Source organism: Coloeus monedula, assembly GCF_965178545.1.
Source record: "Coloeus monedula genome assembly, chromosome: 24".
NCBI classification, from domain to species: domain Eukaryota; kingdom Metazoa; phylum Chordata; class Aves; order Passeriformes; family Corvidae; genus Coloeus; species Coloeus monedula.
In genome coordinates, this window is record NC_138804.1 from 4408956 (window position 1) to 4522430 (window position 113475).

General features: G+C 42.5%; 2 protein-coding genes across 2 annotated transcripts; both read left to right on the forward strand.

The window, feature by feature from the left end:
• The first annotated feature begins 15148 nt into the window (after window positions 1-15148).
• Window positions 15149-75878, forward strand: RLF (RLF zinc finger). Its single transcript, XM_082296420.1, has 8 exons — window positions 15149-15318; window positions 20552-20706; window positions 26810-26891; window positions 37860-37992; window positions 54483-54685; window positions 60540-60676; window positions 68112-68253; window positions 70667-75878. Exons 1-8 carry the CDS (start codon window positions 15166-15168, stop codon window positions 75416-75418), a joined length of 5757 nt encoding a protein of 1918 aa, XP_082152546.1. The 5' UTR covers window positions 15149-15165; the 3' UTR covers window positions 75419-75878.
• Window positions 75879-80940: 5062 nt separating this feature from the next.
• ZMPSTE24 (zinc metallopeptidase STE24) lies at window positions 80941-111999 on the forward strand. The gene is made up of 10 exons (XM_082296481.1): window positions 80941-81062; window positions 82375-82521; window positions 89996-90082; window positions 90694-90810; window positions 94067-94219; window positions 98106-98247; window positions 100531-100691; window positions 102080-102184; window positions 109833-109976; window positions 110269-111999. Exons 1-10 carry the CDS (start codon window positions 80946-80948, stop codon window positions 110491-110493), a joined length of 1398 nt encoding a protein of 465 aa, XP_082152607.1. The 5' UTR covers window positions 80941-80945; the 3' UTR covers window positions 110494-111999.
• Window positions 112000-113475: the final 1476 nt, after the last annotated feature.

Sequence of the window (113475 nt, forward strand, 5' to 3'; positions counted from 1 at the left end):
TATGTGGGAGCAGAACCCATTTCTATTTCTGGGGTGACAGGAGGATCCCAGCAGCTGACTGTACTGGAAGCTGAAGTGAGTTTAACTGGGAACGAGTGGCAGAAACACCCCATCGTGACGGGCCCGGAGGCCCCGTGCATTCTCGGCATAGACTATCTCAGAAATGGGTATTTCAAGGACCCAAAAGGACATCGTTGGGCTTTTGGGATAGCTGCTGTGGAGACAGAAGATATCAGACAACTGAGTACATTGCCTGGCATCTCAGATGACCCCTCTGCCATGGGACGGCTAAGAGTTGAAGAACAACAGGTACCAATCGCCACAGCAACAGTGCACCGTTGGCAATACTGCACCGACAGAGACTCTGTGGTTCCCGTCCATGAGATGATTCGTAAACTGGAGAGCCAAGGGGTGGTCAGCAAGGCCCATGCACCTTTCAACAGCCCTTTATAGCCAGTGCGTAAGTCCAGCGAAGAATGGAGACTGACGGTGGATTACCGTGGCCTGAATGAGGTCACGCCACCATTGAGCGCTGCTGTGCCGGATATGTTGGAACTTCAGTACGAGCTGGAGTCCAAAGCAGCAAAGTGGTACACCACTATTGACATTGCCAATTATTACCACAGGCCTGGTTCCTACAGTATATCACCGTGTCCCGCAGCTATAGGGAGGAGGAGGAGGAGAAGATCCAGCAGGCAGGAATTGTGCAGCAAGATTCATTTATTTAATTATTTTACAAACTCTTTTATAGACTTTTTTCTTCATAGTCTAATTGGACAAAGGACCAGCCACCCCTTGGGGGGTGATTAGCTAAAATCCTAAAACATCCATTATCAAAATATTTTCTACTATACCATAAACAAGACTTTTCAAGGTTGCAGGTGGCTTGGTTGTTTACATTCTCTGCTACCTCTTCTGTGAGAGAGAAAAGTCTCTCACGGACTTAGAAAAATAACAAGAAGATCCTCTTTAACAGCATTTTTGTACCTACAATTCCCCCTTTTTGTTTTATAAGATAACAACCCTACTATTAATCCTAAATAGAAATCTACATCAGTTATTAGTTCTAAATATGTCCTTAAGGCTTTAACTATCTGACTCCATAACAAGAAATTTAAAGTTCAGTCTCTGCTTGCAGAAGGACCATCCCAGTCTCTGCTTGCAGAAGGACCATCCCAGTCTCTGCTTGCAGAAGGACCATCTGCCTGATGGTTGACATCTTGGTCATCATCAGAAGAGTCATTAGGCTGATGATCTACATTCTGGTCACCATTTGGATGGTTGGTGTTCTGGTCATCATTTGGAGGTTGCCTGTTCTGCCTCTGGTGCCGTAGGTCAGGGTGAACGCATTTTGAAGGTAGCCACCGTACCCCAGTATCTGTGGAAATGCAAGCATACCCACGACCCCAAATGATAAGCTCATGAGGGCCTTTCCACTGGTTAGTGAGTAAATTCCGTACCCAGACTTTTGCCCGGGGCAGTTGTATGTCACCTGTAGACTGTAATGAGAGAAAATGATTCAGAATAACAGGATTATTTGAATTTTGGGGTACTGTAAGGTGATTAATTGTATACAAAGCTTTTGCTAGTCGGCTCTGTGGGGTTTCTACACGCATTCCCCTTTTCTGTTTGTCCAAAACATGCTTCAAGGTACCGTGAGCGTGTTCGACAATGGCTTGGCCAGTAGGAGAATGTGGGATACCAAAGATATGGTCTAACCCCGTAAGTGTAAAAACTGTCGCGTCTTCTCCTAGGCGTAGGCAGGACCATTATCTGTTTTCACAGAAGCTGGCACGCCCAGGACTGAGAAAGCCAATTTCCAATGGGCAATGACATCACGGCCCTTCTCTCCAGTGTGAGCAGTAGCCCACATAGCTGAGGAGAAAGTGTCAATAGACACGTGCACATATTTCAGCTGACCAAATTCTGGGACGTGAGTTACATCCGTCTGCCAAATCTGCAAGGCTTTTAGCCCTCTGGGGTTTACCCCCACTGGCAAAGGTGCAGCAAGTCCGTGACAGTCAGCACAAGCGCTGACAATGTCGCGCGCCTCGGTTGGCGTTAAATGGAACTGCTTCTGCAGGGTATGTGCACTTTGATGGAAGAAACCGTGCGATGCCTTGGCTTGTGCAATTTTGTCAGGCTGAGGCCCTACCCACGCAGGGTTGGCCAGCATGTCAGCCCTGGCATTGCCTTCTGTTAGAAACCCTGGTAAAGTGGTGTGGCTTCGAATGTGCAGAATGTAATACGGATGCACTCGAGCCTGAATTGCAGACCACAAGGTTTGCAACAGCGAAAACAGAGCCACATTGTTCACCTCCTTCAGAAGTGAACAATCTAAGCGTTGAGTTATATCTGCTACATAAGCAGAGTCAGTAACCAAATTCAAAGGCTCCTGTGAGAATCACTGAAAAGCCATGGTAACAGCCCTTAATTCAACTAACTGAGCAGAGTCTGACTCGGATTGGTAGGTTAATCAACCACCTCAAGGGCAGTGTAGGATACTGTGCGCCCTTACGCACAGTGACCCTGCTAAAAATTTGTCCCAATCCGTACCCCCAAGGTGCCAACACGTCCCATCCCCAAAGGTTAAGGGAAGTGGTAGCAACATAAGGCCTAATCGTAGCTGTGTGCCCCTCTGAATCCTTCACCACCACAGGCTGTTTGCTTCAATAGCTCTGTGTGGATCCTCCTACTCCTGCGATGGCCGATCCCACCGGGGCTAAAGGCCATGAGGGAGGCCATGCAGAGAAGGAGATGATAGTTACATCAGCACCTGTATCAATCAAACCTCGAAGCTGAGTCCGGGGTGGACGGGCGTTCAGCAGGATCAGGGTACATGTCATCTGTGGCCTTTGGTCAGAGATGTCTGCAGTCCAGAAGGCCTGCGGAAGTCCCGTAGATCCACTGCCGTCATCTTCATGAGTTTGTTGTTCTATCCTGGGGACACAAGACTTAAAAGGCACTAATTTAGCAAGGCAGGTCTTTTCAGGAATAGTTACAGGGGGTTTTTGCGTGGAGACCATAGCGCAAATCTGACCTTTAAAGTCAGCGTCAGTAACTTCTGAGTGCACTAAGATTCCTTGATGGGCAACGTCAGGTTTTCCCACCAGCATCGCACTGGATCCCTGGGCTAAGGGTCCATATGCATCCAAGGGAACCTTATAAATACCACTAGAGTCTAAGACGACTGCGGCTGCGGTGTGGACATCAAAACCATCTGATCCCTGGGTGCTGTCTGATCCCTGGGTGCTGTCTCCAGGGTGGCTGGGTAGGCCTGCGCCTGTACCTGTGCCACTCTCTGGGGGAGCGACTGCATCAGAGAGCAATTCCCCCTCCTTGCACCCCGGAGGAAGTTTCCTGACAAAGGCCAACCATCGGCACGAGTCAGGGATCTACAATAGTCCGAGCAATGCCCTGGCCTGCCACACCTCTTGCACTGGGGGATTGCTGTGTTCTCTTTTTGGCTCAGCTTAGGCCACTTCCGTTTTTTCGCCTGTTTTGGTTGCTTTGGTTCACAACCAGAAGATGTGTGAACAGGTTGCAGGAATGCAGCCAAAGCAGACCTTTTCTGGTTCCCAGATCCCACCTTAGCGCAGGCTTCGATCATGTCTGTCACCTCAGGATCCCCTGGTAAGGCATCTATGATTTTTCTGCACTCTTCATTTGCATTATCTCTCACTAACTGCCTTAACAACAACTGTCTTAACCCGTCATCCTCAATCAAACCAAAAGCAGCGACTTTATCTACAAAAGAGAGGAATGACTCTGATTTGCCTTGAACTATTTCAGTATATCGCTTTCTGGGCACAGACAACTCTATGGTTTTCAACAGGTCAGCCATTCCGACCTGTTGAGCTTGCTAGAGGACGCTAGAGGAACTCTATTGCTGCAGGACGCTAGAGGACAAGGTACCCTGTAGACTGGGATCAGAGAAGGGACCAGTCCCCATCAAAGCATCTGTTCCCGCTGTCTGTCTAGGATCGGCAGCAGGGAGCTGCATATTCCCTAATGCAGCCTTGTTGGCCAGCTTTCTCCAGGTTTTCTCAAAAACTGTAAATTGTACAGGTTGAAATAGAATTTGACCTAAGTGTCTGATATCAAATGGAGAAAGCAAATCTGTATTTATCACCCTTATTATCTGCATAACCTCAGCAGAACCTAGCCCATATTGTGCCACCTTGGATTGGAGGTCCTGGGCAACTTTCCAAGCAATTACCTCATGCTTATCATGCTCGCCTGAATTTGGGAGAGCCTTATACACTGGGAAAGCTTGGATCTCCCCTTTTGGGGAATCCCTACCATCCTGAACTTCTGGCACAGCCTGTGGATGAAGTGTAACAGCTCCCCGGTTACCTCCAGAATCCTCAGATCTATTTGGCATTCCAAGTGTTTCCAATAACCTCCAGTCACCCTCCTCCAATGCTCGCATCTTAACTGACTCTAAGAAGCGCCTGTAGTGGGTTGGACGCACTGTTACTGTGCAGTCCTGAAAGGTCCAGGGGTGAGACTGGCGCAACCTTTTTCTTCGCCACACGGCTACAGCCACCTGACGACCTGGGGCCAGAACCTCATCTGCCTCACTGCCTGACAATGAATCATCAGGCAAAGGCAACTCTGAGGTGCTGGGAGTGAACAGAAATGGATGGAGAGGGCCACTTTGGCTAAGTTCACTAGAGGCAGAACAGACAGCACAGACTGCAGCTTGCTGTGCTACAGTTTGGACAGCAGCTTCTTTACAGGGTGCCGTCTCGGCCAGTTCCGACCGAGCCGGTACTGGAACTGCTGTCGCCGTCTCTGGGGCTACAGCCGTGCTCGGCGCCGCGCTTGTCTCTTGCACCGCAGCCGCGCTCAGCGCCGCGCTCGTCTCTGCTCCTGTTTCTTGCTCCCCAGCCGCGCTCGGCACTGCTGCCCTTGGCTGCCACTCCGCAGCCACTGCCGCTTCCAGGTTTTACCGTGGCAGCGCTGCTTCCGGGTGCGCCGCTGGCCACACCGTTTCCTGGTTTGGAGCCGCGGCTCCCGCGGGTGGTGTGGGCGGTGCTGGCGGCGTGGGCTTGGAGCGCCCTGCATGGCAGGGTGGCTCGGGCATCCGCTGCAGTAGCAATCTAAACAGGTCCTCCAACCTTTGGGATATGTTCGGTAACTCTGTCAGCAAAGGCAGATGCTGTATTAAAAGGTTGATGGCTTGGTTCTGCGACTGCGCAGAACAGTCCAGCGCCAAGGAGGGCAGCAGACCACACCCAGGCAGTCTTGGCGCAGTCTCGCCCGGAGCTACACCGGCTAAGAAGTTAGATCCAGGGGCAATCGCAACCGGGTTAGGAGCTGCTCTGGGCGTCCAAGTTTCTAAGCCGCTAACTTGTGGCCCTGGATAAGCCGTGGCCGCCACCGAGCTGAGCGGCAAGGCAGGCTGTGCACCCTCCCGCTGCCCCGACCCGCCACCTCTGCCGGCGCGGGGTCCCTGGGGGCCGCGGAGTCCTGCGATTGTGCAGGGTGAGGCGGCACAGGCTCTGCCTGTGGAGCCGGGGGGGGTTTCCAAATCCACCATCATTTGCCCCAGAAGCCCGGTCAGCGGGGTCCCCTTCGGACATTCCTCTGTCACTCATCGCCGAAATAGGCGAGCCAGCTCTGCTGCTATAGTCAAGGTTTGTCAGCAGAATAAATAACGAATGCCAGGTTCGGTATAATTCTAACGCTGCTGGGTCCCCAGATGGGAGCTCATGTTGGACAGCACAGCCAAGTTCCTGCCATAAGGCAAAGTCCAGGGCAGTATCTCTGTCCATGGAATTCCCTTTTAAGGTAGCCCAGTCTAATAATTCCCGAACTGAGTTTTCAGGAATGGAGGTTTGCACTATACTGAACACACATTTCCAGACCAATACCATAGCGTCGTTCTGTGAACCGCTGTTTGCCATTTCTCAGTCACGTTGGACCTCCCGGTCCCGGGGGGGAAAGGGAACAGCGTAACTCTAGATGAATTCGTCTTGGCTCGCAGCGTGCAGGACATGTCAGAGAGTGCAGATCACGTCGGGCAGCACCAAATATTACCACAGGCCTGGGCCCTAGGGCATATCACCGGGTCCCGCAGCCATAGGGAGGAGGAGGAGAGAGAGATCCAGCAGGCAGGAATTGTGCAGCAAGATTCATTTATTTAATTATTTTACAAACTCTTTTGTAGACTTTTTTCTTCATAGTCTAATTGGACAAAGGACCAGCCACCCCTTGGGGGGTGATTGGCTAAAATCCTAAAACATCCATTGTCAAAATATTTTTCTACTATACCATAAACAAGACTTTTGAAGGTTGCAGGTGGCTTGGTTGTTTACATTCTCTGCTACCTCTTCTGTGTGAGACAAAAGTCTCTCACGGACTTAGAAAATAGCAAGAAAATCCTTAGCATTTTTGTATTTACAGAAGCTTTTATGCGAGAGCAATCCTTGTATGTATTCACTGTTTGAGGTAGTATCCAAATTTCAGTGGTGGTCCCAGAAACAGGCTGACAGTCCTTTTATATGGGAAGGAAAGTACCTAGGCCCAGTGTTTCAGGTGCAGGTAATATGGTGCCAATGGGAGGTAAAGGGCAGCAACAGCTTTTGGTGCTTGTACCTTTTGTGTCAGATATATTCAATTTTAGAGCCCAAAGAGAAATTTCAGAGGTGGATACCTGAAAGATAATGACCTTTTCTTGGGAAGTAACAGACATATTCCCAGTGCTGGTGGTGCAGATGATAGGCTGCCAAGGGCAGGTAAAGGCCAGCAAGAGTTTTCTGTCCTGAAAACTTATGCATGGGAGCAATCCTTTTATGTATTCAATACTGGAGGTGGTATCCAATTTGAGGTGTTGGACTCCCCAGCGATGATGATAAATAGGAAGGAAAGCACCCAGCACCACTGTTTCCGGTGCAGTTGATAGGCTGCCCATGGGATGTAAGGGTGTAAGGCCACAAAAAACTAACTTGACAAGGTTTTTAAAAGGGCTTATGGTGGTTCACTGAGTTAGATGCACGGGAGAAATACCAACAAGATATTCTCAAGAGGTCAGAACAAAGAAACAGACTTTACTGGCAACTTCAGAAAATCAGGGGATTCAGGCAAAAGGTTTACAGCAGCATTCAATCAACATAAAACACTTCTCAAACCATTAACTTGGCCCGTTCAACTTAGTAAACCCTTTTGATTTCAAGTTACTCACATTTCTGAGAAGGGGGAATTAGAAGAAGAAGAAAGAGAAAGACAGAAAAGATATAGAAAAGGACACATATAGCTACCAACTCCTGTGTTCCAGTGGTGTTCACCTAACAAAAATTCCAAGATGAGATATGGTTAAGACATATGCTTGCCTTGTGTTTAGCCTTAAATGCCACTTAGCCGTCCTGAGCCCTTGCCCCAGGTGGGACTTCCAGTCATTTAGCCACTCAGGCACTGTGTTAGGGTCTCCAGAGGCAAGGTGTAGAGCATTGCCTCTGGTGTGCCAGGGATTGGCAGCCACTGCCAGGCTGGTATACTGGCTCTAGACAGGTGTGGGGTGTACAGGGCAGTGTATTGCCTTGCCAGGGCAAGGCCTGACCTGCCCCTTTCCCACACACATGCACCCCAAAAAGTCTTGAAACATCAATCTCCTCTAGTCTCTCACAAAAGGACATGTTTCTGTCTGGGCACATCTTGTGCTGGAGCAATCCCTGGAAATATTAAATTTTTGAGCCTGTCTCCAAATGTTGACGCTGAGATGCTGACTATGAACAACAGTACTTTTCCTTGAGAATGGAAACATCTAATCCTACTGTTGGTGCTGCAGATAACCATCAGTCTACTGGAGGCAGAGTCCAGCAAGCCCTTTCTGTCCTGGCAGCTTTTGTGTGGGAGCAATCCTTAGACATATTCAATATTGGAAGCAGTGTCCAAATTTTGATGGTGGGCTCCTGAAGGAGGATGACAATTCTTTTAGGAGGGAAAAAAGCACCTAGACCCTGTGTTTCACAAACAGTCCCATCAAGAGACTTTCCCATTCAAAAGCAAATAAGGGTGTAGCAGGGCATCTCACCCTCCAAAAAGAGCTTATCTGTTGCTTATTAACTGGTGAAATAACTCAAATAGGACAAGCTGTCTTGTAGTGAGTTATTTTGTTGCCATGGGATTAACACTCCCAGCTGACAATAAACATCTTACTGTGGAAGTGAGATCTGGAAAGACAGGCTGGATTTCTGACCGACAGACACCTCACTTTACAAACTATGAAAGCTACACCAAGCTTTCACAAAGCACATTCCCTAGAGATTTGTGGAGTTTCTCCCCAGAGCAGGGATGAGGTTACTCTGGAGGTTGAGTGAAAGGATTCTGTGTACATTATTGTCATTTTGGTGGTAAGTAACATTTGACTGCTAATCAATACTATTTCCTTTGCTAGCTTTAATGCTACCTTGGTATTTTAGCACTCTCTTATGTAATCTACTAGTAATCCTTTTTGGTTTATATTGTGTAGTAAGTAATTCTGATTAAGATCTTTTGTCTGTTATCTATTTTCTGTTCAAGAAATAACTCATTTTATAAATAGACCCGTCATCTGCCATCCTTAGAACTTGCATGTCAGTGGTTTCTTAAATTTAAGCTGTTGCCAAAAATCTGAGGCTAAGGTAAGGCTTGTCTGAAGCTCCCATTCATTCCTTGACAAAGGGCTGACTTTCCATTTCAAAGGGTATGCAGAAGAGAGCATCCTTATCCACAAGAGTGAACTGCTCATCAGATTCCTTAACTGTGGTTAAAAGTGTGTAAGAATCTGCTACCATGGGGTGTAGGTCTCGCATGATTTTATTAAAAGCTCTGAGATTGTGGACTAGCCTGTATTCATTAGTATATGCCTTCTTTACCAGTAGGACTCAGATTCCCTTAGTAATCCATGTTGCACAAATTTAGAAATTAGTTCTTCAAACCCTTTTCTAGCTTCTAATTTTTCTTCTATCCAGTAAAGGATATTGTTTCTGCCTTACTGGTCTGGCATAAGGTTTCACCTGTATTCTTCCTGGTTCTGCTGCTTTTGATTTCCCTGGAATTCTGGTGGTCAGAGTGACAGCATTCTTCACCTTCTCTGGGATTCCTTCTGTTCCATTTGGTTGCTGTAATAACATAAAAATCTGGGCCTCCAGGGCTTTACTTTCTGGAATGCATACTTGTATTTGTCCATTTTCAAATATTACTTGTTTATTTAAACTGTTTAAAATATCCGTTCCCAACACATGCAATATGCATTCAGGCATATACAGAAATTGATGTGTTAACCACTGTTTACCTATCTTGAATTGTAAAGGTTGGAAAAATGGCAGATTTTCACTCTCCCCAGTGCCACCAAAGGCATTTAATAGTTTCCTCACTAGATTTTCCTTTGCATGTACATAAAACCAAATACACCACTCCAGTATCCACTAGAAATCAATTTTCTCATTCCCCAGCATTAATGTAACCAAGGGGTCAGCTGGGGATGACTCCCCCAGTTTTCTTTGTGCTTCACCTATAGTCATTAATTTCACTGCTTGTAAAGCAGGATCCAAGTCTCTATACTTTTCAGCTGTCTTCATTAATCGTAGAAATCAGAGTGATACCTCCCTCTCTTGCTTTATCTGGTATGATTTAAATAGGTTAATCCCCTTTAGAATAGCATGCTTCATTACAGATATAATCAGTCTTTGATAATGCATTAATAACTCCCATCGAACCTAATTATTAGGATCCCACCCAGGGTAAGTGCAAGAAAGATGATCATCTACTGTCTCCTACTCCTTGAACAGGTTTCATTTTTGTCTTTCCCCTGCAGTGTTCCCCCTGCTCTTTTTGGGCTTTGTTCCACTAACACAGCTACAGCTTTTGCATCTGACTATTGGACACGCTCCACACTGCTCGCTAACAATTTACTCAAATTTCTAGGAACAATGAATCCAAATATGACTGGCCTATCTTTCTAGTCGGGGGTATTTTAAATACCATCATAGCTTTCTTGGGATAAGTCCCTACTATGAGACTTTCATTGGTTTCCAAGCTGAAAATCCTTCCACTCCTCTGTCAGTTACTCTCTTCCTCATTCCAGGAGTTACCAACAGTTCAACATCCTCTTTCTCAAGTCCCAATTGACTCTAAATTCAAAGAACAAATCTAAGTATTTCCATTTCACTTCTCTTTTCTTTTGGCAAAATAACATCAACTGCAAGGCCATATTATAACCCCTTGATGCTCTAATGGATACTCTGGGCACTTATGATACCCGATCTCTAATTTGCTGACAACCACTTTAGTATTGAATCCACAGTTAACACAAATCCCTACCTTGTATTTATTTAAAATAACTGAAGATTAAACAGACACAATAATTAACTAAAACAGTAACTTATCGATGTGCCAACACTAGAGAGTGCTCTAAACACACAGTCCTAGCTTAGGAGCCACATCAGCAATTTACGTTCATTAAAATAAACATTTTATACACACCAAACACTTTAAAATTCACACAATAAAAAACCAATTACACTTAACACTCTTACAGCAATTTTTCTTTTTATATATGTACTATGGGCCAGAACAGACAGACTCAATAATACTAAGACTCACAAAACACTTTACATTTCAGGCATTAACACTTATAGGGTTTAATAAGCACAGACAGCTGGCAAACCACTCTACAATGTGGCTCCTGTGCTCATGGCACTGTGTCCAACTAATATGGAGGCAACTGGGACTGGGACCCACAGTGTGCATGGTGTTAACCACATACACAGTTTTCCAACTAGGTGGTGGGACTTGAACCTGCACCCTTTGATACTCACTCATATGGTTTTACAATTATATTTTAATAGAAAACAGCCAGTTATATCATCACTAGTGATTTCTTTTTATAACCCAAATATCACACTCTTTTTTTTAACATTTATATCACTATTTTTATAACCCAACTATATCATATTATAGAGGTCAATTTCTGCAGGGATTCTTGGTCACAGCTTATGGTTAGGTACACCTTTTATACCCTCAGTAATGCCTTACTAAAATCCCAGGGGTCTTGCCCTAAACTCACCAGATCTGGGGATCAAGGACCTCCTCGAAAAACCTTTGGTGCATGCTGGAGCTCCTCTTGATCCCATGAATCCATGGAGCATCAGAAACAGAGTCCCACCTGTGTTGCCAAAAATTGTCACTGAATACGTCACCTAACTATTTTTCAGTATTAGGAAGTAGGCATTACTTTATTCAGGCCAGCGTGCATAGTAAATAAATCCAGCCACACACAGCACTTTCAAAACTTTTCACTTATTTATACATTTTTGGCAAACAAAGAAATTAATGTTCATTGGTTCTAAATTACATCATTATCTTCATTAATTGATATTCTCTCCTCTGTTGGTTATTGATTTCTCACTTCTCATGCTAATTAGTCTACATTTTTCAGCCCTTTTGTCATCTTTTTCTCAGATAGGAAGTCTACAGCTGAAGTACTGAGGTGTGAACAACAGGCCCTGAGCCAAAGTTGACCTCTAGATGAACCTTCCAACCAAACGTTATATTAGTATCTGCTCATTAATGGAATATGGATGATAATTAGCATTACCATATATGTATCTGCTCATTAGTGAAATATGCATGATCACTAGCAAAATATGTGGTGAGATAAGAATATATTTACCTTTCCATATTTAGAAACCAGACAAGGCCATGAAATCAGATATCTGGCCTTGTTTGGGGGTGTATGGTCAAAGCCAACTCCCTTGGTTCCTCCTTTAGCCCTGGCCAGGCTTTGGGAAGAACCTAAGGGAAGGATGAAACCAGATGTTTCCACAGGAGAAGTTATGTTAGCTTGTTTATTTATCTTAACAATATAAAAGCTGGGCCCTCTCACAGCGAAAATGAATGCCTCGCCTATGGGTGGGCACACCACATAGGATTTCCCAGTTACCAGGAGTGGTTCTCCAAATCCTTCACTGTGATTGGGGCTCCCCAGCTGATGTGCAGATCTAGGTGATGGTAAAATATTAGGGTAGCTGGTGATGTATCTTTCTTAATCACTACAGGCAATCTTTTGTAGTAATGAAGAGGTGCATTACTTAGCTTATCCTTTGTAATTCATTGCAGTTTTGCACTATAGTAAATTACACTTACTCCTTAAATTTGGCATCTGTGTCTTTTGTGCTGACCTTGTTTTCTGGCAAAACACCAGCACATGTTGGATCATCTTTGCTAGTCTCTTCTTTATCTTCTGGTTACGCCAACATGCCCTTGGAGGGCCATAAATTTTGGATCCCAAGTGTCAAGCTTTTAAATCCCTCAGGCTTTATTCATTGAAGCTTATCAGGGTTAGTTTAGCAAAACTGGAAGTTTCAGTGATCTAATAATCAAGCTCTAACAATAACAGTCTGTGAAATGAAACTTAGCTATCTGTTCTCTGAAGTGGAAAACTACACTGCTTAACTACTTATGATTAATACACTGCTTACGATTAAAGAATTAATTAAAAAGTTAATTTAAACCATTGATTAGAAAAAAAGGAATTAGGAAAGTTATATAATTTTCAACATCATGATCCAGGTCACTTAGGAAGATACTAAACAGCATTGCTCCCAGTATGGATCCCTGGGATTTCCCACCTCTGACAGGTTTCCAGTTTGGAAAGAAGCTGGTTCCCAGCCCCAGCGAGTCCAGGTACGGACGTACATTCCAACGTGTCAACCACGATCGCCCTCCCTGCAATGCCGATCATCACCTCCAGCTGTCCCCACAGCCCCCTTTTTTCCCGCCCGTGTGACCAGCACGGGGCCCGGCTGGGCAGGGGAGGGCTGCCAAGCCCCTTTCCCCCTGTCCTGCCCTAGTCTCAGGCCCTGCCCCAGGTCCTGCCACGAACCCGGTCAGTCATAGCCCATGGCCCTGCCCCTGACACCTTTCAGCAGGGAAGCAGGACCCAGCTGAGCAGAGGAGAGGAGGTTAAAGGCACCAGAGAGCATGGGTGGAAAAGAGGCTTATTTACAAGGATTTGTCCTCCCCTCTCTGTTCCTAATAGCTGCTGGAAGATAGAGGAGGCCCAAAGCTGCACATACTGGCTCCCAGGTCAGCTCTGCACTGCAGCTGTTCTGTGTGATGTCTGTGCTGCAGGAGCACACAGTTGGCTGCTCTCTGCCAGAGCCTTGTGGTGATGGGCAGGGGAGCTGCTGGCATGCAGAGGGCCTGGCAGCAGGTGATGGTGGCCTCCAATCAACAGTGTGATGTGCTCAGTCAAATGTGTCTGGCAGGCTGCTGGGGTTCCCTCTTGAGCACAGTGTGAGAGCGAAACAAACCAGGGACTAATGTTACCCAGGGATCCTTGGGGCCATCACAAGCTAGCCAGCTCTACCAGATGGTCTGGCGTCCTAGTCATTCTTTGTTGGGCTTTGTGGCTCTGCCATGAGGACACCTCTAACAGCAGAGACTGAGCAAATTTTTTAGCACTCCACTCCTTGGCCATCCTCATATTTAAAAAGTTTTTACTTATAATCAAGGCCCCATATTGTGCAAGGAGGGGACTTGCCCAGATTTTGGAAAAGGGTATGGGTCTATTCCGGAGATGGAACAAGAGCCCTCCCCAGCAGATTTCTCATACTTATAGACTGTTTGCTGTTCACCCTATCATGCAACCTAGACTGGTATTGGAAACACCCTCTCCCAGCATGAAAACTACTGAACCATATAACTTGTAGGATAATAATGGGGACGTGCAAAAGCTTAGGGGCAGATCTGTGGCCCAAGCTCTTATTTTATATCTCTTCTGTCCTTCCTAGGACACCTCTTAAGGCCTCCATTGGCTTAAAACCTTCAGGAGGATAGTTTTGCTATTCCTAACCCACTCTTAGTTTTCACCCATCTCTCCAAATGTCCAAAAGGACTCCACTTGCTCTGCACCACAAAGCTGTGAACTGAAATCATACATCGTGCATACAGCTAGAGGAAGTTTCCTAGGTGATTCCATTCAATTCACCCAAGGTCTTCCCAACTTTGTCACTCCTCTCCTTTTCTCATTTGCCTTGCAGATTAAGGTGGAAAAACCCAGGTAATTCTTACCATGTGGCCATAGATGTGCTTCCCTCCCACTGTTCATGCCTAGCAAGTCAGAGTTTGAAAAGCGCAAAGGAGATTCTTATCTCACTGGAGGGCCGAAACCCCAACCACGTGCTCATAAACAAGCCAGGGGCCTCCCTGACTTCAATTCTCAAACCAAAAAAGGAGCTAGCACACCTCTTAGCTACCCAGACCGGAACCAAAGGAAAATGCTTTGTTCGCAATTTCTGCTTGTTTACTTTTTCTCTTCAGAAAGCCCTAGGGCTTCACCTCCCCTCATTCCGAAGAAAAATGAAGGCAGGCAAAATGCCTGTCAGCAGATTTCTGACCTGGGAGCTCCGGGCAACTGCACACCATTTCAGCCTCTACTTCTGTGTGGCTTTCAGGTATTCCCTTTCAGTCAGACATGGTAAAAGCAAGCCTGGCTGGCTCTGATCACTTTCTGTGAGATTTCATAATCTCTGCTGCTAGTCCTGCCCATTTTTTTGTCCCAGCGGGTCAACCTTTCCCAGAGGACTTAGGGCAACACACTGCTTTCCAATCCATGGGCCCAGCACCTCATGTCACCAAACACGCTGCAAATTCTTGGTAAAAGCTATTTACCATCCTCCCTGTTCCCGTGTCTGGGCAACAGCCTCTCCAAGGCTATCCTAGAGACACGAACGTTCTGCTTTCAACAACGTGCTGTTAAACGGGAGATTAAAATAATGGCAATTTAAGTTAAAAAGTTGACTCTGGCCGGCGCCCATTATTATCTGTCAAGTCCCCTAGCCCTGCAGTCACCTTTAGCACAGAGGGGGCTGGAACTCCCAACCCGTCCCGATGCCCTCATCCCGAAGCGCCGGAGGCCGCAACAGCCCACAGCACCCAGATCGATTCCGGCGGTGCCGGGGGGAGCGGCTGCGGCGACTACCGGCCCCGCCCGCTCTGCGCAGTCGTCTCGTCATGTGGGGCGGCTTGAGAAGGCGCGTCCGCTCCCTGACCCGACTGGCGGCGCGCGCGGAGGGCGACACGTCACGTGTGCGTATCACGTGACCTCGTCCCGGACCGATGATGTCAGTCCGGGGTCACGTGACCGGTGCCTACGCGCCGTAGGGCCGGGTGCAGATGGCGGACGCGGAGGCTGAGGCGGCGGCGCGGCCTGAGGTGTCGCGGGTGGTGTCGGCGCTCCGCGCCCGCCTCTGGCAGCTGCAGGCTGAGCTGCGTGAGCAGGAGGTGTCGGAGGCCTCGTCCCGAGCCTACTGCCGGGGCTTCTGCCAGGTAGGAGCCGGGCGTGGCGGGCCGCGGCGCGGGCTGTAGGCCGGGTGCGGGCAGCGAGGATGCGGCCGGGGCAAGCACGGGACTGCCGTCCTGAGCGCTCTCTCTTCCGAAGCTGGCGGTGCGTAGGGCTCGCGGCAGCGTGCCCGGCTGGCGAGCGGGGCTGTGCACGCCCTGCCGAGGGCGCCCCGTGGGCTTTGCGCCGCGAGCCCGGAGCTGGGGCCGAGGGGGACTGCTCGCCTTTGAGCTTTGGCATCGCTTTGGACCGGGACATCCTGTGGCCCTCGGGTGGGTCTCTGGGATGTGCGGGCCCACCGCATTTTCTCGGTGCAGTTTTGGCTCGGTTTCGAGGCGTCCGGTTTTCTTGTGTTTCACTTGTCTCGGGATTAAGTCTGCGTATTCCCGTCTTGTTTGAGATCTGCCGTGGGGTGCAAGGAGTGCTTGCAGGCCTATAGGGGCCTATAGTGCCCTTAAGTCACTGAATTAGCTGTGGTTTGGATATCTTGTCTTGAATCCTTGCTTAGTGCAACCCAGAGGAGGATCACCAATTTCTGAATCGAGGCCTTAAGTCCAGAAGAAGAGCTGATCTTGATTCAAGCCACAGTGATGGAGATAACTCTTTCTTAAGTAAACTCTTCCAATGGTTAGTTACTTTTTGCTATGGTCATAGCATCATTTACTGTGAGCACTAAGGTTGAAAAATTATTGTTATGGTGCTGGCTTGCAGAGTTATCCCTGTTGAGTCTGAAGAAATTGTGGATTTTAAAGTAAGAAATAAGAATCTGTTTTCTAAGCTAGTTTACAACACCTTAGCTGGAAAAGCTGTAGTGTTTGACTGGTGAATGGCAAAATCAGGGAAAAAACCTTGCTGGCGTGTTACAAATTATGTATAAGTGGTGTTACCCTTCGCAGTCTTCCATTTTGCATCCACAGGTTGCGTGCTTTGCCATACCATTCTGGGAGGATGTTTAGCTCATCACTTATTGAAACAACAGAATAAGTATACTTACTAGGTTTCAAAACTCTTTCTTCTCAAGGTTCAGGGTGCAGCTGCATACTGCTGCATTCATCCCAAGTTTAGTATATGGTGAAGATATGTGACCTTGCATTGATATGGAGCCTCCTACAAAGTGTGACTCTTTCCATGTTTAGGTTTTGCTGAAATTGTTTCCAGTGGTGTACATTGTGTCAGAACATCGATGCAAATATTCAGCTAACACTTAATAGTGGTTGTCAAGATGATCAGTGTGTGTACGCATCCAGTTTTCCAGATTAGTTTGGTACAGAAGAAGCTTTAGAGATACTTGATCAGTGGAGTTTGCTGAAAGACAGTTCTGCTACCTAAAAAAAAAAAAGCACACAATGACAAACCCCAAACCGTGTCCCACAAAAAATGTAGCCCTCTAGGTCCTTGTGCTGTTATTGTAGTCTGGTTTTAAAATACTGTGATAGCACAGATAAAAATGGAAAAGATTGTTTTTGAGTTGCCATCAGTCTGGGACTTTTCAGTTTGCTGTGCCCGTACTCCAGGAGATGCAATGGGAGATGTGGAACTGCTGGTCTGTCCTGCAGCAGCTTCAACAAAGGATGAATTTGTGATGTCATTGTGGAGTCAGACCACTGTGGGTAGGATGTAATTTTATGTCTGGGTTTCTCCTGACAGGGGATGTTTGTGATCACTTAAGGTCTGCCCACAAGTGAAATTTAGGGGGCTCAACTTAATTTTGTATTAGTTACTTAGAAGGTACCACTGATACCTTGTCATAAGCTTATTAAGCTACAGCAGAATGTGCCTTAGAAGCTGAATTTATCTGGGCTTAAGTTTGATTTTTGGGAAATAGCTGACATGAGGAGAGCTTAAATGTTTTAGTTTGCCATCCTGTGAGTACAGCTGAGGCAGGGACCTGGAAGGTGCTCTGTTTTGCTGTGGAAATTACAGTGGGTGTCAGGCAAACTGTGAACCAAATTAGTAAATTTCCTATGCTTTGACCTGTCTGAATGCTGTTTTATTACATGTAAACTTGTGCTGCTGTGTGCAGTTTTCCAGTAGCTCTTACAAGGAATGATGCTGGATGACACAATTTCCTTGAAGATCCCTATTTTCAAGCAGGGAAATAGTACTGTTGTCCAGGATAACAAAACAAAGAAACTGTTGAAGCCTAAATAATGGGTTTACTGCAACTTTATATTGTACAGGCGTGAATGCTTTGTACATTCACTTTGGGAAAAACACATCAGTTGTGGAGTGCACTATGTACCCAAACAGCCAGGTAGAACAACTAAGGGGGGGTATTTGAGGCTGTGCTGTCATAAATAGGAAGAACAGTTATCAGTGGAGGTTGTAGGACATCAAAGCATCCCATCTGCCAGTGCCCAGCAGCTGTTGGCTTTCTGAAGTTTTTGAAGATGGTGCATTGAGTGCAATTAGATACGGTTAAGAAGAGGAGGAAGTGTTTTTCTTAAACAGAGACTCAAAGCTGTAGCAACAGGTCAAGAAACTTTGAGATCTTTGTCTTTAAATTGAGTCTGAGCAAAAGAATTACATTTCTGAGGAAGTGCAGCTAAGCAGCTGTTCTGTCACTGCAGAACATGAAAATCTGTGCAGTATGGAATGCCAATGGTAGTCTGTATGTTATGTGTTAGGTGGATATGGCCTGTGCGCTTCTTGCCCACTTGCCAATCAGGTGTGTTACTGGAGTCAAAGAGGAGGATAGGATGAAGTGGGCATGTATTAACAAGAATTTAAATGCTTGAATACTCTGGTCAGTATTTAGACATCAGTATTTATATCTTGTTGGTAATTAGACTGTAAGGTAGTAATTGCTTCTGAATTGTTACTTGAGAATCCCTTAAACATGTAGATTATCTAATTCTGTCAAGTTAATAGTTTTTCCATAATAGCTTTTATGTAGATTGCCAGGAGAAATCCATAGTGGACAACTAAACAACTATTTATATTGCTTGTGAAATAGCAGAAGGGATTTGAAGAATTTCTTTAATACAGTTACTACATTTGGCTTATTTGTTAGTATGCTAATAGTAATAGTATCATAATGTTCAAAACTACAGGTCCTCAAAGTTTAAACTATTAATAAGTCTGTCACCGTGAATCTTGTTTTTTACACTGAAACCATTGTTCGTGTATTTGTCTAGAAGTTTTTCTTAAGTGGTTACTCAGTGAATTCCTAATATTAGCTTTAAGACTTTGATGCTGGTACTCAGATTGTGCTTGAGCAAGGGTGCAGTGTTCACTAGAAAATTGATCTAATTTTAGAAAGTATTCTGCTGTGTTTTATGGTTTACACAGACCAGGTAGTTTATGATCAAAGTGTCTGTCAAAATAATTGAGTACTAAATTTGGCTTTTTAAATAGATTGGTTTTAATGGATGTATTTTTAGAAAAGTGCCGGGATTTGTGTGTTTGATCTGTTTCTGTAGTCTCTATAATGGTACTGTTACTGCTGGCTTTGCTAAAGAGCTGATTTATGATAGTCATCAGTTGACTACCTCTGGGGATTGCAGCTTGACAGTCTTTGAATGTGATTTAATGCTACAAAACGATATATGATTTGAGTTATATTATCAAATCCTTCATTAATCTGTTACATAAGCTTGAAGACTGGTATTACGTGCCATTCGCTTCTGCAGCTAATGATCCTTGTGCTGTGCTTAAGGATGATTTCTGCAAACTTCCAATTACTGCCCCCCCCGCTTGTCTTTATAACTATTAATATTATGTGGGTTTTTTGGAAAGTTGGTAACTTCCATTCACCCAGAAGTTCTATTACTGAATTGTTAGAGAACAATTCACAAAACAGTGGATTACTGATTCTTAGATGGTATTTTTTATAGATTTTTCTTAAGTATAGCATGTGATTCTGCTAGGCTAAAGGACGTCTGCATTGTTTTCAGGCTAGGACTAGTGTAGTATAGTTATATCACTGATGTAACATTGGATACTGGCCACTTATTTCTTGCTACGCTGGAGGGTAGGTTTTGTCTTAGAAGTTTTTGGTCATTATTATGACTGCATTTGGTTTTAGCAAGCTCGTAAGAGGGTTTGTTCAGTAGTGTCCTCCATCCATTCACCATCTCATATGATCATGTGGGTTTTCTTTAAGGTGTTAAAATAAGTTTGTTGTGTCAGAGTCCCAACTTGAAGTGATTTGAAAACTGATATGGCCTCACCATCCTTGTAGGACAATTTGACTTGTTTTGAATGGTAGGCTGAAGCTCTGAACTCTATTCTGAACTCTTTTTTTCCCATGCAGTCTTGGTCCTAAGGGTTCCAAAAAGCACAGCCTCTTTCATTGGTTTTGTTTTCTTTGCAGCTGGCTTTGATCACGATTGTTACCTTGTTTAGTCTACGGAGGGTACCACATGGGAGAGGGAACTGGTAAGAATAGAAGCATCACTGCTCTGGAGGTGTAGGGGGGTGTTCAGGGAAGGGCTGTTACTTGTGAAGCAAGCTGTCAGTAGAGCAAAGGTGTCCTCAGCTCAGTGCCCTACTTGCTCTCAAATTGTGCTTCATAGCCTGTCAGAACATAGTATGCTACTCTAGGTAAGTTTTAAAAAGGTTGGGAGATATAGTGTTGTCCCTGTATTGATGTGATTTCTCTTAAAACTGGCTAGAGTTTATATTGCTACTTTAGTACTGTGTCTGGGTAATGTGGGATTGCTGTGGTCAAGGAGTAAAATCTAGGGTAATTTTGCATTTGAAAAATGCCTATGTAATGATCTGATCTGAATTTTGTATCCCTTTCTGGTGGCTTCATGTTTGCTGTGTGGGTAGTGCATGTATCTTTAAAATGCTAGACCTGTAGAAATGTTCTTAATCTTGAGTTTCTTCCTATTTTTCCTGCATTCTCACTAGTAATAAAGATTCCAGTTACATACATGGTTCTGTCTCCATGGTAGTTGTACAAAAGGAGCTAAGTGTAGGACTTCTCCCTGAATTTTCTACTTAATAGTTCACATTTCTGCCAATTACATCTAGCTTTCTCCCCAGTAGAAATTCTGATAACTGTATCAAAATAATAAAGTAAATAAAATATATTTCAGTAAAAGAGAGAATTTCTGTTGAGGTAAAAAGCTGCCACTTTAAATTCTCCTTCAGAGTAAAAATTTCTCACTTCCAGAATTATTCCATTGTATGTGTTTGATATTGTATATTGATACTTGTTTTTAAGCAAAAGTGTGTTATAAAAACTTCTAATGATAACTCATTCTGTTTCAGACACTACTCCAGTATGCTGGCAGTCGGGGTGCATCGGAACATATTTTACCTTTTTTGGAAGTGTATCGAATCTCCATCCAAAGCTTTGCTAATGCAAGACCTTACTTGACTACAGAATGTGAAGATGTTCTTTTGGTACTTGGCAGGCTAGTGCTGTAAGTTTTAAGTTGGTATATTAATTTTTTTTTGTTTAAAAAAGGACTGCACTTTATAAATTAAAGGGCAAGCTGTTGAAATAGTTTATTGCTTAATTTGACAACTATATTTGCGATTTATCGTCTAGTAAATGTCTTTGGTACATTTTTAATCATACCACAAAAATGTATTTGAGCATTTAATTAATTAACATGGACAAGTTCTAAGGCTTTGTTCTTCTGTATTTGGATAATCATGTGGTATTAGGAAGGTTCTGCTCTTTCTGTTCATTCTTAAAACATTCTGCAAGTATTTTCTGTAGAAGAAACTTAGTGTAGTGCTCATTAAACAGAAGCTTCAATATTAGACCTTCATGCATGGATTAAGAAACCTGTATCCCTTGCTCTGCAGTTGCAGCTTTGTGTGTTCTGTCCCCTTTAGTGCAGGGGCATTCTGAATGTGCCCCTTATTGAAGAGGACACGCTGATTCGTGTTCATGGTAGTCTGAGTTGAGCTATAAGATTGCAAAGCAGACTAGACATGACTTAAAGCACAGCAATTCATGAAACAGAATAGAGAACGGTTTTGCAGTCCATCAGCTGAGTTGGGATAACTTGTAGTTCCTCAAAGTCTGTCTTAAGTGCAAAGCAGCTTTTTGAAATTGAAGAGTGTAGCCTGAGGGCTTTCATGTACACTGGAGTATAATCAGTATAACCTGAGAAGGATAAGGTGATGTGCTGGTCGTTCCTTGCTAGTGAGGTTTCGTTTCAGGAGGGAGGGTGAAGATCTACAATGTTGAATATGAAGATAATCATAGAATAAGAGTGATTCTGTGACTGTTCTTGTTTTTTGGGTTGTTTTTGTTGCCAGTCTCTTGTTTTGTGGTCTGAACTCAGGTATTCTCTTTAAGAACAACTTTAGCAGTGAACTCTTTGGTCAAATGCTTAATTTTGTGATGGACTGACTTGAAATATAAATGAAAGCTCAGAACCAGGTATCTCCAAATGATGCCTGGAATTATTTTCTTTTTAATTGTGAGAAATATGTGAACTAGGAGTGGTTTTGGGTTTTTTGAAAGCATGTGAAATCAGGAGAAGTGTGTCTTAAGTTTGTACTATGGAAACCTAAGACTTTAGCTGCTAAATCGTTTACCTGGTAGGTAATACACATTTTTGGCAAAGTATCTTTATTGTTTTTGCAAACTGTCCTCTTAAGGATAGAATACTGTTGTCTTTCTCGTGTTATCATTAATCAGCTTGTGTATTTGATTGTTTCCTATTTACGTAATATGAAAAGTTTGTCTGTTAGTGTCTGTTTGCAGCAGGACATCTCTACTTGGAATATTTTCTATATATTTTTGCCACTGTTAGATACGTTGGGGTGTAAATCCCACTTCTGTATCAAAATTGCTTTTCTCTTGTTGAGAAATATCAGAATATTCTGTTTTTGCTAATATGGTTTCTTCCAGCTTTCAGTGTGAGGAGTTTGTTGTAGCTTGTATATTCAGAAAACCTTGTGTTAGAGGACAGTAGAAAAGCTGACTTGCTGGAATCTCCTCTTTCTTGTAACTATTACATTTGAAAGGAATCTAAAGAATGAGAAATACAAGGACTGAGATGGAAGATAGGGTGAGGTAAATGGCATAACTGAATTAACTCTCCCACGTTTTTCTTTTTCATAAGTTTCCAAGGGAGTGCGAGAGAAGTTAGAGCAGGGAATTAAAGATAAAAATTGAGGTTTCATGGGGGAGGAAGACTGTTACCTAGTTAGGGAGGGACACGAAGACATACTGTTCCCATGTAATTGTGATTTTTGGGGAGACAGTTGGGTTGTCATACACACTGTGTTTTCAGACTTGATCCTCAGTTGGAAGTGAAATGAGCAAACTTGCTGTTTCAAAGCAGAAGTGCTCTACTTCATATTGAAATCCTCCTTCCCTTCCAACATTCTTCCTGAGAAGAGGAAAAGAACTTCCTCCTCCTGGCATCCTTCTCAGCAGGGTGAGCCAGTAACAGCAAAACCCAGTATACTGTGCTTTTCCCTGCTGCATGCTGAGGTCCTTTGTGTGTTCACAGTACAGCTGACATGATGTAGGGACTGTGCCTCCCATAAGAAACATGATGCTCATGCAGTGTGAGATATTGTTGGTCCACTGCCTAACATTAGGAAACAAAAGGAGAACTTGAGGTGGTGGCTCTTGTAGATTACAGATGTGACAAACGATTGGAGGTGGGGGGTGGGGGGGAAACAGGAATGTTCTTTTTGACCATGGCCATGAAGTGATACCTGCTTTGCTTAAGTGGAACTTGGACAGGTTATTCTCACAGCCCCAAAGAACAGTGCATTCCCCTCACCAAAGGAATTGCCTCTGTAGAAGAATTAATAAAGAATTAGCCATATCAGAGATGTCTTTCACTGACCATTAGTTAGCTGGCTATCCTTGTGAATCTCAGGAGACCCTTGAAGCTGGTTGTTCACTCAAACTTCTGCAAGTGCTTTATTTCTGAGGCTGCTGTGAGGGGAAATGTCATGTTACCATCAGTATGAAAATTTTACTTCCATCTGAAAATGGTTTATATGATACTAAGATTAATATATTAAAGTTCAAAAAGAAGAAATACTTAGTCATAAGTCATGTTGTGTTTGCCATTAACTATGATTTGACTGCTTTTCACTCTCTCCTGTGTGCTGCGATGGCACTGAACTGAAAGGGAGCTTACCACTTCTACAACTTGGAGAAGGTGCTTGTATGGTTCTTTTCAATTATAAAAAGAGAAAGGAGATTTGAATGCCATCTGGTTTAAGTAGCAAACTGTATTGAATCAGTAAGACCAGTCTGCCTCAAGCTTGGAGCTCTCTCACCTATTGGTTGTGCCTATGGAATCTAACTGGTGTTGCTTCCAGGAAGAGTGTGCTTCCTTCCCACAGCACTCTGTGAGCAGGCACACGTAACACTTAGCTTTATGTCTAATAAAGCAGTTCTCATCCCTAATACAGCCCAATACACTGTTGCAGTTTGATTCACTAGCTTGCATTTACCCCTCTGCTGTCTATCATTAAGAGCTAATTCAACTCCTAATAAGCACGGGATAATTCCTGGCAACAAGTGAACAATTCCTGCTGATAATCCAATGTATAATGAGTCATCTTTCTGTCTCTAAGAAGATTAGAATAGGAAAAGTGTTCTAATACAATCTAAAGATGAACACAGTTCTCAAAGTTTTTAAAATTTAATTTTAAAACTTTCTGTGAATGAGGTATAAAGTGATTACAGAAAAATTGTATGCAAATAATATGTTGAATTTTGCATAGAGTTATTAGTTCCAAAATAAAGAAATTAGTGTCTAGGACACCTCTTCCTAAAAGATATTTTGAAATTGAGGTTGAAATTTCAAAAAAGATATTTTGAAATATTATTCAGATGAATAATATTTTTTCTAATAATGTAAAAATTCAAGCAGCCATTACAGTTTATTTGCAAAAATTGTGACTAAAGTTTGGAATTGAGTTTTTTATAGGTAGGCATTGTGGTGGTACTGGTAGAGTAGGGTTAGAAAGGCTTGACTTCATGATGTGATCCTGGTGTTTTGATTTGTGGCCTAGCCATGACATGTAAACTTCATTTAGTTGCATTACAATAAAGAGGGAAATGTGATTTCAGTGACAGGTGTGTTTTAAAGTATTGGATAATAAGGACCAAAAGAAAGAATTAAGCTAAACAGTCTGTTGTCCCTCTTGGCAGTAGGGAAGGCTGTCTAGTTTTTATGCAGCTATGTGTTTGAATCAATTCTTACAAAAAAACTTAGTTAATTGATTTAGAATTCTAATTATTTTTATGCCAAGGAAATTGTGATTGGAATATCCTGGATATTACTTTTACAATTGTGCTCTAAGTTGTTTTACGTGGTGGCTTATATATCTGGAGCTCCAGACTTCTTTTGGAGTGGCTTCCAGACCAGAGTGCTCTGTGTTGGGATCCTGAGGAACACTTGAGGACTTGCAGCAAAAGAACTTTTGCCTTTTGGTTCAGATTAGTCCTGTGTTACTACAACAGACAATTCTGGAGGCATGAATTAAATCTTCTTGTCTTGCTAGACTATCTCACTCTGTATATACAATGCTTTGAAACTGTAATTGCAGATTTTTTCACTGTACAAGTAACAATTTAATGCTTAAGTTTAGAAAAATGATGTTTAAAAGCTTGCTTTGTCATTTTGTTCAATGATATTATAGCATATTATATCCAATATCATATATATGAAAAAGCAGTGTTCTAGAAAAAGTTATGCTAGAAATTGAAAGTGGACATAGGTAGGATTGATGGACTAAGTCTGAAAGTGAGGCGTGCATCAAAAGACTTTACAAAAGCACATTGACCATGAAGTTTGCAAATGTGTTACTGGGTGTAGAGTCTTTGTGTGACATGGATGAAAATGGGACACATGCTTAGGGATTTTTTTGGTTGGTTGGTTTGTTGTTGGTTTTTTTGTTTGGGATTTTTTGTTAGTTTTCTTGCTGTTGTTTTGTTGGTGAGGGTTTTTTTTGTTTGGTTTGGGTTTTTTATGTTAAAATAGATTTCAGGCGTTTTGTAAAGTTGGTTTTGATAGCCTATTAGCAACTACCTTAGTCTAAACATTTGGGCTGGTGAATTAACTGCCAAGCTGGAGTACAAGGCAAAACAAAGTCGTGATTATTTTATTAAATTGAAACCTATGACAGTTGGAATATCTGGTGGTTCTGTTGCCTGCTTTTTCATCATCAGCAGTTTCATGCCTAATGATGTGAATAATGATGGAATGACAGTGGTGAAGGCTGTTGTATTTTTTGCCAATCTAATAAAAGTGCTTAGAGCTTTTGCAGGTCTAAACCTCTGTTTCAAGGAACCAGGATTGGGAGTGAACTCAAACTTAGGAAATGTGAAAAGGATGGCCAGATACTTATTCAGTATTCATCCATTTGGTCTTGTTGATGTACACGACTGCTGAATCTGGTTAAAAACTGAGTAGGCATAGCATTTGGTTGGTAACTGTTCAATGCATTTATCAGAAGTCAGGAGGAAGATGGACATTGTTTTTGAGTACTAAGCAAATCTGAAACTCATGTTTGCTTTATGGTCATCTCTTCCTTTTCCACTTGCCTAAGCTCAGTTCTCCTGTGTGTCTGTCTGTCTATCTAATCTATCTACCATAAGACCGAATGTGTTGCCCTGTCATTCTTCTATTTAATATTTGAGAGAGGATGTTTTGAAGAAAAATTAGCAAGAGTTGAAACTATCTAACAGTGTAGATGTAGCTTATAGCAGTGATTCAGTGATTTTTTTTATAGGTGGTGTCCTAGATTAGTTTTCTTTCCTTATATTGTCGTGATTTATGTAAACACTTCTGCTGTGTGTAAGTCTTGTGTATCTCTAGAACAGTGTGTCACGGTTAACACTTTTAGTTTGTCTGGGTCTAATTGTTCAGTAGGGTTTTAGGCAATCCACGTGTCCCTTACAAGGTTGGATAGGTCCTGTTTGAGAACAGTATAGGCAGCAGTCCTGCCATGGCAGGTCGCTGTTTGTGCTGTAGGTATTGGAATGCTCCCACAGTTGGTATCAAAGGCTCATAAGGTGTTTCTAGGTGCTGATGGTTCTCCTGACATAATTTGTCCAGATCCATTTTTGTGCTGATGCATGTGTCTTCTGTCAAGCTGTTTTTCAGTTTTATTTTCTTATATAAAGTGCTGAAATGTTGTTAGGTGAAGCTGGCTTTCATTCTCCCTCGAGACAGAGACCGTGCTGGACTCCAGTGAGCTTTATTTAGAATGGTTATTAGGTTTCCTTTGAGAAGAAAGAACAGAAATTCTGTGATGCAATGTTCCTGAGCCACATAGAATGTACTATCTTGTATGATAAGAGTAGCTACAATCTAAAATTAGTGAGCTTGTGTGTAGTAAAAAGGAGTTCCTTATGATGAATCATGCCTGATTTACAGGCTGTTTCCAGGCCTTTAATTGATTTGCAGAATCGAACGTGTTTCAGTGTTACTGTCATTGCTTATCTGAATACTATGTGTCACAAATGTTATTTAATGTAACAAGAGAATGTGTTCAGGTAGCTTGTTTACTTGCCTTTTGCTTTTCCAGGAGTTGTTTTGAGCTACTGCTTTCAGTTCCTGAAAGTGAATTGCCACATGAGGTGTGGTTAGGATTCCATCAATCCATTCAGGTAAGTGTTCTGAATTTCTTTTTTCCAATTTACATATTTAAAAAAAAAAGGCTGCATTTGTATTCCTTCTCTTCTACCCTTCCCCACATGAGGTGTGGTTAGGATTCCATCAATCCATTCAGGTAAGTGTTCTGAATTTCTTTTTTCCAATTTACATATTTAAAAAAAAAAGGCTGCATTTGTATTCCTTCTCTTCTACCCTTCCCCTGAGTTCCATTTGTCCTGCATTGCTGTTACCTAGGCAGCAAGAATTTCTGAGCAGCAAAAGACTAACTGCGGCAACTGCATTGGGAGTCTTAAGGCCCAACAGCATATTTATAACCACACAGTTGATGGCAACTTAAGCAAGAGAACCTTAGGAAGTCTTGATCTAATGATTTGTGTGAGAGACAGAGTTAAATGAAGTGATTTAACAGCTCTGAAGCATTACTTTGATGATAACAGAGGTGTTGTGGAGGTCTGAGTGGCAGGTAAATGTCTACCTGATTTGAGAGGGCTGGAAATGGTAGGACAGGTCTTTAGTCCAGGTGGTTCTTAGAAGTGTTTCTTTGGAGGTGGTGCTAAAATAAGTTCATACTACTACATTCCTACACTCAAATCAAGATGGCTAATGTAGAATGTGTAGGAAGAAGAGATGTTTTCTGGGTTTTAGTCTGGAGGTAGTACCTAGGTGTCTGCAAGAACTGGCGTTCCTCATGGAGGTGAAAGACAGGAGTGGTATTGCTGTATTCATATTGATGGGCCCTTCCAGGACCAGGGACTTCTCTGTTCCTGCTGTTGCCTGTTCTGGCTTTAACTGACTGGTAAAGTTGGAAGCTAATCTCAGTTATAAGTTACTGAAGTGAAGACTTTGGCAGGAAATAGTTGGAAGTGAATTTAGACCTTGCAGCTGTCTTTATCACAAGACCTTATACTCATTTGACTGGGGATTTACTCAGTCTCTGGGGCTTCAGTACTGCTGCATTTGCTCTGAAGATGCTAGTTCTGAGCTTCTACTTTTGTTTTGCCTGCAGTCAAGGAAACAGGAGGTGTGAAAACTTTTCAGTAGACTGAAGATGAATAAACCTGTCACTTTAACCTGAGAGAAGCAATCTAGTAGAGCTTTGCTGTCCTGCTAGTAGTGGAAGAGACAGAGATAGTCTGTGCTTGCGTGATTCCAGGTGTGGAGAAAATTCCTTTTCCTGAAATACCATGGAATACTTATTATCATGGGAACCCTAAAAACAGTTGGGTGTGGCATGTAACTGGTAATAGAAAGAAATGCAGTAGGTAGAGTTTAAATCCTGTGGCCTTAGTGGTGTCAAGGATTTGTCCTTTATTTTGAGTGCGTAAGTCCTGTGACTTCTTTAGCAACTGCAACAGAGCACAATGGACATTGCAGCACTCCACAGCCAGGTTTGAAGGTGTATCAGTTTGTTTTGACAATGCCCAGCTATGCCGTCTGTTTGGCTATTGGCCAAAGGCTGGGTCTGTGCTCTCAACCTGTTCGTTTGTGGGGATGCCACAGATAAGAGTGGTCAGCCACAGTTTCATCTTTTGTATTAGGACTGGTGCAAGACATTGAAACTTATTGTTTCCAAAGTAGCTCTTCTTTAATTTACTAATACAGTCAGTGTAGGGTAAAGAGGAGTGAATCAGAATCACAGAGTATTAGGTTGAAAGTACCTCAAGGACACCTTTGTCCAGCCTTTCTTGGACAAAGGCGGGGTCTAGACGAGATAGCCCATCACCCTGCCCAGCTAAATCTTTAAATTGTCCAATGTTGGAGAATACACTACTTATGTGGGGAGATTATTCCACTGGCTGAATCTTCTCATTATGAAAAATTTTCCTTGGTTGTCCAATCAGAATTTCCCCAGGAGTAACTTGTACCCATTACCCCATGTCTTTTCCATGTGAATTCTTGTAAAAAGAGGATATCCGTCATTTTTTGTAGCTACCCGTTAAATACTGGAACATGGTGATAAGGTCTCCCTTAAGCCTTGTGATCTTATCATACACTAAAAGGCATATATATTTGTAACTGAGATGGCCTAGACATGAAACAAGATGTTCTCTTATATTCAGAATATGGGAGGGCATATACAGGCTTTTTTTCATTATAGCAGAGTTACAGTGCAGCTCTAAAAGTTGCTAGTTTTTAACTGGAGGGATCTGCAGGGAGAATTCTTGTTACCAAGTTTAGTAATTTCTATGATGTAACAAACCTGTGCATTTCTAGGATTTTGAAGCGAGTGATCGAACTTTGATACTTCTGTCGATAGAGAGCAGGTTTTTAGTCCGATGAGATGGCTCTATTTATGCTGAATACGTTGGAAGGGAACTGTTAAATTCCAGTGGTAGTGGTAGAACAGTGTGATGTCCCACTCTTAAGAGGGACAGAGCATCCAAGATTCATAAATGCTTGTGGCCTTAAGGATCTACAGAAGTCAGAGGATGCACAAAAACTCACCAAGTTTTATTAGTAAATTACATGCTCGGCATGGAAATTGGTATGTTAGTCCTTGACCTACAGTATAAGCACACAGCAGTGGAGGTTGGATAAAGGGCTAAGCTAAGAAGGAAGAGAGAGAACAAGAGAGAAAAAGAGATCACCAGTCCTGGTTCCAGTGTTGGTCCAGCTGATGGGATGTCCAGGATCCTGGAGCTCCCACCCAGGCTTATTTGGGGTACCTTTTCATAGATAGGCTTTCCTGCCCTGAAGACAGGTTTCTCACTTTGTATGCAAATTAGCTATGCAGTCATGTGCAGTCCAGTTTTTCAGACCCCTCTGAAAATGGGTCAGAGCTTCAGGGGTCTTGGGTGGTCTTGTTCCCCCTGCTCCATCCATCCCCACTTCTCAATCTCATTCCTGAACTTGTGCTGGATTGTATTGTGCTTATCTCCAGGAACAAGAACAAAGATGTTTTTCACAGAAAAGTACTGACCTATGTCCACATGGCCCCTTCTCCAGCTACATTTTGTTCTTTCTCACAGTGTGTTAGTACGAACAATCCTTGTGTGTTATTACCAGCAATCCTTGGTTAGGTCCTCAGCATCTTATTATTGATGTTTGAGACATACAGATGAGCCCTTATCTTCTGGGGTTCTGCAAAGAGTGGTGCAAGCTCAGATCTCTCATGTCAACTTTCAGAACTAGGGAAAATTTAAGATGTGCTGCTGCCAGGAGTAGTAATATATACTTGGCTTTTGTAGTGACTTTTTGAAGCTACGTCTTCCAGGTTTAGCATGCATCTAATGCTCCTCATCGTTCAGATAGTGAACTGGTTAAACATGGTGGTTTTCTGAAACCTTGCTGAAGAGGTTTGTGGACTTCCACAAACAGGTGTTTCTAATAAGACTTTGAAGTAGCACTCTGGCAGAAATATGAGAATGAGAACCCTTGTGCCCTGCCTGGGAATACAGTAGGAACCCACTTGTCACCACAGAAGGAGGACGTTAGTCATATGGAGGGCAATAGAGACCTTCAGATAGGAATCACTTACCAGCTGTCTTGTAGGTTTAAAGCCTGTGTGTGACCATGTTAATGTGCAGATCTCTCTCTGCATCCAGTAGGAAAGCACCTCAGAATAGTATGTTAGCACATGCCCAAGACTGATGGATATAAATGTGCTTATTGCTTTCCTAACAAAACGGATAAGTGTGGTTTCTGAGGACTATAACTCCTAATATGGGAGGTATTTTTCAGATCTGCCTGCAGTAATTATTGCTCTGTAACAATCTACGCAGATAATGGGAGTCAGTGAAACTTCAAATAAATTTTCATCCCAGGAATGTGAAAGGTGAGTGAGGGCTTGCATTTCAAAGCACCAAGCTGTGGGGACTGTCCTAGACCTGAAAGTGGAGTGTCACTGATGTCCAGCTTATATACAAAATGCTGGCAAAATCTTTATTTGGTGTCTGAACCTGTTTGTTCTGTTATCATAAATAACAGCAGTTATGTCCTGCAGTCACCCATGAGTAGTTTTCCTTATCCCTAAGCAAGATCAGAGGAAGCTTGGCAAAATGAAAACAAGATACGAGATTGTATGGCAGGAGTCTCAGCATGGATTTATAGTGGCAGCAAGCAAAGGGGTGCAGACACAAGTGGGGAAATGCTGTAAAATATGAGTGAAAGGATTGGGGCAGAATTACAACAGGGCTCTTGATACAAGTAAACTGTTAACCTGAGGGAGGAGCTCAGTGGAGAGGTACTGTGTGGATTGATATAATCTAGTCAGGTGAAGAAGGTAAAACTATGCATTCAAAGATGTCTTTAGTGGGAGTAGGGATGTGTCATTCTGGGTATTGAATGTGGGTTGTGGAACAGGGTTCCCTTCAAGCCTTAAAAAGAGCATCAATGCTTTATTTAGAAAAACTGAGTTTAGTGTGAGCATAAGCCAAAAAATTTTGTGAAGCTGTGGTAGATGCTGATCACTTTAAACTGTCAGGACTGAAAAGTCCTGATGTCTTCAGTAAACTGTTTCAAGGCTTGTCTTTTCTTTTGAACTTTGTCCATAGGCTCTTACTGTATTATTCTTTCCTAACTTCATCTAGAATGAGATGTTTTATGTCCTGCTCTTTAGAACCTGTTTATGGTGTTGTCCTAACTTAATGAGATACGTATACGTAAATGTTGCATTAGATTTCTTCAAAGACTTTTGATGTATTCATAATAGATTTTTGCAAATATTCCCATTAATATTAGCTTTATATTCTTCAGCAGGTCCAATGAGGTTCAGCTAAGCACTGTAATGGAAGGGTTGTGTACTGACAATAGTTAGTTATTTATGCTACGTGTGTTGGTGAATTTTATATTTGGTATTTTGGTATTGACACCCTGAATCTCAAGCACAGTGCTGACGCAGCAAATCAGTTTGCTTGTATCAAAAGCCCCTTCTTTCTCACCTTTTAACGTACTTTCAGCCCTTAATACAGAGTTACTGAAATGTGAATGATCCTCATAATTGGACTGGGCTCTGCTGGCTGTGTACTACGTCCTGAAGCCCTCAGATTAGGGAACAGTTGCTATTGGGAAGACATTGTTTACGTTGGATGTCTGGATTACTGAATATCATAATCTGAGGGACAGTGGTATTTTCAGTAGCAGTACCTCACCTGTGTCCAGATTGTATGATTTTTAAAAAAATTTTTTTCTCAGCCATGTCATTCCAGTAGTGATGGCAATAAGTGGGCTGCTCTGGCTGTTTCTGAGGCTGCGGCTTCTAGCTTCTCAGTGCTTTGATTGGTAGTTCCATCCCTTTCTAGGGTATAACACCCATGTTGAATACCTTTGCAGAGCTCAGTAAAGCTCATTGAGTTCAGTCTTCCAGGTGAAGTTTGAACACATAGGCTCTTAAATGCTGATGGGTTTTTGGAGTTAGTCTTTGACCTGCTCTACGCTTGAGACTGAGAGAGGTTAATGCTGTAACGTTAGTGTGAGGGAAGAGAATGCATACTGGATGCTCTGGCAACCTGTTGTGTTGAAAAGACTTAATGCTGTGTGACATGTAGTTGGGAAAGGCCTAAAGTAGAGGTTGTTAAAATGGGCTTCTATTGATTTTTTAGAAGAGATCCAGTATCTCTTCTAAATGCACACCTGTAGCTGTTTTCTTAATCATTCTCAAGACTGAAGATAAAATAATATCTATAGACTTCCCATAGGAAGTAACTGCCAGTTACAGAAACTGGGCTGTAGTTACATATTTCATGGATGCAAAGTTAGAGCAGTTTGTTGTTTTTCAGTGATGTTTTTAAAGCTGTCCTGAGGCTACAACTTGAGTATCTTTTGGCAGTAGCATTGTATTAAGCATTGTGTGTCATTCACCTGGCTGGTTCTATTGGCATGCCATTTAGCTCAGTGTAAACTGGGGAATTGATCATGCTTTAATTTTAAAAAGCAAAACAAAACAAAAAAACCCCCACTTCTTCCCTGAGGGTCTTTGTGATGAGTTTTGTTCACTGTTCCAGCTTGCACTGGAAGCAAAGACTTGAGAGGAGGAACAGCTGTGTGAGCCTAAGGATTGCTTAAGTGATGTTCTCAAACGCTTAAACACAGCCTGAAACCTTTGTGTGTCAATCTCTCAGTGCTGTTAGCTAAGAGCAGTTTGAGTTCTGGTCAAGAGCATGTGAAGTCACTTGCATCTTTAGGGTCCAGCTAAATTAAATTACTTTTAGCTTTGTGAGTAACATTTCAGGCTCAAAGCCAGAAATCAGTCATTGCAAGCAGCCTAGTTGGCTATCTTTGCATCTGCCAATTAGCACTAGCTCCTCTACCAATACCAACACCTGATTTTTGAGGTAGTCTTACCAATAACTCACTCACTAGTTTTACTTTCTTTCTAATCATTTTTAGAAGTAGTGTGATCTTTAATGATTTCAGTTAGCAGGTTGCTATGAACTAACAGCTGGAACACAGTTACAACAGTTATCTAAAAATGAAATTAACTTTGGGGCAATATCTACAGAAAATCTTTGGTACTGCTATGGATGATGAGATTGTTAAAGTTATCAAAACTGCTTGATTGTTGCATTCAGCTATGAGACTTCTAATTTTATGGTTCTTAGAAGGTGGAAGTCTGCACTATAGTTCTGCATTTGGAAAGAACTCCTAATGTGTGCTCTTTTGCTCACTTCTGGTGTTGGTTTGTTTTTTTTCTTGCAGTTGCAAAAATACTCATGGTAGGGCAGAAGCACTGACTTCCACAAAGCGTGCTTTCAGACGTAGTGAAATTTCAGTGTGTTGAATCTGCGACTCTCTGAAGGTTTCTGTTGTGGCAGAGTCATGAGGTCACTGGAAGAAAGCTCAGTTACTTTCTGAGCGAAGAGTGCTGATTCACCTCTTCACTCAGAGTAAGAGGGCTTTCTTAAATCAGGGTGCTCAGGATCCTGCCCCACCAAATGCTGTCTTTAAGAAATGGAAAATGCACAAACTGTCATTAGTCCTTTAAAAATGAGAATGTTTACGTATGGAAACACTTCCCGCACACACACAGAATTTCACGACTCCCTCGCTGGACAGCTCCAACTAACTTCTGGCAATATAGTGAAGATGAAGACAGCTCTAAGATTTTCCTTTTCACCCTCTCTTCTAAAGGTGGTGGTCTTTGCTGGACATGCATCACTGTGGCAAATGAATTGTACAGGACAGTTGCAAACTAGGTGTTGTACTGCAGTGGAATTTCAAAAGTTTTCAGGAATCTCTTGATTATGCTCTGTTCGAGACTGTTCAACATAGCTAGCCTTGTTTGCAGTAAGAGCTCACTGTTGACCTACACTTAAATGACAGACCCTAGAGACCTGTGATGCCAGACTGGAACCTAGCCACCAACCTGTTCTGATGCTTGGGGTTGTACTATATGCAGCACTTGCATTTGCATGTGTTGAGCTTCACTGAGTACCTGTCAGCGATGTTCTGCAGCCTGTTGAATGTCTTAATGGCTGCCTGCCCAACAGTGTCAGCTGCTCTCCAGGTTCTGTCTCACCTCTGGGCTGGCAGAGAATGAATGTGCTTTGTCCCATTATTCAGACAATAAATGTGTTAAAAATACCAGCTCACTGTTGACCCTGAGAAGTGCTAGTGGGAGACAGCTGCCAGTTGGGTTTTGTAGTTTGTCACAAGCCTTTCAAGTCTGGCTTTTGAGCTAGTGTTTTCACCTGTATTTTGTCCACTTTTCCTTATTTTAACAATTTGGTTTCAAAGATACTATGGGAGATTGTCAGAAGCCTTGCCAAGTATGACTTATGTCATCTGTAGCTTGTTATCACAGAAGGTAGTCAGATTGCTGGATGTAGTTTCCAGGAGAATTTGTCCCATGTTCTTTCTCGGGACAGGCTGACTGGCCTGTAGTTCCCCAGGATTTCTTACTCTTGGTGATTTCTTCAAGTTGCTAGAAAGCTTTCCCCAGTGACTATGACCTTACAGAGCCTTGTACTGGACTTGCAGTGATATCCATAATGTCCATCTACATCCTTGGCTTCTGTTTGATACCATGGATGCTAATGTGATTAAGATGTTCTCTAGCATGCTGGTTCATGCCTCTTCCCCACGTCCAGCTCTGCCCCTGTTGACAGGGACCAGGAAGGCCAGAGTGCATACCTTGACAGGAAAACTTGAGGCAAAGTTATGGAGTACCTCAGCCTCCCCAGTGTCTTCTGTTACTCGATGTCCTGTTTAGCTCTTCTCAAGCTTTTATTGGTCCATCCTTTTGTCGGCCAAGTGAAGAAAACCGGAGAGATCCACGTGTCTGTCAGCTTGGCCTCTAGAGCTTTGTGTTTCCTCAGAGTGTGGTATGATTTGTGTCCAGGTGTGCGAGCAGCAAGTGATAATAGTCTTAGAGCAAGCCTCGACAACTTCTCTGCAATATCCCACATCCAAGTCCCTGTCAAACACCAAACTTTACAAGACATGGAGGCTAATTGTGAAGATTAGCTGAAGATTGTGAATGTGTAGAAAGGACTTTAACAATGACAGCTGATAGCTTGGTTTGTTTCCTTTCTCCTTTCCCCTTTGGCCTATTACAGTAAAGACTGGTTATAGCTGGAAATGCTGTTTATTTGAAGGTGAGTCTGGACATTATGTTACTTTAATGTCCTGACTAGCATAGGAAGATTGGCCTAGCTATGGAATACAGTAATACCCATTTCTAGCATCAGGGGTACATTTGGGTGCTACCTTATCAGCTTACACAGAAACACAGAAAATACGCCGTACTTTTACTTGACTTCCCTATGCTGCTTCTGAGATCTCCTCCAGATACTTAACACCTTGTGCTGCAGAACACTACCCAGTGTTCTTGCTGTCCCTCTAAAATTTCACAATTCATTGTGTGCTAGATGAACAAGCAGTAAGTTGTCTGCTATAATGAGCTTTGTAGGAGTGTCTACATCTTTTTGTGGTCCCGTTTGGATTGTTGGAATATTCACTTGGTATTTGCTGGGAATGATTCTCTTCTAACTTTGCCTGTATTCTCAGCTTAGTGAAAGAATGCCCTAAAGTTACGCACAGGCTCTCTAAAGAGGTTCATACACATAATTTTCTGCTGTAGAGGCTGACCGACTGTCCAGAGAACAAAATGGATCTGTACAAACTTGCTGCTGGACATAGAGTTCAGTGGTGCTCTAGTACTTGAGTTTATTACATACAATACACAAATATGCTATGGGGTACTTGGAGCAGACACATGTAATCAGGGAGTGAGGAGAGAACCCTGTGTTGACTATGCTTCACTTTAATTTGGGGTTTATTAAGTACCATATCTGATAGGATGGTTTCATAGATAATCCAGAGGAGTCCTTCAAGAAACTTGAGAGTTGTGGATCAATGTAAGTGAACCCTTCACTCTAAGAATGTAGTTTTCCTGTCATGAGTCTTTTACTGTGAATAAAACCTCATTCCTTAGTGGGGAGATACTTTGCCCAAGAATTAAAATTCAGGTTCTCTTGTGCAGAGATTCGTGCAGTACAGTTTGCTGCGGTATTAGAAAGGAAATAGACTATTGTGTAAAAATAGTGAAGATGGTCTGAAATGACATCTGATATTGGATATTGCACATCAGTATCTGGTTTATTAAAAGACATCTAATCGTTAAATGCAAAGATGCTCTTTCTTGTGAATGGTTAATGGAAAAATGTTGGTCATTTTCATAGCAGATTCCCTTGGCTGTAGAAGGTAACTCACAGACTTAAACATGTCTTGTGTGTTGCACTGTGGAAAGTGGTTCATTGGTGTCTTTTGATAGCCCATGATACAAAGTTCTTTGGTTATTCTCATATTTTTAGTGGTCATAGCACTAGCTCTATTTAATTCTGATAATTCAGAACACAGAATTGATTCCAGTATATCTGAAGGATACAACAGATGCTATCAAAAGTAAAGATCGTTAAAAATATGAACAGCTTGAAACTTAGCTCACCGGAACTAGGGGGCATTGCCCCATATTGAACTTAAGATCTGCTGTGAGAAGCATTTTTACTGAAGGTGTAGCCACAAATTGCTTACAGTTAGTTGGCTTTATTTGTCAGCATTAGGAAATTCTGAAAGGTGGTATTTTAGTTCTTTGAGTTCAAGTCATCCTACATCTGTTTTCCTACTAGGGACATGAAATGCCTTGAATTTGTTTGAAGTTGCTTTCTCTTCTGTGTTAGACTCTAGATTCTTCCCATGTGTAATGTCTTTTTTTAGTTCCTCCTTTAGTCCTCAGATTTCCAGAATTCAAAGTGGTAGGGCCCTGATCACTCTGAGCAGTGTGCTGTGTATAGAGGTTTCGTGAGTGAACTTCACCTGGAGGCCTGCTGATTGTGGAGAGTCTCTGGATGAGGCTTCACAGCAACAAATCTGTTAGGATCAGAAGCCCCTGGATCTTAGAGTAAATGCACTGGACATAGATTAGTTTCTAAGAAAATAGCATCTTCATATCCAGCAGAAGGATGTTTTCATCTTAATGATGAAATCTCTCATGGCATTCTCCAACTAGTGACTGATGTCTTTCATGATTCTCAAAATGAATTGACCGGCTCATCTTTAGTGTTAATACTAAATGTACAGTTTTAGACTCTTACCATTTTGTTACTTATTTTGAAAACTACTTTGTCTTCCTAGTTCTTCAATAGCATTATATGCTTTGTTACAAAATCATGCTTTGTCTTTTATACAATTCTTGGTTTTTGGTTTGTTTTTTTTTATATATACACACGTACATGGAGAAACGTAAAAATTGCAGAAGAGTTACAACTGCAGAATAAGCTTTTTGATTTAAGCCATTTCGGTCAACTCAGTAGTCTGAAATGGGAAAGTTTTGCTGTAGGATTAGAGAAGTGAAAGTACATGGAACTACTAAAATCCCAATGAAAACTTGTCAAAGCAGTAATGACTGAGAGGAATAGTGTGAAAGTATTAGAATATAGTGAAATATTAGGATAGATAATATAAAATTACATTGGCTTTATTTTTAGCTAAGACTTTTAATGACTTTTTTTTACATTTTATAGGATTCACATGATGCTTTACTGGAATTTGGGAATAACAACCTCCAGATATTGGTGGATATCACAAGGGAAGGGGTATGGAAAAATCCAGTTCTTCTTAAAATTCTATCCCAGCAACCAGTAGAAACTGAGGAAGGTAAGAGCGTGTTTTTAGAGATGATGTGTGGTTGTTCAGAAATTACTTGGTGCAGTTTTGGTGAGTAAGCAGTGATTTGAAGTCAGAAAAGAGTTGCATTTTAAATTGTACTGTGCAGTAGTATTCATATGTTGCTAAATAATAATTATTATGAAACTGTCTCACTGGCATTTTGAATAATACCACCAATGCATCTCTGCTTGGGCTGTACTATCCATCAATTTGAATATTTTGAAACTCCATTTAAGAATTATTTCTTTTTCCATCATAAAAATATAGAAATTTTTCTTCCTGAGGTGGTTTGTTTCTCATAACTGTGCTTTTAAATGTTTTCCTGAATGCTTTACAGGGAGGAATTGAGTATGTCCACACTTTTCAGAGGCTTAAAAGATTCATGTGGGACGGCAGTGTGGAGTATTATTAACTCTAGGCTGGGAAGCACTTTGTGTTTAGACTATGGAAATAAGATCTTGAATCAGAAACTTTTGGGAGGTGAGGAAAAGAAGGTGCTAGTGTCACTTTATGTAATATAGTCTTTCTAATGTCTTCTGTTAAATTCTTCCTTTACTCTGAATTTTTTTCCCATTTGTGCTACCATTAAGTGCTTGTAGGTATTTTATGTCTTTCATTAACAGTGCACTAGACTGCAGTTTACCTCCGGTAGTCTAAAGTTAAAAATAATATAGAAGGGAAGAAGAGTTTAAAATATTGTCTTAAAAATTAAAGGAGAACAAAAAGATACTGGAATTCCATCCATGGAACTGAATGGCATTAACAGCCTCCATAGGCAGGAGGATATGGCAGGCTGGATTTGGGTGCACCTACAAACCCAGTAAACATTTGAACTGTTGTTGTGGTTTAAACTCAGCTGGAAACATTAAGCCCCATTCAGCTCCCTTTTCCCCCATCCCTCTGGTGAGAGGGAGACAAAGGCAGAGTTGAAATAAGAACTTGAAAACAGCAATGAGATAAGAAAATGAACAGTGACAACAACAATACCAATACCAACAGTTTATAAAAGAAGGTGATTACATGCAAAAATGCTGTCTAAGAAACTCAGCAGGACCAAAGACCACACCACTGCACCTCTCAAGACAATTAAAAAGACAGTGTCAGCACACCTTATGTCTTTTCCCCAAGCCCCAGACAATGAAAAAAGAAACAATGGTGGACAAATTATCCTCACTCATATTCCTTTCCCAAGCCTGAGACAATGAAAACAGTGATGGACAAACCTGTCTGGCAGGACTGGAGCCATCCCACCATTCCATTTCCTTTCTTCCCCTGGAAGAAAGGAACAAGAGTGGTGGTGGTTCCTCTGCATGTTCCCTTTTTCCTCCCCCCAAAGCCATGCCCCCTTCTTCCCAGAAGTGAGAATCCTTTACTTTTGCACCCCAGTGATGAAGTGGGAGTAATAGAATAATAGCCTAGACTCATATGGTTCCAGGCTCTGCCCACCTCTCATCCTTGGCCAGAGAAACTAAGACAACTGCAAACAGCATTTAATCCCATCTCCAGCAGATCTTGAAAAGAATTGCATTCCATACTAACATCTTGCCTTGGAGTTTTTCATTGGAAGTGGTGGTAGGCCATCCAGTTGAACAGTTACTGCTCTAAGTGTATTTCTGCTTAAAAGGACTTCCATTTCAAAATTGGCCCATATTCCTGGAAACCTCCATCTGTTGAAGAGTTCCTTACTTGAAAAGTTGTGTACCAGGAAGGGTTAAGGGTTAGCTGGCTTTGCAAACTCCCTTTACAGGTGGCAGGCCAAGAGCTGTTCTGTAGGACTGGAGTGAATTCCAGTAGGATTGATGTCCTTATATGCATCTGTGTGGACTCCATTATAGATTAATTTGCTTCTTACCCATGTGGCTCATTTTAGCAGCACCTATATTATTGATTGCTGCTATGCATTTTTGTTTCAGCGTGGAATGACCTTTGATATAGGTCAGACTGCTTGTTGACTTCATCAGGAATAGGACAGAATAGTTTAAGTGCTTTGGCTTTAAATTTAGTTTGAAGTTTTTGCTGACAAACTGATTGTTTGACACATCTCTGACCGTGCTGAATTGGGCAGTATGTAGGTGTCCATTTCTGAGATCACTTGGCAACCTGAAACTATTGATTTCTTAGAGGTCATTATTTTGTACATATTTGTCTATTTAGCTAGATCTGAATAGATGCTCAGAAGAGTCGTCCTCATCCTCATTGGATGCAAGCAAAGGCAACAGGATACCTTTACCCATTGCTGGTTGTTCAGGGTGGCAGCGGTGAGGTCAACAAGAAGGGCACCAGGGTAATTAAAAGGAACTTCAAGGGTCTGGTTCAGTTGGTTGATGGGGCAGAAGTGCAGGTGGTGTTCTGTGGATACAATATTGCTGCTAGCAAGAATTTTTCTTGCTTCTTTCTAGTCCCGTGAGATACTTTTCTCCCTCACCGAAGATAATAGCAGAGTTCTATAAACTATGAACACCTGCGACCTTGCAGAGCTTTGTTTATGGTACAGTAGAAAAATATTTTGACAGTGGATGTTTTAGGATTTTAGCCAATCGCCCCAGGGGGTGGCTGATCCTTTGTCCAATTAGACTATGAAGAAAACTGTCTATAAAAGAGTTTGTAAAATAATTAAATAAATCAATCTTGCTGCACAATTCCTGCCTGCTGGGTCTCTCTCCTCCTCCCTGCCACTGCGGGATATTGTAATAGTGTTCTGCTTGGTTTCTTTAGTAGCAGAGATGAATTATGAAAGCAACAGGAGAACCCATGTTATCCATGAATGGCTTAAGGGCTGGTGCCATCAGCAGAATTTTGGGTGTTTTGATCATGGAGCAAGTTTTATGCTGCCTGGCCTGCTAGAATCGGATGAGCTCCATCTATAACAAGGGCAAAAGGATTCTAGTCCATGAGTTGGCAGGGCTGACTGAGAGGGCTTTAAACTAAGTTTGAAGGGAGAACAGGATGAAACCAGGCTCTCCAGAGATGAGCCCAAGTGTGGTAAGCCAGAGTCAGGGTTGAATCAGCAGCACTGCTAAAGTGCATGTACACTAATGCATGCGGCATGGGTTTTGGAGGTTGGGATAATTTTCTTTCAGGTAATTTTCTCCTATTTGTTGCCTAAGAGATGGTAATGAGGATACTTACGAGAGACAAAAGAAGTGGCCAAGGTGAGGGGAAGGGTGCAGCTGGCTACAGTCTCTTAGCTCAGGGGCTTTCTCTTGGGAAGTGTGGAGATACCTTGAGATTTTGGCTGAGAGGTGAGGGACTGAGTTCAGCTCTTAGCTTTCTCTTGCTCTCGGAACTGGAGGAGACAGTACTGTTGCTGCTGTGGGGAGAATTTGCTGCCACCGTGGAGTTTTGTCCTTTACTACTACTTCCTTACTGTGGGTGAGGCTTTGCTCCTAAGAGCAGCTGTTGAACTGGGACCTTATTAACACCCGATCTCACTGGAAAGGACCCTCACCATCTACTCAGGCGCTTCAGGGGAAAACCTGGGACCCTGACACCCTCCCCAGCCCTCCAAGGGAGCATCTCCCGGCTTTTTGCAGGAGCCCGGCTGCCGCTGTCCAGCCTTGCTGTTTTCTGCTGCTACTTCAGGGTTTTTGTGTCCGCCGGATCCCCTCTGGCTCCTGCTATGGCCACGGAGTTTCTGCTACATTTTGTTTGCCATCCCGGAGTCCACTCGCCTCTGCCATTCCAGCCTGCTGCTCCGAAATCCCTGCTACAGCCTGTCTCGCCATCCGGAGGGGCACTGGGATCAGCTGCCCCTGTGGGTTTGCAAAGGAAGCCTCTTTTTCATCTCTTCTGCCAGCTCACCTGCCATTACTGCATGGAGAGAGATGACGAAGCTTGCGCCACAGCGCCCCCTGCAGCCGCGGGGGAGCCATCACGCCTGCCCAACCTGGCCGGGAGCAAACAGCGCCCCTGCCGGCTGTGACCGTAACTACACCGAAGGGAAAAGCGCTTGACTGCTGAGAGAAGGTTGCTACTGGGTGTCTGTTTCTGTTTGTTGTTGCTGCTGTTGTTGCTTGTTTGCCTTGTTATACATACATATACACACACACATATACACACTACTAAAACATTTCATTCCTTTTCCCATATCTTTGCCTGAAAGCCCCATAATTTCAAGGTTATAATAGTTTGGAGGGAAGGGGGTCATATTTTCCATTCCAGGGGAGGTTACTGCCTTCCTTGGCAGACACCTGTCCTTTAAACCAGGACAATGGGTAACAAACAAAAGGAGCTGGAAGCCATGGTACAGAAGGAGAGCTTTGATGTAGTTGCCATCATGGAAATGTGGTGAGATGACTTGCATGACAGGAGCGCTGCAATGGTTGGCTACAAGCTCCTCAGAAGAGACAGGGGAGGGAGAAGAGGTGGAGAGGTGGCCCTGTATATTAGGGAGGCTCTTGACAGTAAGATCAAGTGCCTATGGGAAGAATCAGGGAAGGCCAACAAGGCTGACATCCTAGTGGGAGTCTAGTCTGTTATAGACCACCCAGCCAGGATGAAGAGGTAGATTTACTGTTCTACAAGCAGCTGGAGGATGTTTCAAGATGACCAGCCCCTGTTCTTGTATGAGACTTTAACCTGCCAGATATCTGCTGGGAACTCAACACAGCAGAGGAGAGGCAGTTTAGGAGGTTCTTAGAGTGTATGGAGGATAGCTCCTTATCAGAGCTGGTGAGCAAGCCTGCTAGGGATGGAGTTCCACTAGATCTGCTGTTTACAGAGAAGGGCTGGTGGGAGATGTTGTGGTTGGAGGCCGTTTGGGGTACAGTGACCATGAAATAAGAGTTCTCAATATTTGGTGAAATGAGGACGGGCATTAACAAAACTTCTGCTCTGGACTTCTGGAGGGTGGACTTTGGCCTGTTTGAGAGACTGATTCAGAGAGTACCTTGGGAAACAACCCTTAAAAACAAGGGGTCCAGGAAGGATGGACATCCTTCAAGAAGGAAATCTTGAAGGTGCAGGAGCAGACTGTATCCCTATATGCCAAAAAATGAGCTGGTGAGGAAGACAACTGACCTGAATGGGCAAGGAGCTTTTGAAGGAACTAAGGGGAAAAAGAGGGTGTATCACCTTTGGAAAGAGAGGCAGATAATTCAGGAAATGTTTAAGGATGTTGCTAGGTCATGTAGGAAGAAAATTAGACAGGCAAAAGCCCAATTAGAATTTAATCTGGCTACTTCTGTGAAGGATAATAAAAAATGTTTTTATACATACATTAATGGCACAAGGAGGGGCAAGGACAACCTCCATTCTTTATTGGATGCGGGGGGAATATAGTAACGAAAGATGAGGAAAAGGCTGAGGTACTTAACTCCTTTTTTCCCTCAGTTTTCAACAGAAAGACAGGTCGTTCTCAGGACAACTGGTCTCCTGAACTGGTAGATGGGGATGGGGAGCAGCATAGCCCCTCCCTGTAATCCAGAAAAAGCAGTTAGAGACCTGCTGAGCCACTTAGATGCTCACAAGTCTGTGGGACCAGATGGGGGATCCATCCTAAGGTGATGAGGGAGCTGTCAGAAGAGCTCACCCAGCTGTTCTCCATCATTTATCATCAGTCCTGGCTCACTGGGAAGGTCCCAGATGACTGTAAGCTGGCTGATGTGACACCCATTCACAAGAACGGCCAGAAGGAGGATCCAGGAAACTCCAGGCCTGTCAGCCTGTTCCGGTTTGGCCAAATTTAGAAATATATCCTCTGAGAGAAGGCAGGTCACAACCACCCCTCCCCCACCAGGTTCGGGAATAAATAAATTTTCCTCAAAGGAAAGTGAAAGAAATAAAAACTATTTATTTAACAAACACACAGGAAAAAGATAATTATGTTAAATAATAAAACCTCTCAATCTGCTGAGAGAAACCTGGGAAAATTTCAGAGTCCTTCTGCAGATCTCTCTCTCCCCCTCCTTGGAGCTGGGATGAGGTGGTGGGCCCACCTCCAGGGCCAAGGCCTCGGTGGAAAGTCCTCCCAATGTATTATGATGTTGAAACAGTCCAGCAGAGAGAAAAAGAAGAAAAACCAAAGTCCCAGGAACACAAAAGTTCAACTCTCTGAAGGAAAAGGAGCTGAGGAAAAAAAAATTTGCCAAAAGCCAACTGGAAAGAAAAGCAAGCCGGGTGCTTCCCTTCCCTCTCGCTCTCCTGCCACAGCTGAAAAAAAAGTTGCCATCTCTGTGTGACCTTGAACAAGCTGCAAACTGCTTTGAAAAAGTTTTGCTCAGTTTTTCCTTCCCCCTCTCAGGCTCAGCTTAAAGGCATAGAAAGGCACAAAAATTAATTTCTGGGCATAGGGCAGCGATATGAGATACACATCATAAAGTCACCCCAAGACACAGCCTGACCTCAGTGCCTGGCAAGGTTATGGAACAGAGCATCCTGAGTATGATCACGTGGACAGGCGATACAGGACACCCAGGGGATCAGACCCAGCCAGCATGGGTCTAGGAGGGGCAGGTTCTGCCCGACTGACCTGATCTCCTTTTATGGCCAGGTGACCTGCTTGGTGGATGCAGGGAAGGCTGTGGATGTTGCCTACCTGGGCTTCATCAAGGCCTTTGACACCGTCTCCCATAGCATACTCCTGGAAAAGCTGTCAGCCCACAGCTTGGGCAGGTGCACTGTTCTTTGAGTTAGGAACTGACTGGACAGCCGGGCTCAGAGAATGCTGGTGAATGGTGCTGCAGCCAGTCACTAGCAGTGTCCCCTAGGGGTCAGTGTTGGGCCCAGTCCTGTTAAATATCTTTGTTGATGATCTGGATGAGGAGATTGAGTCCACCATCTGCAAATTTGCAGATGACACCAAGCTGCATCTGAGCGTCAATCTGTTGGAGGGTAGGAGAGCTCTGCAGAGGGATCTGGACAGGCTGGATCGATATGCTGAATCCAGCAATATGAGGTTTAGTGAGTCCAAGTGCTGGGTCCTACACTTTGGCCACAAAACCCCCCTGCAGCACTGCAGGCTAGGGACAGAGTGGCTGTACAGCGGCCAGGCAGAAAGGGACCTGGGGGCACTGGTTGACAGCCGACTGAACGTGAGTCAGCAGTGGGTCCATGTGGACAAGAAAACCAGTGGCATCTTGGTCTGTATCAGAAATAATGTGGCTAGCAGTACTAGGATAGTGCTTCTGGCACTGTACTTGGCAGTGGTTGGGCTGCACCTTGAGTATTGTGTCCAGTTCTGGGCCCCCCCCGGAAGGGGATCCTTTAGGAGCGATGTCGTGATGTTCAAACATGTCCAGAGAAGGGCAGCAAGGCTAGTGAAGGAGGAGCGGCTGAGGGAGCTGGGGTTGTTTAGCCTGCAAAAAAGGAGGCTCAGGGGAGACCTGATCACACTCTACACCTCCCTGAAAGGTGGTTGTAGTCAGGTGGGGGTCGACCTCCTCTCCCAGGCAACCACTGGGAGGCCATGAGGACAGAGTCTTAAGCTGCACATGGGGAAGTTTGGGCTGGACATTGGGAAAAAATTCTTTGCAGAAGGAGTGATTGGGCACTGGGGTGGTCTGCCCAGGGAGGTGGTGGAGTCACTGTCCCTGGAGGTGTTTAAAAACAGACTGGATGTGATGCTCAGTGCCATGGTTTAGTTGATAAGGTAGTGTTAGGTCATAGGTTGGACTTGATGATCTAAAATGTCTTTTCCAACACAGTTGATTCTGTGACATTCATTGGAGCTCTTCTGCACAGGTGCATTTTCAGGTAGTCTGGAGTAGTCCACAGGCATCCCTAAAAAGTCTGAATGTGACTCTGGAATCCTGTATTAGACAAATCTGGAAAAAGCGCATTTCTCAAGTGAAGTGTTAGACATTTTAAGTGAAAGGAACTTCTGAGAAGTTGAATATCTGCTTAAAATGTTGCTTCTACCGTGTGTCTTGCATTTGTGGTAATCTCAGCAAGCTTAGTTTGGTTTTTTGCTTGCTTTCAGGGTATCAAAGAGCAGATAAACTGAGAAGTGTCATCCTTGTGGCCTGTGGACACGCAGCATAGCTGCTTAGACATAGCTAGATGATCTTTCTGAGCTGAGTGTGTCTTCTTAGCACCGAAGCAGGATGGTTTAGATATTGCTTGAGTGTTTTCAACTAACAGTGCAGGGAACAGTAAATACTAGCAGAGCTCAGTGTGGTATCAGACATGTAGAAAGACAAGGAGAGCCCTATGTGAGAGTGCTATCCTGTTCTGCTCTACTCCTTTGGCTTGCAGGAAGTACTGTGAAAGTGGTAGATAGTAGTAGCATTATTAGTAGTGGAAAATGGGAAAATAGGGAGATGGGAAATTGTAGATGCTGAAGAGGCTAGCGGAAAAATTTTCCACCTTTTACAGTCTCTTGTGAAAATCTCCATTCTCATGCAAACTAGCTGAGAGACAGTTTGCTATTTTGTAAACTATTTGCAGGTGCAGGGTGTTGTGAGAATGCAGTGGATATTGTTTTGGTTCACTGAAGAAAATATTTTGAAATAGGCATTGTAGCATTCAGCCAATCACTCTGGGAGGTGTATGGTCAAGCACCCAATAATGCCATTTATCCTGGACTTGAATTCTGTGTCGTTCTTCGCACTGTCCCTGTGGACAACAGTGACAGGGAATCGCAATATTTAATAGCTATACATACTATAAAGTAATGCTTCAGTAGTTAAATAATTTAGTGCCATTACATTACGTGGGATGGAAGGGGTTTCATTTGGTGTTTTTTGGTTTTGTTAGCCTTTTGGAAGACTAAGAGTATAGTGAAGAGGTATTGAAGATTTGCAGCGAGTTGTAGGAAAGAACATAAGACTGTGAAAGACAACAAAGTGCATAAAATTCAGTCTCCTGTAGCTGTTGCCAGCTATCCAATAACATTTCAAAGAAGTCAAAATAATGCATATTGTTATGCAGCAGAAGAGAAGCGGTCCTGTGAGGAGCAGGGAGTTGGGCTGGTAATCCTTATGGGTCCCTTGTACCTCAAGATACTGTATGATTCTAAGTAGATTGAGGCCATAGGTAAAGTTTTCTTTTTTCTCAGAAGGCAAGATTTATGTGCCAGACTTGTTACCCTATGCTCTGGTACAAGGCAAAATGAAAACTTAAAGAAATCCTGCTCTCTATGCCATTATGGTATATTATGGCATGGAAAATATTTTGACTCCTAGATTGTGCTGATAATGTAACTGGTTTATCTTATTGACATCATCAGACAAATGTGATTCAGTGACTATAGAAGTTACTGCTGACATACAAACTGATCCATGAAGCTCTATTATACCATGGGTTATGATTAGTAAAATCTTGGTTTTAATTTACTTCCTTTTCTTTGTTCAGTCCTGTCTTTTCTCTATGCCAGGCAGTCAAATGCTGCTGTGATTTTATTTCTCTTGCAGAAACTCCATCTGAGCAGCTGGAATTAGTCTCTTGGCCTCATACAGGACATGGTTGGAGCTGGTATTAAGCAACTATCTCTAGATGCCTACTAAATCAACTTAATCCTTTTTTACCTTCAGAATCATATGAAGTAAAAGCTAGTTTCTGTAGTAGATTGTAAGTCACTGATGAGTTACGAGGTTTGTCTTCCTTCTTTCACTTGTGTCACTTCTTTGATCTGTATGATGTTCTGTGCTAGTAGTAGGCTCCATTTGATAGAAATAGGAGGAATCAAAATGTACTTCCTGCAGGTCCCAGAAGGGATGGTAGTTCTGCTGTTAGGTGTGGGAGTAGGGACTGTGGAAGGAGCTCCAGTGCAATGGATTTTCAGTTGCCTTAGTCAAACTGCCATTTTATCCTACAATACAACAGCAGCTTCACAGAGTGTCTTTTTTCAGTCGTCTAAAGCTTAGTTTCTTTGAATAGTTTGTATTTCACGCTTTTTGGGTTTTTGTGATGAGTACCTGAAAAGCATTCCTACTTTTTGCTGCCGTGAGTCACTGGTAAGCCAGATGTGAGAGTTGCTCAGTTTGCCTAGCTGTCACCGAAATGGCGAGAAAAACAAAAAACCCTCCCAACAACATTTTTAATGTTAGAGAGTCAAGGCATTACTTTATTCTCTGGCCAGGATGTTGTTCTGGCCAGGATGTACCACAGAAATCATCTCATCCACACATAGCCCGGGTGTGCAGAGAGAATTATTCCATGGCACATGACCTTTACTAGATTTTTCAGATCTCTTACACAGTCAAAACTCATAGAAGCTAATTGGGTCAGTGTTCATTGGTCTCAAGTTGTATAGTTCTCAGTATTTGGTCTCCTATTGGATCTGGATTTCTTCGCTTCTGATGTTAATTAGATCTTCATTCCTTGATTTTCTTATCCCTCTTTTCCAGAGGAGATGTCTCCAATTCTGCCAGAGGCAGAGTCTGGAGTAGATGTTCCGTAGATGGCTGCTGATGTTCTGTTGATGTTCTTTAGATGGCCTTATCTTGTTGGAGCTACTCCCATTTCCAGTCTGTGGAAATGATAAGCCCATCAGGCCTCACCTAGAGAAACAGTGCCCTGGAAAGAAGCTTCAGTTTCCTTCCCCTGGGGCAAAGATATATATGGCTGAAGTCATATATAAAAAATTTTTAAACTAGTATGTTTTCCAACATAGCTGGAGCTGTTTTGTGAACTGGTAGTTCCCGTTAATGATCATCAGATGCTTACTTGGGTGAACAATCCTGAAGGTGTGTCAGGTTCCTGCCTTTCTTGTTTACAGTTCTTAATGGTTTGTTTGTTTGTTTGTTTGTTTTTTAAATGCACTGGCCTGGAAAAGGAACTGACATCAAATATAAATATGATTTACCAAATTTGTTCCAGCAAAAGTTTCATAGCAGCTTGGGTTCTGTTTGCTGCTTCTATAGCTTTTAATAAATTGCACTGCTGTGTGCTAGGTTGATGGTTCCTGATTTTTACTGTCAGCTGGCTGAGGATGGTTGTTTGGGGCATTAATATTTGCTTGAGGAAAGAGCCATTAAAAAAAATAATTTCAACTTAGGCCTTTTAGGTGACTAAATGATACCAGCATCCTGATGTGACCATAATTGATGCTGTTCAGCAGTTATGACATCCCACATAGTTCTGTGCCTCAGGCACAGGCCTCAGGCAGCTAGCTTTAATACTCTGATTCCAAGACTTTCCCCCCTCCGCTCTTTGTCTTAACAAACATATCCTGAGACAAGGAGATTGGGGTGAGCTTGTTGCTGAGTGCAACAGATGAATACCAACAACTTAGTATGTCTGTCGGGATGAGAGCTGGTTTGTAGGAAAGCTGGGATAACTGTCCAACACACTGCTGTTGTATAGTATACAGACCTCAGTGTCAGTTGTGCATACTTAACATTTGTTAGTGCGCTTCAGCACATTGTCCTATGGTCCTGTTCCACAGGGATTTTCTGCAGAAATGCTCACCCAAGATGCTGTTTCTCTTGAATGTTTATCATAGTGACCACAGTCTTCTCATGCTCTAGTGCCACCCATGCTTTATAAAGGTTGTATTCACAATATTGTGGTGTAACTTAAATTATCTTTTACTGCAAGTGTTTTGGGTGAGGGGGGAGTCTCTTATCCTTACTTTTTGGTCCTGGCTTAAGAAAGCTCCTAAGATATGTGGAGTTTGAAACTGCACTGCCCTTTTTGCTAAAGGGTTTGGAAGAGGGAAGAGTTGCAGGGTATCGGCACTGATTTTTATAGCAAACTGTTTTAGTCTTGAGATGTTTCATAGAACACTGTGACAGAGCACATAACAGCAGGAGATCTAGGAAAAAAAGGAACAAGAAAGTCTGTTCATGGACATGTATGGAAATGTAACAGATTTAGGATTGAGTACAAAATTAGGTTCTCTGAGGGAAAACAGCTCTTCTCAGTTTGATGTCTGTTCCTCAGGTTTTGTTCCTTTTTCAGGAAAAGAGGAAACTTTCCACTTTAGAGTAGAGCTAAGTGCTAAGACAGATGTCTGACTAGTGACTAATTTCTGAATGTTGCTCCTACCATAATCACTTACATCTGCATGACAGAGGAGCTCAGTTTGTCATTTGCCTCCTTTGCGGGGTTCACTACAGACTCCCTCAGGTGTGAAGGAATTGGCCCGAGGGCACAGACCTGCCACCCTTGGGGAGCATGTGCTTACTGAGTACTCTGAAAGACTGCAGCAAGTTGAGACTCTCTTGTGCATACTGGCAGAGAGTCAACCTTCATCAAAGTTTCTCTCATTTGTGCTGGAAGATAAAAATGTAACTGTTAAACTGAAAGTGTTTAATTTGGCTGAGTGTAGGTACTTTTAAAATACTTCCCATGTCTTAACTAGCTGACTGACATGTCAGTAAAACTTCATTTAAGGAGTTGCCATGTGCATGTCTAGCTATGTAATCAAGAAGAATCTAAATAATTCTTAGAGGAAGTAAAAAGAGTATTTTATTCCTCTTATGGACCTGAAAAAAAAAAAAAAGTATTCTGTGAGCCAGGAGGTATAGAAAGAGGCACTTACAGAATTGCTTTGAATTGCTTGTGGGCACTAAACCCCATTCCTGCTAGGACCATGAAAAGCAGTTTTCCACTTGGAGAGGTGACTGATCTGATACTGGGTAAGCCAGCTTTCTGGGAGTTTTCCCTTAGTAGTGGTCTCCTGGCCATTGTGTTGTGGAAGCAGTCTCTTACATCAAATACCTATATTGAAGCACTGTTAGCTTTCCTTGATAACTATTCAAGCACAGTGTCACACAGATGCAATTTTTAAGGAAGAGAGGAGGCTTATTTCCTAGCAACTGGAGATGTTACTGCAGGCTGCCTCTTGGTCAGGCAGTTCATTTTGCTTTAACCATTGAAGTTCCTTTAATGTGAAGTGTCAGCTGGGTCAAGAGTTTAATGCTCAGAGATTTTTCCTATGAAAAACAGAAACCATTACCATAGACTTAAATCTTAAAATGATTCTCTAATGGACCACTAAGCTGACTCCTGTAGAATACAAGTAAGTTTCACTACAGGCACGTGGTAGGTACCTGATGCCTGTGTCCTGAATGAGTGTGCTTGAGATCACTCAAAAAATCTCAATCAGTCTGCAGCCTGGAAAGGAGTGTGGGAGGGGGAATACACCACCACAGCCTGAAATGAATTTTCTGTTCAGGTGCACATTGTGAGTTTTCTGCCAACTAGTGTAGCGTCTGTTAGAACACACTGTTCTATTTGGGCAATAATTTAAGTGCAGAAAGCATGAAAACTTTCTTGTTCTGTGTTATGTGCAATCCTCTCTTTCAAAAATTTATATACCATTGGTTTGCTAACTATCCATCTTGCATAGTAATAATAAGATGCTAACATAGTGGAAGAACCATTGAATAGAAATACTTTCACTAAGTTCTTAGTCTAAAGCAAGCATTCTTTTTTGACTAAGCCAGAGTCATTTGCAGGCACCAAAGTTAACTGACTGACTACAGTTTCTGCAGAACACCATTCTAGTATGTGTTCTATCAGAATGTCTCATGCATTTCCATGATTTTTTTTACATTTCATCAGCCAGTTTGAATATGAATGCATTACTACATGTAGTATAAGAATGTGTTGAATAGTCTCTCTTAATTTGCAAGAGTCTTTTGAATGATATACAGATCTGGAGACTTTTATCAAGGCTTTTTGTAGATGTTTATGTTAAACTGGAAATAGCACCACAGCTGTTTTGAAGCGTGATTTCATCATTGGTTGGTTTTGCATGGCCTGGTTCTTGGTAGTGGGGGGGCCATGGAGGTGGCTTCTGTGAGAAGCTCCTAGAAGCTTCCACCATGTCCGGCAGAGCCAATCCCTGATGGCTCTGAAGATGGACATGCCTCTGGCTAAGCCTGGGCCAATTAGAGATGGTGGTAATGTCTCTGTGATAACATATTTAAGAAGAAAATCAAAACAGAGTGGGAGTAATTTGAATTCCAGCTAGAGAAGATGAGGAGATGAGAGCATGTGAGGGAAACAACATGGAAACACCAAGATCAGTGGAAAAGGAGGGGGAGGGGGTGCTCCAGGTGTTGGAGCCAAGATTCCTCTGCAGGCCGTGGTGATGACCATGGTAAAGCAGGTTGTCCCCCTGCAGCCCATGGGGATCCACGGGGGATGCAGAGATCCACCTGCAGTCCAATGGGGGAGGTCCTCACGCTGAAGCGGGTGGATACCTGTGTGAGGCAGTGATCCAGTGGGAGACCCAGTGGAGAGAGGGGGCCCCTGCTTCCAAGCTGGAGCAGCCTGTCCTTGGAGGACTGTACCCTGTGAAAGAGTGACCCATGCCACAGCAGTTTTGGGAGGGCTGTTTGCCCATTGGAGGGGCTCACATTGCAGCAGTTTTGACAGCACTGCTGCTCATGAGATTGGAACCATGCTGGAGAAATTCGCGGAGAACTGTCTCCCGTGGGAGGCACCCCGTGGCACAGCAGGGGAAGGACTCCTCTCCCTGAGCAGTGGAAGAAAAACCTTGGGTGACAAATGGACCAAAACTCCCATGCTCTGTTTCCCTGTGCTATTGGTGGGAAGGGGGGAGGGATTGGGAGAAGAAAAGGTGTTTCTAAGGGCTTATTTTACTTCTCATTATCCTCCTCTGATTTTGTTAATAATAAATTGCTTTGTACCTCTAAGTTGAGCCTGTTTTGCCCTTGGAGTGTTTTCTCCTTGTTTTTCTTGGCGCTAACTCATGAAGCCTTCATTAAATTTTTCTCTCCTCTGCCCAGCTGTAGCAGGGGAAGGATGAGTGAGCAACTTTCATGGGTGCCTGGCATTTGACCAGTGTCAAACCACGACAACCAGCCAAGGCAAAGCACATGTACTTTATCAAAGCTTTTGATGCTGTCTCTCACAGCATCCCTGGATTAAATGTCCAGGAGACAGCTTGATAAGTCCATTGTATGTTGGATGAGAAGTGAGCTGAAAGGTGAGGTGCAAAGGGTTATTGTAAATGAGATTATGTCAGGCTGGTGACCAGTCACTGGTAGGGTTTCTTTAGTGTCTTCATAAATTATCTTGGTCCAGAAGTTGAATGTACATGAAATAAATTTGCTGATGATACAATGTTAGGAGGATCTGTGATCTCCTTTGAGAGCAGAGGCCTTATAGAGAGATCCAGATAGACCAGAGAGCTGGGCAGTCACCAACCATATGAAATTTAACAAGAGTAAGTAATGAATTCTCTACCTGGGACACGGTAATCCTGCTTATATGGACAAACTAGGAGATGGGAAGCAGCCCTGTGGAAAGAGATCTGGAGGGTTTGGATTGATGGCAACTTGAATATGAGTAAGCAGTGGGCCCTGGCAGCCAGAGGGGCCATCTGTGTCCTGGGGTGCATCAGGCACAGCATCACCAGCCAGTCGAGGGGGCAGTGACTACCCAGCTCTTCTCTGTGCTGAGGTAGCTTCACCTCGAGTCCTGTTTTGAGTGCTTCAGTACAGGAAGGACATCAGACTACTAGATTGTGACCAAGGTGGGGAGAGGCCTTGAGGAGCAGCTGAGGTCGCTTGGCCTGTTGAGCCTGGAGAAGAGAATGCTGAAGGGTGATCGCATCACAGTCTCCACCTTCCTCAAGAAGGCTATGAGGAGGAGGTGCTGATCTCCTCTCTCTGGTGACCAGCAACAAGACAGGAGTCTTGGAATGAAGCTGTGTCAGGGTAACCACAGGTTAGACATTAGGAAAACGTTCTTCACCCCAAAGGTGGTTGGATACTAGAACAAACTCCCCAAAAAAGTGGTCACAGCACCAAACCTGCCAGAGTTCAGGGAGCATTTGGCCAATGCTCTTAGTCATGCAGTTTAATTTGAGGTAGTCCTTTGAGGAGAGGAGCAGGACTTGCAGGTGCCTTCCAACTGGATTCTGTTTCTATGATAAACACCTGGGAAGAGAATTAAACTAAATCTGTGAGGTATTTAATCCAAATAAGTAAATTTTGCTAGCTATTTACAAAAGTAATCTGAAGTGGGATTTTTACTATTGAATTTGTTCATCAAGTCTCATAATGATTAGTTGTATCTGCTTGTTTAAGAGCATAAGCCTAGCATGTCTTAAACACAATTCTTCAAAAGTACCACAAAGATAATATTTTCACCCTCAACTTAATTTTATATATTTTGGCATTACATGGGGTTTTAACAGCTTGGGTGGAAAACTTTCCAGTTGAAAAGCATATAATGATTGCCTTGAAATGTTTTTTGATTTTTGGAATATAAAGCTACAGTTAAAAGGTGATGATTCTGAACTTTAGTTAAACTACTGGTGTCTGTCTGGTGTGATCAGTATCCTTTAGCCATTGCTGTGGCATACATCTTAATGGTGCTATCTTTTGCGGGGGACATGGTGGGGGTGGCTGTGTCATCTGTTTTCTGTAGCCCAGCATTCTCTTCCTACAGAGTTTGGAAGAAGACAGTCCATTGCTGTCACTTGCAATCATGCCTAGAGTTTCCTAGGAACACTGACTGTACACAAATTTGTAAAGAAGTGTGAATGCAGTGAGACAATTTCATTTAAGTGTCGCCTGTAAACTGGTCTATTCTCAAAGGATTTTTTCTTTTCCTAGCTAATAAATTGATTACACGAGAAGGGCCTTCCTTTCTGCAGATGCGAATAAAACACTTGATGAAGTCAAACTGCATCCCCCAAGCCACTTTCTTGTCGAAATTGTGTGCAGATTCTCCAGAAATTGCAAACGTTTCATCTTTTCGCCAAGCCTACATCACATGTGTGTGTTCAATGCTGCCTAATGAAGACTCCATTAAGGAGGTTAGTAACCGATAGTCCCTTTTTAATATATATCTATATTTATGAAGCATTTTAGAATTTATTTATGTAATACTAGGAACTGAAGCTGAAGAGTGAAACTGTTGCAGAGTTCCAAAAGAGGAATGATCTATTGCAGACTGCAGTAGAAAAGAACTTTTGTGTGAACTGCTGCTGTGGATAAGTATGTATGTATGCTTGATTAGATGTGTTTGAAAGATTAAAAATTATAACTTTAGTTCCATTAGTAAGCAAAATACAGTTGGAAAACTGTCTTTTCTGACTCCAGCACTGGTACCAGAGCAATTACTTCTCATGTAGTCGTTCTGACCTAACTAAGAAAAGTTTTAAGAAAAAGGAATCATGAAACAAACAAAACACATTTTAGAGTTGTTCTTCCTGAACTCTAAACTTGTTTTTAGTAGTCTTCCTGTTACAGTAACAACCATAGCAATGATTTGTGTTCACACATAACTGCTGTAGCACAGCTGACTCTTGCCTCTATTGCCTCCTGATGTCACACACCTGTTATGGGATCAGTCTCCCTTGTATGTGTTTGTTATAGTTTTAAGTGTGAGACTTGGACATTTTGAATAAGCCTCAGTGAAACCAGGGGAAGCTTGAGATACAAAAAAAAAAAAAAAAAAAAAAAGCAACTCTCATCATGTCTGCACTTCCTGCATGAGTGGCAGAGTGATCTTGTTGTACATGTAAACTATTTTAAAAACCGTTCCTTAAAATACTTCTTGTGAAAAATAAATATTTGCATAGGTGACTCTTCAGTCTGCACTTTGAGCCAGATTCCCCTCAGAGTGCTGTAGGATCAGAGAATGTATTTAACAGCTCACTGCAGACATGATCTGTGCATTGAAAACTTTGGAGTTGGTGGGTAGCTTAGAGCATGTTCTCTGATTGGATTGGCTGCTAATGAGGAATGCTAGAGAAATCATATTAAATTCTGTTCCATATTCTGTTTAATTTGAGGGTTGTGAAGTGTAGCTGTAGCTGTTTTACCTTGATACTCAAAACAGTCTTTTCTTGCCAGTCAGGTATAAAAGTTGGAACACTGATGAATTGAATCAAGTTAATTGCTGAATTAAACTTTTTATGGGGAAATGAAGCCACAAAGCATCAAAGCAGTGCCTTAAAGCAGTACAGTTTATTGACTTAACTGGAGCTGTAGCCAAAACTGTGAAAAGTATAAAGTCAGTGGTGTTCCAGTGCCAGAAAATTAATAGCTGGCAGTATGAAGATTTGCATGGCATGTTTCTTTGCATGCTTGGTCTCAGGTGTTGTATAGTTGGCACCCTTACAGAATTGCTGAAGTCTGAGACTTCTAAACCACTTTCATTTACACCTTTGTTTTAAGAGGCAAGGAATGTGTTGTATCATCATGTTACCTATTATATTCCTCAGGTAGAAGGTTGTCAGGTGTAATGAGAAGTGGGAAAAAGGGATGGGAAAAGGTGAAAAATGAAAAAATAAGAGTTCAAAGAATGGCAGCTGTTGGGGAATGATAGATAGCAATAACCAAAACCCCACCAGGGGGAAGAGGGAATAAACTGTAATAAAAGGAGCAAAAGTTAAGTGAAATTTGAAGTTCAGAGTAGGATGGGGTAGGTAGAGGAACAGGGCTTCACTAAGAAAGTAAATATTACAGAAAGCTTGAATAGGAATGAAGATAGCTTGGGGAGGATTGAAGAGAAAGAATTTGTTTTGGAAGATTAGACAATGTGTGGTCATCCCTTTCCAAGAATTGGGTGTGGTTGGGCTAAGGCAGGTGTGGAAGTTAAATTGCTGAGCTCCTACAAATTAAACAACTTCTATTAATATCTATAAGCAATAGCATATATATACACACACAAGTGTATCTACGTATCTGTATGTGCGTACATCTATAGAGGTATGTAAATACATGTATATGTATGTCTGTGTATAACATACGTCTATGTGGGTGTGTGTATATATTACATACTGCATATAAAGTTGTTCCCTGCCTTTCTGGTGCTTCCTGGTACCTTGAATTGATTCTGAGGCACACATGTAACAAGAAATATAACTCTAGAATTGTTTGTTCACTGCTGCTCTGTGTGAATGTAGAAAGTAGAATTAAGGATCATGTCAGACTTCCAATGTTTGGCTTGAATTTGCCAATTTATTGAACCAATTAAAACGCTAATTAAAGCAGTTCTCTTACGTAGTGATTTACTATTGCAAAAGCATGAAGCCCCAAATTTTCTATGGTCTATGATGGTTTTCTCTGCAAGACTAGTGCCAGCCACATGTAACAATAAAAAAGGATTTTGAAATGCAACAACCAGTTAAAATTAAAGCCATATTGAGAGTTTGAATTGTAACTGGTCATTTCTGTCGAATGTTAGTGTGAGTGTTTGCTGGAACACAGAGGAGCTTCCTTATATTGTCAAAGTGGGTTTTGTTTAATTTGGAATTCCTTTGGGAAAGACTGATCCAAAGTCAGCGAGTAAAGCTCTTCAGGGAGTCAATTTAAGCAAATGCCCCTTATCCCATTCATAAAAAATTCAGTTGTGAAACAAGCAGTCGTCTTTTGGAGGCCTTCTCCAAATAAAGAGTATCGACATGGTGTCCTACTAAAAAATGGTAGAAGCCTTAGGTTAGTGGTAGGAAATTTTTATGATGACATAAAAAATAAAATATCACTTTAATGTTACAACTTTTCCTTCAAACTAAGGTAACATAGAAAACAAAGACAAGTTAAATCTTACATGGTTGTATGTTCTTTGGAATAACTTTGAGGAATAAACTGGCATGCTTGTTAATAGAACATGGGGGGATGGCATCATTTTTCAACAATTCTGATTTAAAACATCTTAGCAGTGTTCATTCTGTAGTCTTCTAGCTTTCAGTGAGTTGTTGTTCTAGTTGGGTTTATAACAGAATAACAGTGGTCAGCATTTCAGGTTTAGTAGACTTCAGTAAATGTCTGGTTTGTCACTTAAGTGACTGACTGGATATGTTGGATGATTGCAAGATGTGCATTTGGACTTCTTGTCTCAAATATTAAAAAATAATCTCACAAGCAATCTCCCAGCAAAAAAGATCTCACAAACAAAAAGCAAAAACCCCAGGAGCTGAAATGAGGTGGATTATCATTGACCAAGATTGAGTTAAATGGGACTTGAAACCAGTTGCCTTGTTGCTTACTCAGTAGTTAATGTCCTGAATGCAAGTGACTTTGTCCAAAAAGAATCAAATTTCTATGGGGGGAGAATGGCTCTGATGTACTGTGTAGCTGTAGGTTGCTCCAAGTGCCAGGCTGTGTTTGTGCTGGAGCCGGTGGTGTGCCTGCTGGTCCAGTGCACGACAGAAGTTCTGGGTCTTGTTACAGCCTAAGTCTGATTGAGGAATAACTGATGACTATTAAGAATACGGGATGTATAATTCTATAGCCTCAGAAACCCTAGTAAATAGGTTTTAATTTTGTAGTTTTTAAAACAGTAGTAGTGGTGTTCAGTGATTGTTGTTTTAATGGAACTGGTGATGGGCGTGGTCTCTGTCAAGTAATGTCTGGCCGAGTAGCTCACAGGCAGCCTGCCACGTTGCCTTCAGATCTGTGAAGGAAACTTGTCCCATACTTACATGCACTGACAATATTTGTGTTTCTAAAACCCAAGACTTGAAAGATCAGAATTCTATCACACTGCTGCAGGCAGCCTCTGCAGTATTTAAGAATATTTGCTGTAGTATTGAGGAGATGGCAGTGTATAATTGTGGAAATTATCAAACACAGAAGTTTGTGTCACTTAGCTTTAAATTTAAATTTTAGCTTTTTAAATTTGCCTTCTAAAATATACTGATTGAAATTGTTATCTATGAAGAATAGGAATAGCTGAGTGAAGAGAGACTTGTGAGAAGGCTGGAGTTGCCCAGCTGTCAGACTTAGACTTCCCACCTAAGCTGCAAGGCCTGTGTGGCTGTAGGTACCAAAGGTTGATGACAGCATAAGAAAGGTGCTGCTGGCAAGGAATGTTGGGGGGAGATGGTGTGCAGCACTGTCCTGTTACTTACAAGAGCCCCTTTCTCTCCTGGGCAGTGATCAACATCTTCACAATTCTGTCATGTGGCTATTGGTATGGGCTTGCTTCTCAACCCTCCCCTGCCTGCTGGAGGTGACGCTTGATTTACAGATACTGTATGGGCTTACTTTCTTTGACATGCAAGGATCAATGATGTCTGTTCTCTTAGACAGCAAAGCATTGTCTCTTAAATAATTTTCTGAGGTTTCTCTCTTGCCAGGGGTGAGTTAGTGATAACTTCCCCCCTCCACCCCCCCCCCCCCCCCCCCAAAATCTGCTGTATTTTACTTTAATACATGCAAAACTGACATATCTGCAAGCCCTTGCATTTTGTGAATTGCTCTAGAAATGTCTGCTGCAGGAGGTCAGTTCTGGGTCTCAAGCTGAACACCAAAAGTCAGTGGACCGTAGAAAATGTTGACATTGCTCAATGAACTCCAGTGTCAAGCCTGAATGGGAAACTGGGTTAATATCCCTGCTTCTGCTCTTCCTGCTGAATGAGATGTCTGCAAAAATCAGTTTAACTTCCTGTTATTTGTTCTCTGTCATTGTCTTTTGTGATGAACAAGAAGTTTGAAATGTTTATGATATCAACAGCTGTTTAAAGTACATATTGCTAGAACACAGTCTGTTCTGTGAAGTGGAATAGATCCAGTGGAAAAAGGTATTAAAACCTAGTGTTGTCTTAATAGTAAAAGCTCTTCGTAATTGCTGTTTGTGGCTTATATCCAAGCTGAGACCCTGGTTGGATACACAGATATGTACTACCTTAAATAGATGCTCCAGAACTTCTTTGGGATTCTTTTCCTTGCCCTGGTTTAACCCTAGCTAAACCCAGGCCCCTTGTAGCTGCTCGCTCAGTTCCCCTACCAGCAGTACCAGGGACTGAAGTGGAAGGGTACAAGTGAGAAAACTTGTAGGTAGAGGTAAAAACAGTGTAATAGGTGAAGCAAAAGCCACGCACACAAGCAAAGCAAAACCAGGAATTAATTCACTGCTACCCATGAGCAGGCATCTCCAGGAGAGCAAGGCACAATCATGCATAACGGAGACTTGGGAAGACAAATGCCATCTCTCTCAATGCGCTTCCCTTCCTCCTTCTTCCTGTCACTGTATAAAATGAACATGATGTCATGGTCTGGAATATCCCTTTGGTTGGTTGGGGTCACCTCTCCTGGCTGTTTCTCCTTCCAACCTCCTGTGCACTCCCAGCTTCCTTGGCTCTGTTTAAGCGTTGCTCAGCAATAGCAAAAACATCTCTGTACTACCAACCCTGTGTGCAGCAGAAATCCCAAATGCAGCCCCATACCAGCCACTAGGAAGAAGATTAACTCTACCCCAGCTAAAATCAGCACACTACTCCAAACACTTTTGTTTCTAACATCATGTTTTGAAATGTGGTTGGTCAGAATTAGCGCCTAGGGATGAAGAGAACAAGAGGCCAGCTTTTTCAGAACTCTTGATCTTTTTGGACCTGGGTTCTAATTTTCAAAAGCAACACAAGAATCCTGTAAGTGCAGAGAGACAGAATGGGAAGCTCTAGACAGATGTTGCCTGCATGCAAGTATTTAGCTAAGCTGCCAAAAATGGAAGGTTGTCCCAAAGAAAACTAATGTTGAGAAGGGATCAGAACTTAACAGGTGAACTGCTCATACTGTTTTGTAGCTGAAAGGTGTGGCATGGTATGGGAGACGTTTTGTTTGTGCATTTGTTAGGCTTTGATACAGTAAATGTGCATTTCTTTAGTGAACATACTGAGAATAAAGTTAGCCTTTTCTTTTTAATTTTCTTTTTCTTTAAAGATTGCAAAGGTGGATTGCAAAGAGGTACTGGACATCATATGTAATCTGGAATCTGAGGGACAAGAAAACACTGCATTTATTCTTTGTACAACATATCTTACTCATCAGCTTCAAACAGCAAATGTGTATTGCTCTTGGTAAGTATAAGTATTGCTGCTTCTGCTAACTGTTCCTTGCTGGCTAGAATTGAGCTAATATAGTACATAAATATATAGAAAAGGTGGATTTATCCTTTACTTGAGAAGTGCATCAGACTGAAGCACTTTCTAGATAATTACTTATTTTGTCACGAGTTGCTATGCTAATAGAGCAGTTAGACAAAAGTAATGTTTAAACAATTTACAAGTGAAACAGCACTCACATTATTGGCATGAACACTTAATACTTCTGTGGGGTAGTAGATCTATCAGTGGTGGGTCAGTGCTCTCAGGCTTGATATTAAACCCCTAGCTTTGTGGTTCCACAAAATGTATGTTGTCAGTCTGTTCCTCCCTTGGGAATACTTGGCCCCATGAAAGTCTGGTGCATTTTTTTCACCCATTCCACAGTGATGTCAGTACTAGGAATGAGCAGAGGCAACAGCCTGTAACAACTTCTCCCCACTTTCCCCCCAAGAGCCTTTTTATATTTTTATAATTTCTGTAACTCCAAGAATTGTAGTACTAGATTTTGGCCTGATTGTGACAGTAAAACTCTGCCCCCTTAACTGGCTGGAGATACAGAATCTTCTGCACCTCTGTTTCAGCAGTGGTGAACTTGTAGAGCCAAAGCAGAGGAGCTGGTTTCTGTCCTTCAGAAAATGGGTTTGTAGTTTTGGCTTTCAAGGCATGGCTAAATACGTAGTTTTCTCCCATTTAAATCCCCGTCTGGATAAACATGGGGATTACATGGCCAGACATTTCGAGAATATATTGGGAATTTGGATTTGGTTAGCTATGGCATTGTTCATTTACTCCATAATTTAAAGCCATTTAAAAAAGTTTTTACAGCACTTCAGTGTTTGCAGGATGATTGACAGTTCAGTCTAGTCCAGTCATCCTGTACAAAAAGGCCAGAAATGTCTTTTTGAGCAAAGCATACCTTGTAGAAAGAAATTAACCTTTTGGAAGACTCAGGAGAGTTCACCACACTTGAAGTTCTAGAGGATGTTTTTCACTATAGAATTTCGTCATTAGAGATTAGAGTAGAATTGTGTCCAAAGAGGTACAAGGCTAGAGTCACCCCCATGTTCTCTTTTCAAAGACAGAAACAAACAACAACTAACATTCTTCTAGGGTAAGTTATATTACTTGCTTTTGTCCAAGAAGACATATTCCATTCTAAGAGCTGTATCCCTAGGGTGCAAATTAAGAGGGTCGGACTTTGTGTTGTCAGACTGTTGGGACTGGGGAACAGGCTTGAGGATGTAGCACCTATTGTTAGAGAATAACATTTCTTTTTTGTGACAACAAATGTGGGTAGATTTTTTCGCTTGCAGTATGAAGTCTGAACTGAAACTCTTTAGCATTGGGATGCAATTTTCAGGTCCTGTAGCTCTAACTCAGATGTGTAGATTACTCAGCTCCGTGTCAGTCTGACTCCCAGGTGAGGCCTACCTGAGGCTAATGCTACCCGAAACATTGTGCAACTGTAACATGCAACTTGCACATCAGCTTTAAACTTGGCTAGCCTAGCTGACAGGCAGTGAAGGCTTGAAAATAAAAATGTTAGTGCAGTCCAGCAACATAAGTATGTCCCTACTTACAGAAGGTTAGCAGGTTTGTGTCACATCATTATGTCTACATTGTTTTCAGTCGTTCTGAGGAAAGGTGCTGGGTCAAACTGTGCTGCCCTGTCCATGCATAGCATGCCCCCTCTGCTGCCATCCTGACAGACTTCTCAAGTACCAGCTACCTTTCCTGGGGATGAGATGGGAGAATGAAGTCTTCTGTCTAATTGTAATGCTGACATTGTATAGATGTATAAATTGAAGTTCTAGTACTGTACCTAGCAGTCCTTGTACAACAGCATTGGACACAGCCAATGCCATCTGGACCAACTGAAGAGCAAAGCTTCCAGGATGTTGGAGCACAGATGGAAGAAGTTCACCTTCTGATGGACTCCTGTACTGTGAAACTGGTGTAATACTTCTTGACCATCAGACTGCTTTCTCACTCTGAGACTACAAATCTATTTTAAAAGTCAGGATGCCTTGCTGTTGGGGCAACGTTCAATGGAGTGGCCTTTTCGCTGACCTCCACCTGTGTTCCTGGGGGCAGATGTAGATCAAACAATTATTTAGCCACAAAGTCGATGAATTCAAGTGGCTGATATGACATAAAACTTTTAATTTGGAGGATTGCTTTTGTCAGATCAGCCAGCTTGACTGATATTCAATGAGATTTCATGTTACAGATGTAGTGGGCATGCATTATGGCTAACAAAAATGAGGAGCTCTGCTCCATACAAACTATGGCACTCACTGTAGGGCTGATTTTGAGCAGTACTCTGGAAAAGAGATAAGGTAATATTCTCTTCATTGGTAAACTAAGCTCCATCGAAAGCATGACAAATGCCAGAGCAGGCTAGAAAGACAGGAAATGTGAAGATGGAGTCACTGCAATATGGATATTTAGTATCATCCTGCAGCTAAAGCTAATGTAGAGGAATGGCATGCTAGCAGATGCTTGCAAGCCATTATATAGGCTTAAATACAACATAAATATACACTTAAAATAAAGAGTTAAGTTGAATAGATAAACCAAGACATTCTTCTTTCTGTGACCAGCTGCTGGTTTTAAAGGGGCAGAAATTGCTTAATTCACTTTTGTCTTCATTTAAGACAATTTAAAGGGTGGACACTCCAAAAATAATTACCTGCCCTTTTATTTTTAACCACTTCCTCTTTCACCAATGAGGACAGATGAATGCAAGATAAAAGTGAAATAATAACAGTTTACTTAAAAAAGGAAACATCAACAAATACAAAATAACAGTAAATAACAAACTGGTACTAATAATCACTAGATACAAAGTTGCTGAATCCCAGACTTCCAGGGAACAAAAGAGAAACAAAATGGCAGAGAAACCCCTCCCTCAAGATGGCGCCCTCCGCAGACCACCCCGTGTGGAGAGAAAAGGGCAAAGATACCAGACAAACCCTGCTTGGCTCAACCTTCCCCCTGGAACAAAAAACTGGGAAGGTAGGAGTTTATGAAGCAGTTTTGGTGGCAGGTGGTAATTGCTGGTTTTGCCTGGGAAGCTCTGGATGTGCAGTGTCGGCCTCCAGAGCTTCCTTTTGGCCATTGCGGCAGTGCGTGTGTGTGTGAGGTCAGTTCTGCCCTTTGCTGCCTCCTCTTGTCACCTGCTGGAGTCCACTGGTGTCATCGCTGCTGTCTTGGGTCACTGCCCCAATAAGTAGGTGGCGGGGGAAGAAAACAGACTCATCAAGCACCAAAGAATGGTGGCCCAGCCCTGACTGGCTCTGGCTCTGCACTGGAGACGGATATTTATGGCATTCACTCTGAAACAGTTTTGGATTGCAAAATACAACTTCTTGGGTTGCTACTGTTGCTACTCAGAGACCTACCTGAAGCAACTCCCTCCAGAGCCCAGAGAGGAACAAAAGAAGGCTTCTGCTTTGTGCTGTCCCAGCTTCCCCACAAGAACAAAAAAGAAAGAGAGCTTCTGTGAGAGCAACCCCAACTTTAAAAGGACCTGGCAGCCCTAACCTCCGTGGTTTTATTTCCAGATGCCAGGTCTTAAAGAGAGAGTAACAATTTGGGGCAGACTGTTGTAGCACAGATACTGAATACAAGATACGTAATACACCTTTTTGGGGGTTACCCAGGACAACTTCAAAGAAGGTCCTGTCTGGTTCAAAAAGGGTTGTAGTTGAACAGTTATTTTACTCTGCTTGATCTGCTGATTTGGATTCTACTTAAAGTTTTTCTAGCAATGCCATTAATACCTTTTGGATTTTGATTGCTATAAGAAAATGTAATTTTTTTGTATTTAATCATAAACCTGCATAATGGTGTCTCAAGTCAATAAATGATTTAAGCTTTAATTATCTTTCGTAGTATACTTCTGGTGTATTATGTAATTTGATTGACCAGGGTTGAATGGTGGCTAAAACATTTACCTGAGATCTTTGAGAGGAGAGCAGAGAGTAAGAAAAGCCAAGATTGTCTGTTACAGAGTCATTTGCAGGTCAGCTTCCCTTTGTACTGTTACGGATTAGGGTCAACAGGCAAGACCTAGCATTTCTGTGTACTTGGAAATGTTCTGGTCATCTAGAGAATCCTTAAATTAATGGTTTTCTGCAGTCATGTCCCTCTTGATCTTTAGAGTAGCAGTATGTTGATGAAAGATTCTCTGCTAGCTCCTGGCTGGCCTGTCACAGATACTGCTGGCCAGGGCAGTCCTGCTGGCTGCCAGCGAGTCCTCCCATTCCCCTTGTTCTGTTCCAAATTTTGGTTTATGCAGTGTCAGAGAGAACCAGTATAAATTATGCAAATTGAAAGTGTTCTGGTTAAAACAAAGGAAAAGACCTGTTGGACAGCTGTGACCTGCAAGTGTGAAGGAAAAATGTGTTTGGTACTCTCTTGTTTTGGACTGTGTAGTGATAAAACTGAAGCTTTGGTACCATACTCATAGTTAAACCAATCCTGACAGTTTGCTACTGCTGGAGAGCAGAAGGTCCATTCTAGCCCTGTTTTGGTGCCTTATTTGTTGTCCTGACTGACCCTTCTAACCTGTAGTAAGCACATTATCTTATCCAGCCAAAACTAGATAGCATTCTGCAGATTAGTGCTGATTACCCAGTGGTCAGACAAGTTCCAGGGAAAGTGCAACACTGGGGCTTCTGGAAGGCGTTAAACCTCTTCAGCTGTAACATCACTCTTAATTTAGTAAGGGAAAATCTACCTCCCTTCACTCCTGTCTTCTGTGTTCCACCATCTCCCTGATGGTGCAGTGGTAACTCCCCAGCCTGGCACAAATTTCTGACTGTGATTCTTGCATATTTGGAGAGGTTAAGCTGTTTCAATAGCTTAGCTCAGCTCATCCTGGAGCCTCAAGTAGGTACCTCCAGGAGATCAGTAAAGGTCTGTGAGTTTGAGCTCTTGGTGTCAAGCTTTATCTCCCAGCTGAAGACGAAAGCAAACTTAGGTTTGTATATGTTATTCCTCACCAAAGTTGGAAAATTTTGCACTGGTTCTTGCTGAGATTCATGAAATGTTGTGTAATACTGCTTTTAAGACTGAAGATGCCATCTGAATTTGGAACTTTGTCACAGAAGTAGTGCTGCTCTGGGCAGTGGGTCTGAGCAAGCTGATGACTGCAGTCTCCAGGGAGCCAGGCAATTCATCAGTGCATAAAATAATCTACATTTACCATTAGCACAAGCAGCCTTAAGTGTTAACTGGAGCTAAGCACAACTTAAGAAAATTCTTTCTGGTCTGGTATGTTAGTAAGCTTTAATTTTTTTTTTACTTCTAAGTATTACTAAAAAGCTGTCTGTCTGGAGATACTTCTGTTCTCAGCACTGCCTCACATCAATTTTGAAATGGAAAATTGCCCAAATGCTTGGAATTGTCCTTTTTTTGCTTTTCTTCATGTGTGAAGATTATCTGAGGAATACTTCTACATCATCATCCTTAAGGATGCCTTCCAGCAACATACTTCAGCTTTGCAGGAAAGGTGGTACACAGAGAGAACAGGACGAGTACTGAAAACTTAGTGCTCTGCCAAAAAGTCTTGGGAATAAGAGGTTATCCAGAGTGAAGCCTTTTTCTTGCTGTTCTCCCAGCTCCCAACTACATAAATGTATTAAATAGACATACAAAATGAGTGATAAACTGTATTTCAAATTTCTTTTGTTGTGGTAATGCTGAATTAAATTTTTTTTCATACTTGCTATACAGGTTCCTCATGAGGGGAAGAGGAGGGGCAGACATAGATCTCTTCTCTATGGTGACCAGTGACAAGGAGCCAAAGGAATGGCATAAAGTTGTGTCAGAGGAGGTTTAGATTAGATGTTAGAAAAAGGTTCTTCACCCAGAGGGTGGTTAGGCACTGGAACAGGCTCCCAAGGGCAGTGGTTACAGCACTGAGCCTGACAGAATTCAAGAAGTTTTTGGACAACACTCTCAGCCACACTGGTGTGACTCTTGGCGATGGTCCTGTGCAGGGCCAGGAGTTGGACTCGATGATCCTTGTGGGTCCCTTCCAACTCTGCATATTCTGTGATATATTCTGTGCTTTCCTTGCCTAAGCTTCCCTTCATGCAGTTCTTCCATGTTAATCATCCTGATGTTCAATTAAATTTTACATTTTTTTCAGTTTTTAGGGGTTAAAGGGCAGTAGAAAACACTACCAATACTCTGGGTGTTCCCCCCCCTTTTTTTTTTTTTTTCCTTCTCTCTGGTTCTGTTTTAGCATTTAAAATTTTAACATCTTGAGTTACCCTGCTTATGTGGTAATTTCTATGTAATTTCTATAGGCCTGTCTGTCTGACTTCTCAGCTGTCTCTTCCTGGCTATGAAAGGCTGTTAATTACATTTTTAGGCCTATAAATAAAGCAGACAAAAAATTCCAAACAAAACCGCCCCAAAACTTACCAGTAAACATTGTCCATTTTTTGTGCAATAAAATGATATCCCTGGTCTGATCCAGGACAGGACCTTTCCCTAGGCTTAGCATTCAAGAGTAGGATTGCAGTAATTCAGAGGAAGAATCTCGCTGGTGTTTGGTCCTGGATGTATTTTCTTGATGGTTGGGTCTCAAAACTGTGACTGACCTTGCAGTCAGAAGCCTCTATGTGTAGTTCATGTACACAGTGGATATGTTAGTACAGGTGAAGTTTACCAAAGGAAGAGAAGAAAAGTTTTTTCAAGTGATACTAAAGATACAGATCCTATGGTTCTGTTACTTTTGGACTGTCCATGTGCTGGCAGAACAACAGCAAGTGACAGGTTGTATCCTTAAGTGGCTGTGCTGCCTTGGGTATAATAAATTGCTTAATAGAATGGCTTTGTGCTCTCATGTGGAAAAGCACATAACAGCACAGAGACAGCAGACAGCCTTCAGCTTACAGATCCCTTACATGATGCTTTGCAACGGGTGGCTCTGTAAGAGGCCCTTTTAATGGCAGCCACATCACCTGGCTACAGGTGTCAGCAGCTAAACTGCTTGTTTATTGGAAGAGAAGTGGCAACTTTCTGTTATGATTCATCTTACCCATTTTAAATTTCTATGTGAGAGGTAAAGACTCTGGAAGTGTGGGACTGTTTTTCTTGTCTAGAAAGGAAGTCTGTGCAGCTATAGATGTGTCCATTAAGTGAGATGAATCCCAGTGCCAGTGTCTTTCCCCAGTAAATATCAGAAGATACACTGGGGTTTGAGCTGGTGGTGGAGTAGGGCATAGGAACAGTTCTCTTTGGTGACACTTGGAGATCAGGACCTAATTGAAGAGTGTGCTGTCCTTGAATAACACATTTTTCTTGGCATCAGCTCTGAACTGGCACACTGTGGCTGCACAAATTGTGTGTATCTGCAATGTTCTTACATTCTGCTTTCAACTCTTCGCAGGGAACTGACACTTTTCTGGAGCAAGCTGCAGAGAAGAATAGATCCTTCTTTAGACTCCTTTTTGGAGAGATGTCGTCAGTTTGGCATCATTGCCAAGACACTACAGCATCTCTTTTTCTTGATAAGAGTCATACAATCTGAAGTAAGTAAGATACAGTCCTGAGTCTTTGGACACAGCCAGAGCTGTTTACATGAATTTATTATTTTTTTAAATAATTAGATTAAACTGAAAAAAAAAAATCGCTTATTTCATTATTCATACTTTCTGATTAAGTGCCTAATAACATACTAATAAAAATCTCTGGAAAGTGCCTGCCATTGTAGTTTTGTTTTTGGCTTGATCCCATGAAGTGACCTTCAGGCAATGTGGAGGGGTAGGTTTGTTGCTTTGTAAGTACAGTATGACAGGATTTTGCAAACAAAGCATAGCTGTGTTTTAATCTGCTGCTTGTTCAGAAGCAAGGCACATGAGAATTTTCCACAGCATCTCTAAGAGGTGAAGACTTGACTTAAATGTCTCATATTTTTGTATTCTAAGAAAATACCTCTTCCTCAAAACGTGTGGTACAATCACATCTGTATTTCTACCTTCTATTCTGAAGCCTGCCTTTAGAAAATCACAGAAAGGCAAAAAATATGTTTAACAGCATTTATTATACTCATCATCTCTGTTTACGGACTAATGGAAAGACCCTAGTTGATCCCAGCATGCTCCTTGTGAGCAGAACTGCAGGATAGCTTGGCCTCCCCTGGCTGTCTGTTCAGTGGCATATCTCTGTCTGCCTTCAATGGCTGCACTGGCTCTTGCAGTTGGTTGTGCGGAAATTTCCTGTTTCTGGTATATGAGAGTAAATTTGTGGAGGGCAATGAAGAATGAAAATTATTCAGGCACACTTTATTGGGGGGGGAAAAAGAAGCTAGCTGACAGTAACAGGATTTAAACTTTAAATAGCAGTACAACATGGATCATAGACCTTAAATTAGATATGGGATTTTTCCTTAGGAACATCCTCATTCCCATAGGTTTTCCAATGTTTCTTCCTGAAAAACAGGCTAGTTTTGCACACATAGATTAGAATTAGCCACATGAACTTCAGTTTTATGAATGTTCCAATTAACAGTACCCTCTACAGTTTGATTATCCCTTTGCATTCTGACATGGTCATGAGTTTATTCAGAGTTAGGATAGATTATGGATAAAACGTACAAGATTCCTTTTTTCAGTTACATTTCTCTCGAATTTTTTCTGCCTGAGAGTCTCTTTCACTGGCTGGAGTTAATACTCTGACCCAAGTGAGTTGCCAAGTGTGATGTGACAAGAGCAGGGCAAGTGCCAGAGCCCTGGTTTAGAGTCAGAGTAGGATCAGAAGGATTGCATGATTGTCCTCTTCACCTATCACAGAGTCCAGAACTCTATTCTGCCAAGGACTGCAGAGAGATGTGTTTGGTCCTAGTTTCTGTAGAGTTGGCCCATTTCTAATTTTAAGATGTGCGTGAATGTATACTTTATCTGTAAATCATAATACATTGGTAACTATATACCAGGTTTTTCTGTGTTTCATGCTAAACCATACTAAAATTTCTGCTGGAGAAATAGGTTCTAACTCTTACTGAATTAAAGAAGCATGGCATGATGTCTGGTGGGCTGTGAATGCTGAGTATAAAAGCTTGCTAATTCTGTTAACTTGTTTGTAGTTATTTTGGATCGTTACAGTCTGGGCTGGTGCAGGTGTAGTTGTGGTAGGCACATGTCGGCTAAGTTATTCATAAGTATCTTCACTGTTACTTATCTTTACTAATAATGGCTAAATAGTTACTTCATGCATTTAGATTCTTTATGCTGAAAAATACACTTTTGGAACAAGGTAGCCTTCAATTTGTCCATGTAGAATTTGGAATATACCATATTTTAAATTAGCATGTGATTAATGTAGACATCTTCCCCATGCTGCTGAGCAGCACCTCAGAGTTGCACAGACTCCGCAGAAAGTGTTTGGAAGTGAAATGGTAGTTATGTTCATCAGGAATCATTTCTGCTATGGTACTGCATATACTGCTGAACGTTATTTTGTTTCAAGGTGTGAATTTACATAAATTTCCTTATTACACAGTACTTCATATTCTAAATTAATATCCTGGGTGGATGCTGCAGGAAGAATGCACATGGAAGATTTACACCATTCTCTTTTAGAAATCTCGCTTAGTTATGGTTGAGAGTCACTAAGTTAAGAGAGAGAGGAGTTAGAAAAGTGTTTTGCAACATCTCATGCCTAAACTAGTTTGCATGACTCCTCCAGAGTGCACACTAAGTGTGCAGTGGTTCCCATCACATGAAAAGCAGAAAAGGTTCCTGGTGTAAGATAAACTGCAGTTCCTTAGAGGGTGCTCTGTGACTCAGGCACTTAATGCTCAGGAACCTGAATACATTTGGAATGGGGTGTTGTCTGTTGGATGCTCTCATTGCATGTTTTCTTCCTAGAAAGAATGTATTTATCAGAGAAGAATAACATTTGTTTTGTGACTGGTTTTTTTGTTTTTCTGTTTTCTGCAAACAGGCAGAGGAAGCGGGACTTGCCGTGTCTGTTTTGTTATGTGTGAGAGCCCTTCAGATCAGGTCCAATGGAAGTGATGAAATGAAGACATCAGTGTGTAAAACAATTGCATGCCTTTTACCAGAAGACCTTGAAGTTAGAAGAGCCTGTCAGCTCACAGAATTCTTACTTGAGCCAACTTTGAGTGGATTTAATGCGTTGGAAGAGCTCTATATGCAGCCAGACCAAAAATTTGATGAAGAAAATGCACTGGTTCCAAATTCACTCCGCTGTGAGCTGTTGTTAGCTTTGAAAGCATATTGGCCATTTGATCCTGAATTTTGGGACTGGAAGACTTTAAAGCGGCATTGTCTTAAACTATTAGGGAAGGTAGCTTCTGATTCTGAGGATGATGCAGGTTGTCATATGTCACTCAATGAAACCGACATGTTAGAAACTTTCTTTAGTGACTATGATGAGACAAAAGAACACAAATATTATGATGGGAAAGACACAATGAACCACCCTAAGGAAAAAGCAAGAGTAAAAAAACCAATTGGTTCTTCAGAAAGATACCAGAGATGGCTTCAATACAAGTTTTTTTGTGTGCTCTGCAAAAGGGAGTGTATAGAGGCCAGAATACTGCATCATTCTAAGATGCACATGGAAGATGGTATTTATACATGTCCTGTTTGCACAAAAAAGTTCAAGAGAAAGGAATTTTTTGTACCACATGTAATGGAACATGTTAAAATGCCACCTAGTAGAACACACAGACCTAAAAAGAAAATAATTCTGAAAAAAGAGAGATCACCGCAAAAGGCAACAGCTTCCAGCAGCCCACCCCCAGTGTTTCCAGAAAGGTCACACCAGCCACAGCTCCCTGAAAGCTTTGACGATGACACACAGGAATATGTTACATTCAGCCAACTGGAAAATTGCCAGCTGCAAGATAGAGACATCTACCCATGTCCTGGGACAGATTGTTCTAGAGTATTTAAACAGTTTAAGTACTTAAGTGTACATCTGAAAGCTGAACATCAAAACAATGATGAGAATGCAAAACACTACTTGGATATGAAAAACAGGAGGGAGAAGTGTGCTTTCTGCCGCCGGCACTTCATGACATCCTTCCACTTGCGGGAGCACGAGCGTGTGCACTGTGGGCCTCAGCCTTACATGTGTGTGTCTATGGACTGTTACGCTAGGTTTGGGTCAGTTAATGAGCTTCTCAATCACAAACAAACACACGATGATCTTCGGTATAAATGTGAGCTAAATGGCTGTAATATTGTTTTCAGTGACTTAGGGCAGCTTTACCATCATGAAGCACAACACTTCAGAGATGCATCATATACCTGCAACTACTTTGGTTGCAAAAAGTTTTATTATTCAAAAACTGAATTTCAGAATCACCTTGCAGCACATGATATCCAAGTATCAAATGGGGAAGGGAAGCAAACGCTGAACCTTGAAGGGTCCGTTTCAGAAGACAAATCCAGTTATCTTCCAGAGTCTCAGTTGCTTGAACAATCTGAAAATTCCAATCTGAATGATAACTTGGATCCCTCAGGCTCTCAGGAAATTCCACAGATGAAGGAAGAATCTCTCTCTGACAGTGAAGATCTAAACAGTGAAAGTAATTGCAGCCTGCACTGTGGGGAGCACAGGACAGATGCTGCAGTTAGCCAAGGTCAGACATCTCCTCGGCTGCTTGGAACAGTGACTCACAACCAGTCAGTTCCAGGTTTTGTTGTCTCCCAGGAAGGAATCTTCCATTCAGCAGATGTGAAACAACGGTGTTCCAATGTGGCAGTTTGTTTTGATGAAAAAAACCTTCCCTGTGGTTTTGAAGGCTGCTGTTCGACCCACAAAAATTCCAGAAGTCTGCAAAAACACCTTAGAAGGGCCCATCCATACAACTTTAAAGGTAAAAGAAATATGGAAATGAAAGCTAAATACTTTCTCGATCTGTTGAGTGATGCTCAGGACAGTAAATCCCCTACAGACATGAGTACAGAGTTAGGTCATAATTCTGATACAAATGCTGACTCTCCAGAAAGTGTGTGTTGTGCTGTAGATGTTAAAGGAAGCAGTAGCCTGAGGGAGGAAACTTATCCTTCTTCCCCCGAAACATCTTTTTATGACAGTTGTAAAGAACCAAATATTGAAGATAACATGGTGGAGCTAATGTTAGGCTTGAAACATCTAAGCTTAAAAAATGTTAACATTCAGAATTCTTCAAGACAGAAACCTTTTCTGGGCTATTCACCTAGGGATGCCAAGTGCCCTGAGACAGTTGATGAAACTACCTCAAAAAGTCAGCTTCAAGAGCAACAAGATAATTTACCCAGCCAGTACCTTACTCAACTGGCAGCTAAACCATTTTTCTGTGAATGTCAAGGATGTACATTTGAGTTTGTGACTAGAGAAGCTCTCTTAATGCATTACGTTAAAAAGCATAACTATTCAAAGGAAATGGTTCTTCAGCTAAATATGTTCCAGCATCGGTATTCACCATTCAAGTGTCATATTTGCCAAAGATCGTTTACAAGAAAAACACATCTTCGAATTCACTATAGAAACAAACATCAAATTGGCTGTGAGAGGGTGGCTCACAAAGTGTGTCCTAATGAAAAATTTGATCATGTAGGTTTATGTACAGAGGACAGAGGGCATAAGAATAGCACTGCTCCAGTGCCTGCCTGTGTGAACAGCGTTGGGTTCCCTGGACATTCGGACTCTGAACAGCTGTGTCACCCAAAAAAGGATGACTGCTGTTCTGAGACTGATTTGGAGTCCAATGAAGAGACAGACAATGACATAACAAGAAAAACATCTAACATAACTTCTCTGGACAGTCATAGGGAAGAACTGGAAGCAAGACAGGGAAGAGGAAGCAAAAGAACAGTTACTAAAGGAAACTTATGTTACATATTGCATAAGTACCACAAACCATTTCATTGTATACATAAAAGCTGCAACTCGGCATTCACAAACCAGAAAGGTTTGATTCGCCATTACAGAACTGTTCACCAGTATAATAAGGAACAGCTCTGCTTAGAAAAGGACAAAGCAAGAACAAAAAGGGAGCTTGTCAAATGTAAAAAAATATTTGCATGCAAACACAAAGAGTGTGGTAAGCGTTTTCTGTGTTCTAAAGCTCTTGCTAAACATTGTAGTGACTTCCACAATGAAATCTTAGAGGATCAAAAACTGCTTTCTGAAGCTGAGTCTGCCAGATTTGCTTGCAACCAAGCCCACTGCCCTGCTGTATTTTATACATTTAATAAGCTTAAACAGCATCTAATAGAAGAACATGCCAATGAAGAAAAATTAAACAAAGATTTTGAAATCCATTGTGACCTCAATGGCTGCAATCGAATTTTCACAAATTACAGTAACTATTCTCAACACGTATATTTCAAACACAGTGAATATTATGATAGTCTCTTTGGAAATCAGAAAGAAGAGGAAGATAATGAAGATAAAAATAAAAATGAGCAAAATTATTTGAAAGACAGCTTTGACACAAGCAAGCAGAATGGGAAGCAATTAAAAGAAAAAGCTAAAAGAATTAGCAGAAGTAGAGAAAAGCATTTGCTGAATTTCAAAACAAAAGAGGAAGCCCTACAAATGTGCAAAGAGAAGTCTAACCAGACACAGTACCCCTGCATGGTCCAGGGGTGCCTGTCTGTTGTCAAACTGGAAAGCAGCATAGTGAGGCACTACAAGCGCACACACCAGATGACCAATATGTACATTGAGCAGCGCCTTCAGAAACTTGTTCTTTGTGTTAAATGTGGCATCATGATTGAAAAGCAGTCTTGCTCTGACACAGCTTCAGACTTGGATAAAAAAGGTGTAGACGTTAACGAGGATAAATCGGCTAATTCTGAGTCTGTGCAGGAAAGCGACAAACCCCTTGTTCCAAACCCTGTCTGTGATCCTCCAGATGTGAGTAATGAAGACCAAAACCAATTTCCACCGAGTAGTGTGAATTTTGATGCCAGTGCCTTTGTGTATTCAGGCACTTTAAAATATAACCACAGTTCAAAGAACACCTGTTTTGAAGAGCCTAACACCAGGGAGACAACTAAGTCTAAAACTGAAGATTTTTCTGAAAGTAGTGAAAGAGAGAACAGCTCTTGCTTCTCCAGTTTACAATTAGAGTTGCCAAGAGAGAAAGACCCAGAAGGATGTCCACATAGTGCGGTTAATCAGAATGCAAAAAGAAATGTACTTTGTGCTACAAAAGACAAATTTCAAAAGCCTCCTGTGTCCAAACCATTTGATTTAAAGACCTATAAACCAATGGGATTTGAGTCTTCATTTTTAAAATTTATTCAGGAAAGTGAGGGAAAAGATGATGATGATGATGATGATGATGATGATGATGATGATTGTGATGAGGTAGTAGAATGGGAGTCTCCTGAGCAGTTGTCAGTAGATGAAGTGTTGCAAAAAGAGGGAGACAGTCAAGGGGATACACCAGTAAACAACTTTGTAAGTGACAAAAATGTAATCATAACCCCGAATAATCCTGGGCAGCTAACAGAGATCCAGCCATTGCTGTCAGAGTCTTCAACTGCCCCTTCTTTAGAAAATCTGAGGGCAATCTTGGACAAGGCCCTAACGGACTGTGGAGACCTTGCCTTAAAACAGCTGCATTACTTACGACCAGTAGTTGTTCTTGAAAGATCCAAGTTTTCCACACCTCTCATAGATTTATTTCCAACAAAAAAAGCAGATGAGCTGTGTGTAGGAAGTACATAAGTAGCTTTGCTTAGAGCAGATAGCCTCCACTACTGCTGTACGGGGAGAACTTCAAATTAGAACAGTAATTGTTACAGTACACACTTTTTAGGTTAGTTTTGACTGTTTATTCCATGAATGTATAATATCTGTCAAAAGTAATGGCCAAGTTAATTTAGCTCCCCATTTTCTTCAATGAACAATGCTGATTTTGGTGCTATTTAACACATCAGAATACAGGGGGCTTCCTCTTGAAGAGTAAATGTGCATGATTGTATATGGAACAAGTACTGGGGTACCAGGGTTTGGGGGGTGATGGAGTTATTACTTGACTTGAATGTGCACCCCAGGGTGCTTTGTGTAACATATTGTACACTACAGCATCTTATATTTTTTGAGTTATGAGTTTCAATAAATTACAGTTTTTCACCCATTTGTTTACTGTACAGTAAATCTTTAATGTGCTCTACTTGTAATTGAGTTTGGGACCATTCTGAGTGCATTGGACAATGTTGCTTAAGTTTTATGCATTTGTAGATAATTTATCAGACTGATGAAATAGATACAGAAAAGTAAAGTATTACATTTTATTTTACAACATTCTCCGTGCTTTTTTCAGACTTGAAAGAACTATAATTAGTACAGGCAGAAAGCACTTACGCATGAGAAAGTCCTTGTTCCTTTAAAGGTGGAGGGTGCTTTCTGAGACTGTCTGGCACCACCTGAGTGTGTGATGAGTCTTGCCAGGCTTCCAAGCAGGTTGTGTCACATGAAAGTACCAGTATACATTTAGGGTTCCCCAGTTAGCTTTTTTGACAATGGATGAAACCTAGCTGGAAGATTCACGAGAAGAGTCAGCTAATATTTTAAGCTCTGTTTCTTGTTCTGTGTTGCGTTTCTTGCCATACATGGCTACATCATGAGGCCCAGAATCGCTGTCCCCTCTAGGGGATATTTCCCCATCTCCATGGGGATTCTAATGAGCAAGCAGCAATCACAGCTTCTTACTGATTGAGGGCTTGGGTATTGTTGGGGCTTCTGTGTTTTTAAGCTGTGATCTGAAAAGCAGCAGTGGAAAGGAAATGGAGAAAGCTGTGGGAAATGTTTGAAACAGAGCATGAGTAGTGGCTGGGTGCAGGAATGATGGCAGCTATCAACTGTCTAGCGAACTGTGGTATGACCAAAACTAGGCAGAAATGGCATCTCTATACTACATCTAGAAAAAGAAAGTTATTTGGGCATCCTTAAAAGTTAGGTTAAAAATCATACACCAAGCAAGAGAAGTATAGTTTCCTGCCTAGCTTTTCATGTAATTTCCTCTCTCTAAACTATAAGCTTCTTGTAATGGAAGAAATATAGTGCATCAATCTTCTCACAAAAATGGAAGTAAGTTGTGTCAAAAGGTTAAATATTGCAACAGGGCCAGACACCCTTCAGTGTGTTCCAAAGTAATTTCTCTCTCTAAAATAATGAAGTACCATTTAATGTCAAGTTCAAGTCATGTTTTAACATACTTAAATCTTGAAGATCTCAAAACAGGAGAAGAGTTTAACAGCAAGCTTAATAGACATGTGATGACTGCTTCAGGTGTTGGCCAAGAGAGACCCTGGTACCCTCTTGGGGTTTGAGTATCCCACCAAGCAACCTGTCCCTTTGTGGTCAGCCTGAATAGAAAATTCCTTGAAGTTTGGAGGCTTCAGTTTCAGGTCAAGCAGCTGTATTTCCACTAGATAACCAGCTTCACATATGACAATATTAAAGAATTCAAATGTGTAAAATACTTAGCTTTGAATAAGGGAAATCGGATGAGAATGCAGGATGAAATGAGATTGAAGATACGTTTACATATGCCCCAGACCAGGGAAGTGGTGAGACACAGGCAGTGTGCAAACTTTGGCTTTGTGTAGTCCTAAAAATAACCCAAATCTTTTAAAAAGTAGTTTTGATGTCATTGATGGCTTCCTACAATTTAAAATGTGGTGAGTATAGTCAGAAAAATAATAATGATTATATGCAAGACCAATACTGAATGTGGTGATACATTACCTGACTTGTGAGAGTCCATGAAAGGACTTTCTACATGGAGAACAGCAGAGAGACATTCCACCAAAGCAACTATTTGCAAGCGTAAAAGGCAGGAGACAGTTTTCTGATGATTCCTGAGGCTGGCAGAGTCCTCCTTGAAGGTAACAAAATCGTGTGTTCCTGAGACAATTGTGTCATGTAGGATGATGGCAGCCACTTCATCCCTGAGCACACATGAAGGGAAATCTGCTCTGTGCCAGAACCTGAAGCTGTCCTGAGTGACGTGGGTATGACTTGGTTTTTTTAAGGAATTTAAAACGTAGTATTGCTTGTTTACACCAGCCAGGAACCAGAAGAAAATTTAAAAATTAAAAATGGAATTTATTCCCAAGGTGCTGCTTTATGATGTAGATGCAGATTTTGGTAAATAGACTATTTAAGGTATTATGTTACAAATAATGTAAATGTACAGATTTTTTTTTAATATATAGTTTTTGACTAGTTACAGTAGGTTTGCAAACCTGAAGGCTCTTAAACACAGAGGTTTTGCTTTCTGCTTCCATTGGACAGTTGGCACTAGGCTGACAGGTGGAAATTTGTTTACCTGGGGTAACAGTTCAGTGTGATCTTTTTACCTATGTACACAAGAAAACCTTTTAGAGAGGTTTGTATTGATTCCTTTAGACTTCATACATCATTCCCAGTGAACAACCTCATGGAGTTTGTGAATTAATTATTAGACAGATTCTGGTACCACGTAAGTTGTCCAGAAATAAGGAACAAAAGAGTTTCTGCTTGGCATGGCTGTAGCTGTTCTGCTTCATTATAAATCTGTGACTTTAAGTTTGCATTTACTGTATGCTGTTCATATAAGTTCTGCTGCAAACTTGCCATGAAAGAACTCTGCAAATGATGCAAAATTACCCTTATACAATCCTAATCTGCTTTAGCTGTGTATTAAGCTTACGAGCTCAGTTTTTCTATTAAAAATTTAATCCTGCCATTTGATGTATAAACAATTTTGCATATTACACATTAATTCTGTAACAATTCTTTAATCCCACAAAACAAGTTGCATGTGAAACTCACTTCCTCAAATGCGAATCTGCTTTTACCAAATGAGTTACTGTGTGCCTGCAAACCACACACAGTGCAGACTGCACAATGCATGCTGGGCAGACTGGTACCCGCTGCACCTCTGGTGATACGGAGCCTGTTGAGTAGGCTCCTGCTGTTCAGTTACTGCTATTTCCATAGGCTGGGATATACCACAGGACAAGATGGACAGACACCATTTCTGTCTGCCAGGTATGGAGACAAGTTCTGCAACACTCCTCAATCCAAGAGTTTCATTTAGAAAATGGTTGAGTCGCTTTGGGCTGCACAAAAGCAGCTTGGAGGCATTATCCTGTGGTGATGTGGCACCCCGTGCACTGCCAGGACTTTTAGTAATGCGGGTTCAGGGTGTTGGTACTTCTGTTGAAAGATACCAATAGAGCACTTTACAAAAATTGTATCTTGCCCATTTCAGAGACTGACAGTGTGTTTCAGTCTTTGAACTCCATCATCTACAAAATCCACTACTGTCTCAGTGAGGTAATAGGTGTCACACCATCAAAACTGTACAGCATGAATCTACATCTTTATCCCAATTTCTTCTTGGGCTTTTTTATCTGATCTAGTTGCCTGGCACAGATGGGTATTAGAGAAGGAGGCCACAAAAGGGTGAAGGTTTGAAGAGATTTCACTGTGTCTATTTCTGTTTTCATGCCATGAGGTAGGCCATAATTTTCCCTCCCAATTGCTACCAGAATTTGTCTTAGAATGATGTAACATTTCCAGCTTCTTGCTTTCAAGCGTACAGGAGAAACATTTTGTTCTGCAGTAAAGGAACACCATTGCATTGATTTCCAAAAAAAGAATTATTAATGTGAAGAGCAGATACCTCAGAAAACACAGTTCATAGGGAATGTTGCTTCCATTTTAAAAATTGTTGTCTACAAGTGTGTGGATTTTACAGGACAAAAACGTGTTTATTGGTTGTGCATACCTAAATTCCCCAAGGCTGTGGGGTGCCCTGCCGTGTTCCCATGGGTAGTAAAAAACTGTAAATACCTTTACAAAGAGAGACCTTCCAGACTGACTTCTGTCTTTCTAGCAGGGCTCTCAGCAGAGCCAGGTTTTTCTTGCATGTTGTTTTTCTGGTTGTCTTTTCTTGTGCAAGGTCTTCAAATTTTATGATGCTGATTCTGAATCTTGGCTGCAGTGAATTAATTGAGAGAAATTCAATTTCCAGTTAAGTCCTCACATACCGTGTCCAGAATCTGAGCATGATTATGGTGGAAAGCAGAAGAGGCTGAATTGAAACCACCTTGGCTTGGCCTGGCCCTGGCAGGTGCTAAGCCTGGTCTCCCCCCTACAGTTTACAGCTGGTGCCCTTCAGCTCTCCCGACTCCCCACAGCAGTATTCCCTATGCTCACATGAGTTTGCAGGGAGTGAGGTGGGATAGGAGAGCTGTTGCTTTTCTTGAAAATGTTGTAAGATTTAAAGTTATAGAAAAGGAAGTGGGTAAGGGATTAGTCAGGATCCAGTGCAGTGCACACCAGGCTTCTGGTGTGGCCCTCTTGGATGAATTTCTAGAGCTTCCTCTGTAAAAGGAGAAGAGTGCCGGCCAGTAGCAGGGCTCACCGGGAGCAGTGCTTCCTCATCTAGCCTGTTCTTCTGCAGGGATATATCAGGTTACAGAAAACACTGGGCTTCAATATATTTGACAAGTCATTCTTCTAAATAGTTAAAAAAAGGTAACTGATAGATAATGAGAAAATTAAGTTGGCATTATTTTATTATAAGTTAATGACTTAAAAATCCAAAGACATGTTCTGTTATACTTTAGACTGGTAGAAATTAGATGACACTAAAATGCCATATCTAGAAGTGGCTAAACGTTAACACCCCTCTTACTGCATCTTTCTCAGATTATGCAGTCCCCGTGCTCTGCATAGCACTCTTGTCCGCTGCTGGGCGAGCTCTGGATTTCAGCAGCACTGTGCTGTCTTCGTGGAGCATTACAGCGACCAAATCTGAAGTGGGCATTTTGGCTTTAAGTAAATCAGCAAGTAGTCAGTGTTAATTTTTGTACTTCTCTTAGTGTTTCTGTAAAAGGTTTTGAACAAGTACTAGCGAGGCCTTATATGCACAGTCTGAGTAAATTATACTGAAGAGAAGTAATTTAAACTTCTGCCCAGATCCTCGCCATGCTGCCCCGCACACGCCTCGTCCCAGCCCTGCGGGCGCCTGACTGGGGTGGCCGAGCCAAGCCCAAGCCGTGCCGGGCGGAGCCAAGCGGAGTCGTGCCGGGCAGAGCTGAGCCCGAGCCTATCCCACAGCCCACGGCGCCCACACGGAGCCCGCCCGGCCGCCCCTCAGCGCCGCCCTGCCCCGCCCCGCCCCGCCCCGCCCCGCCCCGCCCGCGGCTCCTCCGGCCGCCAGGCGGCGCTGCAGCGTGCGGCGGGTGGAGAGGCCATGGCGCTGCCCGGCGACCTGTGGGCAGAGCTGCCGGCCGAGCGCCGCATCTTCTGCTCCGTCCTGGTCTTCTCGTGGGCCGTCTACCTCTGGGAGGCCTTCCTGGCGCACCGGCAGGTCAGTGCAGCTTTGGCGGGGACGGTTGCTGGTGGGGCGGGGCTGTGCCGGGCCCGGTCCGGCCCGGCCCGGCCTCACGTGGAGGGTGGCCGGGGCCGTAGCTGAGCGACGCGGGGCCTGTCGCCTGCCTGGGGTGGGCTCGGCCCTGTCCCCGGGCGCGGCCTCAGCGCTCTGTAGCGGGTGGTGGGAGTACTCACGGCGGCGAGTTGGGTGAGTGCGGTAGGGTCACCGACATCTGAGCACTCCCAGCAGCTCGGTCCTCCTCCCCGGGACAGCTGAGAGAGAGCGGTATGAGCAAAAATGAGGAAATGCGTGACTTGAAATAACGACAGTTTTAACAGGTGAAGGAGAGAGGAGGGAAGCACCGCAAGAGCTGCACAGGCCGTCGCTCACCGCCTCCCCGAGCAGGCGATGTCTGGGCAGCCTCCGAGTGATAGCCACCCTGGAAAGGCACATTCCAGCGCTCTCTTCTTATTATAGAATAAATACGACATAGAGGACGGAGGGTCTCTTCGGTCAGGTCCCGGCTGTCGCCTGCCAGCCGCATCTCCACCCCCAGCCTGCCCACCTGGCAGGTTTAGCAGCAGCCACACACCGGGGTGTTTCCAGCCCCAGGAACGCGGACTATCCGCGCGCACCCGTCCCTGCCAGACCCAGCGGGGTGGGGAGCGCCGCGGAGGTCAGGAAGCGGTGCTGCCAACTCCTTTGAGCCCTGGGATCAGGGACACTGCAGCCTGGTGCCCCGGACAGGGGAGAATGTGTTTCGAAGTGACAAAGGGTAGGAGTTTTTCCTTAGAGAACAGGTAAATATACTGAAACAAGACAGCAGAGGGAAAAGACTTTTAGTCGTTAAAAATGCTCAAGTGACAAGTTCTATACTTAAAATGAAATAGCACCTCGTTTGTGCAGCAACTCCGTAGGTATGTGTTCTGGTGAAGTCACATGGCTCGCACGGAGGATCTGGTGTTCGGTTTCAAAATCAGCTCAGTCGTTAACTCCGGTGCAGTAAGTCACATCCTGTGGAAAAATCAGTTTGTGTGATCTGTTTTTGAGCTATTCTAAATAAGTCATTAAGGCAGCAAATCAGTTCCTGGTTACAACATAATAATTATGCTTCAGTTTTATATTTAGAACTTGATAGAAAACAGGAATTCAGGAATATTTGTTCCTTTGTGTGTTGTTTTTCTTTTTTTTTTTTTCTTTTAACTTTCTGTGGTGGCCCATGGGATCATTTTATGTGCTACTTTTCATTCTTACTTATCTCCTTTAAAATATTAGATGTAGACTTTAAGTTTTGTCTTCAATTTTTCAGAGGCGGGTGTATAGAACAACAACACATGTACCACAGGAACTGGGACAGATCATGGACTCAGAGACATTTGAAAAGTCTCGTCTCTATCAGCTAGACAAAAGTACTTTCAGCTTTTGGTCAGGCCTCTATTCAGAGGTTGAGGGCACTGTAAGTACCTTTCATATGTTAATTTTCATGTACTCAAACTGAAATACTGTGGTTCTTAGTGGTCCCATGCAGCTACACCATTGGCATTCTGATGTCTTGTGGCGAACACTGACATTTATAGTCTGTTTTTGTTTGTGGCTGTATTTGCTACACAAAAAGAAGTAATTATGCAGAAAGTATGTAATTTCTTTCTACAGTGCTGAGTCATACTGCGCAACTACAGTGTTACCTTACGTTTTAATTACGTTCTATTATAGTTTCTGTTGCAAAATTAATAAGCAGCAGGAGAGTTATTTTAAATTGTTAAAATACAGACCTTTCCCTGTGTTTGGAGGAATGCAACTACTTTCATTTTTAGATAAAATTTAAGTAGAAGGTAAAATGAGCAGCCTGTGAGAACAGGGAGTGTACCAATGGATACTTCTGAAGTATAAGAAGAATTACACTGGGCAAGTAATGTTCACATATTTGAAAAAACAGAACCGTTAGTTAGAACAAATTATTTATGTGTGTGAATTACAGTCTTAGGAGAAGAGAAACCTCTTCTAACGCACTACTGAAATACCATTGCTCATCAGTACCACAAAAAGGAATCCTGAAGTGCCTGGCATTGCAAAGTAAAATTGAAATATCCTACTTCACGATGAACTTAAGCAAGCATAAATGTCAGTTATAAAATGTAATGAAAATAGGATTGTAAAATAGAGTCGGTCATGTAACTGTAGAACAATGATGAAAACCCAGTACTCAGAGATTTGTGGTACCTTTTAACTTTCACGTTTCCTGATCTCCTTTGTGCTGCTTCACCTGTACTTAATTTCCTTTTGTATGAACTTGTAAGAAAGATGTTCTGTCAGTGCAATCTGTTATATTCTTCTTGTTGGGATTTTCGGTATGCTCAGTAGAACTCGAGACAATTTTTATATGAGTTTGAAGAGCTTTTATGTTTCTGACTGACTTGAGAGGCAGTATTTCATTTGGAAATCAGAGGTTCTCTCTGGTGGTGAGTTGGTGAGTAAGGTGAGCTGGAACCACCTAGCAAGTGCAATGAGTCAAAAGGTTCTGAAGCTTTTTCTTGATTTCAAGAACTTTAGCCAAAGCAGGTTCCTTTGTTGTTTCTAAAGAAAATATACATGATTGGAATGAGCATTTTTTGCCACTGAATTTAGCACCATGCTATTCAAAGACTTGAATCAGTAGTCTGTGTTTATCTTCTTCTGGGCCTACTGTTGTTACGGTTGCCCAAAACATTGTAGCTACTAAATAAGAGAGATATGAGTTTGCCAGATGGACTGTTAGATGAATAAAGAACTGTCTGGATAGCTGCATACAAAGAGATAAAGCAAATGGTTCAGTTTCCGAGTGGAAAGCAGTGGTGGTTCTCAAGGGTCCACATCTGGGTGAATGCTGTTTAATATCTTCAGTGGGACTGAGTGTACCTGTCATGGGTTAGCAGGCATAGTCCCAGAAGTGATTTTCTTGCAAAGAGGTGCTTACAGCTTCCTCTGTGACCTGACGGAACCTATTGGCTGGCTAGTTTGAATATGGACAATTTTTTAAGCCACTTAGAATTTTGACCACCTCTGTGATCCACACTTAAGAATAGACAAACCCCAGGCAGAACCCTCTCTCGTTTCCGGCGCTGGGACAGTGGCTGCAGGGCCCCGTATGGGGACCCGGTGGGCCCGGCCCAGGCCCTGCTCGGGCCAGGCCGGGCTGGACCACAGCCATCCTGGGGTCGATGGGCCCTGTTCCACCCGCAGCCTCCGCCACAGCCCTGCTATATGCAGATGGAGTGGCCCGGCTCCCCCTCTCCAGTGCAGCCAAGATTCAGCTGAAGCTGCCCACCGCTGTCTGGCAAAGATCATGTGACCAACAGCAATAAGCGAAATTCCAGCTGCAAGGCCCAGGTGAGATTAACCCTTTTAGTGCTGTGAAGAGCTGAAAACCTGAGGGAGGAGAAAGAAGAGATGCTTAAAGCTGAAATTCTGTTGTGAAGCTGTGAGGTATCAGAGTACCCGTTGTAATTTCATGAAGGCATGGGGGCTGGAGTGTTCAACTTGTACTTGTGAACAAAAGCACCTGCACTGAGATAGGCAGATGCTGACGCAGCTGTAATTTGATGAGAAGTTTGAACAGGGAGAGATGGAAGTGATGAGGACTTTTGCTCCAAATGGAAAAGGAGAAACCTCAGTTCCTAGAGATGCTCCCAGAGATAGTCCTAGAGATGAAGATGAGGAGGACCCTTTGCTCCCAGGGAAGGAGGAGGGCCTCTATTCTTAGAGATGAAATGCTCCCAGAGATCGTGAAGAGAACTTTTGTTTCTGAACGGCTCAACCTTAAAATTGCACCCCAGTAGCTCAAGAGTGGACCCTTGAAAGCAGTTATGGGAAAAGCTGCAAGTTGTGGGAGGGGGACTCTCACATGATGCAAGCAGAGAACCAACCCAGGCGGCTGTCTCGTGATAATGTCTCCATAGTATGAGCAAGAGAGACTCCTCTTCCTAAATGGACTGAACAAGGCTATTATGGAAATGGTAAACAGACTGAACATCTCAAGGGTTGTCTTTTTTACATTGTCAGTGGGAGAAGGGAGAAAGGTGGGGGGCGGAGAAGAGTTCTGAAGGTGTGGTATGATTTTATTTTTCCTTTTTCCCTCTTTTAGGTCTGTTAATAAACCACTTTATATTCTTTCAAGTTTGGTGCCTGCTTTGCTTTTCTCCTAGTTCTTATCTCACAGAAGGTAAATAGTAATGAGTATTTTGGACCAAACCACTACACTAAATTGGTGCTTCTGCCCGGTTACAAACAGAACTCGCTACAGTACCCTTGGCAGGTTTGCAGCTGACACCAGGCTCAGTGGGGCAGTGGATGGGCAGGAGGGACAGATGCTGTCCAGGGTGACCTTGATAGGCTGAAGGAATGGGCTTGTGTAAACGTCACAGAGTTCAACAAGGCCAGGTGCAAAGTCCTGCACCTGTCTCAGTTCAATCCACAGCACCAGCGCAGGCTGAGGGATGAGTAGATTGAAGACAGCCCTGTAGAGAGGGACTTCAGGGTCCTGATAGATGAAAAATTGGACATGAGTTGGCAATGTGTGATTGCAGCCCAGAGAGCCAACCGTGTGCTGGGCCAATCCCCAGCAGCATGGGCAGCAGGGTGAATCTGCCCCTCTGCTTCACTAAGGTGAGACCCCACTTGCAGTGCTGCCTCCAGCTGTGGAGTCTCCTGTGCATGAAAGACATGGACCTGTCAGAGTGGATCCAGAGGAGGCTGCAAGAAATGGTCAGAGGGCTAGAGTGTCTCACCTTCAAAGACAGGCAAAGATAGTTGGGGTTGTTGGGAGCTGGTGGTAACCCACAAAAGGCTGTCTCTTCAATCATCCAAACTTTACACCATTTATACATATTAGCAAATAAAATTGTGGTTCATTAACTAAATTTACATAGTTCTTTTATTAATTAGTATTCTACCTTCTGTTGATTAAATTATTCTTTTGCTTCTCATGCTAATTCTCAGTCTTTCTCTTGTGAGTCGATGGGTTTCTTGGGTCGGTGGTCCATGAGTCACTGGTTGTAATCTGCCCCTGCTGGAATTACCTGTTACCCAGTCAGAGCTGATTAGCTTTCTTGGTATCATCTTAACTTGGGGATTCTGCCAGATGTCCTTGTGGTTCAGAAATTCAGCATTCTCTCCTGTGTACATCCTTCTGCCCAAGCTTTGGTAACTTTTCCCTGGGGCTGAGATCGTTAATGCATATGAAGCCCTAGACTTTAACAAGGCATTTCTACAAACAAGTAATTTATCTTTCTAAGGCCTGAACATCATGGCAAGGCCTTAGAGTCCCTTCCAGTACCTAAAGGGGTTCCAAGAGAGCTGGAGAGGAGGGTCTTTGAACAAGGACCTGGAGCGACAGGACAAGGAGGGATGGCATCACAACAGACAGAAGACAGGATTAGCTTATAGGGAAGAAATTCTTTCCTGTGAAGGTGGTGAGGCCCTGGCACAGACTACCCAGAGAAGCTGTGGCTGCCTTATCCCTGGAAGTGTTCAAGTTGGATGCAGCTTGGGGCAGCCTGGTCTGGTGGAAAGTATCCCTGCCTGTGGCAGGGGGATTGGAACAAGGTGATCCTTAAAGTCCCTTCCCACCCAAACCATTCTGTGATATTTAGAGGTTCTTTCTTACCCAAACCATTGGGTGATTGTGCTTGCCTGTGTAGGAAAAGCATAGCTTTAGCTTTCTTTTGTGACATTTTCTTTCTGTTCCATCCCTGTTTCTGTAATAACAGATCCACAATGATTTTGGTAGCTGATTGATTTATTAATGAAATTAGTGCATCCAGCTGTCTTCCACACCTGAGCCACAGAATCCAGACTACGCTGTTGATTTCTAAGCAGCAGCCAAAGTCAGTTACTAAGCCAACAGGCATCTTTGTTTGTATGTTGTTCCACTGTTTCAGCTGTGATGGTGATAGCTAGAAAATAGGTATGTCTCAAACTGCTGCCGCTATTAATGAATTGATTGTGTTGCAGTGATGCTGATGTACAAAAGCTAAGTGAAAAACTGTGGAATATGTGAGTTAAAGCTTCGAGCTAATTATTTGAGTACTGGCCTGAATAAAGAAGTCTTGGAGCAGTCTGTTTCCACATCCTGCCCTTGGGTTACAACAGCTCCAGGCAGTGCTCCATACTGGGGGCAGAGTGGCTGGAAAGTGGCCCAGCAGGTAAAGACCTGGGGATGCTCATGAACATGAGCTGGCATGTGCACAGGTGACCAAGAAAACTGGGGGCATCCTGGCATGTAGGGGGTCAGTCTCTTCTTCTCCCAGGTGACAAGCGACTGCACCAGAGGAAATGGCCTCAAATTGTGATAGAGGAGGTTTAGATTGGATATAATATTTCTTCACTGAAAGGGTGGCCAAGCACTGGAACAGAGAATAAGTGGAAACAGTCTCAAGTTGAACCCTCCTCCAGGGGAGGTTTATCTGGGATGAGAAATTTCTCCAGTCTTCCCAGGGCCCAGGTGGAGTCCTGGAGGGATTTAAAAAATACGTGAATGGGACATGGGTCAGTGGTGGGCTTGGCAGTGCTGGTTTGGACTCAATGATCTTAGAGTGATTTTCCAACGTAAGTTTCTATGACTATATTCTGCAAAGTGGATAGCCCTTGTGTAGGGTATGTACAGCTTTTCTACATGTCTGTGATGGTGAGTTATTGCTCCTGTATGTAATGCTGAGGTGTGTCTTTCTGTTTCTCAGAATCTGTCCTGCGTTTATCAGATTCCGTCTGAAGTGAGGTGACCTTCGCTGTCTGGGTTTGTCACTTTTTTTGAGCATAAAATACATTCTTTATTGGCTTTTGGAACTGCCTGAACTTGAAAGAGGCTATTGTGGCCAAAGTTGATGAAACTGAATGCCAGTTTTGCAAGCTTTTGCCTTTAATAGGTTGAAGTATGATTCATTAACCGAGCAAATTAATTGAAGGGAAGATGCTGTGTTAGAATTATTAGAATGCTTTATTTCAGCCATTAATGATTTGGGTTTCTTTTTAACTAATTAGTATCAACAACATGCTAATAGCTATCTTTGTTCAGGGTGATACTTCTGGGACTGTCAGGTCTAAAAGCTACAGGTAGTCTGTAGAGGAGGAACAAACTTGCTGTTACGGTTACAAAACAAGGAGAGTGGAGCTTCAGTGTTGAGTATTCAATACCACCATGTCATGTTGGAAGAGGGGATGGTTTTCATCAGGAAAGATGAAGTGGAAGGGTCGTGGTTCTCTTTGTCTGGGGCTGGTGAGAGGAGAGAGTGCAGGGCCGGGGTTCCTGCAATACCCGCAAGGCCACTGCCACCTGCCATCGCTGCCACCTTGGATAGAAGGAGCCGCTGCACCGCAGGTCGGAGCCGCCCCGGATTGCGCAGCCACCGGGGAGAGGGATTGTGCCTGAGACCGCGCCGTGCTGCCCCTGGTACTGCCGCCCATGGAGAGACGTTGTGGGACCCAAGGCCTGCCAAGTGGCGTGGAGTGAGCAGCTTGTCAGCATAGTTCCTTATTAAAACTAGCTCTCCAGGTTTTGTTTAGTTCATTTTCCGTTGTTTCCAGGCTGGGGGGAGGTTGTTGAGCGGCAAGATCCTCTCCGGTGTGCTGCCTTTGTTCTCCTGGGTGCAGCGTGGCAGGCAGTGTACTGGACAGCCACCGTTTTGCTTTTGTGTGGAAACAACGTTCTGTCTTCAGGAAGCAATTTTGTTTGTTTGGTGGTAAATACCGTTGTGGGTGGAACACTCTCTTTTGTGCCCTCTTTTATTGATACTGTTGTGTTTATTCACATTGTTCTTTGTTTTCTCAACCCAAAAGGTCTAGCACCGAGGTCCTCTGCCATCTTGTTTTTGCCCTAGGGGGGACCGGGCAATATCTTGTCTTTGCTGGTTAAACCAGTTCTCTCTTTTGTACAGGTTGTTTTTTTTTTTTTTAGCGTTGTGTTTACTGCTGTTTTCTTTAGTAAATTGTGACTCTTATGTATAATCACTCTTAGTTGGGTTTTTTTCTTATTCCCCTCCACTATTGAAAGGGTACAGTTTAAATGGCTTTAATTTCTATGCTGAGCTTTTAAAACCACCACACTTGCTTTGATCCTTTCCATCTCCTGCTGACACTGAAAATGCACTCTAACAATTAGGCTGTAAGAGTAAGCCTTTTCAAAATAAATAAATAACCCCCTGGCATTATCAGTATTGGAAGGCTGCTTACTTGAAAAGTGATTTATATATATATAGTGGATGCATCACTTGCTAAGAAGGCAAACATGAAATATTTACAAGTTGAGCTGATAAGAAATGCTGCCAGGCCTGGCCGTGAGCTGCAGTGAGCTCTTGCTTCAGTAGCTCTAGCTTGGGCGTTTCTTTGATGGTGGTGTATCCCAAATGTTCACTCCCTGTTCCTTGGCAGCCAGTATGTCAGGAGACATTGGGAGCAGGCACAAGGAGGAGACCATGAAACTTTCTTCAAAATGGCTATAACGGCTCCAGTAGTGAAAATGAAATTGGGGCTTTTCTCTGGGCAGGGAACACAGGTGAACCTCTGCTCTGGGAGAGGAGGGTGGCTCCTCTTCAAGACGAGAGGCTGCAGTATGGATATATGTATGTATATGGATATATGTATACATAGATCTTCTGAAAATATACCTTATGTCTGAGCCAATATAGCAGCAAAGTCTACAGAAAGTAGGCTTGGAAATATGCTAGTATTTCACAGGAAAAAAAGAAATTACCTTCTCTCTACTTCTGTAAAGTAAAAATTAACTATTGCCAGATATTCCAGGCTTGTTTTATCACTGTTAAGATCAGAGGGGTAGCAAAAAGCTAATTATAAAACTTGTCTTATTCACCCTTAAAGGTTCTTACCATGCTGAAATTTTAGTAGACTAAGATGACAGTGTGTTTCATACTGCCTCTGTGGTATGTGGTTTTGTTTTCAAGATGATTCTCCTCTGTGGAGGAATTCCTTTTCTCTGGAAACTGTCTGGTCAGATCTCTGGTCGTGCTGGGTTTGGACCAGAATATGAGGTAAGTAGGCCTTAAACTTCTGTGAAAGTATTTGGTCCCTACTGCAATAATAATTTTAATTTTTAAGTTGGTGTTTAGTTAAAAGTGAGATGTAGCTAACCTATAATGTAGTAAAAAGAACAGATATTTTCTGGTGCCCACAATGACTGTGTGATTCTGAGAACAGGTAACAGTAAATTAGCTTGCTTTTAAATTAGCTTACTAATTAAAACAGCCTTGTATGTTAAAAGCAAAGTCTGGTATCTGCTTGAATCAAATGAGGTGGTGGGCTGGGTTTTTGGGAGTTCTTTATTTGGGTGTTTTCTTTTTACTGGTACTAGAATTGATCTACCTGCACACTAAAAGGGTAAGAAGTTTGAGGCTACTGCTTATGTTGCCTTTGTGCCGTGGATGAAGCATGTATCCAAATTTGCGTTCCAAATCCTTAGTAAGCTATTATAGTGAGCAATAATCCAATCATCATGAAAAAGTTAATTCTGTGAATTTATCTAGCATCATCTTCTAACTGGTTTCAGTTAAGTCACTGACCTAAAAGCCATTTTTAACATCCAGAATATTTGTTAGTATGGGTCAGTAAATATCAGGTGGTTTTGTTTTGTTTTGTTTTTTAGATTGTTCAGTCATTGGTATTTCTACTGCTTGCAACACTCTTCAGTGCAGTGACTGGTCTCCCATGGAGTTTGTATAATACATTTGTCATAGAAGAGAAACATGGCTTCAATCAACAGGTATTGCAGAGAGCACTTGTGCTGACCTGATGGGTTCAGATTGGTTAGGCAGACTGGTCTGTCCATATCTGTGCCAAAGATCATTAGTTTTTGGGACATTTCTACTCACACTGCATAAGAATCAGTTTTATCAGTGGCTGTTGCAGGAGTGCCCATGCAGCAGCAGGCTGTGTGAGCCCATGCCTCTGAGCATAGAGATATGTGTTCTAGGGGTGGGACAAAGAATGTTTCATGCCTCAGCTGTTCATTTTTGGATGAACCCTCCATCTGCCTTTCCTGAGAAGTTTGGATCATTTGCTTGATAGGGGCACTCCTGATTTATGATCAATGCCCAGGTGAAAGGAAACCAAGAAATTACTTTCCTTCTCATTTTGTTTCACTTACTGATTTCTTAAATCACTCTTTACTAGATTGGAGAATTCAGCTCTTCATTTGTACCTGTGTTGGGTACCCATATAATATCAGCCCTGGTTTTCTTAATTGCTTTTACCAACTTGGTTTCACCTGTGTCAGCATCAGTTTCTCATGAGATGAGATATTCTTTCTGAGAGAAGAACCTCAATCTGGGGCCCATCATTAGCCATTTCATGCCAGAGCATAAGATTTGTTCTCTGCTTTTGGAGCCAGCTGGTGTTGTCTACAGTACTTTCTGTTCCAAGTCAACTAGGAAGTTGTTGTTTGGCTGGTTTGTTTGTTTGGTTTTTTTGCAGTAGAATGAAATTTAGATGGGTAGCAAATGTGGTTCATTTTAATATCGGTAGAGATTCTATTTGCCAATTTCATCTTCCAGTCTCTATGGAGGTGGGAAGACTAAAGAAGTGAAATCAGTTTGTTTCTAAACTCCTTATGTTCCTAGTAAATTGATACATTGATGCTTCTTATTCCTTTTTATAAACAAGAAAGGAAGTAAGTAATAAAAAGGGCTTTAAGTGCAATGATCTAGTTTGCACCCTTTAAAACAGAAATGTGTAGATCCTGACACATCTGGTATTATTTTGATTCACATCAATTTATTTAATGGCATACTGTTTTCCTTCCAGGAAAGACCAACTATGAAAATTCTCACTGCACAGTTTTGCTGTTAAATCTGTGTGTTCCCCCACCTCTGATATTTCAATACTGTGTCAATAGCAGCTCCTGCTCCAGGCCTTGAGAAGGAAATCTGAAGATTGTCCTAATTAGTCATAAACCTTGAGCTTGTGACCAACTCAGAACTCCATTTAGCTCTCTAGTCTTGTGTAAAAACCTCGTGATTCTAAAAACCTGTGTGTCACTTTTTTCTCACAAGCGAGGAGATCCTCACTGTCAGATTGAGGGTGCCCATGGCCATTCATGTCCCAGGTGGTTCTGAGATACAGTCCTGGGGATCCTAATCCCTTCTGCAGACTTAACAGTGAGCACGCTGCCAGGCTAGCGTCCTGCTCCTAGCAAGGAAGGAAGGAATGTTCCTGTGTTTCCAGAGCATGAGTCAATCAGTCTTTTCTCCACAGGCAATATGTTTAAAGTATTTTGGTTGTTCTCTGGCTATCACTTCTGTTCTGCAGTCCTCAAAAATTGTAAAGGCTGGCAGAGTCCTAATTCTTGCAATGTGCTTATGCTCTGGCCTAGCCTAGCCATTCTTTTGACATTCTGAATCCTTAAACACACATCAAATGCCATCTCTCGCTCTTGTCTCTCATATCAGTCCTTAGTAGTTACATCAGGCCTACACCTTGATTGCTTCTCCTACCTTAGTGAGGAGTGAGTTCTGTATTGGTGCGGAATCTGCAAGCCCTTCATGTCCAGCACACAGAAGTCCAAAGACTGTAGAATTAGAGCCAATCGGCACAGTAGCTGATGGATGGAGAACCTGACTTAATCGGCCCTGCCTTTCTGCAGAAGGAAAGTGTCAAATACTGCACTTAATAGCTTGGGCTTCTTTAAAAGTGCCTTGAGAGCTTGCAGAATCCATGTGGTTTCATTGTTGCTTTAGGCAAGGTAAGCAGTATTCTGGGTGTATCGGAACATTTACTCCCAAGAGCTGTGCTCTCTGCATGCTTCACTGTTGTCAGTGCCTAATCAAACAAGCAAATGAAGACGTGCTACTGACACCCATAGAAATTAAATGCTTGACTGAGCTACCTCATGGTCTTTTACAAGGGTTTTTTCCTGGCAGTGGTCATCATGCTGAGAGCTAAAGGCTGAGTCCATGTCTTAGGTACCGGATGTCTTACAAACAGTCATATCTCCACCTTCCATTTCAGACTGATGGTCTGGGCCCCTTAGTGAATAAGCCAAATTCACACCTGGTACTGGCCCAGACTTTGGAATTCCTAGCAATGATTCTTAGCTGATCTTCAAATAGACTCTTCCTTCTGTAGGAGTGGCTTCCTGAAAATGAGGATTTTTCTCAAAGTCACATTTGCCTTAGGAAGCAAGAGACTCACCAAAGATGAAAGACACCATGCAATTTGCTAGCTCTACTCCTCCTAGATTGTGGAGCTGGAAGTAAAGAGAGATTTAAAATGAAAATACGAGCTAAACGGATTGTAGTTGACCTGTTTTTCTTTCAGAGCTTTTCAGTACAGCCTTGTTTGAAAGATCTTTACATACTAATCCTTTAGAGCTTGATGGGTGTCTTAATTGTGTTGCAGAGTCACTAGATCAGATTCATTCAGATAGAGGTCTTTGAAATTTCTATTGCTTCTGTTAAAGTTATGATACTTTTAAAGCCTGAGATAGCTATTTGGTAGTAACTGCATGTCAGTGGAAGCTTGGAGTAAAATGCCCAATGTATTGCTGAAAATCTGTAATAGGATTTCTATATATTTCCAGTTAGGACAATTAGCTTAGTGGTAACTGAAAGTTAAGACGAACTGGGGCAGCTGTTCAATGAAAGAGAAAACATTTTCAGTAGCAGTGCTTCTTTGAGAGTTTCTTATTTTCTAAGAATCCATAATGTGTGGGATATAGATTGGTAAAGGAAGTAAGGGACAGATAAGCTTATATTTTGTCTTCCTCCTTTAATGAATGTGCAACGCAAAAGAATGCTTTGGGTCAGGCCTTACTAAGGAAGAGTGTATCTGCATGGGCTTGAGTCCGTGTGGTTGTATGGAGCTGCTAGAAAAGCTCCTTTTTGACTGACTCTGATTTTCTTATGACACTGGCATTGCTGTTTTGCCATTTGTCTTAACTGAAGGGATCAGTTCACTAACCAGAATGGCATGTTAGTATTTACATTGACATATTACTGATACAATTTATCCTTTCTTTGCAGACGCTGGGATTTTTTTTTAAGGATGCTATCAAGAAGTTTGTTGTGACTCAGTGTATTCTGTTGCCAGTGACATCCCTTCTGCTTTACATTATTAAAATAGGGGGAGACTACTTCTTTATCTATGCCTGGCTCTTCACATTAGTTGTTTCCTTGGTGAGTACGAGATGTTTGGGTTTCTTCCAGATTCCAGCTTACTGGCATGGCTCAGCATGCTGAACCCAGCTGAAAGGAAAAGAAGAAAAATCTAAATCTCTTGTGAATTTTAATATCTACAAACTTCAACAGGGTGTCTTGCTCTCAATGTACTTGTTTAGGAATAATAGCTCATATTAGTTGTCCACGTTAATGTCATATATATTTAATCTATTTAATACTGGAGTGTCTTCATCAATTGAAAGATAAGCACTGAAAAAGCTTTAGAATAAGTACTGGAAATACAGCAGTATGCGGTAATAGGTTTTCCTTTCTCTTAAATACAGAAAGGGCACAAGGGCAAGTGCCAGCAGATTGGCAAAGCAGATTGTGCTTTCATCAGTGGTGTTTCCACTGGGCATTTCTTGTAGGTTACTGCACAGGTCTCAGTGCATTGCTTGGTATTAAGAGAAGTAGCAATGTTTCATTGTTCTGCTTATATAGCTGCTTTCATACACTGAATTGTAGCTGATGTTTTTAGGGTTTATGTAAAATAACGTTTTATCTATATCATAAGTATGTGATACTTTCTATTGTTACTCTGAGGGCTGTATTTTTTGTCTCTTTCAGCATAGTGCTCTACTGCCTTTTTCCTCAATATACAAACCAGTGCTCACCCAAGGCAGAAATTACACAAGTACCATTGTATATAGTCATTCATTTTTAGATTAAAAAAACACTTTAACAAGTAAAAGAATAAATGGCTATGTTACAGTGATGTAATAAAACCTGCCATGTTAGCCCAAAAGTAAATATGGGTCAGTCAATCCCTAATTCTCAGCTGAAGTTCAGACTTCTGGGTTGGAGTGCACTATCAAGAAAATTTTAAGGAATATTTGTATAGGAAGTCGTGATAGTTTTCTGTCTGAAGTTTCTCATTCATGACTTAAGTAAGTGTTGCTTTTTATCTTTATCTTCTCCCTGCTTCTAGATTCAGATCACCTCTATAGCTTTCTTGGACTTTTGATTTGTCAGGTTTCTCTCTAAAGCAGAGGCACCGGCTGGCTACATCTGTACAAAAATGTGATGATAATGCTGTGTGGGAGGCCACTGCAATTAACACAGGAAAATCTGATTTTCCACTTGCATAATCTGATAGCTGCATTGATTTTCTCAGATATGACAACGTGGAAGGAATTGTGGCTCATTTTAAGTCATGACTGCAAGCTTTTTCATAATGTGATTTTATGGGATACAGATCTCATTATCTGAATTGTATTTGTTGCTTACTAGCATTTTTGCTTCACTGATGCTTAACATGTAACTGAAGAAAAATGTGTGTGGGTTAGTAGATTTCTATCTGGCCACTAACTCTGGCACAGTGCAGTCCACCAGTATGTGTTTCTAAGGAGCTTGATGACAACAGTGCAGTAGCAGAAGTGCCCCTCTTAGGTGGTAAATTCAGTTTAAGACTGCTACTTTGAATTATTTCAAGCTTTTGTTTGTTGGCTTAATTATACAATGTTTCTGTTGTTTTGTTATGCTGGCTCCTGCTTTTTCTAGTCCGGGTGTCCTTATGCTCTAACATATTCCCTTTTTTTTGTTTGTTTGTTTGGGGTTTTTTTTGTTTTTGTTTGTTTTTGGTTTTTTGTTTGTTTGTTTTTGAATGCATTTTGAAAAATCACAGTGTTAGGTGTCAAAAATGCCAGGTCACATGTATTGAAATTACTATAACAGAAAGATTTGTTCAGACAACAGTTCTTAAAGAGCTGTTTTTTTTCTTGCAAGCTTTGATCAGCAGCACACTCTTAAATCCTAACTCATCATTTGAGCTATTTCTCTCTCAATCTGTGTGAAACAGTTCATACTTACAACTTTTCCAGTGTAGCCTTATTATTTGCAAAATTGGATATTAGTTCTTTATGTGATATCCAGTTCATATGTTAAGTGTTTCATCTTAAAAGCTTTAAAAACTTTTTTTTTCATTGAAGGATTAAGTTGGAATTTTAAAATAAGTGATGAAAGATACAGGATTTTCTGAAATGGCCTGTCCTCATTTGTACACTGAAAGTGAAAAGATTTTTTATTTATCTTCCTTTATACCAGTCATTGACTGTATTTATTCTTGCTATCTTTTCTTAAAATATAGATTATAAAAAATATTGCATGATCTCATATGAGAAACTTTCTGAATGCCCCTTTTGTAGTCTTTAACAAGCAGGTTGAGTAGAAAGATGTAGGTGAGTAGTACCAAGCACTAAATTTCAAGGTGAGAACCAGAACATATGCAGCTGAAGCCACGTTTCTCTCTCTCACTTTCCTATTACAAACTAGTACTTTATTTTTGCTCTGCCTGCAGCTTCCCGTTTAGCTGTCCACATAGATTTTGTCCTGAGGTGCTACAGATATACTTTAGAACCTGATATAACAGGTTTTGTCTATCTTTTACACAACAAAAGGTAGAAAATAAAACATCTTGACAGAGCTGCAAACTTCTGTACTGAAAGAATACTTAGCATTCTTGGCTTATTCTTTTCCTCTGGGCCCCTCCACCCCTGAGGGTTAAGTGCATGCCTAGACAATTGGTGTGTGCCGCCTCAACTTCATAGTGTTGCAACTGCAACTTTATAGGGTTTCAGGCCTTTATGTGTTTGAACAGCCTCTGACATGCAAAATCATCCAAAGGGGTATTAGATTTACCCTTTAGAGTCTGGTTTAGGGAAAAATTCCAGTTCCATAACTCTGTAATCAGAGTTAGAGTTGCATCTTCCTACTAGTCTGTTATGCCTGCTGATACCAAGGCATTACAGAAAGATCTGAGATAAAACCTTATAATTAGTCCCCACATGCTATACGGTCTGAAACACTAGTCTGGAATGAAAAGCTGGTTTCTATTCTATGAAATACCCTCCTACACCTTCTGCAAAATATCTGCAGAGGTTTAAGCCTCTAAAATGACAGCAACAAAAATAACTTATTTTAGTGGTGTTTCATATTGATGCCCTCACTTGCTGTGACTTCACAAAAGTTAGTTTTTCTGATTTTCTATTTCATTGGACTTTTTCAACGGTGCACGCACTGTCAAAAGACCAGGTACGTGTTTTCAGTGAAATAAAACATATCAAGATAATTTTGAAGTTAATGTTGATGTCCATTTGCCTCTCATGTCCTGTTCCTTTTTCACTAAGCAGAATTTAAACTTTTAAAATAAATAAATAAAAATAATTTTGTGAAGATCCAGAGTATGAGGAAAGGAAGTTGAGCTGTCCTTTCCATCACATTATTCTAGTTCTGGCTTTCTCAACTGCGCCGCAGCTGATGCCAGTTTAAAGAGATGCAGGTGCACTGCAGTGATGTTTTTGGGTCAAGGCTGTTAGTCATTGTGGAACCAGAGGCATCAACTGCCTTGGCCCTGCCAACAGCTGGGAAATGGAAAGAAGACAGGGGACATGAAATTTCTTGCCTCTCCTTAGACAGTTGCTTTGCAAGTTAGCAGGAATTAGTCCCACTTCTTCTATCTCCTGGTTCCTTCATCTCTGCAGCTGAGTATGAAACACTTCAGAGCTTTCCAGGATTGGTGAAGTACGTGGAAGTGACAGCCTGTCACTGATGAGCTCCCTGCTCCCAGCTACCCAGAGGCCTTGTCTTCTGTGCTGTTCACACCAGTTTTGCTGAAGCGTGTAGGTGGTTTGTGCACCGGCACCTGCCCCATCCTGTTGCTGAACTGTGGACTGGCCACCAGACAAAGCAGCCCATAGAGAGCCTGGCCATAGATCCCACTTCATACAGGACTCTGCTTTATCAAGTGTTTTTTCTGAAATTATGCCCTCTTTTTGAACTTTTTGCTCCACCTTTAGTACTAAACACGTTTGCATGGCCTGTTCTTAATATCCACATGTGTTTGCAGGTGCTTGTTACAATCTATGCAGACTATATTGCACCTTTGTTTGATAAATTCATTCCACTTCCGGAGGGAGAGCTCAAGCAACAAATTGAAACAATGGCAAAGAGCATTGACTTCCCATTGACTAAGGTGTATGTTGTTGAAGGTGAGGTTTTGTTTTGGTTTTTTTTAAATAAAAAGGCTTTGTAATTTTAAATATGTGGGGTTTTAGCATTGATTGTGGATGCCGTAGTAGGGTAGTTGCTTGCATTGCTCAGATACTGCAATACTTGCCAATGTCTGTAGCATTTTCCTGGTCTTTTTCCTGAAGCTCAGTGCACAGCCTGAACTCAGCCTCTGGTTGGAAGCATTGTCCTGGGTCTGTGGAATGGAAATACGCAGGTTGGTCAAGTCAGGGAGCACAGAAGTAGTCAAGATTACAATTTTAGAACTGTGAAACAAAGGAAATGGCTTTTTAATTTTTCGAATTTCAGTTTAGCCTTAATTGTCTCAAAGTCCTTGGTAAAACAGTTGAAAAAGTCTTGAAAATTAAAAATACCTATTTCACGGGGATGGTTTCTTATGCTGTAGCTGGATGGTCTCACACCTACTTTAGACAAATTCTTTTCACTTTCTAATACTGAATTTCTCAGGTCATGGAATATAACATGGAGCATGCCAGCTGCCATGTCACTTCAATTCCATGTTCATGGAGTACTTTACTGTTTGACATTTCCACTGTTACTTATTTTGCTTCTGTCTGAATTTGATTTCAGGGGCTTTCCCAAATTTTGTTTTGGTTTTGTGTCCCAACTGTGAGGCTCAGAGGTGTTTTTTATTGACGTTGTGAAAGCAGTATGAGATGGCATAAAGACCTAAAATGATAGAAGTTTGCTGTTGGAGAGGGTGGTGAAGGCTTTATCTAGCCTAGAAGCTGTGACTCAAAACTTTGTACTGGTCAAGTCCTGCCAGTGTTCTGCCTCAGTGCTGCTCAGAACCACTGATACACTTGGGGCACATGAAATGCTTCTCTTTTCAAGCTCAGCTAAAGCTTTTCAAGCTTGAGAGTCAGTGCAGGGGTTTGCTAAACAGGTACGGTTTTCCCAAATGTATTGCTGTCAGTATCCCAGCTTTTAACAATGGTAAAAGTGCCATGAACCAGTTGTTGGTACTGCAGCCCCTGTGTTGGCTTCTGCAGCATGTCTGCTTAAGTGCAGGGAGCTGCAGTGGAGGCTGCTAAAGCTCCAAGTACTGTCCCACTCCCCCCCTTTTTTCTGTAGCATTCTTAAGAGTGTTGAGCCAGCACCATTCCCTTTTGACATGGGGGACTGAATGTGGGAACATCTTTTTACTGGTGTTTTTCTGCACTCTGTCTTGGCCCTTCCTGCTCCAGAACTGAATTCTTGGTAAAATGTGCAACTAAGTCCTTTACTTTCAGGGTTCATTCTGTAAGAGGCAGATTACAATGGTTCCTTCTCTACCAATGTTTAGTGAAGGATGAAGATTTTTGTTACATACAGAAAGGAAACCTTGCTATTCTGTAGGCATTCAGATTTCTTCACTGGGCAGGGACCAGGTGCTGAGGCGTCACACTCTGACCAGTCCCTTCCTCTGTTAATCTGTCGTGGTTTGGTGCTGAAGGTCACAAAGACCATCTACAGGTTGGCTTCAAATCAATCAATGGATATTTGTGCCCTAAGGGGTTTACGCAGTTCATTCATTTATACTAAGTGTTTTAAGGCAAATGCCTTCCAACTTATCCTTTGCTGCAAAAAACTCAGGGGAATCCATATCTGCTCTCATGGAGACATCCTTCAGTCGTGATGTTGCTACAACTTCTGTCTATAAGGAAAAATAAGCTTTTAAATCAACTGAAACTGTCCACATCCCATGGAAAGAGATAAGTTTCTTGGCTCTAGGTGTATTGACGGTAGAAACAGTCCATGACTGACCAGATCTCGATAAAGGTAGCTGTAAAAAATGGCCTATTGCAAACAAAATAGTATTGCAGGACTGTGTTATCTGTAGTCCATCTCTTCTCCTTATCTGTTTCTAAAGTCTTCATATTTATCTGTTTACATTCATCTTTGCTGGCACATTTCAAAGAATTCTGCATAATTTGGCACAGGTTCTTTGCCTGCAGCAGTGTCAATGCAGAATGCTCTTTCCACTCTAAATCTGAAATTGCAATAGAATTTGCTTTTCTTCTTGGACATTAGGTGTTCAAGACTGCTCTTATGCTTTTAGTGATTACATGCAACATTTCTCTATTGGAGTCATCATTAGATCTTAGAATATGCTTCAGCTTGCAAACAGATGTGCTTGAGTTTGTCTGCTGTTCATTTGGGGACTTTGAGAATTCCTCTGGAAGAATCTGGTCTTTGCCATACCTTACAGGCTTCAGTGCATGGGATTATTCAGATCATGGTGTTTGAATTTTCCCCATCAGGTTCTAAGCGTTCTTCCCACAGCAATGCTTATTTCTATGGATTCTTCAAGAATAAGCGGATAGTACTCTTTGACACACTCCTGGAAGACTATTCTGCTTTGAACAAAGAACCAGCAGAAGGAGAAGATGGTGAGAATGAAGAAACAAAGTCTAAAACCAAAGTGAGTTTGTTTTTCATTGTGTTATTTATATTAACTTTTTGGTGAGATATTCCCTTGTGTTTTCTAATGTATTTTAAAGGTCCTGAGTAAGTTGATAAAACCCAAACCCTAAGGATTTCAACACCAAAGTATGCCTGGTTTGCTAATTGGAATTTCTGGGGCTGAGTTGTGCAGATAGCACCAGAGACTGTAAAAATCTGCAGGGGCTTTAGCAAAACATTAGTTCCCTGCATGTGAAAACTAGACCTTCCTTATAATTGTTTGAATAAGGGACCTGTTCAGGGTTTTAGCTCATCTTCTTCTCCTGGGACTGCCACATCAAAGCTTCCCTTTGAAGGAAATACTTTTAATTCTCAGTGTGTCATTTGTGTGCCTTTTTCTGCATGCAGAGTTTTTGGTGCAGGAGGCACACCACACAAACAGATTGCACATGTGCATCCTCTCATACCCAGAACAGGATGGTGGCCTGGCACTGGCCTCTCCTTTGATGTGCAGGTGCACATCATGAGTCTGCTGAAACAGCTGTTATGGCCTCAGAAGAATATGGAAATGACTAAAGCTAATGGTATATTTTCTGAAAAACCTGAAGAAATAATTCTGAGAAAAACAAATGGCCATGTGCAGCCTAAGGTTGGATCAATGTCTAGACTGTTGTTCAGTCCAGCTTCTGTTCCTTGACAGAATGTTAGTGGTTCCTAGAGTTTTGTTTGTCAAAACTGCAGGAGTGGGTGGTGAGAGGAGGGGATGTTGAGCTCACCTGATCTAGTCATAATGTGAGAGTCTGTGTTCCATTTCAACAGGTTCTTCAGCCTTTGTGTTTGCTTCTGACTTGCTAATGGATCTTTGAACGTGCAGTTGTCCTTCCTAACTATAGCTTTAAGGCATGTCATAGGGCTTTTTGAAGAGGACAGTTCCTTTTTAAAGGAACAGTACCGCCTTGGGAGGAAGGCTACATGTTGAGTGTTGAAGGAAGTAGGAACACGGCTTTGCTCTCAATTTTCCTCTGAAAGTCTGGAGCTCTGAATACCTGCTTCCAGTGTAATGCTTTGCTTGAGTAAATAAACAGGATGAGAAGAAGGGATGGTAGGAGAATGTTTGGAAGGCAGATCTTCAGTCTTCTTTCAGGTTTGCATCAGCATGTCTGCATACATAGAAATAAGAAAACACCACCTCATAGTAGAAATCTTCTTAAACTTAAAAGATTCTATTTTTGTAAGTATCTTCATGAAAAAGGCTCAGCAAGAAATTATATGTGTGTTTCTGCTGTTGGAAGGGAATGGTCTGATCTAGGGATGCTTAAATGACCAAGGAAAAAACAAATGAGTAAGAAATTTATTTGGTTGTGTTCAGATATACCTGATAATACTTCTGCTTTGTTATTCCCTCAGAATAAGAAACAAGGATGTAAAAATGAAGAAGTTCTGGCTGTACTCGGTCATGAATTGGGTCACTGGAAACTAGGTCATACTGTCAAAAATATAATCATCAGCCAGGTAAGTTATGATAAACTGTTTTTTTTTCCTGGAACATCTGTAATTATAGCTGTTTCCAAATGCCCTCTTCCAGATTTGTCAGTGTACATTCACCTGATTTACTTACGCTGTGTGACAGAAAGTTTGGGTTTTTTTCTTTGCTCTATCTACAATGAACATATACTGGCCTTTCTGTTCCCTCCCTTGCTTCATCTGGTTGGTAGTAAGCATCTCAGAAAGCATGTCTACTGCTGTTTTAATTCATCTGAGCAGCCTTCTAAAGTTGTGTCATGGTTTAGGAATGGTACTCCCCAATTCAGTGCCCCCACCAAGACTTCCAAAACCACTCTCTCACTCCCCCATTTTTCCCCTTCCCCTCCTCTCTGTCACAGATTGAAGAGGAGAATTGGAGGCATAAAATGCAAAGATCACTCACTGGTTGAGATAAGAACAGCAATGCGATAAGAAAACAAACAGTAACAGCAACAATACTGATGACAGTGGGTGCAAGAAAATAAAGGATTCGTACAGAAAAAAACAACTGTACAGTAGACAGTACTGGACAGCTCCCTCTGCCATGTTTTCTCAGCTGGTAGAAACCCCTTCTCCCTGGGAAAGCCTTTCCTCTCCCTGTCTCCAGCAATGATGGGAGGTGGTATAGAATAACCTCCTTGTCCTGGCCATGGCCCCTCATGTGTACTGCAAAAATTAACTCTGTCTTGGCCAGAACCAGGGCATTAGACCCCCCTTATTCTGTATCATCTATGACATGCCCAGATCCTACACCTTCCAACTGTATATATACTTAGATATATGTGTGTGCACACAAGTGCAGCTATCATTTCCATAGTTGGTGACTGTACCTCCAAGGTGTCTGTTGAGTTCATTTAGTCCATGGCTGTGGGTTCTATTGGTCCTAGATGTCTTCCAGGATAGGAGGGCTGGTGTGCTGTTGGCTGGTTGCAAGCTGCGTCAGGAACTCACAGCTTGTGTATCCGATGTACTCCATACTCATTGGTCATGGTAGTTATGGCACACAGTGGCAGTGTCATTGAGCAAACAGTATTGTATAATTCAACATTATAGACTGTTCACCCAAAAATCAAATCCCCTTGAGGTACACATCATGTTTCACAGAATCACAGAATAAGCCAAGTTGGAAGGGACGCACAAGGATCACCAAGTCTAACTTCTGGCCCTGCATAGCATCCTTTTGCATTACCCACCAGGTGCATCCAGGTCACTGAGCAAAAACAGTTTCACAGATGGGTTTGCCTTTGCTTGATGCAGAACTAATGCAAACTGTCTTCCCTAACACATTTCTAATATGCATCACAGGGACTTTATCTCCTTCTACACTATGTAGAGGTTTTGTTTGGGCAAGGCCAGCTCGATTGGTGGAGCCTCTGGTGTTAACTAACCAGATGGCCTTCGCTAAATGTAGATCCCAATGTTTGCAGGTCCCACCACCCCTTGCTTTCAGTGTGGTTTCTAACAGTCCATTGTACTGTTCAATTTTCCCAGAGACTGGTACCTGATAGGGAATATGATTCACCCACTCAATCCTGTGCTCTCCGACCCAGGTGTCTATGAGGCTGCTTTTGAAATGAGTCCCGTTGTCTGACTCAATTCTTTCTGGGGTGCCATGCCACCACAGGACTTGCTTTTCAAGGCCCAGGTTGGTGTTCTGGGCAGTGCCGTGAGGCACAGGGTGCTTCTCCAGCCATCCAGGGGTTGTTCCTGCCATTGTCAGCACATAGCACTTGCCTTGGAGGCTCTGTGGGAGTGTGATGTAATCGATCTGCCAGGCCTCCCCAGATTGATATTTTGACCATTGACACCCAGACCACAGAGGCTTTACCCTTTGGGCCCTGCTTGATCACAGCATGTTTCACAGCTATAAATAACCTGGGAGATGGTGTCCATGGTTAAGTCCACTCCTTGATCACGAGCCTACCTGTTTGTTTCATCTCTTTCCTGATGATCTGAGGCATCTTGGGCCCACCAAGCCAGAAATGACTCATCCTTATGTTGCTAGTTCAGATCCAACCCTTCCCAGTCTAGATCAGTCCATGGCAAACAGTTCGGCTGTGTTTCCTCCCTTGGGGCAGGCAGTTCCAGTACTGGACACCCCTCCAGGTGAAAGGAAACTGTGGCCTGCACTCTGCTGCCAGAGGAGTGGAGAAGAGCACATTAGCAATTTTGATGGTGGCACCACTCTGCTGCCCTGGACTCCAGCTCATACTGAAGTTCCAGCATGTCCGGCACAGCAGTACTCAGTGGTGGCATGACTTCGTTCAGGCCACGATAGTCCACTGTCAGTCTCCACTCTCCGATGGACTTATGCACAAGCCACATGGGGCTACTGAAGGATGAACGAGTCTTGATGAGAAGTCTCTGGCTCTCCATGAATTGTCTCATGGACGGCGGCATGGAGTGCCAGTTGGTGCAGTATTATCGACGATGCACTGTTGTGGTTGTGATTGGTAGCTGTTGTTCTTTGACGCTCAGCAGTCTCACAGCAGAAGGGTCCTGTGAGAGATCAGGCAAGGGATTCATCTGTCAAATTTCCTCTGTCTGTACAGCAGTTATCCTGAAAGGCCAATGACGCCCTTCTGGGTCCTGGAAATACCATCTCCTGAGGTCATTTTTGCCCAGGATGAACAGGATCTCTGAACCAGTCACAGTGGGGGGATTTTGCCATTCATTCCCAGTTAGGCACATGTCAGCTGTTGGGATCCCCCTGTCACCCCAGAAAGAGAGATAGATTCTGCCCCTAGGTATCTTGATGGCATCAAGATGCCCTGGTGTCAACTAAAGCCTTGTACTCTTTCGGGTCTGATGTGCCAGGCCATTGGATCCAGACAGTCCAGTAGATCCGACTGTCCCTTTCCTCCACCTGGCTGGAGCCAGGGCCCTTTTAATCTTGGTCATAGTACTCATTGGTCACCTCTTGTAAATATGAACTGGAGGTCCCTTCAAGAGGATTGGAGGTAACATCAGCTATTCTGTTTTGTCTGAGGAGCTTCCCACTGGAAGCTGGAGCAGCTTTTATCCTTGTAGAATTTCCTGCAGTGGTTCTTCTGCCTCTCAACTCACATACTCTTGCTGCTAGGGCACAGGTGGGTTTTCCATCCCACTTTGTGTCGTCTCCATTGTCACACAGGTAAAACCACAGCTTTCCTCGTGGTGTGTACCCTCTCTCTTGAGCAGAGGGGGCAGCTGCTCCCAATAGCAGAGACTCTGGTCCGTGCTGGTGGGACATGGGACATTTCCTCTTTAACTTGCTCAAGTTGTTCAAGTCTGTTTGAAGTCTTGGACAGTCTTTCTGCAGCCAAGGTGCAGATTGGTAGGGAGGAAAAAGATCATCATATTGCCAGAGCCAGGTAGTCATGTGAAGCACTGTTTTGTTCTCCTTCTTTCATTGACATCCAAGTCAATGAGTTGGCATACGGCGATGGCACGCTCCCTACAAACTTCCACCCCGTGGATTGTGTACACTGGACCTCATCTGGATCTACAGGGGACTGCTTGTTACTTAAAGCCTTATAGAGTACCTCCAGCACAGCTCTCAGATACTGGAAACCTTTCTCTATGGTGTTCCACTTGCCTTGGTGCACTAATAGATCATCCTAGAAGGGGTACCTTTCCCTCACGCTTGACAGGAGTTGCCTACAGAGGTTGAGAGTCTCTGTCCTCTTCCCAATCCCCTTGTTAATGCCCACATCCTGGGACAGGGATCCTAGTTGCTGGGCTTCACTACCCTCTAGTTTCACATCATGGGCTGTGATATTCCAGCACTGGAGGAGCTGGGCCACCAGGGGCTCATACAACCAGTGGCTGAAATCTTTTTTACGTATCTTGCAGCTCACCCAGGTATAGGGATTATCTCTGGCTTTGCCTCTCCTTCCTGTTTTGAGGGCCCTGCTTTCTCTTCATCCCTCATTAGGCAAACTGATTTGGTCTTGTATTTCTTCTTCTGTATAGAGATGACTGCTACTGGCACGGAGTGTTCTTCCGGTTCAGCTGCAGTTTGAGTGGCCACAGTGGCTGTTGCTCTGCTTTCCTCCTCCTCCCTCTGAGGGTGCTGTCTAGTGATGAGCAGTGTCTGATAAATAGTAGCCAGGACCCAGCATACTGCAATAAGTTGCTCCTCTCAGGAGTTGCTGCAGCTTTGCTTTGCAATCGTTCTGTCACTTCATCAGGGTCCTGTAGTTGTTCAGGGGAGAACTCCCAAACCACTGGAGCAGAGAATTTCCCCCAAAACTGGCTCATTTTCCCCCATATTCTGTGCTACTCATGACTGTCCATGCTTTGGGCAGACCTCTGAATAACCTTCCTAGAAATCTCTGTCCCAACTCTTGAACATGGTGTGGACCGTACTGAAGACGCCTGGCAGATTTATCAGCCAGAGCATGCTTTTCCTAACATCCAAGGGGACTTCAGAATTCTCAAATGGTGTTTTAAAAGGCCTGAAGGACAAAAAAGGGGCTGGAAAGCTGGGGAAAATCATCCTCTGCTTGCCCTACAGGCTCAGTACCCTTATTAATGGCCTCTCAAAAGCAGCACCTGAGGTAAGGGTAGGAGAGCAACACTGAATACACATCCCAAATCTCTTGATGCCCTTGATGGTATCATGTCATAAACTGATATCACACAGTACATCAACAGAGCAATGCTGATCCCTCTCCCCTCACTAAAAAATAATCATCACGAGGAGCACATGGTGCATTAAGGGGAATACATACAGGGTTAGGACCACACTCACATGAACAGACCAAGCAACATTGTGATCAGTGGCTCCTTACCTAATACAGCAAATCTTTAATTCAAATGTGTTTCCAACTCGGTCTGGGTAGATCTGTTCTTATGTCAACCCTTCATGCCACACAAGCACTAAATAAGGCTGTGGTGGTTTAGGAATGTTGCTCCCCAATTCAGTGCCCCCAAGACTTCAAAACTACTCTCTTGCTCCCCCACTTTTCCCCTTCCCCTCCCTGCTGTGGTGGAATGGAGAGGAGAAGTGGAAGCACAAAAGGCAAAGACTACAGGTTGAGATAAGGACAATTTACTGGAAACAGCAGTGAGATAAGAAAATGAACAGTAACAACAATACTGATGACAGAGGGTACGAGGAAAGAAATTACATGGGAAAAAACAACTCTGGTAATAGACAGTAACAGGTGGCTCCCATTGCCAAGTTTTCTCAACTGGAAGGAACCCCTTCTCCTTGGAAGAGCCTCCCTGCCCCCCAGCAATGACGTGAGGTGGTACAGAATAACCTCCATGTCCTGGCCATGGCCCTTCCTGGCTACTGCAAAAATTGATCCTGTCCTGGCTGGAACCAAGGCAAGTTGAGACACATATATCTTGCTTTTTAACACTTATTTAATCTCACAGCCTTTTCTGATGGTCTGTTTCCATCCCTGTGCTAGGGCTAGGACTGGATGCATCCTGACTCCCAGCCTGCATAGGTTTTTGTTATTACCTCTGAGAAAGCTTTGCAGCATGTGTCTGAGAGCATCTGTCATCCTCATTCCTTTAAGAGCTGACAAGAAATGTGACTGAGGATTAGGAAATCTGATATAGGAGGGTATTTGTACTTACTTATATTTTATTCTCTTACCTTGTACATTGGTGAATAACTTCATTGTTCTGATTTTGGTGCATGCCCAAATGGGGGTGAACAATGAAGCAATCTCTGTAGAAATACGTAATTGCTTTGTTACAGATCTGTGTTGTTCTAGGTATCACTCATGCTTCTTTTCTCCAAGTTCTCAGCCTTTTCTGTTTTGTTTGTCTGAGCTGCCCTCCTGCATACCTTCTGTAATTTCATCATAGAACCACAGAATATCCTGATTTGGAAGGGATCTCACAAGTCCATCTCCCTGCCCTGCACAGGACTATCCCCAAGAGCCACACCATGTGGCTGAGAGCATTGTCTAAATGCTTTCTGAATTCTGTCAGGCATAGTGCTGTGATCACTTCTCAAGGGAGCTCATTCCAGTGCCCTTCCACTCTCTGGATGAAGAACCTTTTTCTGTTATCTAATCTAAACCTCCCCTGATACAACTTCAGGCCATTCCCTCGGGTCCTGTCACTGGTCACCACAGAGGAGAGATCAGTGTGCCCCTCCTCTTCCTCTCTCAAGGAAGTTGTAACTGCAAGAAGTCTTCCCCTTACTCTCCTCTTCTCCAGGCTGAACAGACCACGTGGCCTTAGTTGCTCCTCATACAGCTTCCCCTCAAGGCCCATCAACATCTTTGTTGCCTTCCTTTGGATGCTCTCTAATAGTTTAATGTCTTTCTTATATTGTGGTGACCAAATCTGCTCACAATATTCAAGCTGAGGCTGCCCAGCCCAGAGCAGAGCAGGACAATCCCCTTCCTGGCCCAGCCTGCAGTGCTGTCTCTGATGTCTCCCAGGCTGCTAGGGCACTGCAGATCCAGCTGGCCATCAGCCAGGACCTCCAGGTCCCTTTCCTTGGTGCTGCTTTCCATCTCATTCCCCACTCTGTCCGTACATCCAGGGTTGCCCCATCCCATGTGCAGAATCCGGCACTTTGCCTTGTTGAACTTCACATGGCTGGTGATTGCCCAGCCCTCTAATTGGTTGAGGTCTCTGCAGGGCCTCCCTGGCTTCCATGGAGTCAACAGCTCCTCCTAGTTTTGTGACATCTGTGAACTTGCTTAGTAAATCATGTCTTTCTTGAGATGTGTGCACTGTTCCAGGAATGCTGTTCTGTTCTTTTTCAAAGGCTATTCACAAGCTTTTCAGGCTGTAAACATCACTGTTAAGCTCCTGTTAAGGAAACTGCTTCCATACTGGCTTTTTCTTACCTGTGCAGCTGAATGTTTCAGTGAGGCCCTTTCTGCTTTTTGCTTTAAGGCAATTACTTTCCAATTTCTTGTATTAGCATTGATCCCTGCTAGCTAGTAACTAGTACACTGTTTTTGCCACTTAGCTCATGTAATTTGTCTTTGGATACATTTTCTAGATATTACTGTTTTGCTGTGATAGACCTTATCCTCAACTTCAGAAATTTTCACAAATTCTTCTGCAAAATCTTACACTTTTTCTTTTGGTTGTCTGCTATCACAGCCATCCTTCTTTTCTGTTCTGTGTGTTTCAATAACAAGCAGTATTCTGGCACCTTCCATATTACTCTAAAAAGACCAACCAACCACTTAGCTTGAAAAGGTACTAATCGCCCCCTCTAGAAAACTTGGTAAGGCATGGTCCTGCCTCTTGGCTCTGAAAAGCCAGGCAAGCACGGTGCTTGTACACAGTGCTGCACAGCTTAGATGGAAGCACAGATTGTTTACAGGAATAGAAGTACAACACAGCACAGACACATTTTGTTTGGCTTTAAACTTTTTAGAACCTATGCTTAATTCCAAGGAAATGGGTTCTACCCTGTTCTCCCTCCTTGCTTCTCTTCTTGCTTTTTCATTTCCCTTCATTACTTTTTTTTTGCCCACTGACAGAAAATAGTGGTTCTTTTACTGTTGCGTTTCAGAAGCAGGTAAAGACCAGCTGTTTGTTCCTCTCTGTATATTAGTTCAAAAGTAATCTACTTGTTTTTTTACAGTGGCATCCCTGTGCAAATCTGTAATGTGAGGTTATGTAATGACTTATCTTAATTAAGAATGTTTTTTCTTTTCTCTAGATGAATTCCTTCCTTTGCTTCTTCTTGTTTGCTGTGCTAATTGGTCAAAAAGAACTCTTTGCTGCATTTGGTTTCTATGACACCCAACCTACCCTGATAGGCTTGATGATTATTTTCCAGTTCATTTTTTCACCTTACAATGAGGTAATGACACTGAAGTATCATCCTATTTAAGTAATGATTCTGTTTTGTCAGGGGAAGTTTGAAGTTTCTAGGGGCTGTATTGGGTGCCTCATTTTGATAATCTGGCTTAGTGCTGCATGTTGGGTAGGACTCCCAGTTTGAGGTATGGCTTGGATAAAGCTTAGTGAGATCAGTCTGCAGCCACAGTGATGTGTGGGATGCGGGAAACTAGATATGGTGGTATTTACTGGCACTGAAGGGATTTGCAGATAGCTGAATTTTAAAATAATTTTTAATACCTTTCTCTCCACAGGTTCTCTCATTTTGTTTGACTGTATTAAGCCGACGATTTGAGTTTCAAGCAGATGCATTTGCCAAGGAACTTGGGAAGGCTAAAGACCTATATTCTGCTTTGATCAAGCTAAACAAAGATAATTTAGGATTCCCTGTTTCTGACTGGATCTTTTCAATGTGGCATTACTCCCACCCACCCCTTTTAGAAAGACTTCAGGCCTTGAAAGATGCAAAGCAAGAGTGACAGCAATGATTGCTGGTTCAGAGACAGTGCTTCCATCTCAGAAGCAAAGTTCAGAGCGGCTTTTTAGGTTTTTTAAAATGGATAATGCAAATTAGTGCACTGTTAACAGCACCACAGATCTGAGTATCCTGAAACAGGTATTAAATTATAAATGACTTATTTTTAACAAAAACAAAACTGTGGAACTTAATTTAGAAAAAGTGCTGGGTGAAGACCTTCCCCCGCACCCACACACTGACTTTTATTTCCATATCATAGTATAGACTTTTAAAGGGACGAAAACAAGTATAGACGTCAAAGCACCTTTTACTTCAGTTTATGTATGCCTTGAACATTGCTTTTGGTCCTTTTTCTATTCTCAGCATTCTGTGAACCTTCCCAGTCTCACCCTCTTCACAGTGAAGAGGCTTTGGGTGACTTGATTTCCTGTGTAATGATAGTTGTACTTGCCAGTGTGTTTTAAAAAGCTGAATGCAGCTGCAGGCTTTTCTCCTGCATTCATGTCTGTCATAATGAAAAATGCTACTTAATAAAACCCTCTTTTTCTGAAGTATGGGAAGAAGGATGAATTATAGCTGAGGAAATGTACCATGTCTTCCTTGAAAATGAGCACTAGGTGGTATTTAGTAGCATTATAGTGGGGTCCTATTGCCCATGGTGCTGCTGGGGGTGCGGGAAGGATGTTACAGGGAATCAGGACTGGACCCACGTGTTTGAGAAAATTGCTAATTCTCTCTTGTTCTCCTTTTTTCCACATCTCAGTTCCTCCATTTCTGTTGTACTTTGCCTAGATTTTTTGTGTATATGGAAATGTCCAGTTGCTCAGCCAGTGTATCAGAGCCATGCTTTCATTCTGAGGGGGCTTATCCTCCATTCCATTGAGGGTTTTTCATTAATATGAATCCAGCTGAAATAGTAGTATTCTTCATCACTGTTCTTATATATAAAAATTCTTACATATGAAAAGCCCAGGAAACAGTTTGCCCACATCAGTTACTAAAGAACAAAATGGGTAAATGTGGAAATGGCTTCGGCATTGATTATCTCAGACTTTCTGATGAAAAATGGGATTATATTTACTTTTGTTGAAGTAAAAAGTAAAATATAAGTTTGCATGTGCATACAAATGTTTTGAACCAGCCTGAATACACATACTCCATATAAAAATCAGATTTCCTATCTGCAGTAAATGAAAAAGTTCTGCTCAGCTCTGTACAAAGAGAGAAGTCATTGAAGCAAATTGTCATTGTTTCACATGTCAGAATACTCTCATATGTTTTATTGTTAGCTTACATTTGTTTTTCTGATCATAGGGAAAAATGCCTTATAAGATGATGGGCACAATGATGTCTTGGGTGAAACAAGATGTTGCTTGAAAGCCCTTTGTGCGCCTTATTCTAATTGTGTTTACACCCCAGCAAATATGGAGCTAAACTATAGATACGGATTTAGGAGACACTTTTACAAATATGGAGAGCCTATATATGTCATGTTAACTGTATTTAATAAAAGGCCCTCAAAAATAAAAGCATTAACTTGAATCTGTCAATTCAGAAGGATAAATGTGTCAAGTTTTGAATGAGACATTGGCTGGTGTAAAGCTATGGAAAACATGTTACGTGTGCTTTGAGAAAACCATTTGTCTCATCCATTAGATAAAAATTGTATGCAAAAATGAATTTTCTGGCCATTTCAGAAATTTGGGTAAATGCAAACAAAAGGAGATTAAAGTGGGAAGATGAAGGAAATGCTAGTTTCTATGGAAGCATGAAATACTTAAAATACTTAGCTTACAGGCGAAGATAGTGTTCTTACAGCAATTGCCTGTTACTTCCTTTTCTCCCCTATCACTGTTTAGTTATCTCTGCAGTTCTTCTAGCTGGATTTCATATATAACTACTGAACAAGGTTTCAGAGTTGGTTCCATTCTGCTCCAGTTGCTTCTCAGCACAGCAGTTGTTTGTCAGAGCGTGCTGCTGACCTTTTACCTGCCCACATTACTACTGGCCATCTGGAGTGCATCAGCTACATCTTGCAGACCTTCTACAGCCTGTAGTTGCTTCCTGTCTCCCTAAGAACGGTCAAAATTACCCCTAAGTCTTCCTGTGCAACTTCTGCCTTCCCAGGTACCTAAATACTCTTACAGTGTCTATACAGCCATGTGATAAGCCAGTACCAGCTTCAAGCCGAAGTAGGTCTGCTAATGACCAGTTTTAAGGAGAGAGGCAAGAAAATTAGCAAGTGTGCATATAATTTTCTATTACCTTTAGCAAATACTCTTCAGATACTCAAGACAAGGGAACCCAGAGCAGAACATCTCTGGCAGTATGCTCCTCCCAGGCATCTGTGGGACTGCTGGGCATTGATCAGTCATGTCCTGTCCAAAGGCTGGAGCTTCAACTTCCTATTTCCTACCTTACCAGCTTTTTCTGCTGGTCTAAGTAGAAACCTGGGAAGAAGACATGCTGAGGAAAAGTCCCAGACCTTGAAAGGTGACAGGACTAAAATTGAATCGTTTGTGAAAATGAAGCTTGATGTGTCTTGGTAATGTGTGCTGGCAGCCCAGAGACCCAAGGGCCCTGGGCTGATCCCCAGCAGCATGGGCAGGACAAGGGAGGGGATTCTATCCCTTTGCTCCACTAGGATGAGACCCCATCTGCAGAGCTGCATCCAGCTCTGGCATCCCCAATATAAGAGCGACATAGGCCTGTTGGAATGAGTCTAAAGGAGGCCACAGAGATGTTCCAAGTGCTGGAGCCCCTCTGCTCTGGAGACAGGCCTGGAGAGCTGGGTGTGTTCACCTGGAGAAGGGAAGGCTCCAGGGAGACCTTAGAGCCCTTTCCAGGGCCTAAAGGGGCTCCAAGAGAGCTGAGAGGGACTTTCGACAAGAGCCTGGAGTGACAGGACAGGGAGGGATGGCTTTAAGCTGAAGGAAGGTAGATTTAGATCAGATATTATAAAGAAATTCTTTACTGAGGAACA

Coding starts and splice junctions, on each gene's coding strand:
- RLF (XM_082296420.1), top strand. CDS start 15,166: ATGGCGGACGCGGAGGCTGAGGCGGCGGCGCGGCCTGAGGTGTCGCGG. Junction 20,707..26,809: donor GTACTTGGCAGGCTAGTGCT/GTAAGTTTTAAG, acceptor TTGCTTTTCCAG/GAGTTGTTTTGAGCTACTGC. Junction 37,993..54,482: donor ACCAGTAGAAACTGAGGAAG/GTAAGAGCGTGT, acceptor TTCTTTTCCTAG/CTAATAAATTGATTACACGA.
- ZMPSTE24 (XM_082296481.1), top strand. CDS start 80,946: ATGGCGCTGCCCGGCGACCTGTGGGCAGAGCTGCCGGCCGAGCGCCGC. Junction 82,522..89,995: donor ATTCAGAGGTTGAGGGCACT/GTAAGTACCTTT, acceptor TTTGTTTTCAAG/ATGATTCTCCTCTGTGGAGG. Junction 109,977..110,268: donor TTTTTTCACCTTACAATGAG/GTAATGACACTG, acceptor TTCTCTCCACAG/GTTCTCTCATTTTGTTTGAC.